Raw genomic sequence first — 120,767 nt, 5'->3', positions numbered from 1 at the left:
TCAAGCCTGAGAAAATAACCCCTGATGATGTCATCTTTTGCTTTTGTGATTTTATGGAAGTGCAGTACTAAATCACAAGAATGCCCTTTTAAATAAATGCGTGTCATGAAATCTTAATTCATCATGTAAATCTCTAAAGCGATTTGTTTAAAGCTGCACAAATCAACATTTTTTATAGTCACAATGGATCAAATGACCATTGTGACTATAGCCTGAAAGGTGTCACTCCTCGTGACACCTTTCACAGAAAATGATCACCCAGCTCTGGAGTTCCCCTGAAGGTTTTAGCCTGTTTTAGCTAATTGTTTTGGTTTTCTGGCTGACAAACCGCACTCTAATCCCCCCTGTTTGTATCAGGCAGCTGTTTTCACCTCTGATAAATCTGCTGTACTCTACCTGTCCAAAATGGCAGACAGTTTTGCCAGTATCACATTGAGCAGCTAAAGAGTCAGAGATTTTTCCTTAGGAGACTAAAAACAGAGCTAAAAGGAGTTTGTTAGGTGTTTTGTGTCTGCTGCATATGTAAATAAGCAACTCTTTGCTAAAATGTTTGCCATGAAAACTTCATAAAGCTGCTTCACGCACTGTCAGCAAAATGGAAAGAACAGAAAAACCTGCCGCTATTCTGACTTGGAGATGTTCAAACATTATTCCAAAAGGCTTTCCACCACTGCTAGCCTTATAGTGACACGGACACATGGATGTGTTAGAACTCGATACTGGATTCAAAGTTGGCACCCATTCATCCCAATGAGAATTGCTCAGTGAGGGCATACACCAAAAAAGTTTCAGGTTTGCTTCTGCTTATTTAGTCTCTCTCAGCCCAGAGACTTTACATGGGGATGACATCATGCACACAAAAATTTACAAATATGTAGCATTAATAGATTGAAATTACATAATCTAAAGAGTAATGATTGACCTTGTTGTTGTCACCATGGAAGTGTCCTGTCAACAGCTTTACAGCTGTCGCTTTTAATGGTCTGATGGTTATCCGCTGGGAAAATGTTTATTTATTTATTGAGGGATTTTTTTGTTGTTGCAGCACCGCAAGTGCCCACTATAACTAATTAGTAGCAAAGCTGAGCAGCGGCATAATATCCAGCTCTCTCAATACGTCAATGAGTCAGACCTAGGTTCATTTCTTTTATCGTATTATGTATTTGTAGCAGCTCATTAACAAGTGAAACTATGACACATGAAGTGTATAGCCCTATTTTATGAGCATAATCGTTTGCATTAGTGTTAATATTAGAGTCAGATGAGCAAGTTGGAGTCAGATGAGAAAGGTTTTTAACGCTAGGCTGTTCATAGTTAAGAGTCTGGCATAAGGCATAAGGTTATAATGTGACAATTGTTATAGTTTTACAGAAATTAAGCTTTAAAGCAAACATTTTAGAGAATGCATAAGCACAGATAAAGGTATTGTAAAATTATTTAGGCTTTTTACTTTCATTTTTACTCACTTGTCTCAAAAGCAGAACTGAGAAAAAATAGACTCTGCTATTAATAAGCTTATAGCCAAAATGCAGAAATCAATATTTGAGACTTTTTTTCTACTCAAAGTAAGTAATTTAAGTAAATCATAAATACATCAGTGTTCCAAAGCTACATGTTAGTTCCATGGGTTGCAGACAGAGTGGAGAGTCTTTTACTCTTTTATTCATGCTTACTTTGTAATTGTAAGGTAATATTCTGTTTGAGAAATTCTTCTGTGAGAAAGAAAGAGCAAAGTCTGTAAGAGAAGAGACTAATCTTAGGCAAATATTGGGGAACTGCAATGAAAAGCCCCCTTCAGAACTTCCTCAAATATCTTCCTCTGCAGTGCTGCTGTTGTTAATCTGGGCCTTGGAGGCTACAGCCCAGTCTGCAGCTGGCAGCAGCAAAACACCGACTAAAAGAACACAAGAGCAGATGAAGAGAAATGATTGTCAACTGCTCTTTGCCTCAACAATGTGCTCCACCGTTTGGAGATAATAATTATACCTCTCATAAGCTGTCAGCACCATGTGCTCACATGTAATTTCTTTGTCTCTCTTACTCTTCCTGCCCTCTCTCTCTGTTTTCTCCTTCTTCATCCTTCCTTCCTCAGGGTGTCAGTCCCTACCGCGGGTCGTTGGGTGGCACATCAGGGCTGATTCGCTCTGACAATGAGCTACTCGCACTAATTTACTCGTTTATGCTAATATGATTGACATTTCATTTCAGCACACTCCCCTCCCCTGCCACTGATAGGGTTGGTTGAGGCAGCCAGTAATCACTGACAGACCCATTAAAGGGAGATTGCATGCAATTATCTTGCTAATTCAGAGGGTTCTTTTAATTTGGCAGCATAAAATTGTCAATCTTGGAAGTGTAATCGGCCCCATTTGAGGCCAGCACTAAAAATAAATAAGAGCGGCGTATGTTTCCCTTTTCAGTGTTCTAATGACAAAAGAGATGCAGATGCAGCAAATGGAAAGGATAGAGACCCTCATCTGTTGTCCATCCATGCTGACAGGCATCAGAATGACACTACAGAGTGCAGGAAATCTATATTGTTTTTACGTGTCACATCACTTCCATTGCTGTGAAGCCATCTAGACAATAGGTTTCCTTTTTCCATTGTATATTCACCATTTTAGACACATCCATATGCAGTAAATGACCCTCCTGTTGTACAATACGTACAATGAAACTTCAATGATAATAGTGCAAATGGATTTACATTATATCCAGTTTCAGTCGTTCAATCAGATGGTGGAACCTGGCTGCAGGGATTTGCTGCCACCCAGACACAAGAGCATCAGTGAGGTCCAACGCTGATGTTTTGGGATGTCAGGTGATAAGGTCTGGCTTGCAGTTGCCGTTACAATTCATCCTACAGTTGCTGGATGGGTTGCATTGCATTTTATTTTTATTGTTAATTGTATTTTACACTTAATATTGCTTATAGTTTTTGGTTATATTGCTTAGATTATGTAGTTTTTATTGCTTTCCATCTGTTTCCTGTCTTATTTATTCTTTCTAAATATGTGTGAGTCTTCAATACAAATGTACAATGAAGTGCTTGAATCTTGAATCCTGAACCTGAGTGGAGTGAGATCAGGACTGTCAGGTTCTGCCACTTACAGACCTAACTTTGTACACAGGGATATTGTCATGTCATGAAACAGAAGAAGACCTTCCAAAAACTGCTGCCAGACTGTTCGCTAGAATATTATTGTATGCTGTATCATTATTTTCAATGCTTTGTTCTGATGATGCTGTACTGTCACTAAAAAGTAATGGTCATTGCATCAGCTGGATTTACTCATGCATGTCTTTCAAATAAAAACTTAAAAACTTAAATGTATTAAATTAAAAGTTAAAACTGACATGGCAAAGAATTTTAGAAATTCCTGGGAATTCATTACAAATCAAAAAGGAAATCTCTTATTTACAAAATAATCCAGACCCTTTATTCAGTGCCTTGTAGAAGCCCCTTTGGCAGAAATCACAGCTTTGAGTCTTCTTGGGTAAGTCTCTACAAACTTTGCACACCTTGATTTGGGCAGTTTATCCCATTCTTCCTGGCAGATCCTCTCAGATTGGGATGCTGTCTGTGAACTACCATCTTCAGGTCTCTCCACAGATGTTCTGTGGGGTTTAAGTCTGGGCTTTGGCTGGGCCACTCAAGGACACTCAAGGCACTCAAGGCTTCAGGACAGTCAGAAACTTTTCCTGAAGCCACTCCAGCATTGTCTTGGCTGTGTGCTTCGGGTCATTGTCGTGCTGCAAGATGAACCATCACCACGGTGTCAGGTCACGTGCACTCTGGAGCAGGGTTTTTCTTCACAGACCTCTCTGTATTTGCCTGCATTCCTCCTTCCCTCAATTCTTAGCAGTCTCCCTTTCCCTGCAACTGAAACTCCCCCATAGGGATGGTATTAGCCAAGTGATGAGCTGGCCTCTACCATAAAGGCCTGATTGATACAGTGCTGCTAAGATGACCGTCCTTCCGGCAGGTTCTCCCATCTCTGCAGAGGTCTTCTGAAGCTCTGTTAGAGTGACCGTTGGGTTCTTGGTCACCTCCCTGACCAAGGCCCCTCTTGCTCAGTTACTCTTTTTGGCCAGCTCTGGGAAGAGTCCTGGTGGTTCCAAACTTCTTCCATTTCCGATGATTGAGGCCACTGTGCTCCTGGAAACACTCTGAGCTTTAGAAATGGTTTTATTGCTTTTATCTATGCCTCGCCACAAAATGTTATAGCTGAGGTCTACAGAGGGTTAGTTGGATTTCATGGCTTTCTTTTTTTCCTGACATGCAGTGTGAATAGTGAAATCTTATATCCAGAGGTGTGTGCCTTTGTAGATAATGTCCAGTTAATAAAGTTTGTCACAGGTGGACTCCATTCAAGCTCTAGACACATCTTAAGGATAATTAAAGCAAACAGGAAGCACCTGACCACAGTTTGGAGCGCCACAGCAAAGTGTCTGAATACTTTTGCAAATGAGAGATTTCAGTTTTTGGATTTTTAATAAATTTGCAAAAAAATCTGCAAACATATTTTCCCTTTGTCATTATGAGTTGTTAAGTGTAATAAATAAAAGAACAAAATAAGTCCACTTACATTTGGCCATTGAATGTATGTGATTTTCTGTGAATGAAAAGTATGACACAAGCGTGAAATACAGGATCAGGATGTGAGGCCAAGACAAAAGGATGCAAAACATACTCAATATGCAAATAAGAAAAAATATGAAACATTGCAACAAGAAATAGATGGAAATATTATTTAAATGTATCAAAATGTCAATAAATAACATTCAGAAAACACAATACTTTCAGAATAAAGGGATTTCTATATGAAAAGTGTGTTGTATTCCCATAAAAATGTCCACAGTGTCTGGATGTGTAGCTGTGTGGCAACTATTCCACTCATCAGTACATTCAATTTGCACATGTAGATAACATATGACAAGTACATCTCACCCCTGTCCCAGTACATTTCTCAACCCAGCCTTAGAGGATTATACAGCAATAGTTAATCTTATTCCACATTCCCACAGAGTATCATTCCCCCCTCCCTCCTCATCCATGTCTGCTCTCAGGATTTCCAGATGAAGGCGTGATTGGTCATTTCCCCATAAGTACGAGGGCCCCTGAACGCAAAACCCATTCAACAGCCATCAACCAGCCTGGAGAAACGCTGGAGTGGATGGGAACGGCTGCGAGAAGTGGACTCTACATGAATGAGTGAGAAAACCCTTGGCATTCAGTGCTTGAAAATGGCTTTTCATGCCACAGTCACAGAGAAGCCAATTGGGCTGTAATGCGTAGCACGTCCCCTCTCTCCCTCCATGCAGGCGATTCAATTACCTCCCATGCAAATTGGCTGGGGCTTTCATTTCTAGGAGGCAACCCTGGTAACTCATAAGGCATCTCATTGGTAATCTCAGCAATTAGGGAGCTAATGCATCTGTTTGTCATGGTTTGGAGAGAGTGAAAGACACTGGTGCAAATGAAAGTGTCCAATTCAAAGAGCAGGAAAGAGGAAAAGAGGTCCAATATGAATGCAAACTCACTTATCTAAATTCCATAAAGACTGATGAGATGTTTTCAAAAATGTTTCTCTCTGAAGTCCAAATCTTCAAAGCAGAGAGGGATATTTTGCCTGCCGCTGCTGCTGCTGCTGCTGACATCAGAATTCAAATTATATTCAGACTCGGGAAACGTATACCTTTTCAAGTGATAACACTAAGAAAGGACTATTATACAACAATCTAATGTGTTTGCTATTCTCCTGAATCTATTGTTCTGTGGGTGTTCACATTTCAGCCCAGATTTTATTGTTTATCTAACTCCTCATGAATAAAACATCATGTAGTCATTTTAACTGCATGCTGTTGCATTATATCAATCATTCACAAAGCCTGCGCCTGTAATTTGATTCTCAGTGTAATATTCATGGCAACAAAAGCAGGCCCAGAAAAGTGAAACTGTGGAGACATGTGCATTTTTGTCGCCTCTCTATATGATTTGTGATTTATTCATCATCAATCTTGTGCACGTTGCTGGAGAATAAACACATTGTACATTGTTTGGGGTTCACATTCAGTGCAGATTAAATTATTAATTCCAAAATAAGGCAACTCTCATATGGAAGGCTCAACCATCTAGAAAACATCTGCTACTACACCGGGCATAGTGGTATCTATAGTGGCCACCAGAGGGTGACCATGCATTATTTAAGGTCTGTTTACTTTGTATAGGAAAGCAAAAACTCAATAGATTGACCACAGCCATCAGCAATCACCGAAAGAGCATATGAACAGGCATCTTATTCAAAACTCCCTTTTATATTTTTACACATTTTCCCTGTCTTTCTGCACACACCTCAGACAGCTGTATCAGACCTTTTCCTATCCAAACCCTTCATTTGTACAGATGTTTTCTTCTCCGTCCTCCTCTGTATAAACACCAGGGGGCCATTTAGCCAGCGATCACTGCGAGGATCAATGAAATTGTCACCAAACCTTGAAAGCGTGTTGGCAGCTGTGTTTCTTAGAAGCAGCAGGCGAGTGACAGGAGAGTTTAGGAGAGACTGTGCTCACATTTATAAAGGCCTAGTGATCAATATTAATCAGCTGGTACATCTGAATGGCATCATTTGTCTCATGCTGTTGCAATTAGTCGTCACCTCTGTGGCATTGCAGTGCAGGTATCTGCTGGGTGCTTGGACATGTTCACAGTTGCAGCTTTTTGAAATCAGTCATGTCAGCCTGTTCTTCTTGCCTGTTGAGAGATCACCAAACCAAGTATCATGGAAAAGGTAATGACAGATTCTACCATGGAAATGCAGAACAGTGTCCTGCTTTTTCGACGGCCCACAACATTTTAGCTTCCAAAAAAGGAGAAGGAGAAAAATAATAGTAAAAAATGTCCAGAAAAAGCCTTAGAGCCGAAAGTCACATCTTCGACAAACTGGTTTTGTCCAACTAACAGTTAAAAAAAAACCCTGACTCTTGAATTAACCATTATGTGAAAAACCAAGAAAAACTGCAAATTCTCACATTTGAGAGACTGAAAACAGAATAATTTTTTGATTAATTTTCCGTCATTAAGAGTCACTGCTAATGGTTAAAGATTATCAAAGAAAAGTATATTTTTAATGTATATTTGATTTATATCATATTTACATTTACCTTAATATATTTTCAAAGTCATCGGCAAGGTCATCGGCCTTTACCTCAGGTTGGTGCAGACGAGTTATAGATTATGTAATAACGTAATATATCCTCCTGGAATATAGACTGTGTACATCTGAACACAATAAGAAACAAGAAATGTGTGCTTCATGGATAATTATAGGTGTTGTTTCCCTGTTATAGACCTGTCTTTATATGGTAAGGTAAGAGTTTTTACAGAGCGTGTTGGGTGTCCGTGTCTCCCACAGTGGCATTGTTGACAGTCCTTCCTGGTCGACTGTAACAACGATTACAGTGCAATATATGATGCCAGGAATCTGCAACGTTTACTGTCACCTGAAATAAAACAGTCTCCGAAGCAAATGAACAGGAGGCCTGCTGTGGTGATGGGAGCAGCGACAGAGCCTGCAGCCCACTCCCAGCCTCGATGGCTCCCCCTGCAACAAAAGAGCAGACGGTGATTCCAACCTGGCTCTTTTGTCGAGGTCCCAATGGGGGCCATGATTAAAACAGTTCAACTCACCGAGGGGTGCCGGCAGCCCTCCCCTTCGCTTGACAGCAGCACTACCTGCAGGCCCTGCATGGGAAACTGAGGAGGCAGGGGGAATGTTTCGGCCGGAATTTTGTCCTGCTGAAACCACAGGCCCCCCACACAAATGGTACACAGTATTTAAATTCAGTGAAATCAGTGTATAACAAACACATATAGGTCCAACCTTTCAAATGCAGGGGCTTTTCAGAAAAGACCTCTGCCGGGTTGGTAACAGTGGGATCCAGGTATCCTACCAAGCGTGTGTGTGAAATGACATGCTCGACCATGGTTGTTTGCATGTATCCCCGCTGCTCCTGATAGGATTACTGACACAGAGAGGCTGGTGATCGTTCTCTCCGCATAGATTCATTCTGTTGTCGCTGCGTCTACCTCTTGTCACCTTGGAAGTTCAAAGTGAGGCAAAGGCAAGCCGGTGATGGGGCACAGTGTGAAAAAGTGAGTGTGTGTATCCTTTCTGGCCCTAGTTCTCAAGTGTAGATTCCAGGCTCTTTCGACATGTTTCTGTATTTACTGGGTGTGAGCATTTTTAAAAAAAAAATCCATGTGAATGGGAATGTATTGTAACGGCTCACCTTATCATAACTTAAAAAATGGTGCTTTACTAATACATTTCATCCATCTTTTTCACTTAACGTGCAATTGTTCTAAAATGTCTATGGTGCATATTTATTTTATTCATTTTTAGTCTTTTTTTCTTGGCTGAACCATATGCGATAACCCAGTTTTCCCACAGAAAGCTTTCATGTTTCCTCATGCAAATTGGGCCTTTTCCATCAGCAAATATAATGTATAGAATGAATTTGGTAGCTGCAGTATATAGAATAATAGAAATGCAGTCAATTTCATCAGTGTGACTTCGGTGGAAATGTAAAGGCTGCACGGCAAAAGTGTGTTCCAGTGGTTCAATGGTGTGTAAGAAAAACAGCCATAAAACAGAGAAAGAACATGTTGACTGCATAATGTGTAAAATATGAAAACTAGAATATGAATGACAGCTAGCATGAATTAGTAAGATTTCAGCATTTTCACTTGTTGTAGATACTTTTCAAGTAACCCAATAAGACAGTTATTCTCTTCACTGATCCGTCCGTTGCCTAAGCAGACATGTCCTCCATCTGAGGTCAGGTCAAAGGTCAGAGGACTCCCCTGACCTCCAATACAGGCACTGCTCGGATGCTTGGTTTGGACATTCTGGATACTTTTCTAAGGTAGCTGGACACTGAAATTTGATTCTTGTATGTTGGAAAGACTCTTTTAATAATTCATATCCAGTGTGACTTACTTTTAAATATAGAGAAAGAGAGTAGAAAACATTTGGTTTCTGAGATAAGCTACATAAAATCTCTGCTTTTCATACACGTAAGAATGTGTATCCAAAGTAAAGAAATATTTTCTATAAAAGGGAAGCCAGTTTGAATGGACTTCTTAGAGACAGAGGACAGATAGCTAGAGAGGGAATGAGCAAGAGAAGAAGAAAGGGGGGGGTAAAGAAAGAAGAGACACCCCAAGATGAAGGGGCAGCAGAAGAAAAGGGGCAATTACTGTTCCTTTCTTATGGAAATGGTAATGAAGTGGGACATGGGGCTCGGGACAATAGAGGGCCACAGGCAGGTTGAGCGTCACCGTGTAAACTGCTTCCTGTTAGGGAGCCATTTAGCCCTCACTTTTACTGACTAACAAGCCATCTCCAGGCAAACTACAAAGAGGCTTCCCCATCAAAGCTGGAGGCTGCTGCTGTCTGTGGAGTCCAGATAGGCTTTTCCCAGGCTGGCTCACATCTAACGGCGCAGTGCAGGCCTTTAGGGGGCTGCTTTAAAATTTATTTATTTTTTTTTCCTTTTGCGGGGATAAGTGATGACATTAACCTACGTCTCACATCTTCTGACTGATGCAGAAATGTTTGTGCAAGCTGTCCCAAGAGTTTCCCCAGTGACTCTATGTGCAAATTCAAAGTTTATATCAGAAGTGAAGGCAGCCAGTGATGTAACCGATATGAGGATGGGGGAAAAGCACAAGGTATATTTAATGGATTTTTGTTCAGCTTTGAAGCTGTTTTCCTTATAACATTCACTGCTGCTCAGGGAGAAATTCTAATAGTAACAATATTTTAATTCTAAAAGTAGTAACTTTGTTTATCGTTACAATATATGGTACATCTGTCAGGTATCTCCACTGACTGTATTGTATTACTGTAGGTTTTAGCTCTCACAAATCAGGTACACTTAATGTTTTTGTTGACAATTTCAAAGGCATACTATACATTTTAAGATTTTTATTTTTCTATGGTTCCAGGCAGCCACTGGAGTCCGTGCTGCCCATCAGGGGACTCGTGAAACGAGAGTCCACACTGCATTACCTTACAACAGTATGTAACTTTGACAAACATCAGTGCAGACTTGATATTCACGGTGATTGGTTACACAATGACTAACTGATTTCCATATTGTATGAAAACGATCAGAAACCGATGGATGCCTTGAATGGCAAAAAAAGGACATTAAAAGTACTAAACTATAGTAGCTTGGGTTGCACAGTTGTATTGTGAGCTCTCATTTAATGGTGATTTGTAGAAAATTGGCTAAAACCTACAAAACCACTGGCACGGCCCTATAAAGGATAAGGCTGGCAAGAATTTCCTAACACAGCTGGGCACTGTCATTTTTTAAAAATGTGACTCAAACAGGAGGAAATGGCACATTGGTTGGGGACTATTTTCAGCCGTGGATTGATACACATTTGAGGCTCTAGGGAGTTAATAGTGAAGGAACACGTCACCCAATGTGTGGCTCATTAATGGGTTTTCCGTAGTTGTTGCACGACAATGGAGCTCTGTGGCACAGTGGACTATGATACACTGGGCTATGGATACACAGATAATGCGTGTTAGAAGGATTTAATTCATTGTTCGTGGGTCTTGGGGACTTATCCTTTTAGTTACACAGCAGCAGACGCATGCATTGCCAAGTTCAAAACTGTAAGACGGAGTATGGCTATCACCTGCTTCCACGATAATTGGATTTATATGTGACATAAATGTCGATGGATTGAACTTGAGAGTTTGAGTTTACACCAGTGTCAGGCCAGGGAAAACTGTCTCTAAAGCCTGGATGAGGACGAATCCTCCCCTCTCACCACCAGACTGGACAGAAGGGGGCAGTCTACTTGTCTCTATTTGGGGAATGCAGTGGAGCTGGGAGGGCTGTGTGTTGTGGTAAAAACCCTGGCAGGGACACTGGGGAGGAGCTGAGGAGGAGGGCTGCATCTATTGTCTTTTAATGAGAGTCTTTGATGTGGCCCCACTGTTTGCTGTTTGTACACCTGGGTCACTGCGCCTGCATTCAGATTGGCTCTCTGCTGGTGGAGGGGGCGACTCGGCATATTCCAGGTAACACTTTCCAGTCAGCTGCTGCTGCTGCCTGGCGTGGGAAGGCAGTAAAAGCAGGCCAGCCCCCTTTGTTTACCCCCCCACTCCAGTTTACGGTGCGAGCCCCCCCCTACCTAAAGTCCTGCCTGGCCTTCTGACTCTGCCTTCAGACGCTGGCTGCCTCTCTGGGGCCCCCGGACAACCGTAGAGGTACAACTGCCTGCCAGGGCTCTCAGGCAATGATGCTTCCTTCCAGTAGAGCAGGAAATGAGCGTTAACGTAACAACTGCTGGTAACCAGGGCTGACATGTATGAAAGGAAGAAGCGACGCATCGGTACAACTGAGAGATAAGGAAAGAGAGGTTTTGTAAGTAGGGCAGTCGATGGGGCAGCAGTTGACAGCACCACTGAATATGTGAGATATGGTTAGGCCACACACATTAAAGGGTCAGATCACCCCAATTATAGACATATTTACCTCTAGTGGTATCTCACAGCGCAGATAGTTTGGGTTCCATCTGCTTCAGTCTTGAGATATCTGTCTATGAAATTTTTGCCGCTATGCAAAATACAATGAAAGTTCATCGAATTTAATTTGTGCTGCTCCAAGAACTGAAAAATGATTTCAAAATATTCACCAGCAACATCTTTCCCTAGAAACAATATCCTGGTTACTCTGGATATTCCACAGACCTAACTATAAATAGTTTTCAGTGGAACTACTTTGTGCTGAAGAAATAGCTCCCATGACTAATGTTGACAGTAGATTATCTGAAGTAACTGTGACATTAACTTGCTTCTGGCAAGTGATGTTGCTATAATGCCTTTCAAATTGATTTTTCAGTAGTTTGGGAAGTACATCATTAAATTCCCTGCCAGCATATTAGGATGGTGGCACAGATCTCAGAAGGGTGTCTAGAGATTGTTTGCAGTAAGTGGGAAAATATGGTTTTTGTAATTTGGGAGAATTTATGCCATTATGAGGGGTTTAAAGGGATTTGGAAGTCAAATAATGGTTTAAATATTGTGTCAGGGTCTTTATCACTAGAATAAAAAATAGGAATTTATTTTATACTGTATATTATTAATGTGTGTGTGTGTGTGTATATATATATATATAATCCTATAATAAACATATTAATAAACATATACATAAGGGCTTGGTTTGGAACCATGGCTTTAGAAAGAAACTTTGCTGATTGCGGCTGCAATGAATAGCACTTGCTTAACATCTAACAGTGGCACCTGTAATAAATGGCAAATACCTGCTGGTTCATAAACTGTATTGTTTGGTTGTTGTTGTTGTTTTTGTTTTGTTTTTTTTAGCATTTTTTTCTTTTTTTTCTAATTCTTTGTGTGCTATTTCCTCTTTTTAAAGTCGTTCTTCAAATGTAATTGGTATTATTATTGGCATTATCAATCCCCAATTAAGATCCTGGCTATTATTAATCCTCCATATTACTGCTTGGTAAGGTGATAAGCAAGTAAGACGCTGATAGCTCATTGGTCATGCATCAGAAGGTGACACCGCGTTGTGTGAACATCTCATTTTAATTGTGCATTTATAGAGAGAGGAAGTGCCGGCAGAGGAAGAGGGTGATGAGCTCTGAAGTCACACGTCCTCTGACTCTGGGTAAATAATGTTCCTGGCTGCACCTATCATTAATCCTCTGTCTTTAACACTTACTGTTTGTCAGTGGAAACTGGTCTCTCTCCTTTTGATCCCCCCCCCCCCTCGCTCATCCAACCCTCCCACTAAAAAACTCACCCACCCAAGTTGGAGCAGAGAGAGACTGTCCTGAGGTTCTAGAAAGTCCTCCTGAGCAGACAGCGGAGCCCGGTTATGATGCTCCACCCCAGAGTCATGATTAATATCTGCTAATATTTGCTTCACGGCTTCCCAGCACAGCTGAAGTCGATCCCTCTTCACATCAGAAGGAGATAGGCTGAAGTGTGATCTCACTCCACAGGGTCTACTGTTAATATGTGTGTGTGTGTGTGGGTGCATGTGCACACAGCTGGAGGCAGCAGCGAGGAGATTTAACTGTGTTTTCTCACACACTGGTGTCTGCTGACCTCAGCTGCTCATATTTACATCAGGCAGCACCGATCTCAGAGGGAAAAAAAAAGGGGAAACAGGCAAAAACAAACCTGCAAGGAAGAAAATGTGTGTGAAATACAACTTTACTATCTACTGGGGTGGAAAACCATGAATTGATGAGAATGCTTTTTTGTTGTTGTTGTTGTTTTGTGTCTGTATATAGTACATTATTGATGATATTCTATATAAATCAAAATCTATAAGCAATGCTGAGCTGTTCTGCCCTGGATTTTACCATAAATAAAATTTGTAAGGACAAACAGAAGGGCATACAGAAACAGAAATACTCCTTTCGTGTAATTTTTCTGTGCTTGGGTTTATTTTCTGTCATAATATGCACATAAGACACTTGTCCAAACACAGACAATGTACAAAACTAAAAGCCTGGGTTAGCAAAAACAACAATCACAGATTCAATACAGCTTGAAACAAGGAAATGTACTTTACATATACTCTCAGAAGTTGCACATTAACCAGCCTCTGTAAATAGAGTAACTTAATCCATGCGGTATTTATTCAAGCCTTCTTTACACTGCCACACACTCTTGCAATGTGTACCATTACAATTTTGCTCTGTACATACAGTAAGAACAATCTGACAGGTTAAATAAATAATTTGTTGTCCAGCTCTTGCACTGTTCATATATATAATAACTATATACTCAAGTTTTCTTGTATTTGTTTAACTTCTCATTTTCCTTTGCATCCCGTCTCTTTCCGCTTCGTCCCATAGATTTGGTCTCAGAGTGTTTATGTTGAAAGGTAAAGAGAACCGGGGTCAAAATAAAGGTATACAAATGAGGTGCAAACTATATATAGCATTTTATGCATAAAATGGAAGCATGAAACAGAATTAACAGACTGTACCTAAGGACCTTTTTGGGGTATTTGTTGTTTTATACTTCTCCTCCTCTACATTTCAAAGTAATACATTGTACTTTTTACTCCTCTGCATTTATGACAGCTATAGTTACAAAAAACATGATCAACTTTTTAAATTACGATGCCTTAATTCCTACATTTGAGCCTATAACTACATCCCAAGCCCATATTTTTTTCAAAAAGTGAAAAAAAAAAAATAAAAATCCACCAGTGCAGTGAGAATATTCCATCCTGCTTTCAATCAATTTGTTTCAAGTATCTTCCAAAATCTAGACCCGCCTTATAGCTTTTATTTTCAAGATAAAGTCCACGTTTGGACAGGTTCAGTGGAATAAACAACAGGTTGAGATACTTTCACTGTAGTTACGGATTTTTTCTCACGTGGTTTAAGAAAAAAGATGTTTGGGACCCAATGATGGCTAGAATTGCCTTTATGAGATTGGAGCTTTTGCACTGTTAGAGACTGGACTGCTGAACTGAACACTACATTAAGTAGTTAGAATTAGCTCCATCTTGACCTACTCCCTCAGTCTGTAAATAACACCTTTGAACCTTTAAGTGAGTTTTTCTGCTTATGCTTCTGTACTTCTACTGGAATGAAACTTGATAACACCACAAATAGTGCTTGCACTAAATGATTAAATACAATAATGTATCTCTACTCTTGCTGTCTGCTACTGGGAGATAAAGCATTTCTCCTTCATTGGGACCCAGAAAAAAGCTGAGCTGATCTAATACAACTCAATCCAAAAAAAAAAAAATCAAGCCAAGATGTCTATGTTTTCTTTACTTGGAAATGAAGACACAAGACACACACTGGGGTTTTAATAGGGGCATTTTCAAAGTTCTCTCATTAATGGCATCATTCCTGAATGTTTTAAAGGTGGTTCTACAACCCTGACACGTTCAAACCTTTATCAATTTATATCAGAGTTACAGCTTACTTTGGCCAGACCTGGCTGGGTCAGTCTCTGGAGTGTCAAAGCTGAGCCTCCTATCATTAGCATGCCAAAGGTCCCAAGGTCTACTGTAGGGCACCTAGATGAGGGCTGGCGGGGGCCAAGGGGGGGCAATTACTGTCTCCACTAATTCTTTTTATCCCTTTCAAAGGGACGGGTGATTAGAAGAGGAAAGTTTAGATTTCCTGAACTTGAAGTGGAAACGCAAAAGTGACAGACGAAGCCCAGGGCTCAATCCACATCAGGGAGGGCAGGGGCTGAGGGAGTTGTGTGTTGTTGTGCGTGTGTCTGTGTGTGTGTTGGGGGGGGGGTTCTCCAGTCTTTACCGGTAGTCTCTCTACAGGATGAGAGGAAGTGGGGCCTGGTGGTTGTTTCACTTGCTGCCTTCACATGCACGCAGTGCTCCATGGCATTAAAATACAACACAAGAAGTGAATGTAAAATTCTCTTCGATACATATCTGTTGGTCAAGGGTCAGAGGCGCAACCTATCACCCTCTGCCATCACTTACTCAAGTACGGCCCTTGTACTTTACTGGAGTATTTCCAGTCTATGTAACGTTACACTTTACCACATGTAAGAGGAAGATCCTGTACTTTTCACTACAGCTACATTTATCTGACTGCTGGAGTACTTTACAGGTGAATATTTGACACGGAAAATGTATTATAATTTAATAGGAATTGAATGCATTGTTATAGATCAACCTGCCTGAGAGCATTATTTACTCCACCAGCTACAACAATTAAAATGCCACTTACACATGAATGCGTCAGTAACAATAGTCCAAAAACATAACAGCACATATACATTGACAAAGGCCACTCTGCTTGATGACTACTTTTATTTTAATGCTTATATACCTGAGTGAGATTTTGAATAGAGGGCTTTTACTTGTGATGAGGTTTTTTTACACTGTCGTATTACTACTTTTACTTAAAGCAAGACAATTTCATGTTTGACAGAAGAAATAAAACAATCTTCAGTCCACTCCATTCAATACACTAAGGAGCTTTGCTGCTACAGCCTGAAACTAGCTTCAGATACTGTAGATATTGCTATGTGACCGTTATTTCTGGATCTCTTGGTTGGACTTTCTCTATTTCTGCGACTGTTACGCAACTTTTTAGCTCAGGGTCGCCCAATGAGGATGCATTCAGGGCAAAGGGCTTGAAAATGCTGGGAAAAGAGGAGATATTCTGCAATTGCCACTTGTGGCTACAGTATTTCCTGTTCAGCAAAGGTTACACCGTGTCACGTGAAGTAAACAATCGGAGAATTTTTTCCACAACAGTCTGTGATCTAATAACGACCCTATATGAATCAATAAGACATTTTAGGGCCATTAATAAAGGCAAAAAATCAATATTTTCTCTTCCCATGGATGACTCATCCAGAATTTGAGGATGATTTTGCACAAAATATAATTTAACAGTTACATGAATAATTAAATATTAAAAAACTCTAAAAATTAAGAAAAATATGGGGTAAGGTGTGGCCCTGGCTGTGGGCCTGACAGCAGCAACAGTGAGGTAATGAGCTCTTAAGATATGAAACATAGAACAGATGAACACACACACACAATATGGCACAACATCAGAATTGAACAAAAAAGTGAGTCAGAATCAGATCATGAAAAAAACTGTCAGTAAACATCATCTGAAATCTGAATGTCTGTCACGTTTCCCGTGTATCACATTTTGTACATGTGATCCACCACCGAGCTGTTTTGCCCCTAAAATTGTTTTGGCCATATCAGTCAACTCGGAGCTGGAGTTCCAGTGTTGTTTTGTCCATTAAGCAACTTATGTCATAATTCATGAAAAAAATAACTTTGTGAGTGTGTTCGTACCTGTGTGTGTGTGTGTGTGTTTTTTCTTCCCAGGGCTGACTCATCCGCCTCCCCGTGTTTACTTATTTAGGCCAGCGAAGTCCTCTGGAAAATATGCATCGTTATAACTGTCCCTTTGTGAAGCACCAGACCTCTGCAATATTTCTCACCTAGGTGTGTGTGTGCCGATGCCAGAGCAAGGCCTGCATCAGTTAACCCTCAGCTCACCGGGCAGCAGCAGTGTGTGTGCTTCGAGCAAACTTTATATTTCAGAACAGACGTTCGCTCATCGCGTGGGATGAACAGGCTCCTCCTTTAGCTCGGTCCGGCCTTCACCCGTCAGCTACTGTGAGGGTGTTTGGTGTTGTTTTGTGCTTTAATAATTCTCGCCGGGCGACACCTGACGACCTCAACACACAGCGGAAGTTCAGCCGAGAGGGTGTTTTGTTGCTGCCGCTACAGGCGTCTCTCGCCCCCTGACGTACCAAACAGGCGCGATCACTGAATGAAATCTTAATCTGGGGTTACGAGGCGGCTTCCCTGCGAGTGTGTTTGTGAGTGTGACTTTTGTCTGTCGGGGGTTAGCTGAGCCTACAGGCCTGGTCTGTGGGGGTTATGTCCAGTATGCAGCTGCTTTTTAACACTCTCTATCTCTCTTTCCCTAAGCCTCCAAAATAAAAAAACACAAACACACACACACACACACACACACACACACACACACACACACACACACACACACAGGGGGAAAAGGAAGAGGCCGCTGAATGATACGGGATGGAAAGGTGTGAGAGAGCCCCTTTACATTTACGGCCTCTGTAGAACTGGAGGAAGTGGTGTAGTAAAGTGGAGTCGCGCTCCAAGGCCCTCACTCAATTCCAAGTACATCACAGGCAGTGGAATCGGAGGCGACGGGAGAGAAACACGAAGGCTCAGATCACTGGGGCCACTTAAAAGACTGAGTACCATAAGCCAGGCGGCGGCTTGGGAGCTGAAGCCGGAGTTCAGTCATTCAAAAGTACTGTGCAGTATAGTTGCCAGCGGAGGTGGAAGAAGGGCCTCAGGCCTTTGAGTTAAAAAAATAACGTGGTGTAAAAATACCATAAAATGTTGCTCATCGTCACTGCCACGTGAAACCATGCATCTCCAGGTTTGGCGATTTTGAATTTTTGAAGATAAACTGAAACATCAAGTGTTTCTTTGTGGCCAGAGATTATTTCCTCCTCTTCTCACAATAAAAGCAGAGGAAGGCTGTTTTTCTTAGCTCGTAAAAAGCGGATATTTTGGCGAGGCATGGCTCCCACAGGACAGCAAGAAGTACAGAGGTATGAGCATAAAAGATTATGCTCAATTATATCACTGCAGTCTTGGATCGGTATTTTGGATGCATTAATGCATAAGCAGCATTTAAATTGTTGTTGCTCACGTTTAACTACTTTGCAGACTGTTGGCAACTTTAATCTGCAACAATGCATCACATGTCCTACAATTATCCTCGGTTTTCTTTACGAAATCTTAACCTGAAAGCAATCCACAACTATAGGCGTCAGATAAACGCTGCGGCGTAAGAAGCACAGTGTTCCCCTCTGAAACGTAGTGCAGTAAAGGTATACAGTGGCAGAAAAATGCAAAACACTCAAGTACAGTAACTCAAAAGAGGTTGAATTTCTGACCACTTTACACTGCTAGAGACAACGCAAAAGCAGAAATGGATTTAAGGGCTAAAGAAGAGTCCGGCTCAGCCTGGGATTCAGCGCCTATTTTCCCACTGTGCACAGATGAAGCTCAGCGAGCTCTCCTTTATGGCATATCGCACTAACTGTATTTTCTTCTGAATGATATCAGGCAGAGACTTAGAGCTTAGTCAGGTGTTTTATTTAAATGGTAGAAGTAGCCTCCGCCGAGCGCTCGGCCTCCGACAGGCTGGAATGTTTAATATTACGGCCTCAGAGGGAGACATGCAGCCCCATTATGCAAATCCCAGCATCACTTGTGGGCTGTCCACACTTTGGCACAACAGGAACACAGAGTCTGCCCTAATGGCCCATACTCAGTAAACACAAGCCCTCTCCCATGTGGATTAGAGACAACAAAAGATTAGCACTATTTGCAAATATACAACTGAGTTCAAAGGCACGGCTCTCTTCCCTCGCTTCCCTTCTTTTGTTTGATCGCACAGCTTTGAATGTGTAGGACATCAAATGCTACAGACTGTAACAGATTTTTAGGTATTAATCCTACAATCTGAAGTTCACACTAGAAGCTCTCTCAGCAGCAAAGTCCTTCTTTGAACAGGAGTGAAAAAGTGGATTTTATGAGTAGGCTTTGGTTGAGGGACACACATTTCAACGTAAACGGCAGAAGTTGATTTTAAAATGCTGAAAAAATCTGTGAAACTGTGGACAGAGGTCCGGTCGTGTGGGTGGCGTTTGGAGACGTCGAACCCCGTCGGGGAGGCGAGGTGTCTGCGCACAAACCACGCCCCACATCCCCATGAGGTCCCTGGGGGCCCTTAAATGATGAGGCCTCGGGGCTTAGAAACCAGAATCACTCGGGCCTGATCTCTCCGTCAGCGGCCGTCCTTGAGTCCGCCAGAAGCCGCGCCAGACGTCTTGGATTTAGGTCTAACTGCTCGCCTTGGAAATATGACTTCCTCCAACCCCGACCAGCGCCTGGAGCATCTCCTCAGCGCCGTGGAGAGCGAGTTCCAGAAGGGCAGCGAGAAAGGCGACGCTTCCGAGAGGGATATTAAACTGACGCTGGAGGATGCAGACTTATGGAACAAGTTCAAAGAGTTGACCAACGAGATGATTGTCACAAAAACTGGGAGGTAGGTTCAATAAAGCAAACCCGCTGCGGTGTGTTCTGCGCACAGGGTGGGCACATTTTACGCACGGGCTGATTTTTGTTTTTGTTTTTAAAGATGGGAGTAGTATAAGTTAGTTTGTAAAAACATGCTTAACATTCTAGGATGTAAAACAGTTTTTTTTTTTAATGTGAAATCAGACAGGCCCACACACATGGAAGTGCGCTGTCAAAAGAGCTGCGCCTGGGGCCCTGGAGGCCTCGAGGCGTTTCTGTCTGGGATTTAGCTTCAATAAAACAAAACGTTTAAAAAACAGTCTCGGCAGAAATGTACGCACAGACGCCTCCAACAAACCTCGTACCAAACTTCCGACCTCTTCTTTCCAGGAGGATGTTCCCGGTGCTGAGGGCCAGCGTCACCGGCCTGGACCCCAACGCCATGTACTCGGTGCTGCTGGATTTCGTAGCCGCGGACAACAACCGGTGGAAGTACGTGAACGGGGAGTGGGTCCCCGGTGGCAAGCCGGAACCCCAGAGCCCCAGCTGCGTCTACATCCACCCGGACTCCCCGAACTTCGGAGCGCACTGGATGAAAGCGCCCGTTTCCTTCAGCAAAGTCAAACTCTCCAATAAACTCAACGGCGGCGGACAGGTGAGGAGGCTGTTCGGTTTCCGAACTTATTCCAAGAAAATCCATCAGTCGTGGTGATGACGGAGGCTTTTGTGGCCCCCTATCTATTTTTCTGTCGTGCTGCATTAGGCCTAAAGGAGCTTTAAGAACTGGCTGAGATTCAGTTTGGCAAGTTATTTATTTGTTAATGATAAAATATATGACACTTACACCGAAGTCATTTGACTTATTATAGGAGTTGTAGGATTTCTCCAGGGTTTTGAAACGTGACTAAATAACGTGGATCATTTGTATCAGGAGAAAGAGGAGAGAAGTCTGGTTTTCACCTGAAGCCTCTGGATTTAGGTCATTTCACTGCCACATTTTCGCTTGATCAGAGAGAGAACACTACACTGAATTTACTGATTAAAACTAATGTTAACTTGCAACCCCCCACACCCCACCCCAACCCATAGATCATGCTGAATTCTCTGCACAAATATGAACCGAGGATACACATTGTGAAGGTCGGAGGGATCCAGAAGATGATCAGCAGCCAGTCTTTCCCCGAAACACAGTTCATCGCTGTCACTGCTTACCAGAACGAAGAGGTCAGTCCTGTATATCCTTCACGTCAGATCTTATTGCCACTGAGTCGTCCTAAATATTGGTCGAAATGCTAACGGCTGTCACATTCTGCCCGCAGATCACGGCGCTGAAGATAAAACACAATCCCTTCGCCAAAGCCTTCCTGGATGCTAAGGAAAGGTACAGGCCTCGACCTCGAATTAAGGCTCAAATCTTTCAGTCAGTAATAAGTTAGTTCGCACTAATAGTATAGCATCTAATGTTGTTGTTTTTGTGTGCAGGAGCGACCATAAAGAAGTCCCTGATCACAGTGCAGACAGTCAACAGTCTGGCTACTCTCAACGTGAGTTTCTTTTATTTCTACATCTCTGCACGTTCCAAAATGTAGAGGACGGTGTCCAGGTTCAAATTTGAAGCGCCGTAGCTACCGATGAAGGGCGCGTGGAACTCTGGGACTCGCGATGTGCGCCGCATGACCTCATTGTGTCCATTTAATTCCACAGTTGGAGGTTGGTTCCTCCCGGGCCAGAGTCCTATCTGCCCCAGCAGCAGCCCTCCTCAGTTCAGTGGCACCGCGGGCCACTCCTCGGGCTCCTACTGCGAGCGCTACTCCAGCCTGAGGAGCCACAGGTCCGCCCCGTACCCCAGCCACTACCCCCACCGCAGCTCCAGCACAAGTAAGACCCCGTTCAAATTGTGTGTGTGTGTGTGTCTATATGTATATTTGTGAAAGGGTTTGTGTTAAGATGACAAATAAAAAGGAGAATTGAAAAAAAAGTAATGTGGCCTGTACCTCATTTTCAGACAACTACATGGACAACACTTCGGGCACTCTGCCGACTCATGACAGCTGGTCTGCTCTTCAGATCCCCAACTCCACGGGCATGGGCACTCTGTCCCACACCACCAACTCCACATCTAATTCCAGGTGAGCCTCTTAACCATATCTGGGTTCAACAGGGGCACACACTTTCACTTAGAAAGGTGTGGAACGGCCGCGCAAAGTCTTGCTGCGTGCTTTCGTTCAAGCTGGATCTTCAGCAGCTTGAAAAACATGATACTATTTTGTGGTTTCAGTTCTGAATAATAGGCAGTTGGTGTTTATGAGTTAAAGCTGTTCAGTATCAATGATGGTGGCGTCCTGGTTTGATGTCAGTACTTGATCATACCTCCTGTCTTTGGGATGTCTTTTCTTGGACAAAGTGGGAAAATTACTGGGTTGCAAGTTGTGCTGGGATGACCCAATGATGCCACCAAAATAATGATATTCACCAACCCACTTGTCCCTCTCATTCACAGTCAGTACCCCAGCCTATGGTCAGTAGCCGGCACCACCCTCACCCCTTCAGGCTCGGCCTCGGGATCCATACCCGGAGGTTTGACCTCCCAGTTCCTGAGAGGCTCCTCCTACACGGGCCTGACCTCCTCGTTGCCCGTCTCCTCGCCCTCCTCCATGTATGACCCCAGCTTGAGCGAGGTCGGGGTCGGGGAGGCCCAATTCGAGAGCTCCATCGCCAGGCTGACTGCATCCTGGGCGCCTGTAGCTCAGAGTTACTGAGCAGCCGAGAATTCAACTCTGCCGCTCGGCTGTCATCCCTGAAGGCTGGAGGCTTTAGGAACAGGACTAAAGACATAAATAGAGGTCCTGGGGAAAACGTGGAAATGTCTCAAGACCTGAGAGGACCCATTTTGGCTCCTGTTTGTGAAAAAGCATAGTTTATTCATCTCAGAGCCTCTAATTTAAAAAAAGCTGCAAAATTAGGCTGGAGTCATACTTGACTGATGTTGATGTGCAGAGACAGAACTTGAAAGACAATCATCTCCTTCCATGTTGGACAATATCACAATAGAATAATAGACCTTTAGAATAGCTGCATCGTCAAAACTCTTTCTTTGCTCTTAGTAATTCCCAACATGCTTATTACTCACTACAAAATGTTTATTACACTTTTTTTACTCTTATGGCTCCACACAACCACCCCAAATCAAACAATCCCTGGCACAATTTTTGTTTTTAGAAACCTTAAACATATAAGTTTAAAAAAAAAAATGGTTCCGCTAACACCAATGTGTATATGTGTGTATATAGAATAAATTAACGTCCAGTGTTTTCCATATAAATGTGCCTTTTTCTGGTTGCAATACAAATGTTCTAAGATTGGACTGAGTCACAAGTGCCTTCTGTATCCTGGCAGGGTTTTGTCGGACCAAAAAAATCCCCCTGCACAAACACATGTACATAAACTATGTATTTGTATTTGAACTCACTGTGAGTTTTATTTATGTCATTTAATAATAAATTAAATATGTTTGTTTTCTCAAACTGGGTTTCAATTTGTCTGTTTTGTGGGCACTTACTACCTTGTACAATGCACAGTTTCTTAGCCCTAAGGGCCACAATAAGTTTTTTTTTTTTCCTGAAACAAAGCCGCCAGTACAGAACGATAAATATATTAAATTCAAGCATAAAACAGAACACATTATGTACGTTAAGTCCTGTCATCTCTAAAATCAAAGGGCAAACAAGGGCCAAGTGGTTTAATTAATAAATGTACAAACATCAAGGGTCAAGAAACTGACCCCTAAAAAATTTCATGTCTCATTTTGAAACCCATGGGTTAGTCGGGAGGTGTAACTCTCACTTTGCTCTCTTGCATCAAACCTCAATCATCAAATTTTTGGCCCCACGATATGAGCTTTCTTTAAATAACAGCGTCCGCACAGCTACTCTAAGTGAATGAGGATTCTTTGACGCGAAATTGAAATGACAAGGTGACGGAGAAGTGTACAGTTTAAGAAATCTACCGGGGTAATTTTCCATCACTGGCACCCTTTTGTTACAATCTGCGTTATGGTGCGACATACGGCTAACACTTTCAGATCTGCGTGTGATGAAAGTCAAAGGCACTGATTATGGGCCCAAAATGCTAACACCTGAGATTAAATAAATTAAGAAAAAAAAGAATGAAATAACAGCTTTGCATTATTAGCAGGAACACCGTGGACATAAACCAAACTCAGCTCAGTTTAGCAACCTTTTTAATTGCTTGTTAAGCAAATCTTTTTAAACCTTGTTGTCTTAATAAGCTTCTTATAATGACGACAATGTTTATGGTAAAAATTCGTTCCTGGTATAATTATCAGTACAGCCAAAAAGATGTGGATACATCAAATGAAGAAAGGATCTTTTAAAGAAAAATCATGTATAACAAGTTTCAAAATTATTTAGAAAAAGTAACTGACTTTAGCTTATAATGGCAAGTATGTGTGTATTTGTGTGTGTGTTTTTTTTAATCATAACTGACCAGAGGTCACAGATTACACAGCCTTCTATTTAACAGTATTTCATTTGTTACAATGTCCATAGACATATCTCTCATATTTTATTTTTAAATTTACAATAATACGTGTTAACGTAAACTTCAATATATACGTATTATAATTATGGGGTTCATTTTAAAACACTATGTCATAGATAAATGTATCTGCTTTTACAGAAGATAATCTTTAGACAAATCAGCACTTCCTGTATCAAGCTCAATTGAAAAGGGGGGGTAGCTAAAATATAAATGCATTTTCGTTCATTCCGCTCTATGCACAGCTCATACCTGAGGCCAGTGGCTTGGCCGTGCGCTCATGATGTCAGTGGTGTGATGTGTGTGTCAGGCCCACAGAGGTTTGGCCCCTGAAAAGTGATGGAGTGGTCCTCACCAAGGTGCAAATGAAGGCTGGAGGGTCACGGGGCCACAGGCAAATAGTAATGAAGCAACAATGTGACCTGCAGCTTGCGGGGCCAAGCAGGGCAAAGGTCCCCTCATGAAACGCTGACATCTCCAAAATCCTCCACGTTACTGCTCTTCCAAATTTATAAATGTATCTCTGTTAGCTTGAAGAAAATACAGTAGCTGTCTTTGTTCAAGCTGTCAAATGACAGAGGGACTTCTGGGATACAGAGACACACTGAATGTGGCTGTCATTTATACAGTGTGCACCTTTGTCTCCTCTGTAGCAATAAGACACAATAGGCTAACAGGATATACAAACACTTTTAAGCAGTTTATTATTGCAAGTAAAAATAGCAACACCACACTGTAAAAATACTCATGAGTAATTATAAATATTCAAAATTTTACTAGGAAAGTAAAAGAGCAGAAAAATATACAGAAGTGTCAAAAAGTACCCCATAAGCACTCTTTCAGAGTGTTACATTATTATGTACTCTTTATATGTTTTGCATGTAAAATCTTAATCTGTAAAATATTAAAAGCTGTCAAATATATATAGGTAAGTAAAAAGTACAATAATACAATACACAGTTAACATAAAATAGAAGCTAGAATAGAACTAATGAAAGGACAAGGAAGTACAGAGGAAGAAGCGGAAAGCACAATGTTGACATATTATCCCCTTATAAAACTGTCTGTGTAGATGTGTTAACAAAAACTTGACCATTTCCCAGCAGACACTAAGCAACATTAGCATTAATTTGAAGTCATGTTCCTGACCACCTGACATATATAAAATATCTGGCCCATCAGATGCTAAATGTTCCAGTGTGTTTACCAGCGAGTCACTAATATTATCTGTCTGTCTTTTGGTAGACGGGGACTTAACTGGAAATGGGGTTAATGAAAGCAGGGTTATGGATCAGAGAAGCAAAACAATGGGCTAAAACAGAAGCTAAAAGGCTCAGTGGAGCTGCAGAGTTGGTTGAGGATTCCGTGTGTTCATCAGGTCAAATGACTCATTTCACATTACACATTTTATTGCTTTCCTTCAGCATTTTATTCTTTCGTTGAAGTTCATGTGTCTGGATGCCCATGACATACAAAGTGGAATGTTAAGTCCTGCACAGTTCAGTCATGGGTTTTACTCTTAAAGCATTTTTCTGCAGTGAATTTGAAATGAAATCCAGTCATAGAGTCATATTACCTCAGCAGGAGATGTGTGATTCTCTAGCAGTAAACAAAAGAAGAAAATATATTAGAGCTGAGGAGAGAGAAGATGAGGATAACATCATATTTATGAGAGCAATATGTTAGTCATTAATTTTTCATTTACATATGTATGTGTACAGTACTGTAAATACCATCTTGAGTTTCTAACCCAACTGATTTCTTTTTAATACGTTTTACTTACTATGCATTTCTCATATGTGATGGGCTATATTTGATATTCAGATATTCCCACTCAACAAAGACATTATTTTGAGATTAGCCTGTAACTCGTGAATCATATTGTCCATCATAAGTAGGTCTACAATCTCTACCAGATGCAGTACAGATAGAGTGAGTATATCCCTGAGGTACTTTTCATCAGCTATTATGGATAGAACTGATGTTGAATGAATTCATTTTGTTCAGTAAGAAACAAAGCCAAAATTAAAAGAGTTTGAGCCCTTGTGTTTCATCTTCACTGTGTGTGTGAGTGTATGTGTGATGCAGGCTGTTTATGAGCAGTTGTCCTGACTTGCTGGGGAGGATGTTTGCTGATAGTCTTTGCTCAGTCTGGAGCGGTAAACAGGTCCTGCTGGGCTCAGGGCCATCTCTGCCCTCTCAGTTATGGTGTGTGTCTGTGTGTGTGTGTGTGTGTGTGTGTGTGTGTGTGTGTGTGTGTGTGTGTGCGCAAGTGTGTTGATCTGAGGATCCTGAGCTGACTGAAGCCTTTGTCCTCCAGATCATGGCTGATCTGCTCTGTACACCTAAGCCTGCAGCCTGTGTTGGCCTTCACTAATTGACAATTGGAGTTTGACTTTGCACACTGGCCTCCTCTCCACCCCTGGAAGTGTGTGTTCCAAATACACTTTACAGAGTGTGCCCAGCACCCATGTGTGGAGGATGGAGGACTCTAAACAACAGATGCAGATGTTGGGTTGGGTCACTGTTGCCTCATTGTGGTTATTATAGTTATTAGTTTGAGAGGTTTCATATCGCTTTTAGGGAAAGAAGTAGATTTATTAATGACATCAAATTAAAGTATATCAGTCGTTGTAAGAAAGAAATGGGATATATACAGGGACTGAAGTCAGACTTGTGTTGTCATCCACTGACGCACCAGGAAAATCAAAATCTGACAGATGAAGAAAATGCCAGCTTCCTGTCCCATCTTTGTCCTGGTGTCCCCTCACGTATCCCTACTCCACTTCCAGGAATAAGCCACGAGAAGCCTAATGGAAGAAGAGAGGAGGGCAACGTGGCCTCCGCAAACACCACAATTATGATGGTGAGTCACATTGTGCAAGGCCTTGCAGGTGATTTATGAGGGGCCACTGCCAAAAAACAAGTCGACAAGTCTGGAACAGCGAGTCAGCGCACTGGCGGGGAGGTGTGTTTGCAGTCCGCCCCCTCGTCCGCCCCTAAACCCCAACCCAGTCCCTCTGATGTCTGTGTGTCTTCGTTAATGAAGAAATTCTGGTACCTTGGTGAGACATTGCTCTCAGCTGAGCAGACTCTGCCTCCTCCGTGCCCTCAACCCCTGCACAGTCATACAGCCGCCCCACCCAACTGCAATCCCATCAGGCCTTTGGCTTCACCTCGCTGGCTGAATTAGTTAAAGGAACTTCTGGAAGTTAAACCGGTACAGTGATCCCCAATCTATGTTAGAATTCTAGCATTTCATATCTTTTGCCAATACATTTTTAGTATGCTGATTTGGGGAATTTTGGGGAACAAAGCAGAGCAACGACTGATGGCTGACTAGATAACTTCTTTAACAAAATGTCACTATTAATAGTATTAGTAGTAGTTTAGATTGCCATGAAGCTTAGAGGCAACTCTAGTCTTAAATATTGACAAATTTTTTCTTTCAGTGATATTTCCACCAAATATTGGTGGACTGGAAAGATTATTTTCCATTCTGGAAAAGTTGTTTTCCAACCCAACTGAAACTAACAAGCTTAAAGGACCACACCAGAGTTTTGGCGTACTGTATGTGCAGGTAATAGAGTCCCGCACGGGGCTAAAACTGGAACCAAAACCCAGCATATACCAATGTTGTTAAGTCCCGACCCCATAGAAGCGACTGGCACTGTCAGAGAGAGGAAGAGAGAAATTTCCTACGACATAAAAATTGAAAGCTTTTAGGCACAACAATGGCCTTGTCGGGACCGTTTGGGTTAGAGTCTGATAGTAAAACTCTTGAACACACCACAATGTTTAAGATTTGAATATCACTACTATCATCTTGTACAATGTAAAAATGAAAACAAAACAAATAAACAAAAAAACAACTCAAACTTGCTTGAGTTATCTTATAATCAGGGAATATCATCTTTGTTTGTTTGTTAAATTTTTGTCAAAAAATACATGTTGCATGGTGCTGTAGTGCAGACAGTCTGCACCTAACACTTTTTAACCATGAAATAATAACTGATCTAAATTACCTCTTCAGTCCCAGAAAAAACATTCTTTGGTCGAACTGCTCACAGATCACAGTGTCAGTGATGTGGGTTTACGAGTGGATAGTGTTTCGTTTTAAGTGGGCTCAAGTTAAAAATACCATTGGACACCACTTGTTTAAGTGCCGATTAAGTCAGGATCTCTCATTTTTCCCAACCTGGAGTAGACTGTAAATCAAACTGAGCCTTTTGTGTTTGCGACTGTAACATCTGAGCAACTACTTGATGTCCATGACAGAGAATTCTAGAAATGAATGCCCTGTGAAATGCCCTATGTGGTAATATACTTCACGGCCTAAAAATCAAAGCTCAAACATGTTGATCTGCAGATCAGTCTTTGCAAAAAACACTACTGTCCCGATGAGACAGATGCCCTAAGAGTGTTTTTGAACTACATGAGCAATTTCACACGTTAGGTGGACTTGCTAGGCAGCATAAGCTAATGTATGTTTCCTCCGGTCACCGCAGCGATGGTGACAGCCTCTCACCATCCTGACAGGCCAGTCCAGTTAGCTGTGGATAGTCACACAAGCAGAAAAGACTTGTAAGCAAACTGGTCCTCAGAGAAGTAACATTTAGCAGAGGTGCATGATATCCAGTGTGGCCTGAGTGAGAAACCATGTCCTTCACTCAGTTGTAGTTGTATGGCGATCATCCTCAGGGTTTGGACGACATGTCAGTCACTGCATTCACACGAGTAGGAATTTTGTACTTTTGAAAAGAATGAACTTCTCTGTATGAATACTACTACGTTTAAAAGATGATTACAGTGGAGTGGTGATTTTTCTGCATAGCTTTTCGGTGATGTGAAAGATGCAAATATGGAAACTTTGGTCCATTTGCCCCGAGTGCAGTAAAGTTCTGGTGAAAGATAATTGGTAAAAATCCTTCCATTTTATTTCCACCCACAAATTTAAAGGGGAACTCCACCAATTTTATACACCAAAGTCTGTTTACAGGTCTTGGATTGTATTACTACAGCATGTGAAAAAACATATATAAAGCCTTTTGTATCTCAGGAGGGAGATGCATGAAATCTGATAAACCGCCTCCAGTGATGTCACTTGAGTCAGCATTAGTTGGGGCTGAAGGCTACACGTTTGAAAATAAAAAATTAAAAAAAAAATCTGGGCATGTTGAGTTAGAAAGACGTGAGCTCCTCACCTCCATTGAGGCAAGCAGCTTGTGGCTACATTAGCCGCTTGTAGCATAACACACCCAAATCTTTAACCGGACTGTTTAGTCGAGTTGCATTATCGTTAATGTAGGCACCAGCTTTTGACAAGTAAGAAGAATGAGTGGAATAAAAAAAACAACATCTCTGGTTCAGCTTTAACGATATCTATCACTATTTTTAAACTGTACATAGTGACATTATAGAAGTTTGATGCTAAATCACTGGAATAATCACTTAAAAATATTAAGTATTTATCAAAATGTTTTAAACTTTAAAATATTCTTAATATTCAGATATAATTCTTAAGTTTTTAATGAAATCAAAGCCAGTTTTGGATACTCTGTATAGCCAGCATTTTTCAGCAACAGCCATTTAATGTATTTACATTCAGTAATGACCTCTTTGTACGGTAGTTTTCATTGTTAGCGGCAGAGTCTGCCATTCACACGCTGGACTCAAACTGCCTACCTTCCCACAGGAAAATATGCATGCATGTAATCCAGCGTTACTGTTTCGAAAAGCATCCAGCAAGTCAATCAGGACTTCGATGGAAATGAAATGAAAGGATTGCAGCTTTAAGAGAGTTGGTTAAGAGTAAATCCTTGATGGGTGCAGAGAACAGACTCAGGTGAAAACACGCACCTTCTGAGACATACGTTGGAGTGACTGCACAATATATTATTGGTCATAACCTGGAGTAATGTGTGTAATATAACATGTATAATTCAGAATAGGGTCATTTTATTCACGTTGCAGCTGCTGCTTTTGTATAAGCTGTTAGTTTTTTTGCATTGGCAGTGGGTGCAAACAAGAAATCTGACTTTCTTTCCTGCTCTACTATTTTTTCCCCATTCCAACCAAATTCTATTGTTTCATCAGTGTTCACATTGTTGTCACTACAAATATAGATCGAATTATGTTACTACTCTAAATATATTACATTACTGTTATCTTAACATGTAAAAGGCTAGTGGAGGTGTGAAACATTTCACACACAGAAATTTTTATACAATAAAATCACATGTTTGTGCATGATAAAAAAAATGACAGAAAAAATGTAAGTTATTTTTAAAAGAATGGATGATGGAAGATAAATGGTAAAGTCTTGCATCTGACTGGAAATAACTGCACGTCATTGCTTATGTATGCGACCACTTGAGAGCTGCTCTTTAAAGTTACTCGTGCCCTAGAAGGAGTAAGTCAGTTGATAAAGGCATCTTATTCATTTTAGTTGGGAATTTTTTTACTCTTAAGTGCAATTCTTAGAAGTTTGATAAATACAAAACAAAAATAAAAATTAAATGATAAAAGAAAAGACTTTACCAGCCTCCCAGAACTCGACTTGTTAATTCAAAACTATGAGATAAACTGTAGTTTCTTCCACTTAAAGATCATCTTCTACGATGTTCCAACAGATTTGTTGGTGCGGGCACTCGTTGCACATGAACTATACTACTATATACTATAACACTCAACCTTCAAAAAGCACTCAGCCTTTTTACACTGCTGCTCCCTTGTGGTTCAAAATGAAAAATCTTTCCAATCTGTGCCTGCACGTTTAATTGGCACACAAGGGATATAAACTAACTGCAAATATTTTACAGTATTTGACTATTTGTATGACTAGTGACTTTTTTTTTTTTTTTTTTATACATACTGTATAAATTTAATCAAAACGGCTTAGAAATCTGTGGCATTCACACAGGCTCCATGCTAGGACTTCCACTATTATGTCATTAACCTGCCTGCTGACTTTCAGAACTTGTCATTGTAGGCCAGTAGCCTCTTGAATGTGACCCAAACATGATACAGGGCTGGTTTAAAAAAAAAAAAAAAAAAAAATCACTATTTGGCCTTGAACTCTTCAGGGTTGTGAACTTTCAAATTCATAGCCAGCAAAGATACAAAAGTGAGCAGGAAAAGGCTTTGAATTGAAACTTCACTAGTTAGTTATTTTCCATTAAATTCTGCTAGTTCGGGGAACTCATATTTAACCCAGTGGAAATTAGGTCATGTGTTAACCCTTGTGCTGACTGATAATGCAGTAAATATAAGCACTCGTGTCACATCGCTTTCATTTTCATTTATTAAAAAATCCAGACATATCTTTAAATATTTGGACAACATGCAAAGGGAGAATGTGGGCATTACAGTCATCAAACCTGTTGTCATAACAAAAGAACAACAAAAACACACTCCTATGCCCTTAAGACATCTTAAATCAACAAAAACCACATCCAGAATGAAGAGAACACATGAAGGGGAGGTTGGCTGGTGCCTGACGTTGGTTCTGATATGATTCACATGAATCATAATGTGGATTCTACAGGTGAAGCTGACAATGGCAAGTCTCAGCTGAATTTAGCTTTAGAGAAATCCATCTCTGGGTGCTGAGCCATGAACCTGCAGAGACAGAAGATGTTAGGGACAAGAAAACTGTTCACATACTGTCACCAAAGCAATATGCAGTCACACTTTTGTTTGAAATCATATTTCCAACAGCTTTTTGATAGAAAATAATTTCATTATCATACTTGATAACTATGCTTTTGTTCAGAGACCATCTGTGGGTTGTTTGGCTGGTGCATCATTTTCTCGTCTATTTATTCCCGCGTCTATATTTATAATATCACAGACACAACTGCTTTGATTTTGATCAAACTTTTCTCTTGCTGGTATATTTCTGGATTGTCAACATTTCCCCACTGGGCACTAAGGAAAGATTTTTTTACTTTAGCTATAGCACCTCCATCTGGCCAATGAGTGTTTTTGTTTAAACATGACCCCTTTTGAGAAGCAACCATCAGACAACACATTTGATTGGACAGACAATGTGAACTTTGTGTCAATAGACAAACTCTGAGGCCAATTATCTCCACGACAGTCACCACAGTCGTATTGTTTAACTATTATACACTACACAAGACCTTTACAGGCAGCTTTAATAAGCTTAAAGAGGAAATCATTCTCCCTTAATATTCAAATGAAAGCACGCTGGTGGTCGTATGGTTTTGCCCTTTTACTATGAATGGGATATACTGAACTTAATGGACGGCAGTATACATGGTTCTTCACGCTTGAGATAGCCATTGGTTTCCGTTCATTTTACAGAGCAAAATCAGCACGCAGAGATTTGAAACCAAGGAAATCCAGCACAGGGAACAAAATGCTGCCTTGGTTTTTGTGTTTGTATGTTATGGTAACATGGTAACAGCTAAAAACAATACTTGTTTTGAGACTCTTCCTGTTGGTCTGTTCAAAGACGTTCTGATATTTGAGATTTTAGTCTTCAAGTCTTTTAAACATATTCACATTGTTACCGTAACTCATCAGTGCAATGCTTTAATCAGACATCAGACCCCTATACCACTGTGACTCAAAAAGATCAAAATCTTTTTTTTTTTTTAATTTCTCCCTCCTTGTCAAAACCTGACGCCGACATTACCCACAATACAACTCGACCGCTTGACAACAGTGCAATTGGGGATTGAGAGTGTGTTATGCTAGTAGTGGCTAATGCAGCGTCAGGCAGAGATGAAGAGCAGTCTACAGAGGTCTGGTAAACTCACTTCCTCACTCCACAACAAAAGTCTTCCGTTCCAACTGACACTGACCAAAGCGACATCACTTGAGGACATTTAGCAGATTTTATCTGAGCTCCCTCTGGAACCACAAAAGGCTTTATACAACTTCTTCAACATATGCACTAGAACTCCCCCAACACCTGTAAACAGACTCTGATGTGAAAAATCCGGGGAGTTCCCCTTTAAAATGCACCAGCAAAAATAACTTTAAAAGAGTCTGCGGATCCAGCTGTGTAATGAAATGAAATGAAACCAATGGAGGAAATCAATGTAAAAAAAATTAAGCAGGGCATGAAAGATTGTTGGGAGTAACACATACATAATTTGTAGTTAATGAGCCAAAACGTAAAGCACAGTAAAGCACAGTAATACCAATAAAGTGCTCCAGCACACGGTTTACATTACCTAATCTTCTCTGAGAACCTGTAGTGTAAGAATGAGGTTCTTATCATTTATTGTACGTTAGTTATACATTCAGAATAAGTTGAAAGAAAAAAACTTGGAAAACCTCATGTCACACAGTAGCATGTGGCACCACCGTGAAGGCGGGAAAAAACCAAACAAAAGCAAGAAAACTGCTAACTGGGGCTCTGAGACTGAGACAGTAAAGCATATGGTTTAGAATGCAAGACTACAACTAGGCCTGTCACAATTATACAAGATTATTACTGATCGTGATTATTTGACCAGACCGCAATCATTTTGCATTATCGTCAGAGTCCTTGCCATTCATCTGTCTAAAAAAAGCTGGATGAAACTAACAGAAATCTCATGTTTCCATCACTATTTCCACGTTGTTTTCCACTGTTTGAGTTTTTACTGGCGCTATTTCAACGACGTCATCTTGTTGCTCCCCCTTCCTCTGCTATGGTTTAATGGCACATGAGTGGAGAATTAGCGCCATCAATTGCTTATCTCGAGGCATAAGGTGTATGTGTATTATTAAACTAGGATTAGGATTATACTATAATAGTGGCATAAAATGAACAGAAAGGGTCAATTAAATTGTTAATCACAATTGCCAACTTAAATTTCATGATAGTGACAGCCCTAATTACAACTACTGTGCACTATAGTCCGATCCATGTGAACCAGGTCAGTGTCTGCACGGCAGAAGCTGGTACTAATCCCATACTCTTTTACTGCCTACAGTTACAGCAGGTGAGTTAATAGTGAGGGCAAATCTACACAGGCACCTTTCAAATTCACCATTCTTATAAAATCTTTGTACAACGTAAAGCTTCTGTTAAACTGACTCTGAATACACTGTCTGCTCTGGAGAGTTAGCTGACAGAATAAAAAGAGCTTTACAGTTTCATGATGTAAACTGAACAGGTTAAACTTACTTTTTAAGAATGTCTTGTTTCTTCTGCTCTTCAGATGTAGGCAGACCCATTGATTTCTGCCTTTGGTCATACATCATCTTCTCCACCATTCCACGCGTCTCTCCATCCAGGTCTGACAGCTGCTCAGCAGGAAATGCACACAGGAAGGATAGGGCAGGAAAATCAAGGCGCATTTGTCAGTAATCTTTTTTCCACCTTTAATAACACACAGTTACTGCAAAAGGCTTAAGCCTTTACCTTTGAGTTCTCTGGACAGATTTTCTTGGTGTTGATTTCTGGATCTGTGGTAACAATCTTGCTCCACCACTCCATTTTATTAATCTGAAGTTACAAGGAAAGAATAAGATTAAATAAAAAACATATATACATTATTAATCTCAACAATTCAGCAGAACTTTCCTTCGCTCTTCACTGTTGAGGGGACACCCAAAGGCTGGAATCCTTTCTTACCTTTTCCAAGTGCACTGTAACCACCTTGCCGTCGTCAATGAGCCAGGAGCTTTCTTCCACCTTCACCTCATTGTAGAGCTGCCCTTCAATAATAGGGGGGTGTCCTTTCAGGCCGACCTTGATGGAGCGTCGCTGGATGTCCACCACTACATCCCTCCCCTTAATGCGGAACTTCACATCGAAAGGCACCGCCAGCTTTTGGGGGGGGGGGTGTTTAAAAACAGTAACACATTTTAGATTCAGTTTAAAATCATAGGCATCAAAACATTCAGAACATGCAAAAGGGGATGCAGAGGGTGTTGCTGACTACCAACTTTGTTAAGCTGAACATACTGGATTTACAGCAGACTGACAGACGATGTAATCAATTCTTTTGTTGATTTGGTTCATTTATGCACAAACGTGCTCAATGACAAGAGAACCATGTGTGGGAGGGCTATAATTACTTTGCTAAAAGTCGTAAAGAATGACTTAATTTAAATGTATTTATGTGTTACCTAATATGATTGAATGATTAGAAAATCAGTGTGTGGCAGCAACCCATGTATAATAAAAGCACTTTAATGGCAAAGCAGTGTTTCTACAAAAAGCTAAGCAAAGAGTATTCTACAGGAGGATTACAGAAGATGTGGTAGTAAATTACATATAATGACTTTTATATCAAGTGTGATACTGTTTGATAGTTGCAAATACAAAGGAGTCAACCTATCAACATGCTGCCTGAACTGAATGTGGCCCGTAACAAAAACACAAGCTGTTACCATTAGAAAGCATTAGACAAGCCTAGTTTAGGGGGCGGAGTCTATGGGGAACATCATTTAACAGCAACAGAATGCGTAACTGTGTTTTGACACACGTCATACGCTGCTCATGTGTTTGCCCTAAGAGTGGTTTGATCTTACAGATGCTCCAGAAAGACACATCCACCCCTCAGAGAATAAGGCATTGGGCAACATGTCCAGGGTCCTGGGCAGTGTCTTGTACCCTTAATAGCTGCATGGATACAGTAGACTGTGCAATCCATTCTGTATAATGAGGCCTCTCCTACCGCGTAAACGCTGTGTGAGAAATACTCCTGGCAACGCGCAAGTGAACATCGCTATCGCCAATATTTTCAGACAAAAGTCTGAATATAAATATGGCCTCACAGGAGCGTAATGTTAAAAAGGGACATTAAGGGGCCGACAAGTGGAACATGGGTTAGCACTCGCGCATCACAGCAGAGGTCCATGCCTGTATAACAGGCCCTGCGATTACAGAAAAACAGTCAGGAAAGGAGTTGAGGATCTGTCACATGATGTCACTCTCAAGGGCTTTCGTTAAAAATCTGGCCGTCAATAACGCTTACTCTGAATGGCCCAGTAAACACGAGTTGGTGATACAGAAGGATCCCACAGAAATGATAAGTCAAAGCATTATCCTGAGGTCAAAAGGAACTCACATCAACTTCAGACAGGGTCTGCGTCCACTTGCAGTTGGGCAGGTCAGCTCCGTTCCCTGCATTAGGCTTCAGTTTATCTTTGTCCTTCTCATCTTCCTCTCCTTCTGAGTCAGACTGTGGACACGACAATTTAGACAAGCAAGTCAGCAGAGCCAGATTTTACTGCTCGTCAACACCAAACCCTTTAACCAACATTTCACTCTGGAACTGCCAAACTGTTCACTCACCCCCTTCTCTTTTTCTGCTTTGTCAGATGACTTTTCTGCATTTGTCGCTGCATTCTCCATTTTCTCCTCTTCCTTCTTTTTCTAAAATAAATAACACACAACAAATAAATGAGTTAAGTAACACATGCAGTTACGCGTGTGACAGAGCATCAAAGCACCCAAATTTCACCTTGTCAAGTTCAGACTGAAGTTTCTCTGCTTCTTCGTCAGTCAGTTCCTGAATTCTGGGACTGTCGTCGTTTTTCTTCTTCCTCTCCTCTTCTGCTACCTTGGCAGCTCTTTCGGCTTTCTCTTTCTTTTCCTTCTCCTGTTTCCTCTGCCTCTCTTTGTGGGCGTTCAGTGCCAGGCTACTGTGGTGAGCAAAAGCATCCTTCACTAACTGAAAAGAAAAAAAGAAAAAAAAAAAGATGGGGAGAAATGTAGGATGAGTGAAGATGTGTCTGTTTTCATACATTGTGCAGGTTTTTGGCAGCACAGCCTCGAATGTCACAGAAGCTGCGTTCACAGTAATATCACTCACCTTCTCCGCAGAACCCGGATCGCAGCCGGTGAAGAAATCAGTTTTGCGGCGGAGGAAGCTGAAAAATGTGTTAACTAACTGTTGAGAGAAAAACAGACCATCACAAATAATAAAATGCCTTCAGATCATTTAAATTTCCCGGTATTATTAGCAAAGAAATGTGTGTTGATATGGAAAACAATGATTCTTCTAGAAATTTCTTGTCATTTCCCATCATTTAGCCATGACTCGGTAGCTCAGTCCTATATACAAATGGACAACTTTGGGAAGGTACCCATAAAATCTTTTTCCACGAAAACAGACCATCTAGAAAATGAGCTCATCAACTAAAAGAGAGATTTTATTGAAATTCAAGTCACATGTAAGCCGAATTCACCACCACACCCCAGATTAAAAGACGCCAAGTTATGATCCGTTCAGCAAGAGACGTTTTTTTCATAATGACAACATTAGTTAAAACCTGTGAAATAGCTGAAAATATCTGCTTTAACGTTATTCGAATCCTGACAGGCGCGGTGTGCCTATTAGCTTACAGGCTAACTTCATTAGCTTCAACAGTGGCACGGAAGCTTTAGCACGTTACCAGCAGAGTGAATTACCTCTTGTACCCCTCCTTCGTGTTGTTGCGCCATAACAAGCAACATCCCGTCATACTTTTCTTCATCGTCACCCATGTTTGTGGAATAAGAAAAGTTCAAATAAAATGTTAGCTGTGGGAATGACAAGCCAAAAGTTCAGTTAGCGACAATGTGAGGGCCGTAGTCACGCCACTTACTTCCTGGAAACAAACCCCGCCTACACCTGTTTGGGCCAATTGGAGGACGAAATTTTAAATGACAGCTGAACTCCCCAATAAGGTGAGCGCTTGGTGTCAGGGCGGGACTGAGGCGCCCAGTAAGAATGAGAACATTCTAGAGGAAAAAAATCAAAAATGATGATTTTACTGTAAATATGATTTTAAACCGTGCAGCAGCAACCTTAAGCTGATATTCAGTGATGACTTACACGTCAAATTTTTTAGGGAATGATTGAATATCCAATGCTTTCTTACAGTTTGATTAGTTAGACCAACTGAAATCAGTAAACTGTGCTGCAGTTTTTGGTTATTTTCTACTAGTATGTAGAATGTGCACAAATGTTAGAGAACAGATCATATATTTTCTGTTTTCCTGTGCTGAAACTGACAAGGTCAATGAAAGTAAGCGATTAAAATGGCCAGAATTGAGTGAAATCACAGCTGAAGTTCCTGAAGAGTTGTGGTTTTGGAAGTGAACTAAGCACAAAGTTATGCGATACCCTTCTACACCTGGGAAGGACGTTTCATATTTTCCAGTATCACCTGTACAGTAAGTACCCATGGTTTAACCCTGCATCAGGTGAGTTTCAGTGCTGTATTTATGTAATTCAAATATTTTATATTAAAGATGTTGATTGACTTCATAATATGTTATTCCATTGTCCAAAGGTTGCAAAAGCCATTTTCCAAATTTTTACCATTTCTGAGATCAAATTTTGTACATTTATAGCCCAAATTAAAATTATGGAGATAATCAACAAAGGCTGGCCAGATTATCCCGGTGTACATGTGGTCATGTTCATGAATAAACAAGCTACCAACCCATTCAAGGTGTTTCATGTAAAAAAATATTCTTAACCTTATGTGCTCATCAAAAGCATTTTTTCATTTTGATAATTAATGTACGGATACTCAAGATCACTTATATTATTAGAATGTGATATCCATAAGTGATACTGGAAGAGATTTCACAGCTCTGCCTGGACCAGATAACATATCTGGGGTACTAGGGAATGTACATGAACTGCATCCACCTTAGTTAAGCTTGCCATTTTGTTTAGGATTTCCAAAACAGCTTCTTGCCTGTATCATCAAGATGCCCATGACAGTACAACTACTTTGTTAATTTATGTAATCTTACAGAGGGTGAGTGAACCTGTGATATGGTCAGTTTCAGACAGTTACAGATAGTGTTGAATCCCTACACCCCTGATTACACCATTGGAAAGTTTCAGAGATTGATCAAACAAGACCTCCGTCCACTTTGTTTGGAGCATACTGAGACTCACGTTACTGCAAAGCATGTGACACAGTAGACTGCTGTTCATGTCCCGTTCCTACCAACAGTCAACGTTGGATTCTTTGAACCATGGACATGATCCTTCCTCAACATTCAAAAAGTAGTTATTGTGCTGAAACCTAGCCAACCCTTAACCCTGTCAGAGGAAGGTCAGAAAAGAGCTACAAATCTTTTTTGCAATGGAAGGCACTGACCAACATCATCATCCTGCCAATAGATCAGAACACCTCATAAGGGTTCCCTGAATTGTTTCCTGAATTTGCTTTGCCTTAGGCTCTATAGACCTGAAACCTCCATGTATTGATTCATTTTCCTTGTGTGACACCCATGATGTTTCCTCTCCGTATAAACAAGAATGTGGATATTGGATGATTTAACAGTATAAAACCTTAAATTATGTGGGTGGGCGTGATTCGGCATATTTAAAAAATGCAACAGAGCAGTGAAGGAGCAGTGACTGTAGATGGTGTGGCCTCATTGCTATGCAGCTTGTATTGAGTATTTTGAGTTTTCCAGTATTTGTTGTTGTGCGCCTTTCAGGCCACAAGAGTGCAGGGCACACTGACATGATATGCTGGTAGTAAGTGGAAGAAAATCAATGTGCATCATTATCCCCCAAATATTAAGCTGCAGGCTATGTAAAGCTGACAAATTATGAAATCAAGATGTACCTACTGTGATAAATGTGTTCAATTCAGTTTCAATTCAATTTTATTTATATAGTGCCAATTCGTAAAAGGGGTTATCTCAGGGCAATTTTTCATGTAGAGCAGGTCTAGACTGTACTCTTTATAGTTATATTTACAGAGAAACAACATTCCCCCATGAGCAAGCACATGGCGACAGCGGCAGGGAAAAACTCCCTTTTAATAGGTAGAGACCTTGAACAGAACCCGGCTCATGGTGGATTGAGAGAGAGAGACAGAGAGAGAAAGAGAAAGAGAGGGAGAGAGAGAGAGAGAGAGAGAAAGAAAGAGAGAAAGCGGGGGGCATAGCACAGTAAACGTATAGCATAAAGATGTGTAACAATAATGAGACTAGTAATAAAACTAATAATTATAATAATAGGGTGAATAATAATACTAATGAAACTAAATATAATAATAGTTGATAATCATAATAGTTGAAGCAGTGGGTGTTGAGCAGGATCATGGGGGCAGTAGGTGGTTTGCAGTCACAGATCCAGACTCTGCAGCTCCAGGGGCAGAAATACCTGCAGAAAGCAACAGGAGGAGAGAGGAGAGAGACGAGAAAGCACAAAACTACGGGAGAGAGAAGACGTCAAGTTAGTTGTTGATCATGCTACTTGTGCATTTTTACAGTGAATAACCAAAACTACCAGTTGAGTTGAATCGAGTATAGTTTTTCAAGGGGGGAAAACTTTTTTGAGTCAGTCACTACCTGCCCTGTTTAAGAGTAAATGTTGTTACACAGTACCCAACTGAGTTTGTAATATTATTTAAGGTTGTAATGTTGTTATGGCCCCATCAAGACTGTGAAGAGATGGTCTGAGGAGACAAACGCCAATCTGCAAGACTGCTTTCAATGCAGTGACTGGGATGTTTTTCTAGTGCCACATGGTGAGGAGATAGATGGATGGACAGACTGTTTGACCGAGTACATCAACTTCTGTGTGAACATCTCTGTTCTAGTCAAAACGCTATTTTACCAACAACAAGCCCTGGGCTACCAAAGATATCAAACCCCTGAATAAGACGAAGAGGGCATTCAGGTCGGGGGACGTGGAGACGGTGAAAAGGGTCCAGAAACAGCTGTCAGTGAATATAAGAGAAGGAAAGGAGGCCGAAAGTAAGAAGCTGGAGCAGTGGCTGCAGCAAAACAACACTAGGGAGGTCTGGAGAGGTATGAGGACCATCACTGGTTACAAGCCCAGCAGTCAGACTGTGGATGGGAGCATCGACGGAGCAAACAAGCTGAGACATTTCTTCAACAGATGCGACATGCAGTCTCATATCAAATTTATTTGACCAAAAACTACCCAGCAGACCTGTCACCTACAGAAGTTCTCCAATGACTCTGCATTTGTTGGATGCATCACGTGGGAAGATGTCTCAGAGTACCCGAGGGTAGTAGACAGTTTTGTGGGCTGTTGTGGGCTGAATTACCTGCAGCTCAACATCAGCAAAACAAAGGAGCTGGTGTTGGACTTCAGGAGATCCAGGACTCCTGCCACTCCTCTTTCCATTAGTGGACAGATGGTGGGGATGGTACAGGAGTACAAATACCGAGGTGTCCACTTGGACAGCAAGCTGGACTAGACGAGGAACTCTGTGGCTCTCTATAGGATGAACCAGAGTCGGCCTATTTTTCCTGTGGAGGTTCTGGTCCTGCAACTTCTGTGACACCATGCTGTGAAAGTTTTATGAGTCTCTGGTGGCCAGCACCATTTTCTACACTCTGGTCTGCTGTGGCAGTAGCCTGAGAGTGGCTGACAACAACAGATTCAACAAACTGATTCAGAAGGCTGGCTCAGTCCTGGGGGGCGGGCCTTTGCATGTAGTCGCAGAGAGGAGGATGTTTTCAAAACTCCTCTCCATAATGGACAACGTCTTCCACCCTCTCTACGGTGCTCTGGTTAGCCAGAGGAGCTCGTTGAGCCAGAGCCTCAGAATGAATAAGTGCTCTGCTGAACACCACATGAGGTTCTTCCTTCCTGCGGCCATCCAGTTAATCAATTCCTCCCCTTTTTGCTAATTTCCATCAGTACTCTGCTTCATTCAGTTTACCTTTGCACATTACAGTTAATTTACTGTTAAATTACTATTAATCTACTTTGCACATTTCCATTTTACACTTATGTGCAAACTGTGATTCTATTTCATAGTAACTGAATGTTGAGCAATTGCAAGAAAACAATTTCCCTGCAGGGTCAAATAAAGACTATCTGATTCTGATTTGCATTTATATGGCTGATGTTTAGTAGTAGGCGGTGAGAGCCTTTGTTAGTGTCTGACTTAGAGTGCAGGCATATGGCTGTTTCCTGGAGGCAGTATGTACGTTTGTGTCGCAATTGCAAAAATAGCACTAGAAAAACTTAGTTCGTTCATTTTTGGCCAACACCAGTGAGGGTACAGGAGGGAAATTGGGTGACCACCGCTCAGTGTGGCATGGACAGAGTCAGACAGACATGAGAAGCTGCTGTCGGACTTTCCTTTTTTCTCTGCTGGAAGGACAGGGAGTCATAGTCATAGAGGCACATTTATGTCCCTTTGGGAGAGTCACTGTGTGGCTACTTGTGCTGTAGCTGAACTAGCGGCTCTACTATGAGAGGCTCTCTGGTGTGCGTGTCTGTGGGGGAGTGTCAGTACATAGCCTTGGCTCTGCTGTTGATCATGGTAAAACTTACTGTTTATCAGCCTCGAATATGTCATTAAGCTCTAACTACAGCACATTTATTGTTGGGCCCATGTGTTGTCTCTACTGCTATGGGAGAGGAATAAATCTTGTTCTATAAAACCTAATTTTTCAGATCTTATCTAGCTTGGTAATGCCAACGTCCCAAGCATTTATGTGTGAGGGGCACAAACTGAGGCTGGAGTTAGCCACTGTTCTGCGTTTTATACCTGGCGCAGTGGCTGTTATCGCAGGCAGGTGGGCTGGGTGGGCTCAATGTATGAAGTAGACCTTGGAGTCTTGCCTGTTATGCCATGGTTAGGGAGGGGCCACAGGATTCACTTCAACCAAACTTTCAAATCTAAGCAGACAGAAACTAGCAAAGTTTGAGCAGAACAAGTCGTTTTTTTCAAGACTTACGCCTTTATAATTATTTTGCGTAAATTAAGTTGATAACCTCAGCAAATTTGGAGCACGGCTTAAGCATGCTTATGTAAAATTTTGAATACCGGACTTTTACTTGTAACAGTAACCCTTCTACACTCTGGTAATGCTACTTTTACTTAGTGGAAGAGTACAGAGGACAGTGTTAGCTGCATTAGAGTGTTAAGGTTTTTTTGATACATGACTTTTTATCGGGTACATGAACTTGCACCACAGCCAATCACACTGGTGTGCCTAAATAATTTTTTTATGCCCACACACCTTCGTTTTTACTAACATATGGGGAGAGTGCTGGGACAAAATGATTGTATTTACAATAATATCTGGATATTGATATCTGATTTACTGTAATTCAGTCCTACCTTAGGGAAAGCCTTTTCGTAGCCTCTTTTCTCACATACTGGCTGCAGTTGTATGGATAGGACGAGCTTCCCGCTGAGGATGGACATGGACTCCTGACCTAGCCCATAGTTGACCACGAGGTCCCTCTTTGAAATTCAACTGTGCATATATTGGTGCACTGTCAATTCAAAAAAATGAATTGATGTGTGTTTCTTTTTCACCCTTGTTCTTATCTTGGAATTACAGTAATGACCTGAACTAGTTAAATTATAAACGGTGTGTGACACAGACCACATATACTGAGGCATATTAACAACATGTTTGTGCATATTATTGCTTTCTTTTCCCTGCCTAGGTTAGATCTTCCACCTATCTTTATGTGTTTAGGCCTAAGCATATACTGGTGCTATATGTTGATATATTGATTTCTGATTAGTGAACCTAAATCTGTACTAAATTTAACACTAACTGTATTTGCTGTATTTGTAGAGCGTTTTTTTTCATTTTTGCCTTACACATGACATGCTCCCCTGTGTTGGAAACCCTGCTATCCCTCTTCTTGAAGTTTGTGCAATGTGGCGAGTATGCTTGACGTTGTGGTATGGTATATTTGATCTGAGTGGATGAGCAACAAAACAAGTCACTCAGCTGGGTAACATCTATGTGGTTTCACAGTGCTCTACCATCTTCACAGAGTGTCTATCCATACAGGCTGAATACAGTGTACTGTCAGACTTGTTAAATCTAGGACTACCTTTTATGAGCAGGGGGATGAAGCCAGTAAGTGTACTTTTACACCAGTTAAGACAGATATCATCACCTCATTAAATGAGCTTGAAAAATTGCACACCTCTTTATACTCCTCCGTAGTGGACTGTAGGCATTTCATGTTTTGTCGATCACGTAGGTCAAACAACCATTGCAGAAATTAATATTGCTGCTAGGTCGCTCCTGCCTGCAAGTGCACTGGGCCACATGGCTACTCCGTCAATCTTTATAAAACGTTTATTCACAAATTGCCACCTTTGTTGATTGATATACTGTACATAAAGAACCCTTTGAAGCCTAGGACGCCTCCCCATGCCTTGTGGGTCACACACTTGTAACGGTATTAAACTGGACAAATCTAAAAGCACCTTAAGGGGCTTCTGGAGTAATGTTGGCAATACAGGACACAAACACAGAAGAACTGCTCATTCTTCTGTGTTTGTGTGTGTTAGTGAGAGAGAAAGAGAGAGCGAGAGAGCCTGCCAACGAGGTTATCCAGGTTATCGTAGTGTGTGAAATTGCACTGGGAGTACACCCCTACACATACAAGTTGCCAAACTTTGTCTTTTTGAAAAACAAAAGTCAATTGAAAATAATAAAGCTGCTCTTTTCCATCTGCTTTTATTCGTGAATAAAATTGTAACTTAACAGTTAACAGAATTTTGCAAATGCTTATGCATAAGCAACGGTGAAGCCCCCTATATTTACACCCAGACTTTTAATTCAGCAAAATTGAGTAGATGACATCTTAAAAAATTAACTATTAAACTAAAAAGTAGAGATCAACTTCACAAAAATTTTTATTCCAAAGAAAAATTTAAAAATTGTCCACCCAGGTCTCAAGGCCAAAAAACACAAGCAAAACAAATATCAGACTTTCATTGGACTGATTCAATACCCTCACCCAAGAATAGCTGTCAAAATTCTTGCTAAAAAACAGAATTTACATTGTGATTCTCTAATTGTAAACTCCTGAAAACAATCCCCCTATGAGTTGGGAATCAGAACATCAGGACACCGTGGGCTAGGCAAATATGTGTTTGAGACATTCATTATTCAAAGGAATCGGATGTCATGGTAGGGCTTCCAGCCGTGAATGTGTTCATAATGGGTGTACAGTGCCTACCAGTTTAGCAAATTTGTCAAACTGATGTGAGTATTCAGATAAAATAAAAGAACATGAATAGAGAGACGTTAGTAGCCAAACGAGTTTGTCACAATGTCATCATTCTTGTAAAGTAACTCAAAGTATAATAATAAAGTATTTGTAAAATAAGCAAAGGATTATATTTAAATTTCTCAATTATATAATGTGACAAATGAATAACAAGAACTTGCATTAGCTGACTTTGCCCCCATTGTTTCCATTATTCCCCCTGACATACTTGATGTACATGATGTATGTGGCACAGTTGTAGCTCTAACTGTGTGTTACAAACTGGTTTCCTGAATTTGATGACAACGATAATCCGTCACCATTTTCTTCATGTCACGGTCTGGTTTAAGATCCGTTCTTCTGAGCATGGTCTTTTGGCCGGCCAGAGGATCATACTTCCATCTGTAAAAGAGAGGTCAGTCACTGAAAATACAAGAGGGTGGAACATTTGAACCGTGCTGGCCTTCTTTTTTAAGATGATGAAATTTTGGCCTCCCTTATTTGTAAGGACAGTTTTGACTAATCATGGTCATAACCTATGCTTAACATGTGTAACATGCTATATTCTTCCAACCTGACCACACAAAGAAGGAAAAATCACATTAAAAGATTTATACTTAAAGTTGCAAAGTAAGAGGAGTTGCTCGTTCTGAAATGATTTACCCTAAATAATTAAATTCCCATTTCAAATATTTCTCTTAATGCCCTGTATGTTCCTCAGTATCTCCTTGATAATTTAATGATGCTATATGTTTCTGCTACGACCAAACGTTTTAATTATTTCAATTTGGTTTCTCAGAATGATCTGTTTTTTCCACCAGTTTGGTACGGTAGATGGATCTCAACACGACAATAACCATGAGTGCAATTATATTACAATTAAAACTAAAGGACATGTGGGCCAGCGGGTCAATCCACACAATGAGCACCGTTTCTGGTCAGGTGATCGTGAATGTAAACAAATTAATACTAGCGTCTGGGAGTCTGCAGCCACTGATATGGTAAACATTTGAAATGGAAGCCTACGTTTTGTGTCACTACTAGGAGGAAAAATCAAGTCAACCACACTTTATACCTTGCCCAGTGGCCCCTGGCCCTGACAGGTTTGAGATAGAATTCTATATGTCCCACTTCAACAGCACCTATACTGCTTTTGATAAATAATTACCCAGGAAATGGAATCTTCCCAGGCCAAATATATGAGACACATATTTATCTTATTAAGAAAGACAGGGGCGAAACTAACACAGCGTCTTAAGGGGCCTTTAAGTGTAATAAATAAACATTGAAAAAAATAATTGCTAACCTTTTAGAAGGGCAATCGAGTAAACTCATTGTTGCCCTCCTTTAATGTAAGGAATTCTGGTATTGGAGGCTGATATCTCTGCAGATGTGCTGCAAGCATTTGATCCAAGTGAGAGGAAATTTGTGTTTGTCCTTGAATGTGGCTTAGGTGAAAAGCTTTGGGCCTTGCTCAAACTGCTTGCCTGCCCCAGATTTTCTGTGTTGACTAATCATGAGAAATCAGTACCATTGTTACTACACTGTAGTGATTTTCTATCAGGTGGAACAGTTAGCTGTAACCACTGGAAATTAGTTTGGCACTACTGCCTTGTTGGCTGTATGGAAATGATGTGTACGGACACACTACTTGACATCACTGATATCAGGACCTCTTGTCAGTTTGATAAGAAAATCTGGTTCGCTATCAGGTTTTGCTACTAATTGTGAAACATTCTCCTCGTGCTTTTTTCGGATGACCTGGATCCAGATTTTCTCAACACCATGCCTTTTAAAATCTGAGCAGATTACTTTGTTGATCTCAAAATCAATAATTCCCCAAGTACATCTTAAATTATGTTGTGAAACGAGTAATACAGAGAATGAAGTGAAGGATAACCCCCGTATCACCCCCCGCATGGATTGTTTTTCTTCACTTTTACCAGAATGCGCGCTCAACTTCTTCTTTTTCTGAATAGGAGACAGTGTGTGTGTTTGTGACACTAACAATGCCCAAATGTGTGATGAGGAGTGGGGATCACTCTTCTTGGCCAGCTGTAAGATATCTGAATTCAGTAACTGAAGCAATCTCATTGGTGTGGCTGGGTGCTTTGTTTTCTATACACACATTGGTAGACAGAGACAGACCTACTGACATGTCGCGGACAGAAGCAGCGTACCATCAATGAGGGAGCCGGTCCAGATTAAGGTCTGGCAGGAGCAACCCAATGTAGAAACAGAACTAAATCTTGGTGTTTAAGAACTGCAGGCTTGACTTTGAATATCTTTAAACTGGCCTTTAATGAAAGGATGGCCTTTAAATACTGAGATGTTGACCTGTGGGTGACTGAATCAGGATTGTGCTATAGTCTGATTATCTCTGGTGGTGGAATAAATCCCATGAGAGGGGTTGGCCTACTTGGCGGGAACAACAGGAGATTCTCCTACAGACTGAGGCCGGCCTAGAAGTGATGTAAGCATCCCCTGGACCCCTGAGCCCAAGCCTGAACGTCAGCCTCTGTCCCCTGTATATTTGTTTCTTAACAAAAGAGTACATTGTCACCGAGATCTGTCTTCACAGTCGGTGTGGTGGTTTCCCATCTGGTCACTCATAGGACCTCCGGATACAGCAGCTTCTGTGCAACAGTTACAAATCTCGGAGATCATATTTAGAAGGTGGAACTTCCCATGTTTTTATTTATTTATTTATATCTATTTCAGAATGTACCCTTTTAGTTCACATCTGCATTCTTCAAAGCTCTCAACTCTTACACACTGTAACCATGCTCTTCATTGGAGCATACCAATTCCACTGCATTTTCAGTGTACAGTGTACCACTACAGTGCACAGTATATACACTCACTGAGCACGTGTACACCTGTACACCTGCTTATTCATGTAGGTATACAGCCAATCGTGCGGCAGCAGTGCAGTGCAAAGTCATGCAGATACAGGTCAGGAGCGTCAGTTAATGGTCACATCAAACATCAGAATGGGAAGAAAATTATACAGCATTTTTATGACCAATTGTCTCAGGTTCCTACCTCCAAGCAGATCAAAGGCTGTGACTTTTTTCACACAGACCACCTCCTACAGACATTTTATGGATGCAATCACTGATAAGATGAGATGTGAGGAAGGGGTACAATCAAAGCATTTTCTATTATTTTTATTTTCTATTTTATTTTATTAGACTTTGGCTCATACAGTTCAAGATTTGGCATTGCATTCATTTTTCAAAGGAAGAAATAGATGTACCCAGCCACTTCAGTTGATGTCTTCTGTAAAAGCTGGGGTTGGGATCTTGTTATAATGGATTGCTTGTTACGGTCCTCTAAACTACCGTGTGAACACCATCCAGTTTGGTATAGCTAAAAAAAGGGTTATTTTAAGTGAGTGGAAACCAGCCTATCCTCTTTGCTTTGGGAAGTGGCTCAATCACACAGCTTCTTATCTTTATTTACTAGGGAGTAAGTACTCTTCATCTAGTTTATATTTGTAAAGGTCTAGAGACTCTTTAATGACCAAATAAGAAAACAAGGTGATTGAGCCTCAAGTTCATACAAAACCTCCTTAGCAGAGGCATTAATAAATTGACTTACGTTCTGAGGTGTTTTTCAATGGCTTTCCGTTCATACACTGTTCCATGTCGTGTTTTCACAGGATCAACGAACACCTTCTGGGTGAGGGGGCAGATGAGATGCTTGGGTATAAAGCGATGCTCTTGATCCACCAATTTCTTTCACATGAGAAGTAAAGAGTAAATATTAACATGTCATAATTCTGTAAATGTGTAAAATGTGATACATTATATGCGCATTGTAACTGCGATCTAGTCGCAATGTCCTACAACGTCGAGCTGAGGACCATTGTTCCATCTCTCTCTCCCTTGTTTCCTGTCATCTCTCTCTTGGCACTATCTAATAAAGGCATACAATGCCCAAAATACAATTAAACAAATAAAGCACACGCGAGTGAACCACCAAACTCCTGGTTTAAAAACCAGATCTTTAGACATTCTAACTTAGTATGTCATAATTATGAGATAGTAACTCTTAACTGCAACTTAATATCTTATAATCATAAAATTGTATCTAAGTGTTATAATCGATTATATCATAGTTAAGAGATGGTGGATCTTCATAATGAAACTCAAGATCTAAATTGAATCTTGAGTGTTAGTTATTTATAACTTCAGTTGCTTGCAAATACATTTCTGAATGCTACAGGATAAACCTAGTTTGATTCAGCAAGCGGTTCAAAAGGATTTGATGGGTGGATTGGATACTGGATTTGTATTTGCAGTTTTTCCTCTACCCTATAGAACTTTTCAAAACACTATAGCTCATTTACCTTCTCCATATCAACCAGTGATTGCCCAGCAGTTTCTTCAGTATGTTTTTTGGCCTCTTGTTCATACATCTCATGGCTGGTCAGGAATTCCTCAGCCAGAATGCTTCCACAAAAAACACATATATTTTACTCAAATGCTCCATTAACTTAACAAAAAATGAATATGTTGTTTGCACAAACATGCGTTTGTAAAGTTCCCTTCATATAGTATGACTATATTTATGAAATTTATACGGTACATGCAGGTCATCTGCAAAATACCTGTTATCAGATTCCACTTGTATTTTGCCCCTATATTTCAAAAGCTGGCAATGCCAGGGCACCAAAAGTTATGGCCTCTAATTTTATGACAACGTGGTTTAGTGTTGTATGATGTACTGTATGTGCTATGTGTTGATGGAAAGATTAGCGAGTGTGTTTGAACAAAGCAATTAACAAGACCCTGAAAAGATATTTGACAAAACTTTTTTTGAAACATGTAACATTTCAGATAACCGCTGAGATTCATCAGCCTCCAGACAAATAATTGTTTACCTACAGCTGCTGACAGAGAGATACAGTAAGGGGAAGCACTCACTCCATAAGCTTAAAATAAACAAAAGTGTCTCTAACACCATTAAACAAGTATTTCATTTTTGAAGTGACTTATTTAAACCTTTTCCATTTTAACGAATCATTTAACATAAATGTGATTTTGTTACTAATAATGCTTATTTTTTACATTTTTACTGTCATTTTACTCTTATTCTGTAGGATGGTGTGAAACTTGCAAAAAGTTGATAATGTCAAGGTCTGTAGCCATAGTATCCCTACAGGGGCTTAAAATATCTGGTAGGTTTAGTGACTTTACTGGGCTCTTAAGTGGACTTTACAGTATACTTTAATGTAATTTCCATTACAAGATTTTTAAATATTATAGAAATATAACAGAACCGTAAAGTCTAAGACCACTTTCCCATTCTCTGACTTTTGGACCCCATTATATGTACAGTAGACTTTGTGACTTTATCCAGCTTTCCCTGGATAAGTGTTGATTTATATATACCATATAGTGACTTAATCTATGTTCTGTTGTAACTACTCAGCAGTGTGTTTATGACATTTTCTTCATATTACACAGGGACTATCTGTGTGTCCTATCCAGAGGCTCTCTTGATAAGAGTGAAAGAGTAGGCAGGATAATCATAATACACCCAAATCAGGTTGGACACAAATTGTCCCGACATTGACAGCTGTTTATGCCATTTTACTGCCATAAAAATAGAGGCCTGTATCTGTCTCCTATAGAAATTACATTCCTGTACAACTAAATTGCAACAGCAATATATGTTTTATGGGAATATGTTTTGTGCCTAATGGTCTGGTTAGTTATTAGAAAAATATTAAATGTTCTGCAAAAAAGCACGACCATTAAACAACGTTTATGTGATGCAGCAGGTGCAGCAGTCCCTGACAATGTTTTAATTTAATTTAATTTAATTTAATTCAATATATCAAGTATGGTCTGTCTATGCCCACATAGTCTTGAGATGAAGCCAAATCAGCCTATATAGATAAAATCATTGATGCCTTGGTGTACCATGGGTGTTTAGGGGCTGTAATCTTACCTGTCCAATGGATCTTGAGGCTCAGGGGCGATCAGCAGTCCAAACACAGCATTGAGGATATCTCTCATGGTGATTTGGGAATAGTAGTTCCGGTCAAATATGTTGTGGCAGATGCGCCCCACACTGTTAATATTGCAGTGGTAAATCTTTTTTGTGTTAAGAAAATGATACAGTACGATTAAAGTACATACATTATTTACAAGTATTGTAATTGTCAGGTTATATTACTTTGTTAGAGATTACACAGTGCTTTTGGAAACACTTGCATGGAATCACTCTTAATGAGCCTCATTAACAACTGTTTTAATAAAAAATGAATGAGAAGATTATAAAAGCTCTACATTTGATTCTCCTATGTAAGGGCAGACGTTTGGGGATACTGTATGTATATACTATTTGAACATGCCTATGCATGTAAGGGTAGTCCAGAGCAAAAGTTAATTTTGTACCTATCTACAAACAATTTTAAATAGGAAAATACAGAACAATCCCAATAACGTTATTAATTTGTGCATATACACCAGTCAAGATTAAACCTGTGCCTATGTATGTTTCATGAATGAGGCCCAATCTTTGCAACTCCCCATTTGTTTGACAGGATACGCGAGTGACAAAGCGAACAGTTGGAGGCTTCACCGGGTAGTCAGGACCAAACTGGCAAAAAAGTTCAAAGACTCCTTTCTCATAGGGTGTGTCAGGAGGGCCCTCCATGAGAATCTTCCAGAATGCTGAAAGTATAAAATTAGACACAAAAGTTGACTCCTTCATTCTTAAATTTGCTCTTTATCCAGTATTGCTTCAAACGAAATGTGAGTTGATATATTTGAGAAGGCTGTACACATCTTGAACTTAAAAAATATTAACACAAAATTTTTATGCATTATGTTTAGAAAAAGTACGAGAGCCAAATAAGTAAAGTGTGGTAGCCTTTACATAGTGCATATATATATATGTATATATATATATATATATATATATATATATATATATATGTATATATATATATATATATATATATATATTTCCAGTACATTTTAACATTATTACAAACAGTCTTCAGTTTACACTCGGCTTCTCTATCAGATGACACATGGAGAAGGAAGTCTCATCCTTAAAGAAAGAATCAGCTGTGCAACCTACTTTTATTGTTTTCATAAATAATTGGAATAAAAAGACAATTAAAATCTAAGTTAAAAAAAAACGTGTTTGGAAAAAACAGTTTTCAAGAATACATGCCACTTACTGAAGTCAGATTCAGATGGAAAGATATTAAAGTAGGGATGTGGGTTACAATGCAGGCTCTTCAGCTCTTCCAGGATACGTCTGTCCTTTTCCATGAAACGCCCATCTTTGTCATTCCGGATCCTCTCTTTCAGAGCACTAGTTTGAAAGATTAATGCTTAAGAATGAATACAAATCTTTTAATAGTTTAGATTATAGACTACTAAGTGTGATGTATGTTTACTTAGAGCAAGAAAAAAATAATCTGGAATTACAGTTATTACAATTTTCTCTTTAGGATGGACTTTCAATCACTGAGCACTTTATTAAGAACACCATACTAATACTAAGTATTGTAGTATTGAAATGGGTTGCAGAGGTGTCAAAAGCCAGTTTCTCAATTGAACACTCAAGCTCCTTGGAATATCGGAGTTGCAAAGCAGAGGAGCCGTAAAGAATGTCCTTGTAGATGGCTTTTATTGGCCTGCTGCGCACAGGGAGACAGAATGGCACCAGTTTGACGAGGATGTAGATGCAGCCCTTGAAGAAACATCAAGAGGGGAAGCTGATCAAATGCTTCAGACAATATGGAACCTAATTGTCAGTATAGAAAAGCTACCAGAAATGCCTCCAAGCAAAACAGACAAGAAGTCAGATCCGCCAGCTTAGTAATGAACTAAGATCTTTGAAATCCCAGTATAAGAAGGCAAAGGAGGAAGAGACAAAACCCTGTACAGAGCAGGCTCATCATGAATCAGCATTTTGAATTACACAACAGAATGGGCAACAAGAGGGCCCAAAAGCGCAGTGCCTTCATAGCACATCCATTTGGATTTACTAAAGAAAGGCTTGGGCAAAAACGAAGTGGAAACCCTGCATGCTCCAAGGAGGACAATAACCACTTCAATTACACCTACAGCAACAGCAGGAGGGAAGAAGACCTGGGTCAGTGACAGACACTGATAACACCACCACCCAATTTAACAGCAAAAAGCCCACCCTGAAAGAAGAAAAAAGAATTGATCGGACCAGTCCAAACCAGTTTAGTCCCAGGCCCAAGTGGGATGCCTTACAAGGTGTACAAGCATTGCCCAAGGTTTTGAATTACTACGGAGGCTTTTCAGGGTGATTTGGTTAAGGGGGAAGGTTGCCAAGCAGTGGAGCTATGCAAAGGGAGTCTGGATTCTGAAGAAGTAAAATGCAAATGACATCATGCAGTTCAGAACCATCTCAGTCCTTAGCGTGGAACGCAAAATCTTCTTCAAGAATCTTGCACGCCTGGCTCTGGAAGAATGCTTATATTGACACAGCAGTGCAGAAGGGCACAGTCCCTAAGGTGCCAGGCTGAATTGAGCACACAGGAGTGGTTACTCAGTTGATCCGTGAGGCAAGAGAGAGCATAAGAGACCTGGCAGTGGTTTGGCTGTACCTTGCTAATGCCCATGGATCCATTCTGCATAAGCTGGTGGAGACAGCAATGATAAAACACCATATTACAGGGAGAATCAAAGACCTCATCCTGGACTATTACAACAGTTTCAGTCTGAGAGTCCCCTCCGGAACAATGACATGTGCATGGCACCATCTAGAGAAATGAATCATAACTGGCTGCACAATTTCAGTGTCCTTATTTGCCTTGGCTATGAAAATGCTTATGCATACCAAGACTACTCTTGCTGCTGCTGATCTATGAAGTCCCATTGACCACAAAGTTTTGAGAGAAACATCAGGCAGTTTGTATGCAGGTGGCGCTGCCTGCCCAAGAGCCTTAGCAGCGTAGCCCAGAATGGGTGCACTGACAAGCTTCAGCTTCCTTTCACCAGCCTGGCACGTGAATTTAAGGTCACTCATAACAGAGAGCCGATGCCTTACAGAGACTCCACTAACATCAAAGTCTCATCAGCTGGCTTCAAAGTAGCAACAGGAAGGAAGTGGCAGGCACAAGAAACAGTGGACCAGGAGGAGGCACAACTGCGGCACAACATCCTGGCAGCTGGATGAGCCAGGCAAGGCAACCATTGAACTTCCCGTTATGATAAGACCCAAGGGAAAGAGAGGCGTAGGGTGATCCAAGAGGAGATCCACGCAGAACCTGAGGATTAATGCTGTAGTATAGCCTTACTCAAAGGTTGTAAAGCAGATTTTACTCCAATTTTAGACTTAATGGTTTTAGAACTCTTAGACCCTTTCCTGAATAACATACTTGGGATGATAATTTTTAATCAAATGTTACATTATTTTAGTAGAATCGGACTACTAACAAAAGCGCAGCATGCTTATAGACAAGGGCATTCTACTAGCACTCTGCATTACTACACATGACCGATCAATGGTTAACATACAGTGGGAGACCACTTTCCCATTCAAGAAAATGGGAAAGTAGCTCTCGCATGGATGAAGAGTTACCTCTCTGGCAGACCACAGCAAGTATTTTTCAATGGCAGTTTTTCTGACAGCATATGCTGATGACTCAATTCTGTTCTGTGCGTCACCATCTTTAGAGGAGCTGAGAGAGAATCTATATGTTGCGTTGCATAGCATTACTAAAGGGGTGAAAATGAAAGTTAGTACTAAACATTGCCGAAACTAAATGTATTATATTGGGTAGTAGGATTGTTCTTGCTAACTCTACTGCACTCAATTTGTCTATAGATGGGACATCAGTTGAGCAGGTCACTAAAACCAAATTACTGGGTGTCAAATTAAATAATTAATTTTTTTAGTCTGATCAGATTGCTCACATTGTTTCCACGATGGGAAAGGGTATTTCAATTTTAAGGAAATGTTCTGCATATTTTCCATCTTCTGTTATGATTGATGTTGTTCGGTCACTTGTTTTGTCACACCTGGAGTTCTGCACAGTTATTTGGTCAGATGTTGATGAGAAACAAGTAAAAAAAAAGGGGGCGTGGCCAAACTGGGAACATGTGACTGCCCACAAGATCATCTGGACAGTGCTCTGGAAGTCAACCCCAGCTCAGGGCTCCCAGTAGTCCCCTTGCAACAGCATACGGCTAGCAGTTGAAAGTTGACCTAGTGAGACAGTTGAAGTTCCCATCACAATAACCACACTTAGGTCAGCTCTTGTGTTAAGATCTGAGGCAACAAAACAAGTGGTTCTGCTGGAACTTACTGTCCCCTGGGGTGACTGGATAGTGCACCACCTCGGTCTATTGTAGAACCAGAGGTAGGGCCTCCATTTACTCTTGCAACAGCCTCAATTATTTGTGACGAAACATTCCTTGGAGATTCTGTTGACATGATTGCATCACATCATTTCTGCATATTTTTCAGAAGTGAAATTGTAGATAAATACTATAATATGACTGGTACAAGCCCAAGTCATAACAGAACCACCACCATGCTTGAAAGATTCTGGGAATCTCCCGTTCTACCGTTCTCCCGCCATTAGAAGATGAGGAAATTGTGGCCACAAACTTTGACCCTACCATCTGTGTGCAGAAATCGAGATTCATCAGACCAGTTTACATTTTTCCAGTCTTTAACTGTCCAGTTTCGGTGAGCCTGTTCTATGCTCACAGGAGTGGAACACAACACTGATTCTGCTCATCCTCTTCAAGGTTCAATGAGTTGTGCATTATAAGATGTTTGCCTGCTCACCACAGTTATAAAGAGTGGTTAAGTGAGTTACCGTAGCCTCTGTGTCAGCACTAACCAGTCGGGCCATTCTCATCACAAGGTGTTTACATTCACAGAACTGTGAATTCAAAGTTCACAGTTCTGTGAATGTAAACAGTTGTCTTATATGTTACATTCACAGAACTGGGGGAGGTTTCAGCAGTTTCAGAAATACTCCAACCAGTCTGTCTAGTACCAACAATCATGCCATGGTCAAAGTGAGTGAGATGACATTTTTTCCCCATTCTGATGCTTGATGTGAACATTAACTTAAGCTCTTAACCTGTATGTATTTTATGCAGTGCAATTATGCCACATGATTAGTTGAGTGAATAATTGCATGAATAAGCAGGTGTATAGGTGTTCCTGATTGTAAATTACACAAAGCATCTCTGTTTGACCTTTGTTCTCACAACCTCTGTGCTTGACAAATCATATTAAAGCATAATCAGGTCCAACAAAGTAATCCTCAAAGTAAGCTGGAGCATATTGCAACTAGCTATGAAAGAAGCCTATTTTTTCACTTACTTCTCTGTCACTGTCACTTTACTTTTCATCTGGGTCGGTAAGGTAGCCTCTGGAAATTCATCGTATCCATGAATAGCAAAGAACCCTTTTAAAAGACTCTGAAAAAATAACAAATGGACATAAACCAGCACATCATTGTAATGTCTAAAGCCTATTGTTTTAAATTGATTAGACTACAATGTAGTCTAATTTTCAGAGTACCTCAAACAGAATTGTGGACAATAATCAGTGTACTAACTTCAGTGACTAAGGATGGGTCAGTTATTTTTTTGGGTTTCCTCATCTCCAAAGAAAGAACAGTCTCGATCTCAAAAAGCTTGAGACCATTTTTGCTTGTCTCTGGTTTGAAAGAGCAACCCCCTAAAAGCAAAACAGATTAAAAAAAGAGGAGTTAATTATCCACAAACTGTCTATACATTATATTATGCTAATGATGTGTTCCAGGATCTGATCAGAAATAGTTATAGTTACCTAGGTTTTAAATGTAGTTTTAGTTTTCTCTGTAAATTTTTTCCTCTTCACATTCTGACTTGTGACTGATCACTTTTGCTCTTCCACATTTTATTTTTAATCATCCGTCTCAGTGTCACCTTTTGTTAGCTTCTATGATTACAGTGCAGACAGCTGGTATTTGGAAAGGTTACAAATTCTTTGTTCTTCAGGCTCTGTGCTTCAGCACATTCAATTTGAAATAAAATAATGGATACTACATTAAAGTTCCAAGACTCGGCTTTAATCAGAGTAGGTTTACGTCAATATAGAAAGACCCGTGTTGGGGATATAACCCCTTAAACACAAAGTGTCCAAATTTTAGGGGTTCAAAAGTAATTGGTCGCCTGGTTACCGAATGTAAATGGACAGATACATATGAAGTCAGATGAAATCATCATATTTCATATGTTGTGGAAAACTCTTTGCAGTCAATGACTGCCTGAAATCTTTGACCCACAGACATTTCCCGAAACTTTGAATCTTCTCTGGTGATGCTCCCCCAGAGCTTCACTGCAGCCTTCTTCAGCTCTTGCTTGTTGTGGGGTCTCTCTGCCTTTAGTCTGGTCTTCACCAAGTGGAACGCTGCTCAGTCAGACTGTGATCAGGTGATTAACTTGGTCATTTGAGGATATTCCACCCCTTCACCCTGAAAAACTTTTTGCTTTGGCCATATGTTTAGGATCGTTGCCCTGCTGAATGCTGAAATGCTGCACAACGTAACCCTGTCTCCTAAAAATAATGTTTCTATACAATTTATCTGCAACAGCAAATATGTTTTGTATAAAATCTAACTGCGACTGGATTACATTTTCTATTAATGTAAAGAGGATATGTTGTTAATTTATGTATTTTGCAAGTAACAAATGCATTGATACTGAACAAATCAGTAATATGTTGTTTTTTGCCAACATATCCAATTTTCCTGTCCAATTCCAATTTGAGGGGACTACAGCATTATTAAATTGTTTTATGGTTATGTTTAGGCACTCACAGCACTCGGTTAAGGTTAGGGAAAGGTTGTGATCTGGTTTAATACAGAAAAAGTTCATGTGACTTCAGACACAATATGTCATTGCCCAATCATGATTGTTCCCTAACCTTAACCAAGGTGCCTTTGTTGCCTCCTCCTAACCACAGATGGGATCCTGGTTGCAAACCCCAGTCTCTGGTGTGAAAGTTGTTCACTTTGTACAGCCACCATCCACCTTGTGGTGACTCCGGTGCCGTTAATAAATGTATCGCTTCATTCACTCAAGAAATATGTTGCCTCTGAACATCCAGCCAGTCATTATGTTTCCTGTGAAACATATTTGCTATTGCAATGTAGTTTTATAGAAACGTAATTTCAAGGAGACAGGGTTGTCTGATGAGTTTTGATGCATTTGGCTGAATCTGAGCACAGAATGTCCCAGTATACCCCTGCATTCATCCTGTCACTTCCGTCAGCCGTAAAAGCATTAATTAATGCCAGTGTGCCAGTTCCATTGGCAGCCATACATGCCCAAGCCATAACAGAACCAACACCATGTTTGACAGATGATGATGGCTTTGGGTCATGACCTGTTCCTTTTTTTGTCACAATTACCTCTTTCCATTATTTTTATAGAGATTGATTTTTGTTTAATCAATCCATAGACCTTTGTTCCACAACTCTACCAAACTGTCCTCCCCTAAAAAGCAGCCCTATAGGTCATCTGTGTGAGCAGCTTATGATGACCCATAGTTACGTTTTTATTGTTAGTGTTAGTAATTACTATAGGAGCAATGGAGGAAGTGACATTGTATAAAGAGTGACAGAGTCCGTATAGGGAGCAGGTTGGGATGGATGAGTCAAGAAAACACAGGACTTGGACATGGGAGACCGCTGTTCATTTCCCGTTTGAAACCATGATCGTTGTAGAACCTTAACTGCGTGTTTATTATTATAACAATGACGATGATGGTCCTGTAACCTTAATGAAGGACTTATTTTAACCCAAACCACGATCTTCCCCTAAACATAACAAAACCATGATCACTCCATAAGCTTAACCACGTGGCCCACTTCGTCTGCCACCGTAGGGGCATTATTTCATGAGTCACTCCAATGGGTAGGGACAAAAAACCATATGGTCGTTCTGGTTGAGGGACTTGTTGACTCTACCAGTTTCTTTTTGTGTGTTTTTGTGAACTGCAGCCTAGTCTTTCTGTTTTTGAGGTTTACCAGGTGTTTGCATCTAGTATTGAATCCTCTGAGGTTATGGTCATGAAGTCTTCTCTTAATCGTTGACAAACAAACATGTATGCCTACATCCTTGAGAGCATTCTTGACTTACTGTGCAGTCATAAAGGGGATTTTCTTCACCATGCAAATGATTTTCTGCTAATCCACAAGACTTGTACTCCTCAGTCTACCAGGTGGTTTTTCATTTTCTAGTTTTCCTGTACACACCTGCTTTTTTAGAGTGTACCCAACTGTTGATTTTGGCAAACCAACTACCTTTGATATTTCTCATGTCATTACTCATCACATTGACAGACAACTCCACCTCAAACTAATTAAGTAATCTCTGAGCCCTGTGTGAATTTTTTTTGTGCATTAACTAATATTGAAACGAAATACAGCTACCCCAAAAAAAAACATTTTTGAACTTTTGAAACCTTACAATATGGGCGCTGTGTATTAAAAGATCTATATCTCAAAACCAGTTCTTTTTGTATTGATGTAAACTTACTCAAATTAAAGCTGAGACTTAGCATCTAATGTAGTATCCATTATTTTGTTTCAAATTGAAATTGTTGAGAAATTGTCCAAATACTTGTCTGGACTGTAAATAGGAATTGTTGCTGTGACTCTTTTGTGTGTGTTGATCTTTCAATTGCATTGTTTACTTTAAGTTCCCAAGAGCTAGAAGAATGACTTAATGTCGGAATTACATTTTATATATTTCCAACCTATGTTTGCTACATACTACATTCACCCTTTCTCTAAAACTTCAACCTTTATTGAGCTAAATTAAAAGTTTGCCATGTTTTCACCTTCGTAAAAATGCATTTTTCGATAATCCAGCAAGTTTTAAAATAGTATATCTTCAGAAGCAGGAGCATTTTCATACATAAAGAAACTCTGAGGAACACAGGAGTCCTTTATTTTATCTGACATTTTTGACATCAGCAAATTGAGAAGATACACGGTTTTCACTGGACAACAATGATTTGTAGTTTTGGTCATTATTTCTGGTGGTTTTTCTGTTCTTTTGGTTTACATCCTTTCTGATTTTGTCTCAGAATCACACTCATTCCCATTTCCTCATGATGCCCTAGTATAAATACAGGCCACTTTCCTCCTCCCTTTAGCCAGATTTTCCTTTGTTGTCTTAAGCCAAGTTTTACAGCCTTCTTGTTTTGCCAGTTTGCCTATTTTTAATAGTTTTGTTGTTCTTCAAAGTCTCCACCACTCCTGCTTTCATGCTGGCGAACGTAAGCGTGTTATTAGACCTGAATAAGGACTGGGCTGCCCTTATTTGCCACTGGCTCATGAATCTTCATTTAGGTCAACTTTCTGAGGGCTTTAGATTAACATTACATTAGCATGGTTTACTATGGAGTTTTATCAATATGGATCATAACGCTTACCCATGTCTTTTAAATCTTTTTGTATTTCAAAAAAAAAAATTGCTTTTGTGGATTTCATACTGTACCTGTTGCAATGCTGATTCCATGGAGACAGTTGTTCTGCACTTTTCCAAGAAGAATCGAATCCAGAATGATGTTCGATTTTATCAGGCTGACTGCAACAGGCACTGGCTTGCTTGTGGATCTATGCACAGATATTCAGACACATTGTCAAAAAAACATTGCATAATACACTGTTGTTCTTCATATTAAAGAGCAACATTTCATCATTATAGCTGGTGACAAACTAAATATATCAGCTTCCTCAATGTTTTTCTTTGTTTAAAACCAGATGCTAGTTGTATAGTACGAGTTCAATAACCCATGTTTGTACTTCTATACTATACTAATGAGGGTGAGGACCCTCATTGACATAAGGCATTCCCTAGCCCCTTACCCTTACCTCAACCATGTCAACTAAATGCCTGACCCCAATCCTTACCCTAAACTGAACCTTGAAACCTCTCGGGCCCATCACCAAGAGTTGGCATGGGTCGGCAACGTGCATCACACACCCTCAGTTATGCACACTTTCACCTCCAAAAATTAATTTTCAAATAAAAACAAAATTTTTTTTGAACAATTATTGTTCTCCCCTTCAATGTGTAATGCAATGTGAAAAGTCACTGAGAGAATTTTTCCCCGACCACTGTTGATTGATGTGCCGTGCACGTCAACTGCAGAGATTCTGCAGTGAGACGTCACTTTCAGCCATAGCCGTAAGACATAGGGTTACTGAAGGGTGCTGAAGCAACTCTCACCCCCAGGTCGCTGAGGTTTATTATCCTTATTAACACCATCTTGATACACCCCTGTCACTTCTGGCTCATCACCCACAGTATCCTTTGTTTTGATTAATGGGAGCAGCACAAGATTTCCAGATGGTTTCCTTTAATATTTTTTTTTGTGTCCTATATTCATTTGTTTGTAGGCCTGTTGATTTATTCTGTCAGAAGGTTTGGACTGGATTCAGACAGCCTCTTTAGCATGAAAGTAAATTTAAAATTCAGCTTTCAACCAACAGCATCACTTACAACGTGTGGTTTTTGTTATTAGTGACGAGTCTGTGCTGTCAGTGTAGTCACCAAGATTTCTTATTAACTTTATCATTTTTACACTGTCATATTTTTCCAATGACATAATGTCATGTGGTGCAAGATGTGATTTATGTTGCAAGGGCATTATGAAGTCTTTTGTGTGTGTGTGGGCTGGGCATGGCATTGTGGTTCCCTTTTCTGCCAAACCACCTGCGCACCTCAATCTACTCACTTCTACATTCCACTCTTCGCCAGATTGTCCGCACACCTGTGTGGTATTACGCTTTGACCAACTCCTAGTATCCTTGCAAGTTTGATCTCATCTTGTGTTTTGAATTTCATTAACTTTTGTCTGCCTTTGCCTCAAGTTCAACTCTACCTCCCAGCTTGCTTACCAGCCCCGCCCAGCTCCAAGAGTTCCAAGAGCCAGTGCCCAGTCTGCCCAGCCTCTGCAGCCCACCCTGGCCCTTTTACCTACACAGCTTCCTGCTCCGCTCTCCTGCCACTCCAACCCCCACCCCAAACCACCCTCTCAAAGAACTTTCAATAAACTTTGAACTGTGAAATCCACTCTGTATCTGAGTACTACTTTTGGGTCCAAGAGTAAACTCAATCTTAACAGTTGTAGTTTTATTCACTAAGTTACAAATTATTTGCGTAAACGATTGTTATGCAAATAAATGATTGTGAATCTTGGATAAAGATCATAATGTGCAATGTGGTCTAACAAAATTTAAATGAAAAAAATTCATGAATCTATCCCTGAAGTCTGTCCAACAATATTGTTGAATTGAAATAGAAATATATGCAATATTCCTATTAATTCCCATTGTTTTATATTTTAGTATGAACTCTGGCTACAGAACTGCCAAAACTGTCCTCACTCCCAGGGTCTAAATCTCAAATTGATCCTTACAAAGACGCACACACACACACACACACACACACACACACACACACACACACACACACACACACACACACACACACACACACACACACACACACACACACACACACACACACACACACACACACACACTTACTCAGTCACTCACTCACTCACACACACCATATAAGTTGTTGTCCTGCTCTTTGGGGAAAGCATGAAGTGGGCATTTATTAATCAAACATCAGTTTGGGGAGCTGATTTGTGTATAATCTCATGTTAGCTATGGCATCATAGCTAACTAGCATAGCAAAGGAATTTTACCCGACATCATTTCCATCTGTGAGACACAGAATGCGAAGTCTACAGTCTGGAAACTTCCTCTTTACATTTTCCAGCTCAAGACTTCCATGTTGTAGTGCATCATACAGCCTGGTACTTCCAGTTGCCTCAAGAGTGTGCACGTGGTCCTGAAAAAGGGAGCAGCTGTATCTATTTAGATGTATTAGCCTATTGCATCGTGGCCCAAGAGCCCATGCTATATGCCACACAGAAAGAAAGGACATATCTTAACCTTCAGTTGGTATGTAAGACTCAGATTTACACTACAGGACTGAACAAAGACAGGTGTGATACACTTTGTTGTGTTGTGTGATGTACTGTATTTACCTTAAACTTTTCGAGCGTTTCTGTAAATGTGTGGAGCGTTTGCACTGTAGAGTTAAATGTCACAAGGCCAATGACATGATGGAAATCATAAGCCATACTCCGTGTTGCAAAGTTTTCAAAAAGCTCTTTTACAGCATGGATTTTCTGTATTTCCACACTTCCATAGCACTTCTCAGACATGGATGAGCTTGTATCTATCAGCACCTGATGAAATCAAAGTTTAGAAGCGATTGAGTTGTATTTTTCATTTCTTCAACCAAAAGTGAAACTCAGGTTGAAGCATTTGCTTCATAGTGACCTTGACTGAAGACTGTTTTTGTAATTTTGTGCCCTTACACTGCCCATACTGAGTTGTTTGCATGCATATAAAGAGCCTGCATCCCCATGCTGACTGCAGTTACAGTGTACTGACACACCCTTGAGTACAAACAAGATTGTCAGCTGCTGTTAAGTTACTTGTTAAGGTGTTAAGGTGAAACTTGTCATGAGAGCTATCTTCCCTCACTGTTTTCTGCCTGATTCAGACTTATGCAGCCGGATCGAAATAAAAGTTAATAATAACTATTTCCAAATACAAATGTTGAAACTTTTTGATTAAACACAATTGGATTTTTTGTTTTTATTGTTTGGTCATGCCACAAATAAATTAAAATAATGCTATTCCCACCCTTTTGGCAACATAATGTAAAATGAATGCAGGTATAGCAGTTCTCAACAGATTTATGCCATTGAGTACATCCAACAGCCCCCCCTCTCCTTTAGAAATAATTTAAGAAGTAAAGGATCAAAATTACCAGTATGGCTTCTTTTGGAGTCCTGGTTGTGACAAATGAAAGGTCACTCCTCAAGTCACCAGTTCTGCAGGAAAAGTGAAAATTACATGTTGCGTTAAGATGTTATGTATGTACAAGCAAATAAAATCACATTAGTTACGACATTCTAGTGACTTTTTATATTTTATAAAAGGGAATGCATCCACTTTGAATGAATATACATTGACATTCACAATATTACAGTCCCTTCAGAAAGTATTCAGAGGCCTTAAATCACAATTTATTCTATTATAGATTTAATTTTAAGGGGATAAAATTGGCATTTTTGCCCATCTATCTACACTCATTAATCTATAAGGACAAACTGAAAACATGTTTTTAGAAATTTCTGGGAATTTATTACAAATCAAAACGGAAATTTCTTATTTACAAAATAATCCAGACCCTTTATTCAGTACCTTGTAGACGCCCCTTTGGCAGAAATCACAGCTTTGAGTCTTCTTGGGTAAGTCTCTACAAACATGTTTTCACTTTGTCATTATGGGTTATTACGTGTAAACTGATATGCAAAATGGCAATTTTATCCATTTCAAATCAAATCTACAACACAATAGAATGTGCAAAAAGTACTTTTGGAAGCCACTGTAAAGTTGTGGATCTGAATGTATAAAACCAAACTAAAGTTTTTTTCTATTAATATATCTTGATCTGATCTATACTTAGGTTTTTAATACTACAAAAAACTGAGTTACTCACCTAGCTGCCAATATGTTCACATCCAAATTATTAGTTTTGCCAGACAGGCAATTATACACCTCAATCATTGCAGGCATTGCCTTGTTTTTATTCAGATAAACACCAAGATTGTCTGCAAAAGACAAAGTACTTGTTAAACATTTTGAAAGAGCAATAACATTACACATACATGTACATCAGCACCAGGGAAAACAGGAGAAATATTACAACGAAAGGCTGTGGCAATCCTGTAGCTCCTCACTTTAAATGAAATAATGTAAGTGCCACATACCTTGGTGTCTTAGCATAGTTAAACTTTTTTTAAAACTGTGGTGAGATTTGGGTTCATGTACACATCATTTGACCCTCTGCGATCCTAGCTCTGATGGCGGCAGGAAAGTTGGCTCAGGTGTCAGTCAAATTTGTTCTGTAACAAGCAACTTTTGTTGGTTTGGAGTTTGTATGTGCCCATATACGCACTGTCCAAATAATTTTTATTATTTGCTGGGTCTTCGAACATGTTTAAACTGTCGCCCAAACATCTGTACATTTATTAAAAATCAGTATTCTGTACCTATTTATACTTTACTCACATATTTGAAACCGCAGTGTGTACATGTACTTCAGAGGCCAAATACACAAAAAACATTTTTGAAGGCAGCAATATTTTTTTTTAAATGTACTAATTATTTCCATCTGCATTTATTGATGTTCTGTTTGTAAATTCATTATTTAGTAACCCAGGTTATGATTAGAATGTTTTAGAATGTTTTTTAGAAATCATATAGTAGCCAAAATGTTTTAGACAAAGTGTAAATTATGTAAATTTACTTCACATCAAACTACAGTGTATTTCTACCTGACGCACTGGGATTTTCCGCCTCACTTGAATGAATGAAAATGATGATAGACAAAATGTGTTTATTTCTGAAAAACATCAGATTCTCCTCCTCTCCCTGACTATATTATTGATGATACAGATTAAAAGGGGAAATAATAGTTGATCTTGAAGAGAAAAACCTTTCTAATGACAAGAGAAAGTTGTTTAAAACTTGGAGCTTTAAATTTGTTACATTATTTTTCTTTCTATTTTGGTATAAAACTGCAGTGATGTTGTGACATGTTTTCAGATCTGCTACAGCATCCAATAACCAATTTCTAAAATAGGGGTACGTCTATCCAGTAAGACCTCCAAGAAGGATGGTTTTGTGTATTCTCGCTCATAACTCCTCAGAGATCCCTCCTCGATCCGCATAACAGAAATAAGAGCTTTGGAACAGCCTTCAGGATGGAAGACTGCAGTGATTTCTGGCTCAAGCAATGACCAAAGAGCGAGGAACGATCAAATAAGGGAAGTGGGATGTACCCAAAGTGTGCTAAGGTGCACATACACACCTGGTCAGTTCACAATGACACAGTTTAGTAACAATTCAACTAAAGATCCAGTTTTTAAAAGACAAGAGACAGAGGGGAACTGAGAACATTCTCCAGCCTGCTGCACTGAAAAACACCAATCCAGATGTATTAAACAGACTGTGTTTTACTTCTGTAGACACGTGAGTGATCAGCTTGTGTATGAGGGTTCTGTGTATGGTGCGTGGAGGAAACTGAGCGACCAAAACCTTTGACATGCTTCTGAGCTATTGCTGGTTGACATGAGAACCAATGTGAAGCAGGAGGAGCTCAGTGACCATCCTGTGTGTTTCGGAATCAGTCTAACACTGAATATTGAGGGGAACAAATAAACACATTCAAGTTTTGGAGGGATCTGCTGATGTGTGCGTATGTATTTCCTTTTTCGCATATTTGGGGAACGTGATCCCTGTTCCTCGTGACAACTACACACCTGGGATAAAGCCTATATGGTGCAGTATATTTTGAACACACATTCCGCAGAGCTGCTTAATACACACATCTCTGATATGAAAGGGATAATAGGTTTCCCACATGCAGCCAAGGGGTCAATGTATGGTAGGTTAAGGTACACTCCAGCCCCCTTGGATATTGATTAGATTAATGTTGAGACTTGTGTGTAACTGTCCAACATACTCTAGATTCAGAACCAATCCACTCTCTATTTCCTATACACTTATCATTTGTGTAAAGTTTGAGAGACAAACAATCATGTTGCATTTCATTTCACTTCCAACGGGAATGTAAATGGTAAAGTGTTCACCCCCAGTTAACATGTTGCCCTAGGGGACTTAACAGACTGCAACAGGTAAGGGACGCTGGCTTTTGCCACGGGCACATAAGTGAAGTAGCCTCCTATCAAATTTAAAACAGCCAGCGCAAGGACCATCCATGCGGGAAAGCATGGCTCCTCGTTCTCTTTCTTCAGCCTCTGGATGCTGATTTTTTATTTATTAAGGAGTAGGGTCAAATCATAGCCTAGACTGCACTGTATGTCCTACACTCTTTCCCTTCACTGCCACTAACATCCTGTTGTCTTCGTAGCACATATCGTACATTTATGAAATCACTGTTAGACTGTTACAGCACCAGATCCACCGACACAATTTGCTGTATAAAATTTTACTAACAGCCTTTTCATTCATCTAGTACCTTCGTTCAGCAAAACAAGACACTGGTCTTGAACTCCCAGATCCTTCAAAGACAGTGGTGGAGACACACTGAGTAGAGGGAAAGCCTTCATTTCCTTTTCCATGCTTGCAAAAGTCTTCACAGTATTTATGTGGAAGCTGTAATTTAATCAAAGGAATTACTAAACAGGTTACTGTCTTTGGAATACTGTGAGAACTGGGTCATCTGAGCACAAACCCAAAAGTAAAGGGTGCAAAACAGTTAAGTTTCCAATTTAATTATCACTCATAAAGCTGTATTAAAAGTGTTTATATAGCGGTGTAGTAACCTGCCCACACTAAGAATCAGCTACAAATAGTTAAGACTGATCTCTTTGCAAAACGACCGCCAAACTGAAAAACATTCACTCTAATCATCATTATTACATATCTTAGCATTGTTACACAGGCCACTGTTGTAGCCATAAAACATTATACAGCATGTTCACTTTACAGTGGCTGGAAATCTGTATGACAAAGCTTTGTAAACCAATTGTGCCACACTTTATTGTAGCTAATTTGATCATATTTTATGAAGGAATTTAATAATACATACTTCTGACCAGTCACGCTGTCATGAGAAATCCAAAGGTGATATGTTGAAATTGAAGGATCAACACTTAGCAAGATTTTCTCCAGGTCAGTGGCTCTCCTGAGTGATGTTTCTAGGAGAACCTTGTCTGCGCTGTTTGGAATCTTCTCTCCATCTTAACATAGTAGCAGAAAAAATGATATATAAGGCCCTCAATAACTCATCATCATTCCCTGACAAATGACAGGGGTCAGAAGAAAAGATGTTATAAATCAAACAAAGACCTTTACATGCAGCAATAATACTTCTCATAAATATTTTTTCACTGGTAAGCACTGTGACAGACACTTTAAATTGTGGTAGCAGAGGGTACATAGATCCCCAGGTTTTCCTTTTAATGCTGTTTGAATCATAGGCACTGATTTGAACGCAGCTTTGATGAGGCCTTGAATTAGTGTCGAATTTTCCAATGTAGTTTACTTTTGCATTGTTTCCACCCACACTAAGGCAAAAGTTCACCACAGGTCGAGCTAGGAACTGAGCAAGAATTGTTTTCACAAGTTCATTATCAAACTTTTCGCCACTCAGGTGGATACCCACAATGTTACTACTGTAAAGTAGCTCAGCAAGATATAAGAGACCTTCACGATTGGAAATTTTGGCTTATGAGTTTAATGATCAATGTAGTTTCTCTTTTTGAGTAAGTAAACAGTTTTGATAAACTAGGGATGTGCTTATAAACTGTGTGCTTGTTTTACCATTTGGGCCACATGGCCTACTGGACTTTGTTGTAGCACTGATACTACATCCCCAGATCCCAGCAACTAACTTGGTAAGTAAAATACCATACCAATGATCCATGATACCAGTGACCGAAACAGCAAAACCAAGGCACTTACATGTATGCAAAAATGTGAACATATTAGCAGGTGTAATAATAATAATATAATTTAGATCCATAACAGGTAAGAGTTTTTTTTTTTTACCTTTGATTTTCTGCAGAACAACTGCTCTTTCCAGTGCACCTGGTACCCCAGGTACATTGACTGGTTCGCGGAAACGGCTGCCCTCTTCAGAGATCAGAGAACATGGTGCGTAGTTCTCATGTTCTGATGTCTCTTTCTGTAAAAATAACACAAGGCGGTGACATTTCACGAGTCATTAGACAGTACTGGGAGTTTATCACTTCTCTGTAACTGTGTTCTAGATAATAAAAATGATAAAGTACGTTCAGATATGTGGTTTCTTACTTAACAGTTTAAATAAAAAATAAAAAATAAAAAAATAAAAAATTTGCAACAATATTGAAATTATGCGATAAGCACGAACATGCATTTCAGAATTATAGAGTTTAAGGGATGTGACCATTCGTAACAGAACAGTGAGGGCTCTCATTTAATTGTAACTGGTTATATGAACATATTTTGGGACCACTGCAATTCCAAAAAAAGAGAACAAATAGCTCTTAAATAGGCAGATAATATAAAGGGCTGGCAACATTTCTATTTGATGATGTCAATATTTAAAGGCCATTTGTTTTAGGTCATTTGTCAGTGTCTCAAATAAACAACCAATATAACTTTCCCTAAAGTGATGATTCTGATCTGATCTATCGCTAAAAAATTGTTCAGGCAACTATAACTACGTGGCCAAGGTCGAGCAAGGTTCATGATCATTATTAAACATTGTGGTCACGGTAAAAAAAAAAAATCAATGACGACAGTTGGTTATCAAGTTAGTTCTGGTTAATTAATGTGGATAATAGCTAATGTAATGACTGACTGAGACTGACTGTTTCTCTGCTGATTTGCTGGTTAGTTGTGACTGATCTGATCATTTTTCATCTCTTGGATCAAAGCTATATTATTAAATGAACTGACGGAGTTCACGTGCTATTTCCAAACATAGTTGGCTTCAGATCAATTGGCACCATGAAAGTAGCACGTAAGATGCAGTTTGTTTGCCAGTTCGTTTGTTCAAAACCTGTGTATTGATAAAGTGTGATCTGTCGGCAGTCAGCTCTGATAAACCCATTGTACGCTACCTGCCCAGCACCGGACAGCAGACAGACACAGTTAGCGACAAGCTGGTGAACGCTGTGGAGCTGCTCACACAGATGACCTGCAGTCCTTCTTTTAGGGGAGCGCAGTCTCTTTTTTTTCTGCTCTTTACTGGACAAAAAACTGATTAGCGCAGATTTGGTTCTGGAATATTTGTCCTTGGAGCAACTATTGTGACATACTTGATATTAAGCATGGTGATGCAGATAAACTACATCCAGATGCAGTAGTGTAGACCTTCTCACTGCAAGGTGGTGATTAAGCCTTGCAAAAAGTTTACTGTGACAAGATCAAAACTGATGAAACGTTGGCTTTCATGTCTCAGCAAGCTTAATTTAAGTCCCCAGTTCCTATTTTTGCCTCTTAACTCTAACTTAAGTCTGAGTCTCAAGTCCACAGCTCTCATAGGCTATGTGAAGGCAATGCATAGCACTACGGCTCCGGGTTGGCCTCAATATACTTTCCTCTAGCAGTGGAAAGTAACTAAGTACAGATTTAAGCTAATTATTCTTAACCTGATTATTTCCATTTTATAACTACTATTCATACTTCCCCTCCACTCCACATAAAATATTGCACTTTTTTACTCCACTACGTTTATCTAACATTTACAGTTACTTTGCAGATGAAGCTTTTACATACAAAATGTATCATCAGTTTATAAAACATGATGCATTGTTATTAATGTACCCAACAGTGTAACTGTAAAGTAGTTAATACGAGCTCCAACTTGACCAACTACAACAGTAAAATGCTACTTACAAATGAATAGATCAGTATGATAATGTGATGGTAGAATAGTATAACAGTCACAAGGGCCATTTCCCTGCATTAAGTACTGACAATACTTACATCCTTTTATTTGTACAATTTTCACCGTAGAACTTTTACTTGGAATGAAGTATTTTTACAATGTGGAATTGCTGCATGCATACAATACATCCTTTTCTAACACGAGTAAGTAAACTCCAACGGGGTTATTTTGATTTACGGATGGATGGAAGTTTTAATATAGTCTATGATGTGAAACCGTACGTGCAGCCTCTTGGATACATCATACTGAAGCACAATATAATAAAACGCTGAAATGTTTCTTAACTTGACTGAGCCCGAATTAAGCAACTTCAATTAAATTTTGCAACTACAGCTTTGAGAAAGCACTGTGTATACATCTGAAAGAAATACATAAAAGAATACCTATAAGAATTCCAAATATATGTAATGTCATGTAATTGAAGGCAAGTATACTAGATGGTAGTTAAGGGCAAAAAAAAACATACATTATTGATTTATTTAATAAAAATTTGTCTCAACAATATTTCAACATGTGTGAATTTAGATTTGGCCTCTAAACTAATTTGGAAATACCTGTGCTTCTGACATGAGATATGCCCAGCAGTATGTTGAGTACTCAAAGACATCGAGGTCCTCAATGACCTTTCCCCCTCGTGTCGTTCCGGGTTTTGGCAAAAGCTCTCTGAAGAGAGTGTACAAGCCTTCCACCACCGCGATCTACAGGAAAATAAAACAGTTATGAGATCAAATGAACATGTTCTGCCAAGGTCACTGGTGAAGCAATAATGAGATAATAAAAGAAATATTACACCATTTTGTATAGTTTACCTTTTGAGTTCTGGATATGGTTTCATTCCTGCAGAGTAACAGATACAAACTTTGAGCCAGAGGGTTACATCCAGTTAGTTTTCGTGTGTAGCCAATCAAATTCTTGTGTGAAACCACTGGAGCTCTGTGTTTCTAGATGAGAAAAGTATGAATCAGAAATCATTATAAAGTATAATTGAAGAAAATTCCAAAATTACTCTAAAGTACAACTGTGAAATGAGTATTTTGAATACACTGTGGGAAAGGGCTTCCAAAAGAGGTTAATAATAGAGACAGCTGACAGCTCCTTTCTTTCATTCATAGTTATACACTGTAATTTAAAAAGATTGTGCTGAGCAAAAACCATCAGCATTAAGCCAGGCATTAAACCAGGCAATAAGCCAGGCCAGGCAAAAAAAAAAATTGTAAGCATTATGTTTAGTCTTCATTAGATAGCAAGATAGCCACCAATCCATCCAGGGGAGTGTTTAATGCCAGCAACAGGACTTCTGAAATGCTGTGTGCAGCCACTGGACCCAAGACTGTAAACAGCTCCAATGTGCAAGAAAACTCAAAACCTGCTAAACCACAAGTTTCCGTGGCCTATTTGCACACGTGTTACTTACACAAGGTGCATCGTCTACATATGGTAGCTTTGGAGTTGCTGCAAGACACTTTTGACAGCAGCTAGTTCTGCCTGTTTCCAATTACTGAGCTAAGCCAGGCTCCCATCATGGAACCTTCTCTGAAAATACTCCCAGTCTGAAGCAAATAAGCGCATTTATCAAATTAAACTCTGCTGGAAAAGGACTTGAAATGAGTAGACACAACAAAATAGATGAATAAGCGAGGGGTTAAATAATTTAAAAAGCCAGTTCATTGTACTTGTGACAGGATACGATAGTATGACAAGCTGCTTACGATGACAAACAGTGACGACAAGAGGACACTGATTCCTTTGCAGGTTTGTTTCACTGAGGGCTCAACATCATTGATGAAGAATTCGTGGGGGCCTGGAACCTCCTCAGAAAATGAGGACAGTGAGAAGTGCACCGTTGACCCCTCTGAGATTCCACAACTTTCCAGTGTGGTGCCACTGCCAGTTTCACCTCTGAAAATACAGTTGATAAGCACATGAACGCCTTTACCGTGTCACAGAATCGGTAGCCTACGGAAAATCCGATGAAACTGTAAGGAGATCAAAGGCCATGCTATCCATACATTACAACAATCCCCGATTACTTGTAATGAAGAACATATGCTGGGATTCCACTTTCATTGGCAAGCCTGTTCTTCAAATCAGCTATTGTGTGTTTTGCCAAGTCCACATTCACCTCGAAGTCTCCCTGTATGAGATTATAAATATAGGGGAGAAAAGTAAAGTTAAACATCAACATGTCCTGTTCACCGTGCCCTCCATACATGTGTTGCATGAGCTGACGTGACATGATAAAGGCATATTACACATTATCACGGAAAAACAGCTTTTGTGCACGCCTCTCCGTTATTGTGCATGTAGTGTTGAAAGTTTAATTTGTTGCACTTTGACCCCGAGCTGCACTGACTTTCGAGGGTGCATTCAGTCACTGCCTGACCACTGCTTGAACTGAAAGATGGACGAAAACTACTTGTGTTTCTGAACTTCCAGAACTGTGCGATTACAAATTGGCCTCATATTGAGACCGGAGAAAAAAGATACCTGCAGATACCTGCAGCTACCGGGTGGGTGGTAATACTGATATTGGGCCGTTGACCCCTTGCATCAAGCATAATTCCAGTTTGTAATTCCATTTGGCAAATATATCTCAGGTAAAGTTTCCCACCTTCAGTAAAGAGGAGCTTACGGCAGCTTTTCTGACCTTTGCCATAGACAGTACCCAGAACTATCTCTCGTGCAGCAGTTGAGACGGGACCAAATGGGGTTAGAGATTAACCTATAGGACTCAGATAATACATTCGCCAGTTTAAGCCTGTTCTCTTTTGAAATCTGGGTCAGTTTTGGGTGAATGCAGCAACTATGGCTTTTTCCCAATGATTTCAATGACAAAGCCTTTGGAATTTATCAAAGCTCTGATTCCTATGCCTAGAAAGTGTCTTTTCCATAGCAACTGTCACAAAAGTTCATGTGTGATGTAGTATTTAGAGACATTCTGATAAGAAACGATTTTAAAAATAAAAACTTGCAGTATTTACAAACATTGGCCATAACATAAACCTGAATTAAAAGTATTTTCTTTTCTAGAAGACTCCTATGCTGCTAAAAAAAAAAAAAAAAATGAGTGTAGAGTAAACCCACCTTGAGCATGACATGACACCGAACTGCATCCGTTCCCATTTCAGTTACCTGCCGCAGTGAATTTGAAGGAGCTGTATTCAAGTTCTCCTTGGGTGTAAATATAGCATAGATTACATCTCCACTTTTAATGTGTCTGTCTTGTAAAGACCCTGTAGATAAAACACAATCAAAATAACCACTTTATATATTTTTGTTGAAGTAACAAGCGCGATTTGTGTTTGGTTTTTTTCTTTTCCATTTCCTGTTTTAATGGGATAAAGCTGAAACGTTGTTATAACAAGAAACGTTTCTTGTTTAACAAGATACACCGATTCAGTGTCATAAGATAAAATATGTTGTTATATCAAGAAAATGTTCTTGTCTAAATCGTAACATAACGTAACATAAGATAACATATACAGTCACTTGTGAAAAGTTTGTTAATGTCAACTGGTGCTGGTTAGGGTCGGCGCATGCAGAGTAGGATGCAATGACTGACTCTGTCATTCTTCACTTGCTCCCTTGGACCCTGGAGGGTCGAACTCACAAAAGTCTATTTGAGTTTTCAGAGAAAGTACAGAGAAGAAGTGAGCAAGGGCATGTTAAACCAATACTGAAATGCACTGACAAATTTTGACATGCAATCCCACTATGTCTACAAGAGCTCAGGGCTTTCCCTCTCTGACTTTTGCAAATGCATGAGGGCTCTCTCTTTGCCTTTCTTTAGCCATTCATGCATACTTGCGGTGCGCTGACAACTCTGCAGACTTTGCTCAAGGGAATATCCCGCGCTGCATAGCGCCGTGAGGGAAAAGTGGCGATGACAGTGTAATTCTGCATCACAAGATCGGACACAGGACACATGACCAAAAACATGGAAGAAGTTATGAAGAAGAAAATTGTCCTCCTAAATATATACACACGCGTCGCTTGGATGGCGGACCTCAATCAGAAGCCACCAGAATGTCAGTGGGCTGCAGGATGTCAGCTGGTTCTTAGTGATTTTGAGGAAGCCTCAGCTTCAAGATATAACATCAAACTTCAATATGGGAGACTCTGATTCTTCTGTAACCTTATAAGTACTTCTTTTAACACAAACCTAACCAAGCCATGTTTGTGCCTAAACCTAACCAAACCTGAAGCACAGCAATGTAACGTTATAAAACAAATCTATTTTTCAACAGTGACCGTAACATGTAACGCTTTAAAGGCAGGGACAAATGACGTTGTCCTGCTGATACGGGCGTCCGATCATAAAACAACTCTATGTAGTGGAGGGCATGGACAAACAACGTAATTTGTCCTTTCATTCTGAAGTCCAGAGTCCTATGTTGTCTGCGGTGCTGCTGAAACAGGACAGATATTCTTTCTTCTAGTGTACACGTGGCTAGATTGAGGTCATTCTCCACCTGAGTGTGTCCCTCATGGGTCCTTGTGCTTGTACAGTAAAAACACTGCGTAAGCCAGGAATACAAAAACAGACAAGCTAGTGCATTGACACATTACAACAATGGTTTATGAGACTATTGTTAATTTCCTCCTTGCACTTGACTTCACATAAATCTGTTATATACTGAATGCAAAGGTTCTGTTAAGCTTATTATTCATCAATTCATTCAGATTTGAACGAATTGATGAATAATTAGGTCTACATGGGATTAACAGTAGTTTCCCATGTTACCTGTTTAACGCAAGACAGTGCGACTTTTGCTGAGCAGCGGCAACAGCGGCCTCTGCAGCCACAAGTAGTGAGGACAGGACACTGGTGCATTAAGCTCTGCTGGGCTCCGGGTTAAGGGTTAAGGATCCTGGAAGCAGTGTACCCTTAGAAGTTAACAGCTCTTGTACAGAGCTATCAATTGCTCAGACAAGAAACACAAAATCCTCATCTCAGTACAAACCAACAGTCACGCCGTCCACTCATGTCAAGTCAGCAAAACATCTGAACCCACAGTGGGAATGAAAGAGTTGCCATTCTCCCAGTCACAAGTCAGTGGGCCGTCAAAATGGTTTGGAAGCTGTTATTTCATGGTAAAATAGTTTCATAATGTTGCTTTAACTGTCGTGCTTTTAGGCATACTTTACATTTCAAATGTTTATTTTTCCTTATCATTTCTGTAAAGGGATGATACTTCTTCACTGTTACTTTGGTGCATATTCACACTGAAGAATTGCTTCTCATTATTTATTTTAAAACTGAATGAGCTTACATGTGTTGAAGAAAGGGTCGTCTGTCAGGGGCATCCCATCCAATGTGTAAAGACAGACACCTTTGGACGAATGAATACTTTCAAGATGACAAATTCTCAACATCAGATCTTCAACCGTGTTTTGAGCTTGATCCATATCTGTATGTTCAAATTAACAAAATAAACAAAGGTATTCAGTGGTGTGTTGGTGTTTTGATAACCTACACATTCATTGCTGTAATACAAAGATCATCTTTTTTCTGTCAGCTGTATCTAAAGGGACATTAACAGACAGAGACTAAAGGGAACATACAGTAAATTCTAATTTTGCTCCACCAAGGAAAACATATAGTGACTTTAGATGACAAATCAGCTTTTAATGGGTAAGTCCCTGCAGTAAATACCACAGTGATTTTTGACCCATATAAACACACAGCTCAGTGGTTTAATACAGGGATATTTAAACATTTGGTTGCAGTATTTAAAGCATTTCCTGTGTGTTATTACGATGCCTGAAAGTGAACTGCATTGTCATTGTTCAGACTTCCTCCTGTCTTACTCTACCGCTGTTCTTTTTCCTTACAGTAATTCCTTGTGTTTTTGTTTGCTCTGCTGGTCCTGTCATTCCCTACCAACCCTCGTGGTGACTCGTCAGGTTTTTACCTACCTTCCGTCCTCCAACCAACCTGCTTCGTTTCTTCTCTCTGTGTTGAGGAGGTAGGTGCGTCTCAAAGCACAACCTTCCTCAGAAACCAGCAGCAACAAGAGCAAAGTGCGTAACATTTTTTCCCTCATCTGTTTATGCTCTGTAAAAATAAACTTCATGAACCAAAAGAGGGTATAAGTAATATGTATTTCTTACCTTTGATGCATTTCGGTTCTGGACATTTGGGGTATGTGTACACCACAGAGAATGACTTTACTGACTTCTCCACTGACGTTGCAGCTGGCTTTGCTGGAGCTCGAAATCTGCCAATGTTTTTTTTCATTGCAGAAAAAAGATTCTTTTCCACCTGACTAAATCCTGTTTGGAAATATAGGTTTATCTTAATTTCAAAGCTTAAAATGACAACAAACAGCTCTTATATTCAGCTCCAATGAGTTAATACTGTAGAAATTTAACTCAAGATTCATGTTTTGTATTCGGTCTATTCATAAATTATCAACAATAATTTTGAACTAATTATTTAAATGTCTTTAATTGCAAAAGAAATTCATAATGCAAACGTGAAGCACATTAGTTGATCTCAGGGTAATTCTATAAAGCTAGATTTGGATGAGCAGTAAAGAAATAACTCAGAACAAGTCACAATTATTTTTTGTCTAGACACGCAATCAGTGCATGTAACAAAAGCACAGGCCTTTAAATCATGCCGTTCTTAATTTGTGGAATCTACATGGTAAACAGAAAATGCAATTTTTTAGACTTGCAACCACCTTTATCTATATTTGGTAATCTTACCAAGGTTGTTTAGGTCTTCATCTGTTACACCATCGATGAAATCCCTTTCATCTTTCACACCTAGCTGCAGAAACTGGTTGTAGTAACACTGCAGTCTGTGCTTCTCAAGCAAGTTGAAAATCGCATCCATCTAAAGAATAATAATAATAAACAAAACTACCAAAATACTCCATTCATTACAATCCATAAGAACCTAGAGATGTTCAGTGACATCTATGTTAAATGTTTAATCATATATAAATTGTTAAAGTTGCACAATCTTACCTTGAAGTGTTCAAAACCAAGTGTGTCGATTATGCCGTTCTGGTCTCTATTTGTAGCATTTACTGTAAACTAAGGGTGTAGCTGTTTTTTAAAACGAAACTACCTTTCCAGCTGCTAAGTAGGTCAGCATTGTATTGTGCAATAATCAGGAAGGAAACAAAAAACCCTTACACCGGTTGTCTCTGTTGCTCTTTCACTTTAGAACAGTTTCTGTTAAACCAGCGCTACAAAGGGTCTAACACACAAGCCAAAGCAACGATGTAATCAGGAGTCTACTGTGTGGCGACGACATTGGCCAAAATCACTTGCAACTTTGTTACCAAGCAATGTGGAAAAAAACCATTCCTGCTCTAAAAAATGAAAGTCTCTGCACTGCACTTCTGCGCTTCTAACCATGTGTGTGTGTGTGTGTGTGTGCGAGCACACGTGTGGCCCAGCCCTCCCCTGCGGACTCACTACACTCTAAAGGGCGGTTTCCTAAATATAGTCAGTATTTAATATTGATTGATTTTGGCTGTAGATTTAGCAGTGTTATTAAAATGCAAATACCGTCCATATTATTGATGTCCCTTAATGAGTCCTCCCCAAAACAGCCCTGTGATCTTTTTCTGCTCTGTTTTGAATGAAGAAAAGTTTCTTTTGTGACTCCGCTGTCTCTTTTATCCTATTTATTCAACTCCGACTTCTTGTTAATTTAAAAGTTAATCTGGTAAAAATGAAGGTGCCAATGTATCACCTTGAAACCTTAGCACGGCAAGCGCAATTTACTGTCCTCATTGGCTCCATCTGTGACACGAGGCTTGGTTTATGATATTGTTGTTGTATTTCCGTGAAATAAAAAAATGTTTATCTGAAAAAAAATCAAGCCAAATATACAATATTGGTTTTCAGTGGGTTCTACCTCTAACTACAGTATTAAAGTTGTCAACAGACTTGTCTCTTTACTTTCTTCTGGGCCTTTTCTCTTATACAGTACACTGATAACTTAATTTGCTGAATAGTTTTGTTGACTAACTTGCACACAGGGCCATAGATACCATTTAGAACAACTGGGACACGTCCTTGGTCATATATCTAGGGGGGTTCAGTGGCATTAGGAAAATTTAAGAGGAGTTTAAATTACTTTCTTTGATTACGCTTATATTACGCACATGTCTTTTAAAGGAAGACTTTGATATTTTTTTTAAAATCATATGTCTTAAAAATGACAGTTTCATGCCAAAATAAATAAATAAATAAGATTAAAATAGGAGGGATTTAGTATTCTTCACCAGAGTTACATACCTGGCACTGTAGAGAACGTTTTGAAATAAAATATATATTTATTTCTGATTCTTCTAAAATTCCTTGAAAATTTTGCAGGGTTTGGCTGATGGCTAGTTATATTTCTTAGGTCAAATGGGTCTGTTTGCTTGTAATGTTAATACTAATGTTAATTTCCTTTGGAACACTGTGTCCACATGTCCACAACTAAGAAAAACATGAAAAATAGATGACCAAACAACTGTATGAATTGTTATAGCTTCCTATTCAATTGTTTTTATGTATTACAACACAGATAGATCAATAATAGATTATTGATTGATAGATAGTATAAATATTTATAATTAATTTATAATTAATTTATAATACTGCTCAACATAAATTCACACACACATGTGAATCAATTATTTACTTGTGTAGAAGTGAGGTTTGAGTGAAAATATGAGAAGACTCGCCTCTTGACAGTATTACCGTTTATCACACAGTACAAGCGCAAGGGAAAAAGAACGGAACGATCATGAATGTATCATCATGTCGAATGAACCCTGTTACTATGACTTTTATATATTTGTTACTTCTTAAGCATTAACATGTAAGCAGCATTTTAATGGCGTGGCCGGCTGAGGTGGACCAACTTCTAGCTACTTTTGTTACTCTATGGTAGATTCTTTAATAAATAATAATGCAACATATTACGTTATATTCATATATATTTTTTCATGTAAAATCTCTATTTGTAAAACTACTAATAGCTATAGTTGTCAAATGTAGGGGAGTAAAAACTACATTTCCCTCTGAAATGTAGTAAAGCAGAAATTGAAAGTAGAATAATGTGGAAATATTCAAGTAAAGTACAAGTACCTCAAACTGAATTTAAGTACAGTACCTGAGTAAATAAATTCCACCACTGCCATCCGCAACATTTCCACTGAAAGAAACGTTGCATCACCGTGTGCAAGCTGCCTTATATCTTTACTTTGGATTTACTGCCTTCATAATTTGCAACAGTATAATAAAACATGGCCGATGGCACCTCAAACCTTGCTATACCACACTTCATTCACTGTGCTGCAGTGGTGGAAAGGGATTAACTACATTTACTCAAGTACTGTACTTTTTTTAGGTACTTGTACTTTACTTGAGTATTTCCATTTTATGCTACTTTATGCTTCCACTCCATTTCAGAGGAAAATATTGTACTTTTTACTTTGCTACATTTATTGGAGAGCTTCAGTTACTACTGACTTTTAAGATGAAGATTTTACACAATGGATAATGTAACAAGCTTTTAAAATTCAACACACTGTTAAAGATTAAACCAGCGGTTTCCTACGTTTTTGGCTTCTGACGTCTTACAAAAAGCAGTTTGTAGTCAGGGTCACATTTTTCCTTCCAAACTTCTCACATGGTTTCATTTCAATAAATGATCCAATATTTCACCAGAAATCAAAAATTATAGAAAAAGTCCAAAATCTGAAAAGAGATTTGTGAATCAGAACTTTGTTTTTTCTTCTTTCCTCTCCCATGAATCTGCTGAATCTGCTGAGCCCTCAGATTTATCTGGTGTCCCTGTATAAAAAACTTTACATAAAGTAGTTTAAACTAGCTCCACCTCCAGCAGCTCCAACAGTAACATGCTGCTACACACTGATGCTTCACTATTAATCATCTGATGACGCCATATATAATTACATATCAGTAGGAGGGACCGAACCAGTCCTTTTACTTTAATACTTGAACTACATTTTGCTGCTAATGCTTGCAGAATTCAACAAAATCACAGTTCAGATTCCTCGAAAGTTATGGTTTTTGAAGTGAGCTAAGTCATGTCATGTGATACCCTTTTAACTTGGGTGGGTGCATATTTATATAGTAATTTTCCAGACATTATTGCTGGCATTATCTGCTGTGCCCATGGTTTGACTGTGAAGCACTTATGAAACAAGATCAGTAATTCATACATTGCCAGGGTTTTTCTCTATAAAGTTGAAGTTTTGCTACGACTTTTTCCAAAACTGTGTCTTGGCTATATTTCAATTTGATAAAAATGTATCATTACAGTCAAGTAGACCCGATAAGTTATTTGACCTAACTATCAAGTAATGTTTTAAACTGGTGTCAAAGTTGTATTAATCATAACCTATTAAAAAAAATTATTGTGTCCTTTCATGCAGGTCCAAGTGTAACTGGGGCAGAGGCCAGGTGGCAGTCTGTGCGTTGACCCTGTCAGTCCTTGATAGACTGGTACAGGTTGAGTTAATGACTAAGGTAAACATGATAAATGTCATTCACCCCTGCCAGCTTCAGTGTTTCCTTGCCCTGCACAGCTGCTGAGTTTGACTAGCCTTATCGCCTCCACGTGGAAGGAACCTAGATCCATCCACATGGGGAAGTCCAGGGTCACTGTTCTTTTTTTTCTTTTTTTTCAGTGCAGGGGCTTAAAAAGGAGGGTCAAGGCTGAGTTTGTGGTGAGCAGGTGACATCCTGGATAAATACGGACTGAGCTTGAGCACTGATTGAGGCTGTTCACGCTTTCTGGAGCTCAGTGGCCCATTGTACTTTGCTAAAACTGTTTTAACGATATGTCCTTCTTTACTATGTTTTCTCTTGACAAGAAGATTACAAACAGCACTTGCTCTGGTTACCAGGATCAGCATCCGCACACCATTCTTTATAACATCTTGAGCTGGAGGGATAGCGACTACCTAAACAACAAACTGAACTCTCGTTCCATAGCAGACAACTGCCACTGTGACCAGAGGAGGACAGTCTGCCTGAAGGACCCTAAGGCCACTTGCCAAGTGGCCTCCAATGTGCTGGTCAAAACCATCTGCTTCATGAGAAGTTTACCATCCTTCAGTCAGCTTCCATCGGGAGATAAGTCATCACTGTTAAGACACTGCTGGGTTCCTTTGTTTGTTCTGGGGCTTGCACAAGAGAGGATAGTGTTTGAAGTGACTGATGTACCAAATTCAAGTATCCTTAGACAGATTTTGCTCAGACCGGGACTTTCTGAAAACGAGGCTATCATCCAACCAACTCTTGCCGGAGTCCACAGATTGAGAACTTGCTTGCATCAGTTGTGGAATCTGGATCTCAGTCCAAAGGAATATGCTTATCTGAAGGGTGCTATGTTGTTTAACCCAGGTAAGACATCTTTTTCTTGGTTGTGTTTCCAATAGCCATGCTAATTACTTTGTTAGATATGAGCTTAAAGAGGAATTTCTCTTCTCTCACGTTAGTTGTTCAAGGATTGAGTGCCATCCTGTTTATTGAGGGTCTCCAACAGGAAGCTCAGCGAGCCCTCCAAGAATTCATCCACTTCCTGCACCAGGAGGACACCAGTCGCTTCCAACACATACTTCTAGCAGCCTCCGCCATTCAGAACGTGAGCCACAGCTTGGTCACAGAGCTATTCTTCAAGCCAGTTATTGGCAACACAAATATGGTAGATTTATTAACAGAGATGTTATTTGTCCAATAGGATTACAGAGAATAGACTTTTACAAGAAATGTTGTAATATTGAATTTTATACTGTGAAACTAGAATGAAAAGCACATGAAATAAACTTTTTAATACCTTCTCTAGCTTAATGAAATTATGATTTTAATGATGTATCACTTCTTTCAACATTTGTTAAGTGTGCTTAAATGGTCTGACCTTAAAAACATTGCATACTTCGACTCCCTCATGTGGCCATATGTGGCAAACAACAAGCAAACAACACCTCGTCTTGTTTCACTTCATTGACTTTATTGTTTTATAACGAGACATCTAGACGAACCTGCTGACACATGTTTGCTGATAATATATAAAGTTCCTTTTGGTGAAGAGCCAAGAATATACCTGACAAAGTATGGCATAAGGTGTGATGGAAGACAACATGCTATGTTTCAGCAGACATTTCATCCAGTTTAGTGAAATAAGCAAGTTAGGATAGTTACATTAACTGTTAATATGACACAGACACATTCTTCATTTTTTAGTAATCGATTTGCATTTTCTGCCTCTTGGTCCAAACCAGAATAACCAGTTTCCAACCATTTCATTAAGACGACACTGCTGTTGTAGCCAAATACCTGACTCACTAAAAAGATACTGTGGTGTCAAGTTATTTTAAGCATCTTGGAACATATTACCGCATACCATATTACAAAAAAGTATTTTATTCTTCGTACTTGGAATTCAAATAGGACGCAAAAGGATAGATCCTGGGAGGAAAGCATATAATCTGGACAGTTAGAATATATGTTTAGAGTATGTGTAGAAGCTAGCCATGTGTCCCATAAGGCCAATACAATAGGGTCTATGACCAACAGTACCAGAAGCTGATGCTGATATGAAAGTCACAGTGCTGAAAAAAAATCAACTTGAATCAGCTGGCATAATTCCCATCAGGACCCAGGAGCAAACACAGCAAGCATGTTGGTATGAAAACAGACATTCACTTCATGAGACAGCCTGGGATAATGTCACTAAGTAGCTATAGTACATGATACAACCTGAAGTATATCTGCAATTCACATCAGCATTCATAAAATCTTTCGGTTGGAGAAATGAGTTACAGACATAACAGTAGAGCTATCTGCTTCATATGAACCTCATGTTATGACACTAAAAATAACCTCAATATCTGCTTTGAAAAAAAAAAAAATCACACTCCATATGAATGAAAAACTGAATTTTGACATTAAAAAAAAAAAAATCTTAAATCAAGGTCCACTTACTAGCTTTTTCCGTAGCCTTGAATGTTTTGTCTTTCCTCGATGTAAGAAAAAAACATTACATTTATTTTTATTTTGCTTAGCTTAGCATAAACACCAGAAACCATGGGAAAGAGCTAACCTTGGTCTGTCCAAAGGGAACAAAAATGCCTACCAGCTCCTCTAAGTACAAAAACCGAACTGTAAAAAGTTGTGGTGAAAAAAAGACTGATAAACAGCCCCCTGTAAAACCAAAACTAATCATTTTTACACTTTTGTTTTTGTATGGAATAAACGAACAAAATATAATGTGTTAATTAGTGGGCTTGGGAGGTGTCTCTAGGCAGATTTTGTTGCCTTTGGACAGATCCGGGCTCGCTACTTCCATCTGTTTCCAGTCTGAATGGTAAAATAAGCTAAATGGCTGTCATTTTCAGCATACAGAGATGAGAGTTGTATAAATCTTCTCAATCAAGTCTCAGCAATACAGTAAAAAGCGTATTTTCTATAATGTCACACTATTCCTTTGACAGAATTATGTTTTGTCACATTTTAAGATAAAAACCCATTCTTATTTGTAGTTTACTACCAGGCACACATAGAAAACTCCAACTAAAATCCTATTTACAGGATTTTGAACCATCATGTAAAACTGACCTGCCAAGTATTCTTACTTCATCCTTTTACCCTTAGAACAATGCTATTCACATCAATTTTGAAAAATGTCAAATTATGAAAATGATCAGAACATAATATCTGATTGTTAATCTAGAATCATTAAGTGTAAATAGGTGCTACTTAGCCTCTTAAATGAGTTTCAAATCGCACACAACTGTTTATAATCAAATCCATGTTGATGAGAAAATGAAAAGTGCCAAAAAAAAAAAGGAAATACAACTCTGTATTTTATTTTAAGGGAACTAAATTTCAATGTCCTTTTCATAACAAAAGCAAAATAATCTGACCAGCAAAATGAGAGTCAGGTTTCATGAACATAATTCCTTCAAGGACAAGGGGACGGTAAATTTTGATACAATATTTTGAGAGCTGCAGGTGATATCTGCCTGCAGGTCAAGTTCTCCATCAAGCAATCCTTCAAATATACACAATATTAATCAAATATTTAGACACAGAGCCCTGAGTTCACTGAAGTCCTTCAGACAATGTGCATTTTCACATTTGTTTTTTACCACAGCAAAACCATGGTCTCTACAAAGAGCTTGGCTCAGCCAGAGACTCCTGTGCAAGTAGTGCCCCCTTTCAATGTCTCATATGTGACCTAGTGGACACAACATGACCAGAAAATAAAAATAAAAAAAAATATAAAATAAAGATCAAGCACAGACTGCCAGCATGGAGCAGGAATCATGTTCTCACGGAAGAGTGAATTAGTGAGACACCTGAAGAGCGAGTCTCTGTGTCTGATGGCGAGTAGGCTGTTGGAGAACTCGAATTATGACCTGTAACGACAAAACAAAACAAAAAAAATAAAAAAATATATAAGACAAAAATATATATGTCTGCTGGTATATATGTCCTCTGAATTCATTGTTAGTGAACTGGAGCACTATCTGTTCTAATCAGAAACACAATACTGGATCCCACGTAAGAACCACTCGAACAGATTTGTTTTGAAGTTGCACGTACAAAGCGATTTAAAAATCCATGAATGGTCCAGGCTTGTCGTATGACTTTTTGAGCACTAGTATCCCTTAGGAACAATGTTTTTATGTTTGAGTTTTTTTTTTGGCTCTTGTGTTTGTGCATAAAGATGCAGGAGTCACATTTCCCAACAATGGCTTCACACTATTCGACTGATCTACAATGGCAGTAATTCACCATGAAAAGCAGTACTGTGCCAACAAAGGCAGGGAAGAAGAAGACTGCTAGCAAGTAAATATGGATGTAAACAATACAGGTCACTAAGGCTGAATCCAAATGCCGGACTTCGCTGCACCCAAAGGCTCGCAGACTTAACAGGCATGTTCCCGAAGAAGTCCTGAGTGCCAGGGGCTGTCCAAATTCACAACTCATCAAGTCTGCAAGGCCTCAACTGTGTCTTCTGTGGACTTCCAGAGGTAGGCTACACTTGGTGTGCTGACTTCACCAAACTTTACTTGGAACATTACCCATAATCCACAGCACCTTTCTAAACTATGCCCAATCAATTTAATTTGCCACAGCTGGACGCCAGTCAAGTTTCTAGACACAATTCATGGATAATTAAGGCGAACAGGATGCACCTGACCACAATTTGGAGAGCTGCAGAAAAGTGACTGAGTGCTCCTGTAAATGAGAGATTTACATTTTTGATTTTTAATAAATTTCCAAACATTTTTACTTTGTCATTATAGGTATTGAGTGTTTTATCCATTTTATATTAAATCTATAACACAGTACAGTGTGCAAAACATGAAGAGGGCTGAATACTTTCTGAAGCCACTATATATGTGAAGATGTAAATATAAAAGAAAGACATAATAATAATAATAACAACAGGTAAAATATTTATTTTTCAATATTTTTGTTTACATTCTGACCATACTCATAGCTCATTTGGTCCCTGAACACCCTCGCAGACTTGTGATGACTGTGAACACATCATTGTACGTATGATACAAGTCGGCGAGGTCTCCGTCATTGCAAGTCCAGAGGGTGTGCATTTGGATTCAGCCACACCTTTAAGAAAAACAGCTTTGCAGACGTTTTATGAGGAAAGACGTGCACTCGGCATGTTTGTTGGACCTCAACAATACACAGTATGCATTTGCTGTCACAGCAGGTGAACAGCTGACATTTAGCAAGTTGAAACAAGTCATTGATGACAAGTTTGAGCAGCTGAGAGAGTTTGGTGAATCTGAGTTTAAACATTTGTATGAGCAAACCTCACAGAGAAAAACTAAGAGATTTAGGATAAAAAAAAAACCAAAAACATTCTAACATTAGTCCCTTTATTGTTTTCTCATATTGGTATCTTTCCATAATTCTCAGTTAAAAAATCTTGCACACCTGTGTAATTCAGACCAGTTGACACAGGCACTGCAGTGTCCTGCAGTACTCATTTCACTGATAAAAACTATTTACTTTTCAGTCTGTTATTGGTGCAGTCCTGTGAATAGGTTCAAGGTCAATTTTAACAGTACCTCGATGTTAATTTAGGAAGTTTAACTAGGAAGTTAGTCGACACATGAATATTTATCAGGTGACCCACAAAGTCTTCTGTTTTGAGAGCTGTTTTCTGTACTATATGGATGGTTGACCCACTAAATGTTTACAGATCACACAACGATTCACATGGAAGAAGATCAAGACCTGGGGGGATCTTACATCCTGCAAATGAAAACTTACACATTACATCAAGGTTTTTTTTTTTTTCTAAACTGATTCCAGAATTTTTAGAATCAGTATAACGAAATTTGACTACTTTAGTCCAACAAAAAGGAATATTTTTTTGCCTGGTAGTGGAGAGAAGGCTTTGAAACAGCTCTCAGCACCCTGAGGTAACAGTGACTATACAAGGGTACTCTGATGCTCCAAAGGCAATCGAAATTCAGGCGTGCATTTTTTTATTCAAACAAAACAATGTGCACAAGATGGACAGATTTTTTTTTTTTTTTTTTTTTACAGGGAAGAAAAGAAAAAAAGGAATGCTCAGCAATCATGTCAGCCATATCTCAAATATGACGAAGCCTCAAGTTCTCTATCAGTATTGTAGAAGAAATGTATTTATAAAACTCTGACAGTTTTGGTCTTTTTTTTTTTTTTCATGACAGAAAAAGAATCACCAATTTAGACCGTCATTTGGGGTCATTGAGTTTACGGAAATTTGAAAAGAAATACATTAATTAAATATGAAAAATCCAAATCTAGATTAAGAAAATAATCCCATCTAGAGACCGGGGGGCATCTGGGGGTCTCCAACTCAGGACCCTCATTATTTCTAAAATCCTGGCAACAGTCCCTGACTTACATAGAGAAACATGTAACATCAGTTTTCACCAAGAGCACTGAATTTTAAAAAAGCATCAAATAAATTAATATTACTGAGAAACAAAAATTGTCTTGCTGTCCTTCAAATTTCAACTCGTAGTCTAATCAGAAATACAAGACGATGGTAAAGTTGGAACAGAACTTATCAGGAAGCGAAACCCGTGTTAGGCTTTGTCTGATGAAAACCAACCCTTGTACAACACATATCGCTCAAGCAGTACTATGTTGGCAAATACATGCATGATGGATTTCCCCTGTTACGACAGCCAAATAAATCTGGTTATGGAAAAAAAACACGCATCTTTTTCAAAGTCACTGACCAAACAACTGACGAAAAAACAAGCGATGACATACTATTCAAGCTACAATGCTACATCTCAATTTCATTCAGTTCTGTACACTGTGCATGTAATAACATAATATAGACTGATTTCTTACCTCCATTGTTTCTCCACATCTCCCTGGCACACTTGTCAGAGGAGGTCAGTTCTGATATTTGGATGTTTGGATTTGATTTGTAGTCATCTTGAGGAAACAGTGAAAACGAGAGTGATGCTTACATTACAGCAGAAAAGCAATTCTACAGAGGCAACACTGGTATTTTTGGATTTAAGAAGTTAAAACTTTCACTGCTTACAATGTTTTCCCTAGATTCTTTTTTCAGCAATGGTGCTGTTGTGCACGCATGCATGGGCGTGCAGTGGAGGAATAGCTTAAAACAACTTTAGAATCATTATAGATGGAGTTATTCATGTTTGCCGTGTCATGTGTGTGATAATTTATCAGGCGCTTTTGACACTTGGAGGGCCCTGGAGGCCCAGATAGCTCCAGTGTTAAAGAATGAAATGGACTAGAGCCCGATTTATACTGGATTTTTGGGGCCGATGCCGGTACGGATCTTAGGGAGTACAAAATTCTGATATCGATATATCCGCCAATATTCCTCACACACACACACACACACACACACACACACACACACACACACACACACATACACACACATATATTATTTGTCAATTTAGCGGAGGTGATAGGTTTACTCTGTGTTTTATTGTTGCTGTCCATCTGCCCAAGGTCTACAAATGAAATGAGCTAGTAGCTACACTTGCTACAAAGCATCTTTTCTATTTGGGATTAATCTAGTTATGTGTTTTCACCATTTCTAAATTACCCCAAGCATCTTTCTCTGCATTATGTCACCAGTTCAGTCTAAGTTTCTACCTCTTTGAAGTTCGCACCCCATATGATCAGGATATTAATAAAACCATTTTGATTTGTTTGTGCATTATTTGTACATGTTTGTGTAGGCAAAATAAAAATTTGTTACTGGCAACATTTTTGAGAAATCAAATATTAATTTTTAAGCATAGGCCTTAGCAACTCATTGATGTCCAAATGACTTCAAAGTGGTCACTCATTCGTTTGCACACTGTTTGTGCACCTTTGTGCAAGCAAAACAAACATGTTTGCTTCATTTATTCTCATGTTATGAGCATTACACATAGGATAAACAAATTGTCACAACAATCCCGTTGTACGAGATACGTAGGTCTATCTTGTCGCTGTATGCTGCCTCTCCCGAGCGAATTGGCGAACTACTGCACACACACTCACCAACAGCCTATGTTGGACTACTAAACAGTCTCACTGTGCATACATGTGCGTATTTGTTCGTGGTTGTGTGGTAGCGTCCCTTTCACTTTATACTAGCCTCAGTCAACTGTGCACAGTGTAGAAAGGGCAAGTTGTGGTGGATATGTTTCGTCATGAATGTTAATGAACATTGTGAAATTTCAGCAGGGTCACACAGAATTTGCTGAATACATATAGAAAAAACACTGGCTTACTATTGTTGCTGAATGACAAGGAATCGCTCTCCCTCATTGTCTCATTTCCGCTGTCTGACAGCGTCCTCTCCGCTCTGGAGGTGGGTGGCCTCTTCGTACTCTTCCGGGTGCTGATGCGGATGATGCCGCGCACCAGCCGACACTCAGCCTCTTGCTCGTCCATCTTGTGCTCCTCTGCCAGCGAATTGATGAGCTGATTGATGGCCTTGCTCTTCTTCAGAAACACAGAGTCTGAGGTGCACCTGGCCAACTCTTCGATTTGATATTCAGAGTAGAGCTCCAGCAGTTTCTTAGTAATCAGAGAGTCCACATCCTCCTCACCATCCTCCCAGTCATCAAACCTCATAGACTCGTGCAGGGACGGATTGCTGGGCTGTGTTTTACCACCAGACGGAGGCACATATGATGGAGATTTGGTTTCGACATGTAAATACTCCCTTGGACTGTCCACTTTGACTCCAGCGATGCGGACATCCCCTAGCCAATCTGTGCCATCCTCCTCTTTGTTGTCTCCTGGGTTCATACTTTGGAGGCTCACCTTCTCGGTTTCATCTGGGGAGCTCTCATTTGGCGCCAGGCATGGAGCAAGAATGGAATGCTGGCAGACCCTGTACAGACCACAGGTAAGCACATTGCACATAAATGTCCTACAGCTCCTTGGAGAAGCGCAGGGATTGCAGGTTAGTGCGACAGAGGGAGAGTCAGCTGAGCCAGGAATGAAGCCAATGATTTCAGACTCCTTCCCATTTGCATCTTTCAGGTGAGCTTTGTGGACAGTCTTTGGCTCTGGGGTCGGTAGCCTGTCTTCCACCGGGTCCACACAGCGCTCCTCATACGAAGACCTCTGGCTGCTGCTCTGGCTCGGTCCATGCCTGAAGCTGCCAGGGCCTGAGCTGTGTCTCAGACTGCCAGTGCTGCCGGCAGACATGACTTACCGGCTCCAAGGTCTGCAAAAGCATGAGCAAAAGATAGTTCACTTGATGTGAAACTAAATGGCAAGATAGTGTTGAAATGGCATTACTAAGCAACTGTTATCAAAGCTTGTTATCAATCCAATCTATCAGACAAAACCTGAAATCGCTGCCATCTGAGGATCTCTCTATCTCTATCCCCAGGGGCTAGGTAAAGTAACACAACTGGTTCTGTGGAGTTTGTGTAAGCACACAGTCAAAGACAATTAACGATTCACATATCACATTCACTGAATTATGTCAGGGGGATGTCTAAAATTCAACTTAAGTGTGTAATTGTAAAATACAGAGGGTAACTGTTACAAGAATCCAAATCCATCTCATATGTTTAGGCACACCAAACCCAATTCTAAAAATCTTGAAATGTGAATGTCCCTTTGCTCGAGGGGAAAAGGTTGAGAACACCCATAGAATAAGCAACGGGAATAGAAATACCATTATTAAAATGGACTCATTCAATTAGCTAAGCTACAACTCTTGAAGTGTGGTTCTTTTGACAACCTGTATAAAGCAAGAACGCGGTGGTTCGAAAAGAAAAAGAAAAAATCTTACCGAATCTCAAGTTTTCTTCGGTTACGTTTTACTGAAAACATGTAGTTTTAAATTGCGAGCTCCTCAAAGTGTCTGGCATATCGTGTCATGACGGCATGTTTGCTACGAATGTTTACAGTGGTCATACCATGTAGTTAGCTAATAAACAAATGATATGAAAATATTATTTTGCAGTTTTTTTTCCCACATCAACCAACAACAATTACACGTTAACCCTTGACCAAAATTAAGCATTTCCCTTGTAGGTATAAAAATTATTTTTCACTTTCATGGCGACTTGTCATTGGCGCTCTCTCCTCCATTTGAGGACTTACGAATTTCTCTGTAAACATTACTCACAGTACACACGGTGCGTCCACCAACTGACTCCTGAATTAACGTTGTCTGCTCCGCCTTATATTAAACATTTCTATTTTTAATCCATTTTGAACGTCCCATATGTCAATCCCGCTCCAGAATTCCAGTTTCAGTAAAGTTTTCGACAAAAATCCGTGTACCTGAGCGTCAAGGTGGAGCAATCGCACCAGGTAGCTAAAACAAGAAGTAGAACTTCCGGTCATGCTTTCAAAAATAAAACGCAAGGTGAATTGCCACTGTGATTCTAACTTAGAATTGCGTTTTTAACGGCTTTCCAGCGGTGATAACACATCGTGAACTCATTTAAATCACGTAGCAATTATCCAAGAAGATCACCAGCAAATACAACTTCTTCATAACATAAAACTCCCACCCGAACCATCAAATACCGGTCATGATTTTCACACTTTTATTTTGAAAGAATTTCCGGCCATAATGTTGACAACTCCTCGCTTGACTAAGCGATGGTCAAGTTAGCCATAGTGAGGCGTTGATTTACCGGATATTGTACAATTTGGAATATGAATCGATATTTGACAATTTATCTACAGATAACATTTATAGAGAAAAATATTTTAATGAAATTGCGGAAAGTATGTGGCTATTTTTATGAGGGCAATACCGTACCAAAGATGCAATATGTTGTTTATTTCGAAAAAGAGCAACCGGAAATATGTCTTTTCATTATGTTAAGTCTGACAAAAGCCAATTTTTCCGAACGAGGTGATTTTTTTTTAATGATTAAGCAGCTAAAAAAAATACTAGCCACGAATGTGTCAGGACTCTTGATAGGAGAGCAATAAGCTTCATAAATTACACAGTTTTAGTGTTCCTTTCAATTTGTGCATATAGGACAAAATGGACATTATCAAAACGTTCAGCTAAAATGTGCAAGGCGAACAACCTAACAAGCTAGCAGTGGTAACGGTATTTAGGGTTTACTGATGGTAAATAGTCCGCAGCTGGCTGAGCTGGGTAGTCTGAATGGCACAGCTACCAAGCTAGCGATGGCCAGATGGTTATTGCTTGAATTTGTGCTGAGTATTTCTAGAGACAGTCTTATAGATGAATACATGAAGAGGCATGGAAAGTAACGGACATGTAATCTCGAGCACAGGGTCTTTGGGTTATTTGGAACTGGATACCCATAGTAAAGGATTAGCTTGTTCTCTCCGTGGAATGACGACATTCGCTCCGTTCAGCTGCCTCAAAGTAAACGGGTGTCGGTGATGCTATCTGGACAAATGCCCCGTTTGTCCGAATTTGGACAGAGCAGCCAAACTTCACTATAAATCATGAAAAACTGCGAGTATCAGCAAATCGACCCGCAGGCACTTCCGACGCCCACCCCGACCCCTCCACCCCGACATGGAAACGACAGTGACAAGAAAGAGGAGCCGAAAAGACCGAGGAGAAAGTGGGAAGTTTTCCCCGGAAAGAATCGCTTCTACTGCGAGGGACGGATCATTGTGGCCCAGCAGAGTGGGGTCCTGCCCCTCACTCTGGGCCTTATTCTCATTACAAGTGGATTATTCTTTATATTTGAGTGAGTTCATGTTTCCTGCCGGGTCTGCGATTCTAACATGAGTCCAGTCGTTGTCCTGCTGATGAGGGGATGATAAATCAATACTCCTCACCTTCCACGACATTAAGGCGAGAAGTGCTAAACCAGCTCTATAAATTGGTATTTTATTCAAATGAATTGAACCGTCTGGTGCATTAGATCTACGCCGAACTGTAGAGCAGGTCCTAATGATTCTTAAAAAATTATACCCAATTCAACATAACATATCAGATTTCATAGCTGTTAATGTGACATGATATGTGCTTTAAATAAAGAATAGGGCCTGAATATGAAAATGGCATTCTTTTTATCACCGTGTAGTGAAAGTGTGTTCTGTCTCCTGGGAGTCAGATTGTGATTAAAAGCACTGAAAATTAATTAAAACTAGAGGCCTTGGTTTGTGAAATAGTGGGCTCATTTATATGAGATTGTTGTTGATATGGTAAGTGTGTTTTTGGTAATTCATCCTCTCTCGGTCTGTGCTGCTCCATCTCACAGCTGTCCCTTCCTGGTCAAACACCTGACCAGCTGCATACCTGTTATTGGAGGAGTCCTCTTTGTATTTGTGGTCATTACCCTGCTCCAGACCAGCTTCACTGACCCCGGCATCCTGCCCAGAGCGACACCAGACGAGGCTGCAGACATTGAGAGACAGATTGGTAAGGGCCAACTCTGCCACAGCTGTGGTCAGAGCTATATGGATGTCTTCCAGCATCATAAAATTTAGCAGTTTTTAAAGTGCTCACGGTTTTCCCCCATAGCGGTATTCCTGCCAGTTTATGGAACTGAATTTAGACCACCACTGGCACCAGAGCTTTCCATGAGGCCTTTATATTTCCTAAAGAGACTTTGATCCCTAAACGCAAACAGTTTAAACTCAGCTCATTTCTTTGTAAGTCACCCTCTGGTCAGTAGAATGTTAGACTACAAGGACATACTATTTTCAGCACTGTCACAAGAGCTTTAACATATATTATTTTGCTTCAGAGCACAATTCACAGTTGAGATTGAAGGCGTTCTGCTAGTGCTGGCTATTTTAATCTGAAATCAAAACATAAGACAAATTCTATTAGGGCAGTCACCACTCATACTGTTGCCAGTTTAGTTTTAATGATGATCAAACATTTGACACAGCAGGGGTCCAATGGAGACTTTTCGAAAAGATTCATTTGTTGTGACTCAGTGTAATGAATGTTACATTAGCAGCCATTAGGACCATTTTTCTGGAGGAAAGGTGTCCTGTTGACTTCTAAAGATCCTTGATTTGGTCTGAACTATTTCAAGACTGAGAAATCTGTTGTCCCTCCTGATGAGATTCTGTCCAGATCCCTTTACCCAGTCTCTCCATTTTTCACCACAGACCTGTTTAAAGCGGCCCCTCTGTTATGTTCACTGTCAGTTTCGAGTCTTGCCAACATTATCTTTCCTTTCCATATGGCATGCTTCAGTATAATGACCTTAGTGTTTAAAGCTGGCCTCACTGGCACCTTGTAAACTCCTACTCACGACCAAAGTTTAGGCAGTGGTGATGTAAGATGTTCACATTACCCAACTGTTCTGCTGTTGTTCCAGCTATTTTTTGAAGAAGAGACTCTGACATAAGTATTGAATATTTACCCACCACTCTTACTTTAAGGAAATCTTCTGGACATTTTGTCTGACTCAGTAGTCTCTGAACAAGTGTCTTAGGCTGAATTCAATTACTGATCTCGTTAAAATTTCATTAAAAAGTGCAAGCCATGTTTAAATAGTGAATTCAATTCCAAGGGTCTGAGTACATCGTGCTTACTTTTGCATTACATTATATTCAGAGCCCCCTCATGTATGTGAATGGGAAGGATGAAAAATTAGAAACACCTCTAATTATAATGTAGTCCACTAACACTAACTATGGCCTCCATAATAAATAATAATTGAATCTCCACATTTACAAAAATGTCACCAAAAACTGAACACGATGAGCTTCGTAAAGATAGATGCCATGGCAGGGCTGCTCTATTGCTATTACATTAGATTACAGATAAGGTGTACTTAATAAAGTGTGCATCTCCGCCTTCTGCAAGCATGTAGAATTGAGGACTTTCTAATTTTCATTCTAATTTCACGATCAGATCAAGTCTTAAACTTAGGTTGACACTGGGTGGTGCTATGTTGGGAATTATGTGAGGACACATAACACACACTTCACAAATTAGAATTATAAAGGTGTAAGTTGTCAACTTTGTGATTATTATTGTGGCGAACAGCAAGTGTGTCAGGGAGATAGCATTTGCTGCGAAAGGTAGCGTGACAAGCCTGCTAATAATAGCATTCTACAAGTTTAAAATTAAACAGCTTTTGATTGTAAATCTTCTCTGTCAATGTCTTTGCAATCACTGCAACCAAGCGGCATCACTCCCTCTTGCCGCTTGTATTATTTTGCCATGCAGTTAAGTAAAAACAAGGATCGGTATTTCCTTTCCCTTTACCTATGATAAATGGCAAGGGTGTAGGTGCTAATGGTGATAAGCCAGACCAGTAGTTCTTAGGGTCATTTCAACTGATCAGTAAGTCTGGTTTAATGTTGCCCGTCTGTGTTTGTATTTTCCATCCTCTGATCTGTAGACAACACTGGAAACACAAGCTATCGGCCTCCGCCACGCACAAAGGAAGTCCTGATCAACCAGCAGGTGGTCAAGCTCAAGTACTGCTTCACCTGCAAGATGTTCCGGCCTCCACGCACCTCCCACTGCAGCCTGTGTGACAACTGTGTGGGTGAGCTGTGGTTACACAGCGGCACCATGACATTTACCAATGATGAATAATAAATACAGGTTTCGTGAGGCTACAGTGAACACCATTCTTTTCCTCTAGTTCAGGTTGGACTGGCCTGAATGACATATCAGCAACATATCAGCGCAACTGTTGAACAATTCCTCTAAATTAAAATGGCCGCGGTTTCACTTTGAGTTTATTGTGAATTCTCTTTTTGTGCACTTCTCTTTCAGAGCGATTCGACCATCACTGCCCCTGGGTGGGGAACTGCGTAGGGAAACGCAACTACCGCTTCTTCTACACCTTCATCGTGTCGCTCTCCTTCCTGACGGCGTTCATCTTCGGCTGTGTGACCACACATCTAGCACTGAGTATGTGTTTATGCTCTGGTCCACAGGTGTTTCATGGTTCAAAAACAGGCAGGGGCTTACTCATAGTAACTGCTAACACACCTGCCTCAAACAGCACCTGCCAGTAACTGTTAGTGTTTGCTTTGTCTCGCTCAGACTGCCAGATGGGTGAGGTTTACCACGTCAGAGCAGTTCAGGCGTGATAAGAAAAATATGAAGGATATTTTTTGTGACTGCATGAAGTGTCTGGTATTCTTTACTTGATCCCACTGGGCAGCTTACCAGAGTGTTCAAATTCTATTTCATCCAAAATTCCTGCTCACTAAGGGGTTAGATTAAAATGAACTAATTTGAGTTTGACTGGTATTACTGCTTCCACATCAGGATAATTAAATTGCAACTGCCGCTTTGGGAATTCCAGCACGATTACACACGTTTCACCTTTTAATAGATTCAGAAACACACCGTGGGCCTCGCTTCACTGTTATTTTTTGCCTCTCTTTCAGGGGCTCAAGGTGGAAAAGGCCTGGTGTTTGCTCTGCAAGAGAGTCCAGGCAGATATCCTTTACTCACAACTGTGTTTAAGATTTCCTGAGTAAACGGACACTGTCGGTGAGCGGGTTTTATTTATTCTACCCTCCGCTAATATACTGATGCTCTCCTTAACCCAACCTTCCACCGCAGTGGAGCTGGTGATATGTTTCTTCTCAGTCTGGTCCATCTTGGGCCTCTCCGGCTTCCATACATACTTAGTCGCTTCCAACCTGACCACTAATGAAGACGTGAGTAATACATTGAGTTTGGCAAGGGTTTGCACCCTTACCTGTTTTGGTGTCTCGTGGTACAAAAATAGGTCAAGAGCATTTATTTGTTACGTTTGTAAAATGCAAAGAAATACAGTTTTGAGTCAAATTTGAGCTGAGCTTTAAGAAATGCATGTAAAAATGTGATATTGAAATAATAGATCATTTCAAATATAAAACATAAGCTCCCAAACACTATGGCTTTTTTTCAATAACTTTATAATAAATGTAAGTGTTGACGTTGTGCAGCGCACATTAAAAGATTACTTTACACAAACACAAACCTTTGCAGTATTCTCATTTTTGTAACATTTTATGGAGTGAGTGAATACATCTAAAAAAAAATTTTAAAAAACCCCTGCAAAATCTTTAAAAAAGTTATAACAAGTGTGTTTCTTTTTTTTGTTTTTTGTTTGTTTTTTTTGTTTGTTTTTTTGTTTTTCCAGATTAAAGGCTCCTGGTCAGGAAAGAGTGGAGAAGATGTCACTAACCCATACAGTCATAAAAACATCTTTATCAACTGTTGTTCTATGCTCTGTGGACCCATGCCACCTAGGTTAGTCTTAAGTCTCACATACTAAGTGGATTACTAATGGAATCCATGCATGATTAAATCCTCATGCTGAAGTCGTCCTAACGGTTTTCATTGGCATATCTCATCCAGATGCCGACGACATTTGGTTTCACAGATGTCTCAAATATGCATGAACTGTAAATGTCATATTTCTTTTTTTCCTTGACAAAAGCACACTGCCTTGCATGCTGCATAATATTTTTCTAGGTATTTCAGTTAATCAGTTAATTTGTCGACTATTTTTATGAGTTGCTGATTATTTTTTTAAAACTCACGTTAAATATTGACATGTCAGAATTTCTTTAAACATTTGAAACTTTTGAACAGCAAATAAACCCTAACCCAGCTCTATGATGGAGAATAAAAATGCATCAACTGCGGTTTTATCAGACAGATACAGTGAGCAAAGCCTGTAGTACATATTGAGACACATCGATCTCTTGTTAATGTGATGCAATAATAGGCTCCGTGTCTTGACACCCTGAGACTCTAAATATAACTCATTCCTAACTGGCTGCATTGGACAGTGCTCAAATGAAGGTTTAACTGATTTCCATGGTCTCACAATTTTACATTGTGTTAGCATCACCAGCCAGTGTAATCCAAAGCAAGGTTCATAATTAGGGAGACATTTGATCAGTTTGATTATTTGTTTCAAATTTAAATTGTAGTTCCCAGAGCTTACGATAAACTCTTCATACTGCTTGTTTTTTCAGATCAGAGCAGTTGAAAACCCCAGGACACTGTCTTATTTGGAAAGCTTCATGTTTCTGAGTTGCACATGCCTGTCTATGGGATGTGCAAGAAACGGGTTTATTTGTAGTTCTCAGTTGTTGTGTATGAAATGAAGACGCATTTTGTGTCCAAAATGCCTTTGCAACAACCTTTTTGAGTCTACTTTCTGTACAGTTTGCAAGTGTCCATCACTAAGGGTACATGAAATGTCGAGTCTGAAAGGGGACTTGGACTTTCCTTGTTTCTGTCCTGTTTCAGCTTGATCGACAGACGAGGTTTCCTGCCTGCAGATGAATCTGCCCAGACAGGTGGTGCGGACATCGAAGTGCCAACTCAGGCCACTAAAAGCGAGATAAATGTGGTAGGAGGATCTTCCCAGCTGGCTTTTGGCTTGCAGGAACCCCTCTCTCCTGTGCCCACACCCCCCAGCTCCCAACAAAACTTGTTGCCTGCTGTAGCCCCGACCCAGCATCTGTCTGCTGCCTGTTGTTGACTGCTGTGTATGGGTTAATTCTTCCATAAACTGTATTTACACTACAGTCAGATACGGAAGCCATCTGAGGCAAGTGTTTTTTTGCCTTTTTTTGTAATATTCATTCCGGCCACAAGAGGCTGGAGTGCACCACTACCCGAGTCTAAATAGGACTAAAAGCATTCATCATTTCCTTCAGGCAACTTTTAAGTTCTCCATGCATTCTAAACACAAGGTACATATATTGTGTGTTAGCAAGTTATGTAAGATTACTGTCATGTCTTTCTTTTGGCTAGAGATGTAATTTAATTGGTGAAGATATTCCTCCAAAAAGGCTTTAGGAAGTCCGGTGAGATAGTATAAAGAGCGACAAAGTCCACGCAATAAGCAGGTTGCGGTGCATGAATGGGTTAGGTATAGGACCTTCACCCAGGAGACTGGTGTTTAAGTCCTGTTTGATTTTTTTTTTGCATTTTTAAAAAATTCTTTATTAGTTTATACATTTTTCTGGCTTTCTGTCTGAAAAACCTTCTGCCAGATGGTGAGTATTACAAAAACATACACTTTAAAAAACCAAAAAAAACCAAAGCTTTTTACCACATTACATTCACTTGCTTCTCAGGGCTTGTTTTCACAAATAAAAAATTATAAAACACAAAAAGTTTCACTTGCCTCTCAGGGCTGCTGTAGGCAGGTTTACACATCTGTATTTATTACTTCTGTCTATGGAAACGACTTAAAATTATTTTTTGAAATATGGTGACAATGTAGTGTACGCTGACAATTAGAATAGACATAACTAATCAAAGCTCCCTGGGTAGGGGAGGGGGCGGGAGGAAAATGGGCCTATTTTACTAAAGCTGCTCTTTTAGATGAAGATTTATTAAGGTGTGGTTTGCTGTTGGCCTTGTCAGCCTGACCGCTGTAGACAGCCACTAGGGAAAGTTAATGCACTGCTGAACAACTCAGTTAGGTTTACCTCATGGCAATGAACAAATCAGGTTAACTGCCGTTTTTCTTTTGATATAAGCACCAGAAATACTTTTCACTATCTATTTTTTTATGTTATCTATTTTTTTGCTTCTTTTTTTTTTCACAGTCTACAAATTAGTATTTAATTCCTGTGCTGTATGTTGACTCAGGGTGTTTCACAAGGAAGGAAGGGAGCAAAAGTTGTGAGGAGTGAAGACTCAGATGTTGTTTTGAGCTCCTCATCCTCTCAGAAATGCTCACTTGTATAAAAGGATGCCTGGAGAGTTGTAAAGCAATTTTTGTCCACTAGACGTAACTGTGCTTCAGATAGAGTTGCAGTGTGAGCCACAATACTGTCATATCAGGTAGCAGAGTGGCTGCTGTTTGGCATGTAGAAAAACTCCTTTTTGTTTACACCAAAGGATTTATTTGTTTGTATGGAATAAACTGAAAGCCAGCTAAATTTATTTTGTTATTGAGTCAAGTTTGGTGAGGGTGTAAAAATAGTCTTTTGAATTCAGTTGACACACGGAAGCAGTGAGGGAAGCATTTTCTGTACCTGCAGTACCTTGTTTTTATCCTGTGTTTGGTTCCTCTTCTCCTGTCTCATGTTAACTGTCATGTTTAACTGCATTTAAAAGGTTACAGCACCAAATTATCTGTGACAGATCAAGCCAATCAACATCATTTCCCACTTTTTTCCTACATGCTTTTATTGTTTTTTTTTTTCGTTTTTTTTTAGTTGTTCACCCTGATTTTATACATATTCTATTTTGTAATGGTTCACAAATTAAAAAGTAAAAATTTAATGAGAACATGCATATTTGTCCATGCAGTTCATCATCTTTTTGTACAAATTTTTCATTGTTTTGTTTGTCCACCCTACCTATTTACATATTGGAGTATAATTGTGTTTTCCAAGGGGGAAGAAAAGCTCCAAACAAACTGACCCTGTATCAGTACGTCCGCTTTGTGTCCATTCACTAGTCCTAACTTGCTGTTCTGTATGTGGTCTGTCTCTGTGCCTGTCTTACCACCAACACGAGGAGGAGAAATGTCTGGACTTTGCTGTGTCCTGTACTGGCTGATTAGCCACATTTAGAGCAGGAAAAGCGGGGCTTGAGCTTGGTAAGCCTGTTTATAGAGAAAGGGAAAGCGAGTGCAGTCTCTCTGTGCCCACCGCTGTGCCTGCATTTCCTCGTGGCTGGCTTCTGTACTCACGCATTACTTTATGTTCACTGCGTTGCATTGTGTAATTTAACAATTTAGGGTGTACTGTGTGTAAAACTAATTCACAATGTACAGGTATGTAGTTATGGCAGGAAGCTCATTCAGAGGTACATGATACAGACATCACAGCCATTTAATTGATAACTTAGCAAGACTGAATTAACTGACGGGAATTTGACCACTATATAATGATATCTTATGAGTGTATTATTTTTAAGTTTAGGGTGGAAAGCTACATAGGGACACATTGGAAACCATTGTTTAAATGTCCACGTACTCACGGCAAGCTTAATTGACCTAGAATTAAATCATCTTAACCCTCTGAACCTCAGTTCAGAGGGTTGAATAGATAGATTAAAATTTAGTTTTAAATTTGTGTATGCTCTTCAAGTTCATCCATTAGCTGATCAAACAACAGCATTATAGCCTGAGGCAATTCAAATGAAAAGTGTTTAATCTAATGTGTTATCACCCAGCTGCAGTTCCCCAGCCCTATGAGTGTTTTAGCAGCTACTGTTTGGGTTCACTCACATCAGCTTTGTTTCCAGCAGCAACAGGCAGCTATTTTCAGTGAGAAAGGTCACATAAACAACCAGCTGAATAAATTAGCATCTAGCTGGTGGACATACATTTAACAGCTAAAGGGACAGATATTTTTCAGTTGGTGACAAAACAGAGCTACAGGAAAACAAGTAGTGGATTTACATTCATCAAGTGGCAAGAAACATGACTACAAATTACAAACTATTAAATGAGTAAATCATCTTAACCCTCTGAACCTCAGTTCAGAGGGTTGAATAGAGAAGACACAGTGAATAGAGAACTGGCATTTTGTTTAACCTAGATTAAAATTTAGTGTTTTAAATTTGAATAAAAAAGGACTCCAGAGGCTGTATGCTCTTCAAGTTCATCCATTAGCTGATCAAACAACAGCATTATAGCCTGAGGGCTGAAGAATTTTAAAATGTGCAATTCAAATGAAAAGTGTTTAAAGCTGCACTAATCAGTATTTTTATGGTAACAATTGACAAAATGAATAGATCTAATGTGATTTGGTCATAGTGAGAAACGAATGAACATTATCACCCAGCTGCAGTTCCCCTCAGCCCTATTGAGTGTTTTAGCAGCTTTCAGCTCGCTGGTTAGATTTTATGGCCCACGACTTTACTGTTTGGGTTCACTCTCAGCATTCACATCAGCTTTGTTTCCAGCAGCAACAGGCAGCTATTTTCAGTGAGAAAGGTCACATAAACCCGTTGTACTCTGGCTGCCCAGTACCAAACAACCAGCTGAATAAATTAGCATCTAGCTGGTGGACATAGTGGAACATTTAACAGCTAAAGGGACAGATATTTTTGTCAGTTGGTGGAGAACAAAACAGAGCTACAGGAAAACAAGTAGTGGATTTACATTCATCAAGTGGCAAGAAACATGACTACAAATTACAAACTATTAAATGAGTAAAAAAATCCTAATGTTACTTCATGTCTAGTAGTGGCTATGTAAATAGGAAAGTTCCCCTTTGCTATAACGTTGGTGGATAGGTGATAATATGTCAATGTTGTGTTAACAGCTTATGTTAAATATTAATGAAAAGAGGTTTAAGACCCAACACCAACAGCAGGATAATATTATTGGCAGTATGATTTTTGAATGTCTTTGTGATTGTAAGCGACACTAGATGAACCAGCAGCTAAAGACTAGTGACTAGTGGGCCAGATTGACATTTGTAGTTTTCAGTGAAATGTCTCGACACCCGTTGGGTGGATTTTTTTGGTTCAGACATTCATTATTCTTTCTTTAATCTGTTACGTGCATGCCACCAAACTTTATTTAATTGCAGAAAAACTGTAATTTATTAATTTTCTGCTCTTTTTTTAATACAATTTTGTACCGTCTACCAGACAATGCTCTTGGATGTTCATTGGGCTAAAAACCTATCAGATACAATCTCCGAGGTCTAATGTGCATCCATATGCAAATGTACGGCTTGAAACATTTGGGAACTGCTGCTTCAGGTCACTCATGTGGCCTGCTTGCACTCCCAGCTTCCCTTTTATTCATCCTGCACGGCTGTCGCTGCATTCAACACAGTGATTTAACACCCTGCTGTTGGTCCTGTTAACTTCACTGGCTCGTCTCATCAATGCTTGTCTTTTTTTCTGCCCTCCTCTTTCTCACGTCTCCCCAGTGCACACAGGGAACTAAAGGTCTGCTGGAGTCAGCCACACTCCCTCCGCTCCTGTCCACCTCGTGCCCTCAGGGGAAACCTCAGACAGCTCCTACCTGCCCAGACAACAGCCCTGGGGTGAACTCTGACCCTTCACCGGAACTCTCCATGAGCTGCGGGGCTCGCCATTCCGCCAGCTCCCAAGACGATGCTTCTCCTTCACGTCACACCAAGACTCACTCAAAGAAAAGTAAACGAGCGGCTTTACATATGCCCGACCCCACCTTCGACAGCCCTGTTTCCCCTACCTCTCTGGATGCTGCCAGCTTCGCCTCTTTGCACTAACTGACCTTAATGACGACTTTCTCAAGTGAAAACACACATTGTTTGAAGCTTGCATGCTGTAAAACAGTGAGATTTAAGTATGAATTCCATTTTTTCTTTTATTGTCTGATGGTTTGCTGAAAGCCCTGGGTATAGTCATTGAGTAAGGGGATGACAATCACAAAGATGTTATCAATCTACAGGAAATAGGAACAGTAGAGCAGAATTGATGAAGATTATTCTGGCTGTAAAGGATGCAAATAAGCCTTTGGTGTCAAATGGAAAGTGCATAAAAAGATGAAATGTTTAAGATGGAGGCACTAACATACTGATAGAGCCATATTTCTTTCAAACAATTCTCATGTAAAACATGAATTTTACCAGCATGTCAGATCCACTAAATATTGTGAAACAGTGGCTTTGATGTATCAGGTGGACATACTCTGGGAGCTTGAACAGCTTTGTACGGAGGGTTAAAGCTCAGAATCTCTGTGTATCTGTAAAGAGGAAAGTTGCTCTTAAAGGGAAAGTCCAGCCCAAATATAGAATTCACATGTGATTTCCATATTGTTGTGCAGCTCAGTTTATAGCGTGAGTTTGAGCCAGTTTCTCCTTAAGCTAAATAGAAGAGAGACAGTTTGTACTGATGAAGTCATGTTGAGATATATAGGCAGTGAATAATGGAACAAGTCATGGGATTTGGACAACAGCCATGGGGCATTTTCAAGGATATGGGGACAGTTTCTTTATTATTTTCATATCTGAAAGCTCTGTCTTCAAATCAAACTCCTGCTGATGTACAGAGGGATGACAAATTCAAGGAAAAACCAACATGAATTGTTTTAGCCGGAACACCTTCGGTGCTTCCTGTCATAGATTCTCCAACTCTGTGGATCTCTACTGAAGTGCTGGAACACCATTCTTCCAAAAGATGCTCCCTCGTCGGGTGTTCTTGATGATTTCGGTGAAGACAAGGCTGAATTACAAACTGGGCCTCAGACTTTAAGGAACCCTTCGTTTACGGCACGGCAACTAATTTGAGGCGATTTGATTAATTGCTCCTTTTTTTGGTAATATGAACGACTAAAGCACGGAACAAACAGACGTGATTCGGGCATTACAGGCAGCAGGAGCCTTCAGACAAAGTACTTGTCACATTGTCAAACATCATCTAAAAACCCACTCCCCCCGCCCACCCCTTACTGACGTAGGAATGGGGTTGGGGTTGCATCCAACGATTTCAGTGACCTTCCAAAACTGACAATCCAACAAAAGCATGCCCATTTGGCACAATGACTGCACCTCCATCTCCACTGTCTCGCCCCTCTCTACAACAGCAGGGTTTAATCCACACTTTCGCCTTCAGACGTGCTTAGACGCCACTTCTTGCGAACTAGATTGTTTCATGCGTACCCTGACCTTAAGGCAGATCTTGAATTTTTACCTAGCCTGTCGTTAATATCTTTAAGTTTTTATCAAGATCCGAGATTCAGAACTTCATTGCTAATTCAACATTGTTCTTGGGAAGTTATTATACTTTGATTATTTATAAATCACATTACTATAAAATAATTTACAGGCAGGAAAGCTGGAGCCAGGTAGTATTTCATGAATGGAGTACTTGAAGTGCATTTTAAAACAACATATATACAAAAAGCACAGACAGTAAGGGGACTGTGGGGACCGCTAATTTTTGCCCCATGGCCATCTAGCTGGTTAATCTGGCCCTGTGTGGAGATTGTTGTCCAACACATTGCTCCAAAATCTCAAATAGGTGTTCAGTTGGCTTGAGGTCTGGTGACTGCAAAGGCCATAGCATAGGAGTCACATAGTTTTCAAACAAATTGAATCTCGTTTTTGTGTGGATTTTTTCCTTTAAATTTGCACAAACAGCGCAGCGGATTCAGTGTGTATCAGGTGTATCGGTGTTTATAGTAGTTCAGATTTCCGTGCTGTGAAAATGACATTGAGTGCAACTGCATGATAACGACTAAAGATGTATTTTATGCTCTTTTTGTTTGTTTACATCCATTCAAACATCACATCACACACCTCGGAGGTCCTCCATTGGCTTCTTGGAGGAGGGCCGTGTTTTGGATTCATGAACATAGTTGTATACCTGAGCTGAAGCAGAGTTATCCATTCTTGCTTTTGTTATCAGTAGTATCACACAGTAATTTAAAGCTCAAAAGCTTCAAATATCTACTTTCTGCGCACACTTTGTCTCAGCAACAGCAATACCTGTTCTCTCCTCCCTTAAAATGGTTTTACTTTGTGCGCTTTGACAAATCTAAAAGATGTATGTGAATGGGGGACGTGTTGGTTTGTTCTCAGGTGGAAAGCTGTAGGGACTGGGTATTCAATATGCAAGTACTATGTGACATGTATCATGTTAATCCACATTGTAACCTGATGGCAATAGCTGCACAAAAATGCAATGATCCGATGATGCACTAAAACGTGGGCACGCACGCAAAGACACACACACACACACACACACACACACACACACACACACACACACACACACACACATTTTGTCTGTAGGTCAGCTAAAGAGTGTTAACACTGAGCAGAAAAGCATCCCTTCACGTGGCGTATTCAGTGTTCCAACAGCCAACCCAGCATCTTCTGGCTCTCAGTGAGAGTGAATGCAAGCAATGCATTTATGAGGAGAAAGAGTTTTACACCATTTGTACAAAGTGTACGGTTATTTAGGGCCAATGCCACTGTCAAAAATAAAGGAAAAGGAAAATAAAGTTTAGTGGAGTGAATTTGTTGTTATTTCTCTGAAGTGCTGCAATCAACCACTAGATGCCAGTGATGACCTATTAACATGCAGTTCCAGTCAGCTAATCCATTCAGTCAAACAGTGCACTGACTAGTCCAGACATCTATTGAGTTTCAGGCGTTTTAGCACTTTACCACACCTCTTGTCTCCTGATTACTTTGCTTTTCGTTGTCTTCCTCTCCTGCTTTGTAACTACTATATGTGAAATGAGAGGATTCAGTATAATATCTTCCTCTGGATTGTGTAAAAGATATGAAAATGCTTTTAACATTCTGTGCCTTCAATATTAAGTCTCCTCAGTCACTACTCAGTCACTCATATAGTGAAACCCAATGAAATAAGGCCAAGCCAAACTGTACTCAGGGAGCAGAGAGGTGTATTAAAGTGGAGTGCAGTGGTGGTCTTGAAGCTAGAGAGACAGGGAGGTGGATACGTCAAATTAATTCAAACAAACATGTTAGTTTGAATTCCTTTGAACCTGATTTTTTTGTTGTTGAAAAAGTGACACCATATGCAGCTAAGTAAGTTCAGGATTGCTTGTGGCACTTGTGTAGCCTTCTAGCCATGAATGCTTTATCACGTCCCCTGTTAAAAGGGATAAAACCCAGTTAATGTTCAACGACCTATTTACAGTTTATTATTGTCAATGTTTAGTCTTACGTGAACACAGATGTCAAGTTAAACTCAACCCTGTGTCAACAGCGTCATTATCCAGTTATGAAATGTTCTGACAGCCCGGGTGATTGACACTATGGCACACACATGCATTGTATTGGGTTTAGGTCACTCACTGTATGATAACATGCTGTTGGAATGGTTTTAAAGAAAGCCATGTGTGTCATGCTTCTGAAAAGTTTCCCCCAGCTTAAATTTAGTCTTGCCATTCCGCATTATTACCGAAGGAAAAGACGGCGCGGAATGACAAACACTCACCGAGCACTCGAGTTGATGACTGTGTGCATTTGTTCTGAGTGAATATTTTTGTCACAGGGGTAAAGAGGTGTTGCCATCAGCAGTGTAATACAACACTTTGTTTGGCAGCATGTTGTTCTTAAGCCACAGTGTTGCTCACAGAATCAACTGTGAAAAGGAAATGGATGTTGTTAAGCAATTTAGCAGTTTACTTCTTGCTTCCTTCTTCTTTTTAATTTTCTCCCCTCTTTTGTAACCCTTCTTAAATTTCCCAGCTGGGGATCAATTAAGTGTTATCTTAAATGCTTTCCATTTTTTTTGTGAAAACTACTCCAAGAAGCTCTTCCATCAACCACATCAGTTTTCCTTTACTGGTCTTTTGGATGTGCTCAGTAATCTGGAAGAATATTGTGTATGAATATTTTGGGGGGGGCCTAGCTTTAAAGCAGCACTTATCAACATTTTTATATTGACAACGGATCATTTGAAAGGTGTCGCTCATTGGAATGAACCAACAAAGAATTATCAGTCAACTCTGCAGTTCCCTCAGCTCTACTGAGCTTTTAAGCTTCTACTAGCTCATTTTTTTTGGATTTCTAGCCTGCAAACCGCGCTACCCCCCTTTCAGCAGCAGCAGGCAGACGATTTGTACACCCAATACCCAGCACCAGCTCCCCAATGGAAAAGAGTAGAAAGCTTAAGAGCCATATATTTCAGTCTTACATTCAGAGGGTGGACAGAAACACAACTCCATTGGGATGTTATGTACTTCTATGTCTGCTTGATTTGTAAAGCTGCACAAATCCATAGTTTTTTACTAACCATTTACTGAAAGTTAAATGAAAAGCAGTCATTTACAGGCAGAAACCCACAAGGAATTGTCACCCAACTCTGCTGTTTCCCTCAGCTCTGCAGAGCTTTTAAGCCTGTTTTAGTTCATTGCTTTGGTTTGCTGGCCTGCTACTTTACTGTTTTGGATCAGTTGTACTGCTTTATGAGCGTCACTCCCAGACACAGCAGGCAGCTGTTTTTCAGTGAAAAAGCTCTGAAAAACCCACTGTACACTACCTGCCCAGCACTAAACGGCACACAGACAAAGTAAGTGACTAGATGGTGACGAAGATGGAACATTTTAGCAATTACGACCTTATGGGGTTAATATGTCAGGTTTTTAAAGCTTGTTTTGCTGCCCCAAGTGGCCAAAAAAAAATTGTAATGCAGCTTTAAATGACAAGGTCAATGTATACAATATATTTTTAATGACTAGTTTGCATGTGGTTAAGGGACTACGGTTGAAAATTAGCCATTCGGCTAACACAGACACATATACAGCGATGTTGATCACTCTGCTTTGTGCCTGAAAATAAATAAATAAATGACCTTGGACCTTTAATGGTACTGCCTGTTTCTGAATCTGGCAAGAATTTCAAATGATTGAGTCATAAATATCAAATGCAGCATGTGACTCTGAATTGACGAAATGTTTTAATCATTCCAAAGGCTCTACTGTAAACCTCACTGATTTGTGATCATTCTCACGTCGGTCAACTGCCGAAAATCCCTCGTTATTCAAGCAAACACACAAGTTAGGGTTTCATGATGTATCTCTTTGTTTATAGCTTAAAACACCGACCTCATATGATTTCATGTGTTTTGACTTTTGTTTAACTAAACAGTGTATTACTAAAACATTTGAGATTATGGATTATGGAAAGAAGCCAAGAACATAGAAATTCTTGCACCAAATGTATGAAAGACTGCACATCAGCAGTATAATATCTCTACAAGTTTTTCTTCAGCTGTCCAGCTGGTAGTATAGCTGTCTGTCTTACATGCGTACAGCTTACGAGGGAAGCGGGGCTCCCCTCTTAGGAATGTCAAGACAAATTAGGTTGCTTGGGGCCAAAAGAGTCTGCCATGTTTAACGAGTTCCTCGGAAGAACAAATAAATGTTTATGGAGAACTGCTGCTTAACATAGCTGATCTCCCCTTCCTTGTCTGCTATGTATGGCTGTGTCATGAAAACATAGCGCTGTTGCCAGGGAGATCCCCCCTCTCTACTTAATGAGTTCAGACTTTGTCTGTTCTTTAGGCTTCAGGTTAAAACTTTTCATCTCCCTTTACTATGCATTCACTTCTTGGCACTGATAACATCGCATCAGGAGCTACGACCACCTCTCATTTAGAAGTGCAGGACTGCAACACTTCTACTTCTACTGCAACAGCCAGTGCCAAAGTCAAGATCAAGGGCAGGAATGGGAACATTTCCAGGACTTTATCATGTCATCATTACTGACTTTCGACTAACGTTCAGCTGACATGGGTTTTAAAGGCTGACTTTTAAAAGCCTATATCGACATTTTACTTTATTTATGCTTAAATGCTACATACCGTATATTCAGTGCTTTCACTAGCATTGATTCTTTCCATGATACAAAAGTTTCGTAAACTTTTGGATCATCAAAAGACATTAGCATTTCATTTACACTGCTAATGACACGCTGACATGCAAACCTGCTGATACACTTGATACACCTGCATTTGCTGTTGAATTGAAGGGAGACTCTCAACGGATCGCTCTGACATGCAAGGCAAGGGTCACATGATGGATGCGGACAGCTAGAGGCATCAGGAGACTAGTTTCTGGTAGCTTTGCAAACTTGTCAACTCATACTGTGGAAGAAGAGAAACAGTGAAAAAGCACATTACACAACAGTCATTGCAAAATTAGCACAACTCTAAAGCAAAAAATGCAGTAAAGCTGTTAATCAACCTGCTTCATCATTCTTTCACAACTATTTAGTTTTGACAGACTGTGTCATTATGCAAAAACTTGATGGAGTATCATTATAACATTATAACTAATAGTACATGAATGATGATTATGAGAAACAAATTGAAGATTTGCAGCAAGCTAACCATCCACAAATATGACATTTTATCAATGATAAATATTCATGCAAAAAAACCACATACAGATCCCTTTACAGTAAGTTACTTCTCAATTTGTATGTTACAATTCTATTGCACAGTTGTCAGTCAGATTCTTTAATGTGTGGGCCTGTCACTTCAATCAAGACCTCCATCTGCTCCGTTGCGATTGTCCAAGTAAGTTGAGGTGGTACAAGCATCTGATCAGGATGCCCCTTGGACACATCCAATGGGAAAGAGACCTTGGGACAGACTCAGAGCAGCCTTAAGGAATCATAGTGTACATCTCATCCATCTCATTCTTTAAGGATTCCCCTGAAAGAACTAGAAGATGTGGCAGTGGAGAAGGGCATCTGGGCCACTTTGTTCAGCCTGCTACCACCATGACTGCAAACTGGATAGGTGGAACAGCTTGGATGGTTGGACTCCTGTAAAATTACGCTGCTCCATCCGGTCTGCCATGTTGCATCTCCACTGAAAACACTGCAGTAACTGAAAAACTGCAATTCTGTTATGGGTGTTGTGTAATGGAGGTTGTGAGCATCTGTTGTGGACTGGTTGACTTCTGTGACTCCACGCTGACTATAGCTGCTGTCATTTTTGAGAGCCTTGAGAAGCATTCAAGCTTGTAGGGAATATTAGATACTTAAAACATTGCTTATCAGATTTCATTGAGCCTTTAAAATCCTTTTCACTGTGTGAGAACTCGGAATTCAGAATTTTCTTCCGTGGCGTCTTCATTTTCCTAGTTGCTAATGCTCTCCAGCTGTGTTGCCACCTGTTGTGAAAATGCCTGACTTATCCACAGTGATTGTGCCATATGGGATCAGACTCAACTAGTATACTACGACCAACACTGTTTCCTATATTACATTCACATGCATCCAATTTGCTTTGTCTTCTGGAGAACATTTTCTTTTGTAGTAGCGTGATGCACTTACACTGCGTAGAAACATCGTAGTGAGGAAATCGGGGTGAATTCTTGGCTGTACAAAGCACAAGACTGACACCGGAAACTCTATCACGCTTCAGGCCACTGTTGACTTTTTCAAGATGTAACAAAGACCATGATCTTTCTCTAAACATAACCAAGTGTTTTTGTTGCTTAATCTTGCCCATTTGTGACCACAATGACCCCAGTGTTTCCCTTCCTTAAATTTGTGCTTTCATTTGGCTGAATACCAAATCTACAACCAAAAATAATTGCTTTACAGAAAAGTTGTCATTATGTTGTAATTCGGGGGCAAAAATATATTAATATAAATGAAAGGGATTTTTGGATGGTGTTGAAAAATGGCTGGAAAGGCCTGTCATTTTAAGCTTATAACTGGAAGGCAGTACAATGGATAGGAGAGAAAATAAAGTGACATAACAAAGGAGGGAAGCAACAAGATGATAACATAACAGATGACATTATTGATTGAATTAATAAAGGGAAATGCCAACAGTCAGCGTGTAGGAAAAATGAAAAGCGTACATAATGGAGATCCAGCATATAAAAAGTTGATTTATTTGGAAGATTTGCTAAGCCTGATGTGGCTTAGCTTGCTGAGCAACCTCCTGAGGTTGGAATAGAACATTGTATCTGCGTGAATTGAAGTTATAAAGGTTTGTCCCTTTAGCCAAGCTAGCAGTGCGGCACCATGACTGCCAATGTCATTCTGTCCGTCAGTCAGTAATTCCACCACTTTGGGCAAGAAATGGCACTTTGTCTGAAATATTTTTACTAATATGAAATAGATGTAAACATGCTAACATCAACATAATGGCCTATCTAGGATGACAGAAAAATTAAAGCCATCAAGAGAACAAGACCCCATAAAACCTCCATCAAATGGCATGTTGGAATGTCAGCTACAAGTAGGTAGTGGTGTTCTCTTTTGAGAATGTGTTTTCTGGCAATATTTGTTTACATTTCAGCAAACTGGCACCATAAAAAGTATGCCAAATTAGCTATTAGCAGTTCAGAAGCATCTTTTCTCCATGACTTCTAAGTAGATTTAGGGACATTTCTTGCATCGAACATCGGAGATAATGATATCCTTGGGACATGTAAGTCACACTGAATGATTTCAATATGTGTTTGATGCCTGTGTGGTTAGATTTGACTGAGTTATGACTCTGGGAATGAATGTCATTTTTGACTCAAATTCAACTCGAACAGTATGTTTGCCTCACGTTCACCTCAAGCAGAACGTCCATGTCTAGCACAGACGACATCCTGTAATTTCACGATGGTTAAAATGCCTGGAATGATGAGTTAAATTACCTAGGAACAGAATGGTTATTTCATTCATCCTTATACCTGTAATGTTAATCCTGTCCAAATTGCAGCTTTAGTCTTGTTTTTATAACGTCGAAAACAGTGACACAGCACAAATACAAAGTAAGTATCGATGAGCATAATTCTGAAGAATAGCTCAATTTTGACCACTCACAAAATGTGTAAACAAACAAATATTACATGTGCGACTCTGTTGAGAAACTGTTTTGAGGTAAAAGATGTCAGCAGGACCCTCCTTGTTTCTCTCCATCATTTGTTTGTCAAAGTCAGAATGCAGACAATTCATATCTCTGTTTTATAGACATCTGTTATTTGCTGTATTCATTTTTCTGACCAAATCCTAGTAGAGCCAGTTGCACCTCCTGTTTGTCTAGCTTTTTAAACTATAATCATGTCATATCATTAAAACATAAATTCAATGATTAGTATATGTCTTTTTGTCAACACCTTTAGCAGATGCTTCCGCAGGTTCTGGTATTTTACATTTCACTGTATGTATTTATTGGAGTGCGTGATTCAACAGGTTCAGTCCAATTCTTAAATTCCCCCAGTCAGCGCTGTCTCCCTCAGAAGGAAATGGTTGATTTGTCACATGTCCAAAGCATCAACACAGATGTTGGAGAGCTTCCATTGCTTTGAGAAGATTCATGCATATCCGCAACCTCATAAATCCACTGCTGACTCAGTTCTATTACATACTCACTTATGTCTCTTCGATCTGTGGTTCCCAAAACAGTTAAGTGTTTTGTGTAGTTGTCATTTTGTCTGCATTCGGTGATACTCAGAGGCAGGCTGTCTGACAGCTGGCAGATGGAAATTGTGATGGAGCACCTGGAGGCCACGTGTTGCCTGGATTGGAGCTGGACAGTGGATTTTTTGAAGAATTTGCGACACTGCAAAAGAATAGTTGAGCAAACGTGCTTTATTTCTCAGTTTGGATTTCAGGTCTGGTTGCTACTGAATAACCTTTCTTTCCTTTTTCTCCAACTTTCAAACCCCTGCCTTTTCCCATGCACTCTGACTGAATCACTGTGTCAGGTTTTTCACGGTACAATTAGTATAAACTGTGTCCAGTTTTACAGTGTGGGCTGGCATTGCTTCACCCTCCTCACCACCAGCTGTTTAGCCTCTAACGCTGTGTGGGGTCTGCCAGCATGAAACCCTGATGAATGGATGGGGGGTGTGAATGTGCAGGTTAAAAGGTTCTTTCTTTCCAGCAGTGAGAAATCACATGCAGCCGCTTGACTTGTGCACAAACTCATCAATTTTGCTTTACAGGCAGGATGTGTGAGATTGCTTGTGCGGTTTCCCTGAACCGCAATAAATAAATAATAATACAGTAAATAAACAGATACATAAATTACTGGACCACCAAGTCTTGTGTTAAAAACAGTTCTGTGTTTGAATCTGGAAATCATTTAGATGATGAAAATAGTAGGTTAAAATATTACTATTACTACTTCTATTATTTTTAAGAGATGCAGTCATAATTCTCAGGCCTTAACTGAATGCATGGTATTGATTTTCTAGCAGTGTTGCTGCTTCAACTTCTGACATATAGGGAGAAAAGGCAGCTGCCAATCCTGGGCCACCGCCTGAAGTGCGGCATGTTTTGTTTTCCCATGTCTCCTACAAATAATTTTCATTTACATGTATATCATGAAGTAGTGATTTTCACACTCACAAACACACCAACCAGCCACAACATTAAAACCTGTTACTGTTTTTTCCCTTGAAGTTTTGTCTCTTATAAAACCAAAATATACTGTTTGGCGGCACCTCTGATAAAGCATGAATTTCTCCTTTGTGTTGCTTGTCCAAATAAGTATTCTAGTGCAGATTCCTCTTCTCCTCATTGTTTTGCATCGAGATGTAATGGGCTCATTACTGCCCCTGAGGCCAGAGGCCCGCTGGTACTCAGGGTGTTTTTTTCCCCAAGTAGCCACAATTGGCAACAATGAGCCATTTACACACTCGAAAACAAACACGTCACACAAATATGAGATTTATGCTTTTTCAGACACGTTTTCAGACATTAATTTCAATACACAAAGGCTCAATTGTTCATCATTAAAGACTATAAAGCTCATCACCACTTATGAAGAATACATAATATAATTAATAAAATATACTTATGGAAAAATAAGAGATGTATTTGAATGCAATATGAAGAAAGAGGACATACTGCTGAGCTTGTTTTTGACCTTGGTTGTTGGGAACGTTGCTGGCCGTGGAGGCTACAAATGGACCCGAGCTTTGGTCAGGCCTGCCGTGCAAGTCCAACCAAGAAGCAGAAAATAAGATGCCTAAAATAGAGTAAAGCACTGCAATTCTGTCAATGAGCCGTGTTGTGCGAGTAAAAATAATCCAGTGGGAAAATATAATCAAAGGGCTCTCCACTCCTTATCCGTATTTGACTCCATTCAAGTCAAAATAAAGAAACTGTGAGAGGAAAGTGTTGGATTTCCCACAGCGTTTTCAATACTATTAGGAGAAAGTGGCTCTAAATACACAGCTGACATACAAAAGAAGGAATTGTTTCAAACCGAGATTAGAGTTTAAGAAAAGCAGGGGGAACTAAAAGTGACCACACGTATGAAAAAATTTGAATTAAATTCTGCTATTTATCCCTTATAAGCTGATTTTCTATTCAACTACATGGGCGGAAACCAAAATCTCAAAAATTACCTCTAGAAATTTTGTAAAACTAACTAGATTCTAAAAATGCAAGTACATTCTCACACAAAATGAGAAAAATGTAATTTCCCTCTATAGGAGGACAATGTGTAGGAGTCAGGACAAAATATAGGAAGCAGCCTAACACTGAAATAGCAGGACAGAAAGTACTGTACAATGAGGGTGTTGTGGTTGAGGTGGTGGATGGGCTGATACATTGGCCTTTAATCCGTAAATTTTACAGAGAACACACCGTGAGTCTAGTTTTATTTTCTAGCTAAAGGTTTTGTTGTCTCACCATAACCAAAGCTTCTCCCTAACCTTAGCCAAAACTGCTTTAGTTGCCTGAGCATAACCAGGGCCTTGTCTGAGCCATAAATATAGTTGTTTTAGTTGTCCAACCTAAACCCAAACCTCAACCAGAGTTCATTTACTTGTCTGAACTTTGGGTTTAATGTAAAAAACAGGCATTCTACTTACTTGCAGTGGACAAACTAAATTATTTGGGTAACATATCATTTGCATTTCAGACTTCATGGTTTCGTCATTTCACGAGGCTTTATAAAAATACTGCTCGACTTCCTTAACATGGGAATCTTTGATAGAAAAATGAGCAATTGTTGATTATTTACCAAAGTGTTATTAGACAACTGACATCTATTCCAAAAAAATTCCAAATATTCCAAATATATATCCTTCAACTTAGGACACAGTACATGAACTAATTTCCTATTTAACTGGCTAGCTAGCATTAGCTGAACTGTGGCAGATGTCTATATAGTTAATAAATTACACCACAAAATAATAAGTGCATTTATTTGTTATATTACTGAACAATAGATGCTTCTTGATGTGAAGTAGCTTCAGCGTGTTAAGCTTCATTTTCTGAGTAGCTTGTTGTTTAGCTAGCAAAAATGTAGTGCTGCTGTAGCTTAACTACGTCCTGTGAAGAGTAGCATGGCCTTGCTTACTACTGCTGATATGAAGGAATGAACTCAGTATATTGTAAGCACCACAGTAAAGATGCTACCTTGACATTTATTCAAGAACATATAAGCCCCTAAGCTACTGCCACTTGGGGAGGTCTTTATTCCACATTTTACCCAGTTTTTTCCACACACTCCCTATTCTACTGTGGACACAGTGTGGTGCCATGCCCCATATCATCTGCCCACAAAGTTTGTGAGAGTGTACTAAATGTGTATGGAACTCTGATGGGGGAAGACCACCCCTGAAAGACCCTGCTATGCCATTAAGTCACATTCCATATGTAAAACTGCACAAAGGTGTATTGTTGCAGTGTATTACACAAGGAACTGTATAATCAAAACAATAATTACAGCCGCTTGGCCCATGATTCTCAGATTAAAGCCATACATCACATTTACTGTATTTTCATGGCTAATGAATGTTCCAGAGTTGATTACATTGCACTTGAGAGTGCACATGTGGAGTACATTTTAGCAGCATTGAAGGACAGGCCCCACATATCAGGTACATACAGAGTGTGAATGGGAATTTGCAACATTTCCATACAGATCAAATGATTTAAAATTGGCCCAATTCGTTGAACAACAAGAAACTTTACCCCTGCACAGACTTGCAAGAGATGTAATGCATTGTATAGCAATGATTTCATCCAATAACCCTTCCAAATACCTAGATTATCACTGTGAAACTTCAAAGATCTATACTTTGTCAATCCCATGATGTATACTGCTTTCTACTAACATCAAACGAATAGACTCTGATGAATTTATGTGCCTGTAAAAGAAGGTTTTAGGCTGAGCATAAATGGCCTGACATCTGTGCTCAATCTTCACTGTGGCGTGTAATGAGGATCACAGCGCCTTTGTTCTCTCCTACAGCAGAGAAGGAGCCAGGGCCTGAAGCTCAGGTAAGGCTGTGTATGTGCCTTACAGCTAATGGAAAACATTAGTGAAGGGCTGTGGCGAATTGAGGCGCTGCTGCTGAACTGGGGGCCTTATTGCTGGCCTTTAAACCATGTGGTTGGATCATCAGGTCTCGCATCGAACCAAAGAATTTGCATCTCCCACAGATAAAAGCAAGGAGTACAGCTAGAGCTTAGACCTGAGTCTGACATACTTTCATATATATACACCGCAACTTTGTCCTGTTAACAGCTGAAACTGGTGCATGCTACAAGGTCAGGGTCAGTGGGTCAGCTCAGGTCATACACATACCACGAAGACATGAGCCTCATGAAAGAAACATTCAATACAGTCTTAACTGCTTTTAACCAAAATTTAAAATCATCAAATTTAACAAATTTACAAACTTTTTAAAAGGTAGCTATCTCAATTTTTATGTGAAAGTTATAAATAACCTTCTAATTCCAAGTACATAAGCCAAGAAAAACTGTAGTCTGGCAGATAACTTGTCATTTCGTATTAAAATGACAAGTTAGGAATTTATGGGGGTTATGTGCTAGATTATTTGTTGGCCGGCATATTTACTTACTGGATTCTAGTTATGAGTTGGCCAAGCAGTGGAAACTTCAGTAAAGGTACAACTTGTTGCTTTTTGATATATTAGATATAACGGTGTTGGTAGATGGATATTGTTACCTTTAGACAGAGAGAGGCTAGCTGTTTCCAGCTGTTTCCAGCTGTTTCCAGCCTTTAGGCTAAACTAAGATAACTGGCTACAGGTTGTGGCTTTGTATTTAACAGATATGAAAGTGGTATTGATTTTCTCATCTAACTTTTGGCTAAAAGGTGAATTACTATTTTTCCCAAAATGTTTCAAGGTTTACTGGTGTGCACCTATATCTGAATTCTAATGCTAACTTATTTTGGTTTGTTTGTCAGACTGCTCTTCTTCCATACCACATGAGCTACGATATGCAAGGGCAGTCTTCTCAGTAGCTGCTTACATAAAGCTAAGATGCTCTGCAACACTATTTCACCAAAAGGGCAACAGATGACTCAACACTTGGGTGGTTGTTGGTCAGCGGTCTAGATGGTGAAGTAATCTGAATCAGCACTTTGTCTTTTTTAGAGGAACCACTTAGAGCTGTGAAATGTTTAAGCCTGTCTTTTTCAGTTGAGGTCAGAGGGGGCTAAACGTAGAAGATCCTCAGTTCATTTTAAAATACATAAATTGTGCTTCATCCACTTTGTGAAAGCTAATTAAAGCTGCACTTATCAATATATATGTATTCACAACGGGTCAAATGACTGTGTGTAACGTGAAATGGAGTCCCTCATAGTGATGAACCCATAGAGAATTATCACCTGATTCTGCATTTCCACTCAGGCGTATGGAGCATTTTAGCCTCTTTTAGCTCACTGTTTTGGTTTCGCAGCCGGCAGCTTTGATATTATGACTCACTCTTGTCACTCATCAACCTTTCCAGCCACAGCAGGCAGTTCTTTGCAACAAAAAAATTCTGATGAAGCCATTGGATACTACCTGCTGATAGATAGACAAACTTAGCAGCTAACTGCTAACTCTACAAAGCTTTCTAACCTCTTTTAGGGCAGATTTTGCCAGCATTAAAATTACAACCATACTGTGATAATGATTACATTACTTCACTTTTCACTATAAAACTAATCCCATCCGAACACAGCTGTAATCTGATAGAAAGTCCTCGAAGCCAGTGGCTGGGGAGTTGCAACAAAACAAACCACAGGTGGATACAATATCAAGCCCTGGGAGGTGTTTTTAGTAATAAGGTGGAAATCCTGGCGCAAGCCACATCCTATCCCCTGGAGATGGACCAGGAAAAGTGCTTCTGATGCTTCAAAGGCCCGGGCAGGTGTGCACGTATCAGCCCCCACCATCGGCTACTCAACACTAGGGTGGAGCTGGCACTGCAAGAGGTCTAACTAGACCTCTTGGTTGTTTGATGCCATACAGAAAATTGCTTTACCCTTAATGGAGCATTCATTAGTTTTTACTGCCATAACACCTCATAAAGCATGTTTTGGTCTCTACTGATCATATGGTGTGAATTCCAAGTAAAAGCCCCTCTCTCTGTGTTAGTTCTCTTTCAATTAATGATTTTACACTGGACTTGTGCATGTAAAATCGCAATAATGTTACTGATTAAATTTAATGCAAAATGTGATGTTAGTGTGATAAGATTTAAAGATCCCCCATCCACTGGGTATAATAAAGTAGCATTAATTACCTTACAATGAGGGTTACAATGTTCTTAGATGACAGACCATGTATTTAGTGCTAAGCATAAACCCCACTCTTCTTCTTACCTTGTATTGAAGGGGTTGCGGTTAGTGTACAACATCTATGCAAAATATGCGCTCAGCTTTCTTTCCTGAAGCCTTCAACAGGTAGAACTAAGAAGACATAACTACCATTTTTTACTTCCTTTTGTAACAGTTCGAGCTGGCAGGACACCATGTTCTGCCACCTTGAACTGTTCCTAAATCAAATCCTAAATTAAAATAAATAAGTATGCGAATAGAGGTAAAATTGTAGTACACAAAGAATCTTATAGTAATAAAATGAAAGCAAATGGAAACAATCTGTGTACCTTTGTCTGAATTTGTTTTACATAAAAACACATGCATCACGTGAGGCAAACATTAGTTTCACTTTCTGTTTGAATAAACCTTAAGAGTTATTTCTGTAAGTTGACTTACAACATCTTGTGAAGCTGTGTCAATCATATGTATTCTTGTTGCCATTTTCTATTGATGTTTTTCATGAATGTAGCTAACTAGCTATGTAGGATGATGACACCCCAATTCTTAATCCCAGCTATTAAGCTTTGATTGGTCAGTTGTTTCTTGAAACAGGGGACCTGTTTGAATCACTGAACAAATCTGAGATGTCAGCTGCAATTCAGAGGTCTGGATTGAGGTTATAATCACTGTGTTTCATGCGTAGACAAATCTGCGGATATTCACTGAAGTAGTATTAGGGCATACTGTGGATTATATGGGCAAGTGGGAGCAGGAAAATAAAAAAACAAAATAGACTCTAAAATAGAATCTTGAGGTGCTCCACAGACCATTAGACACTGATGGATGAGTTGTAAGGCAGATACCTCAACCGAGTATGAGGATGAGAAAAGTAAGTTCAGTGCAGCTTACCTGAGACAGGAGGCTGTTGTGGTGATGAGGTAAAATGTTGGGCAGTACCCTGTTCCTCCACGCAGTAATAAATAAAAACTATTCTGCTGTATATACTCGGCACAAGACCACTGCCTGTGAATAATGAACATATATCCATAAAAATGTTGGACAGACAGGGACAAAGAAGGATAAAACAAGGGGAGTAATTGAAGCGACAGCCAGCTGATTAAAAAAAAGAAAAATGCTCTCAAAGATCAGAAAAATTGACTCAAGAAAACTGATTGTTTGTTGCTCTTACATCGCAATAACTAATAGGTCACCACTGCCAAGCAACTTTGCTACAAACGTCTTAAGGAAACAAAGTGTGTTTTCTCCACTCCACGTTCTGAACCTTAAATCTTTGTCTGTTCCTGTTGGTTAACTGCACCGTCACACACGTAGGATATGCCCTGCCTCAGAACAGTTGTATTCTGCGGTTTTTGTGCTGGCTAATAAATAGTCGAATAAACTCGTCTATTTCCAGGGATCTCCATAACTTTACCCTGAGCACTCCCAGTACAGGCTGTAGCTCATCAGTCAGGGTTGTCCATAGGTGATTCTAATCAATTTCAGGGTGGAAAAACTCCATTCACAAGCAGCATTGCTTACTGGTGTTGCAATAGCAATTTTGCAACACCGGAAAACTTGGTGAACACCTCTTTGAAAGGCTCCAGAGTTCCACAGGGAACTCCAATATGCTGGTCAGGC

General features: G+C 39.8%; 6 protein-coding genes across 12 annotated transcripts; 3 read left to right on the top strand and 3 right to left on the bottom strand.

The window, feature by feature from the left end:
- The first annotated feature begins 19,385 nt into the window (after window positions 1–19,385).
- Window positions 19,386–23,124, top strand: tbxta (T-box transcription factor Ta). Its single transcript, XM_040121778.1, has 8 exons — window positions 19,386–19,687; window positions 20,050–20,314; window positions 20,749–20,883; window positions 20,979–21,040; window positions 21,142–21,203; window positions 21,364–21,537; window positions 21,665–21,788; window positions 22,160–23,124. The coding sequence occupies exons 1-8, from the start codon at window positions 19,503–19,505 to the stop codon at window positions 22,416–22,418; spliced, it is 1,266 nt and encodes a 421-aa protein (XP_039977712.1). The 5' UTR covers window positions 19,386–19,502; the 3' UTR covers window positions 22,419–23,124.
- An 8,377-nt stretch (window positions 23,125–31,501) lies between these two features.
- On the bottom strand, window positions 31,502–37,805 carry nudc (nudC nuclear distribution protein). Its single transcript, XM_040120870.1, has 9 exons — window positions 37,601–37,805; window positions 37,002–37,079; window positions 36,651–36,860; window positions 36,482–36,562; window positions 36,255–36,368; window positions 34,814–35,008; window positions 34,601–34,684; window positions 34,364–34,482; window positions 31,502–31,836 (listed from the first exon to the last, which is right to left on the bottom strand). The coding sequence occupies exons 1-9, from the start codon at window positions 37,673–37,675 to the stop codon at window positions 31,785–31,787; spliced, it is 1,008 nt and encodes a 335-aa protein (XP_039976804.1). The 5' UTR covers window positions 37,676–37,805; the 3' UTR covers window positions 31,502–31,784.
- A 6,820-nt stretch (window positions 37,806–44,625) lies between these two features.
- LOC120786824 lies at window positions 44,626–77,867 on the bottom strand. Of its 4 annotated transcripts, none has more exons than XM_040122519.1 (25): window positions 77,726–77,867; window positions 77,462–77,591; window positions 76,862–77,023; window positions 76,021–76,158; window positions 73,832–73,980; window positions 72,778–72,881; window positions 72,457–72,646; window positions 71,557–71,688; window positions 71,302–71,445; window positions 68,860–68,995; window positions 67,898–68,048; window positions 67,325–67,461; window positions 64,781–64,892; window positions 64,046–64,109; window positions 63,252–63,455; window positions 62,907–63,052; window positions 60,683–60,801; window positions 56,749–56,870; window positions 56,511–56,608; window positions 52,366–52,502; window positions 51,726–51,850; window positions 51,123–51,268; window positions 49,516–49,618; window positions 48,765–48,901; window positions 44,626–45,563 (listed from the first exon to the last, which is right to left on the bottom strand). In XM_040122519.1, exons 2-25 carry the CDS (start codon window positions 77,589–77,591, stop codon window positions 45,437–45,439), a joined length of 3,213 nt encoding a protein of 1,070 aa, XP_039978453.1. In that variant the 5' UTR covers window positions 77,726–77,867; the 3' UTR covers window positions 44,626–45,436. The 4 variants fall into 4 exon arrangements, with proteins under 4 accessions (XP_039978453.1, XP_039978455.1, XP_039978456.1 ...); XM_040122520.1 differs by lacking the exon at window positions 44,626–45,563 and adding an exon at window positions 48,377–48,533; XM_040122521.1 differs by lacking the exon at window positions 77,726–77,867 and having other exon boundaries at window positions 77,437–77,503.
- Window positions 77,868–81,380: 3,513 nt separating this feature from the next.
- On the top strand, window positions 81,381–82,555 carry nr0b2b (nuclear receptor subfamily 0, group B, member 2b). Its single transcript, XM_040122217.1, has 2 exons — window positions 81,381–82,135; window positions 82,231–82,555. The coding sequence occupies exons 1-2, from the start codon at window positions 81,571–81,573 to the stop codon at window positions 82,470–82,472; spliced, it is 807 nt and encodes a 268-aa protein (XP_039978151.1). The 5' UTR covers window positions 81,381–81,570; the 3' UTR covers window positions 82,473–82,555.
- Window positions 82,556–84,571: 2,016 nt separating this feature from the next.
- On the bottom strand, window positions 84,572–91,564 carry kdf1b (keratinocyte differentiation factor 1b). Of its 3 annotated transcripts, none has more exons than XM_040121017.1 (4): window positions 91,395–91,564; window positions 89,533–90,479; window positions 88,121–88,207; window positions 84,572–85,152 (listed from the first exon to the last, which is right to left on the bottom strand). In XM_040121017.1, exons 2-4 carry the CDS (start codon window positions 90,458–90,460, stop codon window positions 85,058–85,060), a joined length of 1,110 nt encoding a protein of 369 aa, XP_039976951.1. In that variant the 5' UTR covers window positions 90,461–90,479; window positions 91,395–91,564; the 3' UTR covers window positions 84,572–85,057. The 3 variants fall into 3 exon arrangements, with proteins under 3 accessions (XP_039976951.1, XP_039976950.1, XP_039976953.1); XM_040121016.1 differs by lacking the exon at window positions 84,572–85,152 and adding an exon at window positions 86,184–86,371; XM_040121019.1 differs by lacking the exon at window positions 84,572–85,152 and adding an exon at window positions 87,483–87,958.
- A 408-nt stretch (window positions 91,565–91,972) lies between these two features.
- On the top strand, window positions 91,973–104,805 carry zdhhc18b (zinc finger DHHC-type palmitoyltransferase 18b). 2 transcript variants are annotated; one of them, XM_040121797.1, is made up of 9 exons: window positions 91,973–92,135; window positions 93,475–93,635; window positions 95,581–95,730; window positions 95,964–96,101; window positions 96,587–96,638; window positions 96,760–96,862; window positions 97,330–97,439; window positions 98,451–98,553; window positions 103,058–104,805. In XM_040121797.1, the coding sequence occupies exons 1-9, from the start codon at window positions 92,086–92,088 to the stop codon at window positions 103,379–103,381; spliced, it is 1,191 nt and encodes a 396-aa protein (XP_039977731.1). In that variant the 5' UTR covers window positions 91,973–92,085; the 3' UTR covers window positions 103,382–104,805. The 2 variants fall into 2 exon arrangements, with proteins under 2 accessions (XP_039977731.1, XP_039977730.1); XM_040121796.1 differs by lacking the exon at window positions 91,973–92,135 and adding an exon at window positions 92,142–92,958.
- The last annotated feature ends 15,962 nt before the right edge of the window (window positions 104,806–120,767 follow it).

This window comes from Xiphias gladius, chromosome 24, assembly GCF_016859285.1.
Source record: "Xiphias gladius isolate SHS-SW01 ecotype Sanya breed wild chromosome 24, ASM1685928v1, whole genome shotgun sequence".
NCBI lineage: Eukaryota > Metazoa > Chordata > Actinopteri > Istiophoriformes > Xiphiidae > Xiphias > Xiphias gladius.
Note: the sequence above shows the minus strand (reverse complement) of the source record. Positions and strands in the feature narration are given on the sequence as shown.

Excerpts from the sequence above, each read along its gene's own strand:
- tbxta (XM_040121778.1), top strand. The coding sequence starts at position 19,503 with ATGACTTCCTCCAACCCCGACCAGCGCCTGGAGCATCTCCTCAGCGCC. Across the intron at positions 21,041-21,141 it reads TTCCTGGATGCTAAGGAAAG|GAGCGACCATAAAGAAGTCC; the intron begins GTACAGGCCTCG and ends TTTTGTGTGCAG. Across the intron at positions 21,204-21,363 it reads ACAGTCTGGCTACTCTCAAC|TTGGAGGTTGGTTCCTCCCG; the intron begins GTGAGTTTCTTT and ends TTAATTCCACAG.
- nudc (XM_040120870.1), bottom strand. The coding sequence starts at position 37,675 with ATGGGTGACGATGAAGAAAAGTATGACGGGATGTTGCTTGTTATGGCG. Across the intron at positions 35,009-36,254 it reads AGACCCTGTCTGAAGTTGAT|CTGGCGGTGCCTTTCGATGT; the intron begins GTGAGTTCCTTT and ends CCCCCCCAAAAG. Across the intron at positions 31,837-34,363 it reads AAACAAGACATTCTTAAAAA|GTTCATGGCTCAGCACCCAG; the intron begins GTAAGTTTAACC and ends CTGTCTCTGCAG.
- LOC120786824 (XM_040122519.1), bottom strand. The coding sequence starts at position 77,591 with ATGGATGCGATTTTCAACTTGCTTGAGAAGCACAGACTGCAGTGTTAC. Across the intron at positions 67,462-67,897 it reads GACAGCGTGACTGGTCAGAA|CTTCCACATAAATACTGTGA; the intron begins GTATGTATTATT and ends ATTAAATTACAG. Across the intron at positions 49,619-51,122 it reads CCTCAAGATCCATTGGACAG|CATTCTGGCTGAGGAATTCC; the intron begins GTAAGATTACAG and ends TTTTTGTGGAAG.
- nr0b2b (XM_040122217.1), top strand. The coding sequence starts at position 81,571 with ATGTCCTTCTTTACTATGTTTTCTCTTGACAAGAAGATTACAAACAGC. Across the intron at positions 82,136-82,230 it reads TGCTATGTTGTTTAACCCAG|TTGTTCAAGGATTGAGTGCC; the intron begins GTAAGACATCTT and ends CTCTCACGTTAG.
- kdf1b (XM_040121016.1), bottom strand. The coding sequence starts at position 90,460 with ATGTCTGCCGGCAGCACTGGCAGTCTGAGACACAGCTCAGGCCCTGGC. Across the intron at positions 88,208-89,532 it reads CTTGTCATTCAGCAACAATA|ATGACTACAAATCAAATCCA; the intron begins GTAAGCCAGTGT and ends TGTTTCCTCAAG. Across the intron at positions 86,372-88,120 it reads GATGTGGAGAAACAATGGAG|GTGTGGCTGAATCCAAATGC; the intron begins GTAAGAAATCAG and ends TTTTTCTTAAAG.
- zdhhc18b (XM_040121796.1), top strand. The coding sequence starts at position 92,708 with ATGAAAAACTGCGAGTATCAGCAAATCGACCCGCAGGCACTTCCGACG. Across the intron at positions 96,639-96,759 it reads CTGCAAGAGAGTCCAGGCAG|CGCAGTGGAGCTGGTGATAT; the intron begins ATATCCTTTACT and ends CCAACCTTCCAC. Across the intron at positions 98,554-103,057 it reads CTAAAAGCGAGATAAATGTG|TGCACACAGGGAACTAAAGG; the intron begins GTAGGAGGATCT and ends ACGTCTCCCCAG.